Genomic DNA, 127,019 nt, shown 5'->3' with positions numbered 1-127,019 from the left:
GCACACAAAGTTCACAAACTTCAACAAGCACACAAAGTTTTCATAGTAGTTCTCACGGGTGAAGGGAGTTGGACCAAACAACAAACTTCAACAACTTCATTCACATCCTGGAAATAATATCAAACAGTCCACAAGGTAATTTATAGAATTGATAATAGGGATAATGAAAAATAGATAGAATTATGTTAACTTTTATAGAATGATGGTGAAAAAAATAAGAATAATGAAAAAAATAATCGAATTATGGAAAAAAATTAGGATTATGAAAACTTTTATAGAATGATGGTGAAAAAAATAAGGATAATGAAAAAAATAATAAAATTATGTTAAAAAAAATTAGGATTATGAAAACTTTTATAGAATGATGGTGAAAAAAATAAGGATAATGAAAAAAATAATAGAATTATGTTAAAAAAACATAATGGTGACAAAAAAATTAGGATTATGAAAGGATTAAATTTGTTTCATAGAATAATGGAAATTTTTTTTTTTAAAGGATTATATATGAGTTACAAACCCCCTTTTGTCATTTATAGGAACGAAAAGATAAAAAAATTGTCTGTCCGTTGCTTCTACAATGTCTTCCTCATCAAGTGATGAAGTAGATGAAGCTTTAGAAGAAATGGTCGACCAAGTCGTAGATAATTTCATCGACTCAATGGTTAATGCTCACCCCAACAAGCCGACGAGATGAGCTTATATCGAAAGAGATCGGGAAGTAGGACACAATCAACTATGGAATGATTATTTCAAGGAAAATCCTACATACCCACCAGAAATATTTAGGCGGCATTTTCGAATGAACAAGCCATTGTTCCTTCGCATTGTCGAACGCCTAAGTACTGAAGTTCCATACTTTCAGCAAAGAAAAAATGCTCACGGAAGGTACGGGCTATCTGCACTTCAAAAGTGTACGGCAGCTATACGTATGCTGGCATATGGTCAATCGGGAGATACATATGACGAATATCTCCGACTTGGTGAAAATACATCACGTTTATGTTTGGAAAATTTCACTAATGGGATAATACAATTGTTTGGAGATGAGTATCTAAGAAGACCTACACCAGATGATCTTCAACGATTACTCGATGTTGGAGAGGTACGCGGGTTTCCAGGGATGATAGGCAGCATCGATTGTATGCATTGGCAGTGGAAAAACTGCCCAACGGCTTAGAAAGGCCAGTACACACGTGGTTCAGGAAAGCCAACAATTGTCTTGGAAGCTGTGGCATCACAGGATCTTTGGATATGACATGCATTTTTCGGATTACCAGGTACCCTCAACGATATCAATGTTCTTGATCGGTCACCAGTTTTTGATGACATTTTACAAGGTCGAGCACCTAAAGTTAAGTTCAAGGTCAACAACCACACTTATCGTATGGCCTACTACCTTATTGATGGAATTTATCCAAATTGGTCAACATTTATCCAATCCATCCCACTTCCTCAAGGTCCTAAAGCAGAGCTATTTGCTGAACGTCAAGAATCCACCAGAAAAGATGTCGAACGGGCTTTTGGAGTATTGCAATCGAGGTTTGCAATAGTTAAAAACTCTGCTCTACTATGGGACAAGGAAAAGATTGGCAGGATTATGAAAACTTGTGTCATATTTCACAATATGATAGTAGAGAACGAACGAGGCGGATACACTCTAACTGATACATCTGAGTTCGAGTCAGGAGAGTCAAGCAGAAGTTCCAAGGTGAAAAGGAGAACAAGTTTTAATATCGGTAATATGCTAGGCATTCGCAATGAAGTTCAGGATTCAGAGAAACATGATTGTTTGAAAGCTGATTTAGTTGAAAATGTTTGGCGAAAATTTGGTAACGCAGATGAATAATCTTTGTATGTTCATGAATTCTCAATGTATTGAATAAAATCTTTTTTAAAAAAATTTGTTTATGTAATCTATTCTTTTTTTTTAATATTTTAAAAATTGTTATATTTTATTCATGTATTGTCAATATTTTGAAAACTTAAAAAAAATAAAATAAATATTATTTTATTCATATGAACCCCTTCTTCAGATTCACCAATGCAGGAGCACAATAGATAGATGTTCATCACTATTCATGGTCCCATCAAAAAAATAATAAAAAATTCTTATGAACCCCAAGAGGGGGTTCACTAATGCGGATGCTCTAAGAAGTGATAATGCGGATGCTCTAAGAAGTGATAACAAAGTCAAAAATATTAAAAGCCATCAAATAACGGTCAGAAAACCAATACATGAGTGAGTAACCATGACATGAGACCGGCAGACATTTTTAACAAAGTAGGTATTTCAAGCTCTGCACAGAAGTGCACACGAAAAGACAATATGTAAGAAGCAGAGAGAGCTACAACAATGAAGACACACACATACCTGCAAGTTTGTCCAATGTTATAATAAACTCCTTAGGATCTTTGTTGGTTTCTTCCCCGGAGGAAGACCCGTGATAACCCATCCTGATAAGAGTGCTCTGCTTTACCTTCTCTATCTCATCTGCCTAATTGTTCTGTCACGTTTTCAACTGCAGCCACTGGTAAAGTCGAATGGTCTTTATTTGCACCATCTTTCCGGATTCGATCAGCGTATAATAACATTTTCTTTTGGTATTCATATACTAATTGTAGAACAGAGAGAAGTAAATGAATAATAAACTCCTGAGAATCTTTGTTGGTTTCTTCCCCATTCTGATAAGAGTGCTCTGCTTTACCTTCTCTATCTCATCTGCCTAATTGTTCTGTCACGTTTTCAACTGCAGCCACATGTAAAGTCGAATGGTCTTTATTTGCACCATCTTTCCGGATTCTATCAGCTTATAATAATATTTTCTTTTGGTATTCATATACTAATTGTAGAACAGAGAGAAGTAAATGAATAATAAACTCCCGAGAATCTTTGTTGGTTTCTTCCCCATTCTGATAAGAGTGCTCTGCTTTACCTTCTCTATCTCATCTGCCTAATTGTTATGTCACGTTTTCAACTGCAGCCACTGGTAAAGTCGAATGGTCTTTATTTGCACCATCTTTCCGGATTCGATCAGCGTATAATAACATTTTCTTTTGGTATTCATATACTAATTGTAGAACAGAGAGAAGTAAATGAATAATAAACTCCCGAGAATCTTTGTTGGTTTCTTCCCCATTCTGATAAGAGTGCTATGCTTTACCTTCTCTATCTCATCTGCCTAATTGTTCTGTCACGTTTTCAACTGCAGCCACTGGTAAAGTCGAATGGTCTTTATTTGCACCATCTTTCCGGATTCGATCAGCGTATAATAACATTTTCTTTTGGTATTCATATACTAATTGTAGAACAGATAGAGAAGTAAATGAATAATAAACTCCTGAGAATCTTTGTTGGTTTCTTCCCCATTCTGATAAGAGTGCTCTGCTTTACCTTCTCTATCTCATCTGCCTAATTGTTCTGTCACGTTTTCAACTGCAGCCACAGGTAAAGTCGAATGGTCTTTATTTGCACCATCTTTCCGGATTCTATCAGCTTATAATAATATTTTCTTTTGGTATTCATATACTAATTGTAGAAGAGAGAGAAGTAAATGAATAATAAACTCCCGAGAATCTTTGTTGGTTTCTTCCCCATTCTGATAAGAGTGCTCTGCTTTACCTTCTCTATCTCATCTGCCTAATTGTTATGTCACGTTTTCAACTGCAGCCACAGGTAAAGTCGAATGGTCTTTATTTGCACCATCTTTCCGGATTCGATCAGCGTATAATAACATTTTCTTTTGGTATTCATATACTAATCGTAGAACAGAGAGAAGTAAATGAATAATAAACTCCTGAGAATCTTTGTTGGTTTCTTCCCCATTCTGATAAGAGTGCTCTGCTTTACCTTCTCTATCTCATCTGCCTAATTGTTCTGCCACGTTTTCAACTGCAGCCACAGGTAAAGTCGAATGGTCTTTATTTGCACCATCTTTCCGGATTCGATCAGCGTATAATAACATTTTCTTTTGGTATTCATATACTAATTGTAGAACAGAGAGAAGTAAATGAATAATAAACTCCCGAGAATCTTTGTTGGTTTCTTCCCCATTCTAATAAGAGTGCTCTGCTTTACCTTCTCTATCTCATCTGCCTAATTGTTCTGTCACGTTTTCAACTGCAGCCACAGGTAAAGTCGAATGGTCTTTAGAACAGAGAGAAGTAAATGAATAATAAACTCCTGAGAATCTTTGTTGGTTTCTTCCCCATTCTGATAAGAGTGCTCTGCTTTACCTTCTCTATCTCATCTGCCTAATTGTTCTGTCACGTTTTCAACTGCAGCCACTGGTAAAGTCGAATGGTCTTTATTTGCACCATCTTTCCGGATTCGATCAGCGTATAATAACATTTTCTTTTGGTATTCATATACTAATTGTAGAACAGATAGAGAAGTAAATGAATAATAAACTCCTGAGAATCTTTGTTGGTTTCTTCCCCATTCTGATAAGAGTGCTCTGCTTTACCTTCTCTATCTCATCTGCCTAATTGTTCTGTCACGTTTTCAACTGCAGCCACAGGTAAAGTCGAATGGTCTTTATTTGCACCATCTTTCCGGATTCTATCAGCTTATAATAATATTTTCTTTTGGTATTCATATACTAATTGTAGAACAGAGAGAAGTAAATGAATAATAAACTCTCGAGAATCTTTGTTGGTTTCTTCCCCATTCTGATAAGAGTGCTCTGCTTTACCTTCTCTATCTCATCTGCCTAATTGTTATGTCACGTTTTCAACTGCAGCCACAGGTAAAGTCGAATGGTCTTTATTTGCACCATCTTTCCGGATTCGATCAGCGTATAATAACATTTTCTTTTGGTATTCATATACTAATCGTAGAACAGAGAGAAGTAAATGAATAATAAACTCCTGAGAATCTTTGTTGGTTTCTTCCCCATTCTGATAAGAGTGCTCTGCTTTACCTTCTCTATCTCATCTGCCTAATTGTTCTGCCACGTTTTCAACTGCAGCCACAGGTAAAGTCGAATGGTCTTTATTTGCACCATCTTTCCGGATTCGATCAGCGTATAATAACATTTTCTTTTGGTATTCATATACTAATTGTAGAACAGAGAGAAGTAAATGAATAATAAACTCCCGAGAATCTTTGTTGGTTTCTTCCCCATTCTAATAAGAGTGCTCTGCTTTACCTTCTCTATCTCATCTGCCTAATTGTTCTGTCACGTTTTCAACTGCAGCCACAGGTAAAGTCGAATGGTCTTTAGAACAGAGAGAAGTAAATGAATAATAAACTCCCGAGAATCTTTGTTGGTTTCTTCCCCATTCTGATAAGAGTGCTCTGCTTTACCTTCTCTATCTCATCTGCCTAATTGTTCTGCCACGTTTTCAACTGCAGCCACACGTAAAGTCGAATGGTCTTTATTTGCACCATCTTTCCGGATTCTATCAGCTTATAATAACATTTTCTTTTTGTATTCATATACTAATTGTAGAACAGAGAGAAGTAAATGAATAATAAACTCCTGAGAATCTTTGTTGGTTTCTTCCCCATTCTGATAAGAGTGCTCTACTTTACTTTCTCTATCTCATCTCCCTAATTGTTCTGTCACGTTTTCAACTGCAGCCACAGGTAAAGTCGAATGGTCTTTATTTGCACCATCTTTCCGGATTCGATCAGCGTATAATAACATTTTTTTTTGGTTTTCATATACTAATTGTAGAACAGAGAGAAGTAAATGAATAATAAACTCCCGAGAATCTTTGTTGGTTTCTTCCCCATTCTGATAAGAGTGCTATGCTTTTCCTTCTCTATCTCATCTGCCTAATTGTTCTGGCACGTTTTCAACTGCAGCCACACGTAAAGTCGAATGGTCTTTATTTGCACCATCTTTCCGGATTCTATCAGCTTATAATAACATTTTCTTTTTGTATTCATATACTAATTGTAGAACAGAGAGAAGTAAATGAATAATGCACTCCTGAGAATATTTGTTGGTTTCTTCCCCATTATGATATGAGTGCTCTGCTTTACCTTTTCTATCTCATCTGCCTAATTGTTTTGTCACGTTTTCAACTGCAGCCACATGTACAGTCGAATGAGTCTTGATTTGCACCATCTTTCCGGATTCGATCAAGAAAATGTAAATGAATAATAAACCTCCACATTAACGTAACTGTTACAAAATGAAACCTCCCTTGAATAAAAACCGTGCATGATAAGCACTGTGGTTTCTGTTCTAAGATAAAAAGGAGAAAATGGCTTCCCTAAACCATACAATACAGATCCTACAAGTCACTCACTAATTCATCTTCTGCTGCTAAAATCTATAACGATCAATCAGCCTCCTCTCTCTCTCTCTCTCTACCTCAAATTTTGATCATACGGAGAGTAGTAATACCTTCTTTCTGATTCCGAGCCAGGGCTTCTTGCTATTGAACCAAACCCGTGATCATATCTAATGCCACCATACCTTGGAGGATAACTAGAAGAAAGTTCAACACCCGGAGGTCCCATTACGCCTCTGTATTGGTGATCATGATTGTAACCATGCCCTGTGTTCTTCCTCTGTTGCCATAACCACACATCTGCGTTCTCCGGGATAGGCGCGTTAATACCAGGAAACTCAACTGTCATTTTCATTTGCGGCGGCTCTGAAGAGCTTGCTGCTACTTCCAATATCTCACCGTCCTCAGCCTTTACCTCTCCTTCTTCTTTTTCTTCTTCTTCTGGCTCAGTCTCTTCCTCATCAAATATAGTGATTCCAGAGAGATGATCCTCTTCCACAGCTACAGATAGAGAGAGAAGAGACGACTAACACGTGAACAAAGATGTTATCATGGTGAATGTGCTGATGGCTCAGAAGCTTACCTAGATATCCTGGTGGATATCCAATCTCTCGCATCCTGTGAAGCCAAGGAGGAGGGTCCAGTTCCTGAACAAAAACAAGTATGTTTGCTTAATCAGAAAGCTCAGTTTTCCTTGGTGTAGTGAAAGGTTTGAAGATTTACCCCAAGACCAAGAACCTGACGAGTCTCAGGATCAAGTGAGCCAGGCTTCAAGCCATCATATTTTCCACCTTGAGCGCTCTTATAATACCGAGACGGTATTAGACGAGAACTTTGATTTCTTTTGCTTTTATGCTGTCTCCGTGCAATGTTAACCGCTGATCGATCAAAAGGCTTTGGACATTCTCTCATTGAATGACTGTATGCGCCGCAGTTGAAGCAACGTGGAGGATCATCATCAATAATCTCCAAACCTCTGGAAGAATAAAAGGACAAGTAGTTTCAAAAGAATGCACAAAGATAGATAGATACTTAAGTATGTCATAGATTAGTGTACCCTTCCAAGTTACTTGAGCCAACGGTTGAATCTAAACCAATTGCGAATTGACGGTTATAGAGAGGAGTAGTGCTGCTTTCCACTGGAACAAACTCCTTTAAAGAATCCTGACCAGTTTTGCAGTCGAACCAAAATGACTGCAAATGCAAGAAGAATGTATCTATCAGTAAGGATTATTGGGGAAAAAAGTTCAAAGCTTCTATATTCTTATGGTGACATTTTCACTCACCACAGATGATGTCTTCTGCAATCCCACACGCAAAGCAGGAAAATATGTGTCCTCACCAGATTCCAGTGCTGGTTCTTGATCCTGATCAGACTGGCAAGGCAGATAACTTTGTTCTGCTTCCCATTCTGACCATTGCTGTAATAAACTTTCCAGCTTCTGCTTGCTAGCTCTGGAAAGTGAAGGACAGCAAGAAAAAGTTACAAAAACACCAATAACTGTCTCAAGTCAGTCATGTTGTTAAGAGTTACTAGCGGTCAGGTTAAGAGTCTTCGTTTCAGCTAACCTTGTTAAGTGTTTATATGTAACATGTACTGAAGATTGATTTTCTTCAGAGATTGTTCTGGCTCTTTTAACACCAGTTTTAGCTGATACATGGAATTAGGGAAAAGAAAAGAAAAGAAAAGAAAAGAAAACGTAACCACATCCATTAAAGTCTCAGAGCAAAATCGACAATATGATGAATATAATCAAAATTCCATGTCAATCCTAAAGTGTTACTGAACCAAAAAAAGAGAGGATACAACTAACATCCACTTTCACGGTTTCAAGACTGACACTGACAGCATCTCTAACCGTCGTGGCTGTGGATGTTGTTTCCCTTGAAAACTGGCCAGAAACATTTCTGAAATCATCTTCTGTTAGATCCATGTCTTCCTCCATGTCTGACAGATTTAAGAATCACAAACATAAACATAAACAAAACCCAAAAGCTCTTCGTTCGTTATTTGAAACTAAGACAATCAAATAATACAAAAAGCTAAACAAAGGTCAAAGCTTTTCCCTTGGTTGAAAACAACAGATAAACCCTTCAAAAACATATACTAAAACGAGACCTCATCCTAGCTTAATACTATAACATAAATAATTTCCTGAATGAGTAAAACAGAAAGAATGTGCCTTTTATATAAAAAGAATGGACCTTTACCAGAATTGTGTTCATCTTTCTGTCCTTCTAAACCAGAGAAGCTTGAATCTGCTGCCATCTTTTTTAATATTAAATCCTGAAGAGTTTCAAAAAAGAAACACAAACAGCAATGAGCAAAGAAAATACAAAATAACATGTAATAATTTCAATTCTAAAGACTCAAAACAACATTTAGCTAAGGTAAACAGAAAGAATTATCAAGAAACCACTTCTCAGTCTACACAAGATCCAGCTTCTTCTTAAGCGAACAAGTCAATTCAATAGCAGCTCATACTATTTCCCCAAAACCCAGTGAGAAAAAGAGTAAAAATTCAAGCAGCAAGACTCAAAATTGGTTCACTGAAAACACTTCAGGGTTGAAGAACTGGCAAGAAACACAGCCCAAGAATCTCCACAAAACTAGTAAAACCCAACTCGAATCTGAACGGGAAATATGAAACGACACGAAGCTCACAACTTTTTTTCTTTACAATAAAAAAATTCAGAGGTAAGGTTAGAGGAAGAAAGGCTTCACCTTTGTCAACGGGAAACGAAAGTGTGGCAGTGAAGAAGAAGAAGGAGGAGGAGAATGGCGATGAATGATAGATCTATGGGGGAGGAGGATTCAAAAGAGAGCCTTTTATTTTTCCGCCCAAGAAAATCATCTGATACGACCAAGTTCACTAAAAGCCCATCTGGCCCAGACGGGCCCCTCTATATTGAAAGTTCGTTTCTATAGCATCATTACAATTTTTACGAAAGATCATCTGGATATCCGGAGGGACCAAATCCGGATAGTAAAATGTTGGATCCGTCAAAACTGAATCCGGATTCGAATATTTTAGTTTTTTAGTCTGAATATCCGGATCCGTAAGTTTTATTAATAACTATTTCAAAAATAGTAATATCTATATATAAAATTAAGTTTATTTAATATATTTTTATTTTTATAATAGTATATATAAATTTTATGTGAATTTTGTAATATTATATATACATAGATATAATTAAAAATATTATATATTTTTTATTTTTAAATTATTATTAATATTTTATATATATTAATATTATTTTTTATTTATTTTAAAGATCCAAATCCGGATCCGGATATCCGCCGGATATTACAATTTCTAGAAGGATATCCGACATCCGGATATCCGAGAACCCCGGATCCGGATAAAGATAGTAAAATTATGGATCCGCCGGATAAGGATTTTGATCCAGATACCTTAAAATTGCTCAGATGCTCGATCCGTCTTAGGGCTAGTTGCAAGTCATTTCATTATGTTTTTCCATCATCTTTGTGAAATTATTACGTAATTTTGATGTTTAACAACTCGGATAGATTTTTGATCAAAAAAAAAAAAAAACAACAACTCTGATAGATTATCAAAATAACCCTTCGGCCTTATTGTAGTTGTGTCAATGTGGTCTTTAACGAAATGACATAGAACGCATGAAACACCTCTTGGTGGTCTAGTGGTAGGCGGACACCAGTGGCCTAGTGGTAGGCGGACACCAGTGAGCTAAGCGACCTGGGTTTGAAGGCACCCCGCTACGGCTAAATCACTAGGACGTGGCTGCTGCGGGCCTCGAGGGATGTCTGGGCTCCGGCCTGGGACACTCGGTTAACAACAAAAAAAAAAAAAAAAAAAAAGACATAGAACGCATGAACGCAACTCACAAAGTGGCTCACTAATGATACACTGTCGGCCTGATCCGTAACCTTGTGGAATGGTGGAATAGTGAAGTGATTTCGTAGGTATTTTACCGATCAACAAAAATTACGGAACTGGAAAAAACGAAATACTGACAAAAAATACAAAAAGATACAAAAAGAATTTTCAGTAAATGGAAAGTAAGTTCTAGTTGATTATTTACAAAATCAACATTATCATATTATTAAATTATATGATAACACCATTTTAAAATTTTAAATTAATAGCAATAAATATTTCAATGATTAATAGTTATGTTGTAAATAAAGTTATACTATAATTTCTTTTATAATATTATAAGACGTCAATCTATTATTAAAACGTACTGAAAAATAAGTTAAATATTTATAATAAGAACTAAAGTATTTTTAATAAATTTTAGTTTCTTTCAAAATTTTAATAATTAGTTTAATTATTGATATTTATCTTTTCTTATAACAAAATGAATATCATATAAAATATTTTACTCAATTTAATATGTATTCCATTATTCCACAAATTTTAAATTTTTTTACGGCTTAATTAATTTTTCGCAGCTTAACTACTTTTTTTTCGATTTCGCGAATAAGCGATGGTTACCATCGCACCAGATTAAATTCATTGAAAATCATTGGTAACCGTGAAATCGTAGATAGGTGAGTATGTAAAAAATTCTTGGAAACCCAACCAGTAATATCTCAAATGACATATTATTGATTGAATTTCCAAAATTTTTACATAGTTTTAATTAAATAATATTTGTTATATATACATACATCAATATGTAAATTTAGAACCTGGTAAAAAATTCCCATTGAAGTTGATCTGAGTTCGCCGTTTTGTTCCACATAGAAAGGAATAGAATAGTATATTTATCCCACTCTGTTTTTCAAATATTGAATTTGCAAACTTATATGTATATACCTAATTAACTTATCTTCTATGTATATTGAAGCAATTCATCATTTGTATTTTATTAATTATATTTTATTTAATTAAATAATTTACATTAAATTAATTAATTAAAATAATTCAAATTAGATTACTATCCCATCATATTTTTTACCTATACATAACAATACAAATCATTTTTGATGTATCAAACAAATAAATTAGTTTCAGGGGTTATTGCGTTACTAGAATTTGTTTTGCAGTCTGAAGTATTAATTTTTTAAACATTTAGATTGAAAGTAGTAATTTTGCCAATCCAATACTATTGAAACAGAAACATAACTTTGGATTTAACATTTAGCCACATGTGATACCTTAAAAATTAGATCTTTATATTAATTATGCACTCCATTATTTTCACTAACAAATAAATTATTATTAAATATACAACTTATCATCTAACCTAACCACTTATTTAGTCAACTAGGTGTTTTGTCCGCACTTGCGGATTTAATAATTTTACTAAAATTTGTAAATAGATATATTATCAATTTAAAAACCATTGACTAAGTTATTTTCATGATTTTGAAATATTTTAATAATTAATTTAATATTAAATTTTTATATACGATTAAGTTTTTTATTTTAATAAAATATCTTTTGTTACGTAAAATAAACTAAAATATTCATATATACATGGATTTATATTTATTTATAAAATATTATGATATAAAATATTTTTGGAGAACATAATATATAATTTTTTAAATAATGATGATTATCAAATTAATGAAATTATTTTTTAATTTATGGATAATTATATATTAACTAATCTAAACTTAGGGTTTAGAGTTGAGGGGTGAGATATGGTTTTTGGAATGTGAAATTTATGATTCTAATAAATATATAAATAAATACTTAAAATATATATATAAAAAATTAAAAAAAAAATTTCAAGCATCGATTTTGAAAAACAAATTTTGAAAAACAAATTTTGAAAAACAAAATTGAAAACAAAATTGAAAAAAAAATTGAAAAAAAAATTGAAAAAAAATTGAAAAAAATCATAAAAAGAATTATAAAAATGTTTGAATTTGAAAAAGTTTAATTCGAAAACATAAAAAAACTATTTTTTATTTAAATAATTATTTATTATATATATAGAAAACAAAGGTATAATAGTTTTTTACCACTTAATGAAGAATGTATTTTTGAATAATTGTACCATGAAAGTAATAAACATGAAATTCTCCCTTGTTTTTATAATCGTTGAAGTTTGAATTAAAGAAAATGAAATTGTTTTATTTTATGTTATACATTGTATACCATTATTCTTCATCCAAAGCCCATTAATATTTGAAACATGTTTTCGCTGACTAAAGAATCGAAATAGTGGTAAAATCAACCAAAGTAACTGAAAATAGAACAGAGTCTCATCAGCTATCCTGTCATTAAACGAGCAACGGAAAAAATGACAACAAACAATCTCCGGCAACAAAACAATGTCAGCAGTTGTGGCAGCAGCGACAACAACAACATAAGCGCTGGTCGCATGAATTGAAGAGACGCTTCTTGAACCGTCTTAAAGAGCTTCGTGGTCCTCATGGTGCGTTACTTGATTTCGCTTAGCATTTTTAGTAAGGAAAATCTTCTAAAAACCCCAAAAATGTTTTTACAATAAAAAATAGCCAAAAAAGAAATAAGCAAAATATGTTTCACTAAAGAAATATATGATAATTATGCTTATACTCTATAAATATATAAAATAAATAAATAATATGCATTTGATTTTTCTTATTTTTTTTTTATTTTTTTTTAAAAATATTATTTTGAATTCTATATCCTAAATCTTAAGTTTAAAACGAGTATGAGTCGGTTGGGATGTATATAATTGTAAAAAGACTCGGAGTAGCCAAACTCCATCAAATTTAGTTAAAGTCTATCATAAACATTTTTAAAATTTTATAAAAAAAAACAAAAATAAACTATTAATAGTTAAAACTAAATATTTTTAAATTCTAAATTTGACATATACAGTTTCATGCTGACAAAAAAAAAGAAAAAAAGACATATACAGTTTCATAGAACTTGAAAATATTACAAAAATAATAACGAAGATTACAAATAAAAAAAATTTTAAACCAAATCATAATTTAAAATATAAAAAATAGAACATATGGAGTCGTAGTTTTGGATCTTCATGTTTTTAAGTCGAATCATATCAGTTTATATCCGGTTGGATCTATTTGGGTCAGATTTTTTGAGTTTGGATCTTTTCGGTCGGTTATGTTCGATTCCGGTTCTTTTAGATAGAAAAAAATTGGATCAATTACATATTTGTAAATTTTCAGATCGATTCCGGGTCAGGTATTTTCGAGTCTGGTTCCAATTCAGATTCTGGATCCATGTAAAATGCCTACTAGGCTACTACACACTGCCTACCCATCCGTCTGGTTTCTTTTTCCAAGCAACGAGCTAACATTTTAGCTCCAACACCATTTTCAATCTGTTTTCTTCTTGATAATTAAACGTTATAACTTTCTCTTGGATCTACGACTCTCCTCTCTGATTTAGCGTTGAAATACCTCATGTTACATCTCTAGTTCGGATTAGTACTTAACGGGTTGGCAGTAACAAGTGTTTCTATCACCCCTCGAAGAATATACCACAACGAGTTCCTTCTTATAACTCATAAGATGTTAGAAAAAGAAGCATAAACGAGCGTAAGTTCACTTATATTACAAGTTTCATGGAACAAATGTAACTTCATTTCTCTTATTTAATGTAGCAGAGAAACAAACACAAGACATACTTGGGACAAAAAGATTAACAGGGCTGCCAAAGATAAAAGAGGCACAATTCATTTATCTGAGGTGAAACAGATTGGTGTGAACACTTAACTTATCTAGTTTAGCCCAAATGTAGTGTCAATGTGGTCTTTTACCAGTGAATGATTAAATATAGAACTCATAAACACAGCTTACTCCTGAAGAAAAGATTTCAAAAGGCTAAACTGTAAACACAGAGATTGATACAGTCTCCACCATCACACAAACAAAAAAAGAGAGAATAGTCATTAATAGCATAAGGAGAAGTAAAGTCCTATGACCCTGTATAAAGTCTTAGAGTTATAAAGTCCTAAATATATTGCAAAAGTTTCACGTCCTCTACATGGTTTAGAGAGAGGCGAATTTTACAATGCCTAAACGCATCCATTCCTTGGATTTCAATTCTTCTGATTGTATTGCTCTCATTGTTGTAGTAGTAAACATAGAAACTGTAAGGCTCAGATAGATAGCGCGGCGACAACACGATTTCATCTGTACCAGTCACTCCAACAAAGTATAACCTGTCCTCAGTAACTATATTCTTCCACAGCGGGGGCAGCGAAATGGATATATGCTTCGACCATTCATGTTTATCAGCATCTACTAAAACCCACAACTCAAAACATTTTGTTTCTCCGGTAACTTCGGCATACCCATCAGACAAAAGGGCACCTAATGTACCCTTGTAGTTAACAAGAGTTGATAGACTCCATAGTAACATCTCCTTAGCTTTATTAATAACTTTGAACTTCTCAGACCTAACATCAAAGCAAATTATGCTAACAGCCCTTGGAGGTCCACTGACACCAGCTACGTAATATATAACACCATTGACGCATATCCCATCATTTTGAACATTAGAATGGGATATGCAACATTCAATAATTCTCCAAGACATCTTTTTCTTAGTCCCTAAAGTCATAACTTGATACTCTTCACAATTTCTATGAGTCCTCGAGGTCATGGACAATATCTTGAATTGTTTATCAATTGGATCAAACCCAAGAAAGCTGTCAACGATAACACTCTTGGTCTTCACGTGGGGTAAAGTTAAGAATTGTCCGGTGCTAGGGTTACATATCACCGGCTCTGTTTTACACTACAAGAAAAAAGCAAGGATACTGAGGGAAAAAATCGTCGGAATTTCGTCGGAATATCGATATTCCGACGACATACCGACGAAACAAGTCCTCGGAAATAATTCCTCAGAATTTCTTCTTTCCTCGGAAATCCCTCGGAATTTTCCGACGGAATTCCGAGGAAACAAATTTCCGAGGAAATTCCGACGATCACTAGTTTGTCGGAAATCTCCTCGGAATATACCGAGGGAGAACTTCGTCGGGATATTTCCTCGGAAGTTCATCGATCGATGCGTTTTTGGACATATATCCATCGATCGATCGGAATATACCGAGGGACATGTTCCTCGGAATATACTGAGGGACCGGTTCCTCGGAATATTCCGAGGAAGATGTCCCTCGGTATATTCCGAACGTTTTTTATAAACAGATCGATCGATGGATTTATGTCCAAAAACTCATCGATCGATCGAGTAAAAAATATAATTAATTTCCTCGGAATGAAAAAATATTAATTTTTTTAAAAAAATAAAATTTTTGAAATTTAAATTCGAAAATATAAAATTAAAATTAAAATTAAAATTGAAATCATATTAATTAATATTCAAAGTTTCACAAATAAAAATAAAACATTCCGAGTTTTTGGAAAAAAAAAACTACGGGTCTGGCACGTCCGGGAACACCTCATTCGGGTACATCCTCTGCATCATCTCCATCATTTGCTGGTTCAGCCTCCTCTGTGCCTCATAGCCCGCCTGTTGAGCCGCCATCTGGGTCTCCAACAAAGATATGCGATCATCCTTGTCCTTCAACTGAGCCGTAAGTACTTCTGGATCAACAAAGGGTGGTGGTGCAGAAGAAGGAGGAACCGACCGAGTGCGACGACCCAAACCGACCAAAAGTCCCTTCTTCTTTGGAACCGACTAAATAGAAAATAGCCAAATTTACAAATTTAAACGAAGAAATAAATGAATTGAACTTAAAAAAAAAGAACTTACTGATTCAACGATTTCGTTGATTCGAAACCGGGACAAGTTGGTCGAAGCCGTCGAAGCGTCATCCTCGGTTTGAAGCTGAGACACTTCGTCTACCACCTGAGTTTGGACCAGGTCGACCACGTCCCTCACAAGACCGTCATCAATCTGGCCGGTCTTCTTGTTGGTATACACCCTCCTCATTAGGGCGAGATCATCAACCGGCTCGCCATCATTTTCTTCCGCCTTGAAAAAAAACATAAATTAAAGAAACATTAGAAATTAGAAGAAATGCACAATAAATTAAAATTCTGAAACTCAAATAATTGAAGAAAAAGCGGTTGAACTTACCATGCGATCTCCCAGAGTGGCAATAGATTGAGCACCCAAGTTATGCTTGTAGATGCCCTTCCCTTTACGGTCGCTCCTGCGGTTGGTGGAGTTGGTGGAAGAAGTTTCTTTCGTCTCTTCCTTATCCCAATGCGCACACAACTCCTTCCAGACCGTGTCGTTCATCGACTTTGGGACCTTTTAATAAAAAAAAAAGAAAATAGTTTAATAAATTAAAAAATAGTTTAATAAATTAAAAAATTGTTTAATAAATTAAATCGAACCTTATTGATTTCCCACTTCTTCTTCCACTCGTGGATCTGCTTCCCATAGTTGTCCATAACTTTATGGACGAAGTGGTGATAGATAAAGAGCGTCTCATCGGAATTCCAGTTGAACTCTTGCTGAAAAAAAAACACAATTAGTAGAAAATTTATATTAAAGATTAAAAATATAAGTAAAAAATTAGAATACTTACCGCAAACTGACGAAACCACAGAACCTGCTTGTCGGTAGGGAAGTGAGTGAAAGTCGGATGTCCCCTGTCGAGGGCCGAGTACATCATACGGTTGATCCATGCGCTGATCCCGTTCCCGGATCGGTTGAACCTAATAAAAAGAACAAACGGTTAATAATGAATCCAAATTTAAAGAAAAAAAAATGTTTAATTACCATGTTTGACCCCGTCCATGTGGATACGGAGTGAGATACGGAAGATGGTCACGACCGGGCTGTTGAACCAACTCCGCAACACTCATCACTCCCGGAGGACCCGGAGGAACAGGAGCGGATGCAGCAGCGGGAGCGAGAGGAGCAGGAGCGGGTGCAGCAGAGAGAGATGTATGGTTGGAGCTGTGGGGCGAAGGGGAATCCTGAAAATGGCTGGAATCCCGAGACTGGCTCCCCGTACCACCACGACCACGACGCTGTCGAGGCCGGGTCTGATCATCATGAGACCTGTAAATCTAAAAAAATATATTTAATAAATTCAGAAATATATAAATTAATTTTTTTTTTAAAATCCCAAATAATTTAATCACAAAAAATATTTATATATATTAAAAATATTTAATAAATATATAAAAATAGTTCTAATAAACAAAAAATAGTTTTAATAAATAAAAAATAGTTTAATAATTACAAAAAATAGTTTTAATAATATATATATATATATATTAAAAATATTTTTAAATCCCAAATAATAGTTTTTAATCACAAAAAAAGTTTTATAGATATTAAAAATATTTTGTAAAATCCAAAAAATCGAATTTATATACAAAAAAGATTTTTTAAAATCCAAAAAATCGAATTTATATAGAAAAATCATTTTGTAAAATATAAAAATCGATTTTATATACAAAAATCAATTTTATTAATACAAAAAAAATAAAAAAATTATAAAAAAATTCTAAATCAATTCAACAAAACAAATTATTCAACCAAATCACAATTCTAAACCTATTATACAATCAAATCACAATCCTAACCAATCACCCTAACAAAAATCTATCAAAACTACACAAAAACCTAACAAATAGAACCTAAGAGAGTGGGAAATCGCCGGAGAGAAGAGAGGAGTCGCGCAGAGGAAGAAGAAAGAAGTGGGGAAGAAGAAGGGGCTCGTGGTTATAAAACATAGGGTCCGACGAACATTATCCGTCGGAATTCTAATTTCAATTTTCGCGAAATATTTTCCTGGTAAAATGAAAATATTCCGAGGAAATACTGAGGAAATACCGAGGAACTAGTGTTTGGGGTTTCAAAACATCAATTTTTTTTGCCGTATTTTATTTCTTATACAATTGTAATGCATACCATTGATGATTCTTTGTATAGATGAGCATAAACCATGAAATAACAAATTTCAAAACTAATAGAAAGTATTTCCTTTACCGTTTATTAAAAGGTATAAGTGTTTCTCTTATGTTGTGGGACTTCGTTCATACAATCGGAAAAATGTTAATTATACGGTAAGGAACAAATTTTTGACTTCATAATGAACGTAAGACACTTAATAAGGGTTATATAGGTGTTATTCAAACCGCAAAACGTTGTTTTCGGTTTAAAAACCCTATTTCCTCGGAATTTCCTCGGATTATTCCAAGGGAATTCCGAGGAAACCCTCTTCTTCCTCGGAATTCCGTCGCAATATTCCGAGGAAATTCCGAAGAACTAGTGTTTAGGGTTTCAATACGTCAATTTTTTTTATACACGGATCGATCAATGTATATATATCCAAAAACGCATCGATCGATCACTAAGATGAACCAAAGCGTAACAATGTGATCGATCGATTAGACTATCCCATCGATCGATCGAGAATCTCAAGCGTTCCTCGGAATGTCGTCGGAAAATCGTGTAAGTTTTTTTATAAACGGATCGATCAATGTATATATATCCAAAAACGCATCGATCGATCACTAAGATGAACCAAAGCGTAACAATGTGATCGATCGATTAGACTATCCCATCGATCGATCGAGAATCTCAAGCGTTCCTCGGAATGTCCTCGGAAAATCTCGTTCATTTTTTATAAACGGATCGATCGATGTATATATATCCAAAAACGCATCGATCGATCACTAAGATGGACCAAAGCGTAACAATGTGATCGATCGATTGGATTATCCCATCGGTCGATCGAAAATCTCAAACGTTCCTCGGAATGTCCTCGGAAAATCATGTAAGTTTTTTTATAAACGGATCGATTGATGTATATATATCCGAAAATGCATCGATCGATCACTAAGATGGACCAAAGCGTAACAATGTGATCGATCGATTAGATTATCCCATCGATGGATCGAACAAAATCTCGGGAGCCTTTTTTTAAACGCATCGAGCGATCCGTTTTTGTACAAAAATGCATCGATCGATGCGTGTGCGGGAAACAGAATTATAAGGCAAAACCCGAACTTTTTGGATCTAAACCTCAGAACTCTCATCCCCTCCGATTTCCCCTATAATTCGCCCCCCCCCCCTTTTCTCTCTCTATAATCATCCGATTTGAACAATTTTGGGCTCTATTCCCCTTGATTTTTTGAGCTCTACCTGATTCCTACACTCGTTTTCACCCTAAGACAGGTATACTCCGCGAATCTCCACATTCTGAAATCGTGTTCTTGAGCAATTTTTTGGGTTTTGTGAATTTCTTATTTCCGTGTTGATTCTTTGATCAAATATGCATGAAACAGATGTTTAAACATGGAATAGAACACAATTGTCTGTGATCAACGAGTTTGGAACATGATTTGAGATGATTTAGGGATTGAGAATTTTTTTCAATTTGTTTTTTTTTTATCACAACTCGATTTCGCCTTTCATTTTCATGTTGCTTTGAGTTCTTAATTGATTATAACCATGTTGAGAGCAATGATTCTATTTTGTAGAGAATGAAGCGCACGAAAACATCAGCAAAGAAGAACACACAAGAAGAGGGTTCGTCTCAGCGAGAGAAGCAAAGGCCAAAGAAGTGGGATAAGTCTGATACCACCCACTACAACAACATGAAGAAGGTAGCCGTTCCGGCTACACAACTAGCATGTCCTGAGACGATGACAATATTGGGAATCAAATCAGACATTGAAGGGCTGTTCCAGAACATGGGTCTAGGCCAACTATGCAACCTCAACGAACCCACTTATCCGGAGTTGGTACGCCAGTTCATAGCATCCGCATACGTCAGCCATCCCGATGATAGCCATCAGGAAGGTTTTCTGGCATTCGTAGTGCAGAAAGTATACTTTGAGGTATCTTTCACAGACCTCTGCGGACTATTTGGATTGAGTGCAGGGGAGAGGACATCTGGTCTTTATTGGACTTCAGAGCTGTTGAACTTCTGGGAAACGATTGGCACAGGGGTTTATAGATCTTCTCAGGCAAAGGAGTCACTTATCCGGAGCCCAGTACTGAGATATGCCACACGCCTCATTGGCTCATTGCTATACGGGACAACCACAGCCGCATCAGTCACGCAATGGGAGTTGTGCCTCCTGTACCAAGGTGTGAGGCATTTGCTACCGGCATTTGGAAACTCTACATTCCCACCTGCTACTGCCTTCAACATGGGAGCGGTGCTGGCCGCAAACTTAGCAGGATACAAGGGGAAAGTAACCAAATCCAAGAGCAATGCATGTGGATTTGGTGCAGTGATTACTCGGATCCTTACACATGTGGGTGTAGACTGCGAGAACCATCAGGTAGCACTGGACAGATCGAACAACATTGCTTGGAACTACCTGGATGTCATTTCTCTAGTAAGTAAGGAGTTCATAGCTGGTCCCCACTCGAGGATCGATCGGGATGGTCCTTACGTCTACGTATTCCAGGACCGAGCGAAGAAAACACTCTACTGCCACCTGCCTCAGATCGGCCTGACTGCTCTACTTTCAGAGGCTGCAGTTGAGTTCCTACCCCCTGCTACCGCACTAGTAGACAAGCCATCCTTCTTCACGCCAAAATATCAGACCAAAGGCAAGGCCGTGGTTGATGAAGAAGGAGAAGATGAGGCTGCACAAGCCATTCCAGATGATTCACAACCCCATCAGCTACTCCCATCAGACTCCAGCCAGTACAAGCTGCAAGAGCTTCCACCGAACGCCACTTCGCGCCAGCAACAACATTGGAGAGATCAGAGCATAAAGACAAACAACGACATGCTACACAAGATCTGGGCTGCCATTTCACGTATCAGGCCGTGTCGTTGCCAAAAGGATGATGTAGTTCATCGGGACAACTCTCCATCCAGCTCTGGTTCGGGTTCGAGTGGTACACACAGGGTAAGAAAGAGGTCCAAGAGACCCAACGATGCAGGAACATCTGGAGCAGGAGACGAGGAGTAGGAGCTATCACCGGCCAGTATTGCCATTTGATTTCCGACCGCGCTATTTTATTTTCTTTTCTATTCTAACGTTTTATGGTCTTATTTTCTGTTAATTTTGAACTTAGTTTTTTTTTTCTTAATTATGAGTTCGTATTTCTTTTACATGGTTTCTTCGTTTTATTTGGTTGTGTTTTGAGTAGTTTTTAATTCGTATTCAGCTTTGCCTTGCTAGATAAACCAAATAACTAATATCCGAGGAAAGAGGTTATATCAAGTGTTCCTCGGAATTTCCTCGGTATTTCTTAAAAAAAAAAAAAAATCAATGGTAGTCTGTTTCCGAGTCATCATCACCAGATGAATCTGAATCTGGATCTTGGTGAAACTCTCCAATCACTGGTTCATCCTCTACGTGAACGACGGCTTCCTCTCCAAAGTCGGTTAAATCGACTACAAGGCCAACTCCAGCTAAATCTTCTGCTGCACTTAAGTTGCCGGATGTGCTTGGTTGTAGTGGGTCTTCCAGCTCAGAACTTCCCTGAACTCGGCCTCTCGGGTTGAGTCTTGTAACAGTAACCCATGGATCATCTCTGTTCCTTACCCGGGGGTACTTGATATAACAAACCTGTAACATTTAGAAAAATTATAAATTAATACACATGATGATGAATCATTCTGAATAATTAACATTTAATTACCTGATCGGCCTGAGAAGCAAGAATGAAAGGATCATAATATTGCAGCTTTCGCCTCGAATTTACTGATGTAACACCAAATGCATCTGTTCTCACACCTCGATCTGGAGTGTTGTCGTGCCAATCACAATAGAAAACAGTACAGCGCAATCCAACCATGCCCAAATACTTGATTTCCAAAATCTCATGTATGTGTCCGTAGTATACATCATCTCCTGATGCAGAACAAACGCCAGCATCATAAGTCGTACTCGAACGTCTCCTCTTCTGAGTTGTGAATGCATATCCTCGAGTACAAAATCTCGGATATGACTTCACAACAAAGTTTGGTCCAACGACCATCTCACGTATCCAATCGTCAAATGTTTCACCTCTGGCCAAACCAGCAGACACCTATTAATAGCACATATATATATGTTATATCAATAAATGTGAATTAGTATAAATATGTGATAAAATATATTTTAATTTGTTTAAAGCACTCACATAAGTAAACATCCATCCAGTAAATTCTCTCTGCTTCATTTCTTCTAGTTCGTCCTCTGTGGCGTATCTATACTCGAACCGCTTTTCTGCCATGAAAATCCTGTATATGATGACAATAATGTAATTAATTAAGATTTAAATTTCAACTTGTTAAAATAAAAATTTGTAAGCTCATTTATTTACCTCTCATATTGAAGAACGTCTTCGCAGTTGGTGAGCAAATATGTTTGCAAATGACTGCGCTCCTGCTCAGTAAGTCGACGGTCCTTTGGTTTTCCGCTAAGTCGTCCAACGTCTGTGAAAATGTCTGGAACCGTAACATGATATGTTGCCCGTTCGCCTCTATCATCATGCCGAGCAGGTCTTCTGTTTTTGGTCTGAACTTCTGCTGGAAAGTAGTACTCGGCAAAGTTTGAAGTTTCTTCATTGATCATCTGTGCGACTATAGAACCTTCCACCCTACTTAAATTTTTCACCATCTTCTTCAAATGGAACATATACCGCTCATACAGATACATCCATCTATACTGCACAGGACCACCAAGTTCCAATTCTCTTGCCAGGTGAATAACAAGATGCTCCATAACATCAAAAAATGAGGGAGGAAATATCTTCTCAAGGTTGCACTGAATCACGGCTATGTTAGTCTTCAAATTTTCAATACCTTCAAGAGTCACTGATCTCGTGCATAAATCGCGGAAGAAACCACTTATCCCTGCAATTGCTTCATGAACATTTCGTGGTAATAGTTCCTTGAAGGCGAACGGAAGGAGGCGCTGCATCATTACATGGCAATCGTGGCTTTTCAAGCCAGTAAACTTTCCTTCCTTTCTGTCGATACAGTTACGCAAATTTGATGCGTAACCGTCTGGAAATTCCACATCGTTTGAAATCCAATCAAAGAACGCATCTTTTCCCGCTGCATCAAGTCGGTATATGGGAAAAGGAGCCCTACCATTCTCATCAACATGAAGTTCTGAACGAGCACATATATCGACTAAATCCAGTCTTGACTTCAAATTATCCTTTGTTTTACCTTGAACATTAAGGATCGTGTTCATGAGATTGTCAAAAAAGTTCTTCTCAATATGCATGACATCTAAATTATGCCTTAGCAGATGATCCTCCCAGTATGGCAGATCCCAGAAAATACTTTTTTTGTGCCAGTTATGTAGTTCTCCAACAGCATCTACCGGAAAACGCTCATGTCCACCGACGTCTGGCGTCCTTTCTGCACCAAAATCTCTTAGTTGTATCTTCAAATCTTTCCCACAAATTTCCGGAGGTGGACTGTCAAACACCCTCTTGTTCTTCGTAAACAAATTCCTACTCCTACGATATGGATGATCAGGTGGTAGGAATCTCCTGTGACAGTCAAACCAACACGTTTTCCTTCCGTGTTTTAGTTGGAAAGCATCAGTGTTATCTTGACAATATGGACATGATAGCCTTCCATGCGTTGTCCATCCAGACAACATACCATATGCTGGAAAATCACTTATTGTCCACATTAGTACTGCCCGCATTTGAAAGTTTTCTTTACACGAAACATCGTATGTTTCAGCACCTTGAGCCCATAGTTGTTGCAACTCATATATTAGTGGCTGAAGAAACACATCAAGTGATCTCTTAGGATGCTCTGGTCCGGGAACGAGAATCGAGAGAAACAAAAACTCTCGTCGCAAGCACAAGTTTGGGGGTAGGTTGTATGGTGTAAGAATGACGGGCCATAGAGAATACTGTCTTCCACTCTTGCCAAACGGACTGAAACCATCAGTACATAATCCAAGGTAGACATTTCTTCTCTCATACGCAAAGTCGGGATACTTTGATTGGAAATGCTTCCACGCTTTTGCATCTGAAGGATGTCTGATCTCACCATCTGTTGAGTGCTCCGCATGCCATCTCATTGGTTGCGCTGTGCGTTCAGACAGATACAACCTCTGCAACCTTTCCGTCAAAGGTAAATACCACATCCTTTTATATGGCACTGGAACTCTTCCACTCGTATCTTTATAACGAGGCTTTCCACAAAATTTGCATGTAACCCGCTGTTCATCCGCCCTCCAATAAATCATGCAGTTGTCGCTGCATACATCTATTACCTGATACGATAAACCAAGACCAGCTACGAGTTTCTGAACCTCGTAGTATGAACCAGGAGCTACATTATCCTCGGGTAGAATACCTTTTACAAAATCAGCAATCGCATCCACACAGTCTTCAGCCAAATTATAATCTGTTTTAATGCCCATCAATCTTGTAGCAGATGATAAAGCTGAATGACCATCTCTGCAACCTTCGTACAATGGTTGCTTTCCAGCATCCAACATATCATAAAATCTCCTAGCTTCTGCATTGGGTAAATCTTCCCCTCTAAAATGATCATTTACCATCTGCTCAGTACCTACACCATAATCTACATCCGTTCTAATTGGTTCTTCTAATCTAACCGCTGGCTGAGGTTCGCTAGTACTACCATGTTCATAATCAGTTTCCCCATGATGATACCAAATTTTGTAACTTCGTGTAAACCCACTCAAATATAGATGAGTCCAAACATCCCACTCTTTAATAACCTTTCTATTTTTACAATTAGAGCAAGGACATCTTAACATACCTGTTTTTGCTTCCGGTTGTCGGTGAACTAACCCCATGAATTCGGTTATACCTCGTTGGTATTCTTCCGTAAGCAATCTCGTGTTCGAATCCAAATGAGGTCGATCGATCCAAGAACGAAAATAATTTGAAGAAGACATATTTTTTATGAATCAAATTCGTGTGTAAATAGAGTAAGAGGGAGGATGAAGATATGGAGTGAATGAAGAGGAAGAGGAGTGCTTGTATTTATAGTTTAAATCCTGCCGACAGACCGAGGAAATTCCGACGGAAAAGGCTAGTTCGTCGGAATTTCCTTGGAATTTTGTAAAATCCCCCAACGGCTCTCCAACGGCTATAATATTTCCTCGGAATTCATCGTTTTTTTTCGAAGAACCCATTTTTCCTCGGTATTTCCTCGGAATATTCCGACGGATTGATATTTCCTCGGAATTCCGTCGGTATATTCCGAGGAAATTCCGAGGAAACCCAATTTTGTGTTTCCTCGGAATTTCCTCGGAAATTCCTCGGGATATTCCGAGGATTTTATTTTCCGTCGGAATGTCCGTCAGAATACCGCTGTTTTCTTGTAGCGACAAAAAAAAATTATATAAATCAAAATAAAAATTTTAATTCTAAAAATTCAAAATCGAAATGGATTTAAATCAAATCCTAATCGAATCCAAACGGAAACTCAAATCCCCATCCTAGTAACTACATTTTCGTCTGTTATGTCTTTATGTATGCGATTTTTACTTGGGTTTATATACTTTGGTGGTTTGAGCGGTAGATTTAAAGCATCACAAATACCGACGAGGTACATGGTTTCAAATCTGACTGTCTCCTTCTCTCTGTTGAAGCCAGAGATCCGGATCTACTTGATTGACGGTGTGATTTGTTCCCTTCCCTTGGTGTCGTTAAGCGTGGGTGAAGCTATATTGTGCCGAGTTGGTATTAGCCTAAAGTCGTGGGACTGCTGTTTATGTTTGGTTCTTGCTGTCATAGTCTCTTCGTTTCAACCTAAGCTCGTTATTTGGGTTCGTCTTTGTGATATTTTTTTGCTGTGGAGGTATCTACTAGATCTTTCCTTGGTCCTCTATGGATATGGGTAAGGTTTCTAAACGAAGCAGTTAACTTGTTCTTCAGTTCTTCTCTTGCGAGGAGGTGGGCAGTCTTTATTCTATAGGTCACTTGGTTCTCTTGCGAGTGTCAGTGTGTAAGAGCTAGTGGTCTTCTTTGACGTTTTCTCAAGTGGCGTTTCAAGTTCTTTGGTTCTTGTACCTTGGCTTTGGTGAAGGATTTTGGTCATGCAAATTTCGGATGGATAGTAGCAGCTGGAGTTGATGTAGATTTGAAGTTGCGATTGTTTCTGTTGTTAATGTTCTAATTTGGCTTGGTGATGTTCCCTTCAGGGTTAGGATCGCTCAAGACATTTGCTCCTTAGTTCAACTTTAGTGTTACCATTTCTATGGAAAGGTAGCGAGTAATTATTGGATCATCACTCCCAACTCTAGTTACTTGCCTATTGTTTTAAAATATATCGTTTGTTTTTGTTAGTATCACACTACAAGAAAGCAGCAAGGATTCTGAGGGAAAAAATCGTCGGAATTTCGTCGGAATATCGTTATTCCGACGACATATCGACGAAACAAGTCGTCGGAAATAATTCCTCGGAATTTCTTCTTTCCTCGGAAATCCCTCGGAATTTTCCGACGGAATTCCAAGGAAAACAAACTTCCGAGGAAATTCCGAGGATCACTAGTTTGTCGGAAATATCCTCAGAATATACCGAGGGAGAACTTCATCGGGATATTTTCTCGGACGTTCATCGATCGATGCGTTTTTGGACATATATACATCGATCGATAGGAATATACCGACGGACATATTCCTCGGAATATTCCGAGGGAAATGTCCCTCGGTATATACCGAGGGAACAGTTCCTCGGTATATTCCGAGGAACCGGTCCCTCGGTATATTCCGAACGTTTTTTTGTAAACAGATCGATCGATGCGTTTTTGGATTCGATGGATTTATGTCCAAAAACGCATCGATCGATCGAGTAAAAAATATAATTAATTTCCTCCGAATGTAAAAAATATTAATTTTTTTAAAAAATAAAATTTCTGAAATTTAACTTCGAAAATATGAAATTAAAATTAAAATTGAAATCATATTAATTAATATTCAAAGTTTCACAAATAAAAATAAAACATTCCGAGTTTTTGGAAAAAAAAAACTACGGGTCTGGCACGTCCGGGAACACCTCGTTCGGGTACATCCTCTGCATCATCTCCATCATTTGCTGGTTCAGCCTCCTCTGTGCCTCATAGCCCGCCTGCTGAGCCGCCACCTGGGTCTCCAACAAAGATATACGATCATCTTTGTCCTTCAACTGAGCCGTAAGTACTTCTGGATCAACAAAGGGCGGTGGTGCAGAAGAAGGAGGAACCGACCGGGTGCGACGATCCAAACCGACGAAACGTCCCTTCTTCTTTGGAACCGACTGAATAGAAAATAGCCAAATTTACAAATTTAAACCAAGAAATAAATGAATTGAACTTTAAAAAAAAAAGAACTTACGGATTCAACGATTTCGTTGATTCGAAACCGGGACAAGTTGGTCGAAGCCGTCGAAGCGTCATCCTCGGTTTGAAGATGAGACACTTCGTCTACCACCTGAGTTTGGACCAAGTCGACCACGTCCCTCACAAGACAGTCATCAATCTGGCCGGTCTTCTTGTTGGTATACGCCCTCCTCATTAGGGCGAGATCATCAACCGGCTCGCCATCATTTTCTTCCGCCTTGAAAAAAACATAAATTAAAGAAACATTAGAAATTAGAAGAAATGAACAATAAATTAAAATTCTGAAACTCAAATAATTGAAGAAAAAGCGGTTGAACTTACCATGCGATCTCCCAGAGTGGCAATAGATTGAGCACCCAAGTTATGCTTGTAGATGCCCTTCCCTTTACGGTCGCTCCTGCGGTTGGTGGAGTTGGTGGAAAAAGTTTCTTTCGTCTCTTCCTTGTCCCAATGCGCACACAACTCCTTCCAGACCGTGTCGTTCATCGACTTTAGGACCTTTTAATAATAATAAAAAAAATAGTTTAATAAATTAAAAATAGTTTAATAAATTAAAAAATTGTTTAATAAATTAAATCGAACCTTATTGATTTCCCACTTCTTCTTCCACTCGTGGATCTGCTTCCCATAGTTGTCCATCACTTTATGGACGAAGTGGTGATAGATAAAGAGCGTCTCATCGGAATTCCAGTTGAACTCTTGCTGAAAAAAAAAACACAATTAGTAGAAAATTTATATTAAAGATTAAAAATATAAGTAAAAAATTAGAATACTTACCGCAAACTGACGAAACCACAGAACCTGCTTGTCGGTAGGGAAGTGAGTGAAAGTCGGATGTCCACTGTCGAGGGCCGAGTACATCATACGGTTGATTCATGCGCTGATCCCGTTCCCGGATCGGTTGAACCTAATAAAAAGAATAAACGGTTAATAATGAATCCAAATTTAAAGAAAAAAAAATGTTTAATTACCATGTTTGACCCCGTCCATGTGGATACGGAGTGAGATACGGAAGATGGTCACGACCGGGCTGTTGAACCAACTCCGCAACACGCATCACTCCCGGAGGACCCGGAAGAACAGGAGCGGATGCAGCAGCGGGAGCGAGAGGAGCAGGAGCGGGTGCAGCAGAGGGAGATCTATGGTTGGAGCTGTGGGGCGAAGGAGAATCCTGAAAATGGCTGGAATCCCAAGACTGGCTCCCCGTACCACCACGACCACGACGTTGTCGAGGCCGGGTCTGATCATCATGAGACCTGTAAATTAAAAAAATATATTTAATAAATAGAGAAATATATAAATTAATTTTTTTTATAAAAAAATCCCAAATAATTTAATCACAAAATTGTTTTTATATATATTAAAAATATTTAATAAATATATAAAATAGTTCTAATAAACAAAAAATAGTTTTAATAAATAAAAATAGTTTAATAATTACAAAAAAATAGTTTTAATAATATTTATATATTAAAAATATTTTTAAATCCCAAATAATAGTTTTTAATCACAAAAAAAAGTTTTATAGATATTTAAAATGTTTTGTAAAATCCAAAAAATCGAATTTTATGTACAAAACCTTTTTTGTAAAATCCAAAAAATTGAATTTATATAGAAAAATCGATTTGTAAAATACAAAAATCGATTTTATATACAAAAATCGATTTTATAAATACAAAAAAAATAAAAAAATAATAAAAAAGTTCTAAATCAATTCAACAAAACAAATTATTCAACCAAATCATAATTCTAAACATATTATACAACCAAATCACAATCCTAACCAATCACCCTAACAAAAATCTATCAAAACTACACAAAAACCTAACAAATAGAACATAAGAGAGTGGGATAGGGTCCTTACATGATTTGTGTAAGAGAAGGGGGAGATCGCCGGAGATATCATCGAATTTCAGGGGGAAATCGCCGGAGAGAAGAGAGGAGTCGCGCAGAGGAAGAATAGAGAAATGGGGAAGAAGAAGGGGCTCGTGGTTATAAAACCTAGGGTCCGACGGACATTATCCGTCGGAATTCCGTCGGAATTCTAATTTCAATTTTCGCGAAATATTTGCCCGGTAAAATGAAAATATTCCGAGGAAATTCCGACGGATAGTAAAATATCCGTCGGAATTTCCTCGGAATATTCCGAGGAAATACCGAGGAACTAGTGTTTGGGGTTTCAAAACATCAATTTTTTTGTCGTATTTCATTTCTTATACAATTGTAATGCATACCATTAAGGATTCTTTGTATAGATGAGCATAAACCATGAAATAACAAATTTCAAAACTAATTGAAAGTATTCCCTTTACCGTTCATTAAAAGGTATAAGTGTTTCTCTTATGTTGTGGGATTTCGTTCATACAATCGGAAAAATGTTAATTATACGGTAAGGAACAAATATTTGACTTCATAATGAACATAAGACACTTAATAAGGGTTATATAGGTGTTATTCAAACCGCAAAACGTTGTTTTCGGTTTAAAAACCCTATTTCCTCGGAATTTCCTCGGATTATTCCGAGGGAACTCCGAGGAAACCCTCTTCTTCCTCGGAAGTGCCTCGGAATATTCTGAGGAAATTCCGAGGAACTAGTGTTTGGGGATTCAATACGTCATTTTTTTTATAAACGGATCGATCGATGTATATATATCCAAAAACGCATCGATCGATCTCTAAGATGGACCGGACCGTAAGAATGTGATCGATCGATGAGATTAACCCATCGATCGATCGAGAATCTCAAGTGCTCCTCGGAATGCCCTCGGAAAATCGTGTAAGTTTTTTTATAAACGGATCGATCGATGGATATATGTCCAAAAACGCATCGATCGATCACTAAGATGCACCGGACCGTAAGAATGTGATCGATCGACGAGATTATCCCATCGATCGATCGAGAATCTCAAATGTTCCTCGGAATGTCCTCGGAAAATCTTGTAAGTTTTTTTATAAACGGATCGATCGATGGATATATGTCCAAAAACGCATCGATCGATCACTAAGATGCACCGGACCGTAAGAATGTGATCGATCGATGAGATTATCCCATCGATCGATCGAGAATCTCAAATGTTCCTCGGAATGTCCTCGGAAAATCTTGTAAGTTTTTTTATAAACGGATCGATCGATGGATATATGTCCAAAAACGGATCGATCGATCACTAAGATGGACCAAAGCGTAAGAATGTGATCGATCGATCCGTGTTTGTTCAAAAACGCATCGATCGATGCGTGTGCGGGAAACAGAATTATAATGCAAAACCCGAACTTTTTTGGATCTAAACCTCAGAACTCTCATCCCCTCCGATTTCCCCTAAAATTCGCCCCCCCTTTCTCTCTCTATAATCATCCGATTTGAACAATTTTGGGCTCTATTCCCCTTGATTTTTTGAGCTCTACCTGATTCCTACACTCGTTTTCACCCTAAGACAGGTATACTCCGCGAATCTCCACATTCTGAAATCGTGTTCTTGAGCAATTTTTTGGGTTTTGTGAATTTCTTATTTCCGTGTTGATTCCATGATCAAATATGCATGAAACAGATGTTTAAACATGGAATAGAACACAATTGTCTGTGATCAACGAGTTTGGAACAGGATTTGAGATGATTTAGGGATTGAGAATTTTTTTCAATTTGTTTTTTTTTTATCACAACTCGATTTCACTTTTCATTTTCATGTTGCTTTGAGTTCTTAATTGATTATAACCATGTTGAGAGCAATGATTCTATTTTGTAGAGAATGAAACACACGAAAAAATCAGCAAAGAAGAACACACAAGAAGAGGGTTCGTCTCAGCGAGAGAAGCAAATGCCAAAGAAGTGGGATAAGTCTGATACCACCCACTACAACAACATGAAGAAGGTAGACGTTCCGGCTACACAACTAGCATGTCCTGAGACGATGACAATATTGGTAATCAAAGCAGACATTGAAGGGCTGTTCCAGAACATGGGTCTAGGCCAACTATGCAACCTCAACGAACCCACTTATCCGGAGTTGGTACGCCAGTTCATAGCATCCGCATACGTCAGCCATCCCGATGATAGCCATCAGGAAGGTTTTCTGGCATTCGTAGTGCAGAAAGTATACTATGAGGTATCTTTCACAAACCTCTGCGGACTATTTGGATTGAGTGCAGGGGAGAGGACATCTGGTCTTTATTGGACTTCAGAGCTGTTGAACTTCTGGGAAACGATTGGCACAGGGGTTTATAGATCTTCTCAGGCAAAAGAGTCACTTATCCGGAGCCCAGTACTGAGATATGCCACACGCCTCATTGGCTCATTGCTATACGGGACAACCACAGCCGCATCAGTCACGCAATGGGAGTTGTGCCTCCTGTACCAAGGTGTGAGGCATTTGCTACCGGCATTTGGAAACTCTACATTCCCACCTGCTACTGCCTTCAACATGGGAGCGGTGCTGGCCGCAAACTTAGCAGGATATAAGGGGAAAGTAAAAAATCCAAGAGCAATGCATGTGGATTTGGTGCAGTGATTACTCGGATCCTTAGACATGTGGGTGTAGACTGCGAGAACCAGCAGGTAGCACTGGACAGATCGAACAACATTGCTTGGAACTACCTGGATGTCAAAAATCTTGTAAGTAAGGAGTTCATAGCTGGTCCCTACTCGAGGATCGATCGGGATGGTCCTTACGTCTACGTATTCCAGGACCGAGCGAAGAAAACACTCTACTGCCACCTGAGGTCGATCGATCCAAGAACGAAAATAATTTGAAGAAGACATATTTTTTATGAATCAAATTCGTGTGTAAATAGAGTAAGAGGGAGGATGAAGATATGGAGTGAATGAAGAGGAAGAGGAGTGCTTGTATTTATAGTTTAAATCCTGCCGACAGACCGAGGAAATTCCGACGGAATTCCGACGGAAAAGGCTAGTTCGTCGGAATTTCCTCGGAATTTTGTAAAATCCCCCAACGGCTATAATATTTCCTCGGAATTCATCGGTTTTTTCCGAGGAACCCATTTTTCCTCGGAATATTCCGACGGATTGATATTTCCTCGGAATTCCGTCGGTATATTCCAAGGAAATTCCAAGGAAACCCAATTTTGTGTTTCCTCGGAAATTCCTCGGGATATTCCGAGGATTTCATTTTCCGTCGGAATGTCCGTCAGAATACCGCTGTTTTCTTGTAGTGTCATGTCTCTCTCTTTTAGGCTATTGTCTCCGGGAATTTATTCATGTTCCGCTGGCTTATGCACTAGAGCTGTAAAATGGGTGGGCTGTCCAATGGGCGTCCATGTCCAAATATATTTGGGCTTCCATTAGTTATACCCATATTTCCAGATGGACTTTAAATGGTCAAAATTGGGAAACCAATTAATCTATGGGTGTTTGTGGATTTGGTTAATATGGACATGGACGGCCCAATTAAAAAAATTTCCTAAGGCTTCCAAAATTTGGGGGAAAATTGGAAAATTTCATTTCATTGTGAAAGAGAATTTATGCGACTCATTTGACAATTTTGGTGATTGAAACTGAGTTCCATCGGAGAAATTGAGTTTTCCCGCAAAAACCGGAAAATCAAGTTTTTCCACCAAAACCGGAAAATCAAGTTTTCTCGCCAAAACAGCAAAATCGAGTTTTTCCGACAAAACGCAAAATCGAGTTTTCCCGCCAAAACGGCAAAATCGAGTTTTCCCGCTAAAACGGCAAAATCGAGTTTTCCCGCCAAAACCTCAAAATCGAGTTTTCCCGCCAAAACCGCAAAATCGAGTTTTCCCGACAAAACTGTAAAATCAAGTTTTCCCGCCAAAACCGAAAAATCGAGTTTTCCCGACAAAACTGTAAAAGCGAGTTTTCCCGCCAAAACCGCAAAATCGAGTTTTCCCGCCAAAACCACAAAATAAACTGTAAAATCGAGTTTTCCTGCCAAAACCGGAAAATTGTGTTTTACCAAAATCGAAAAATCGAGTTTTTCTGCTAAAACCGTAAAAAATCAAATTTTCCCACCAAAACCGTAAAATCGAGTTTTCCCGTCAAAATCGCAAAATCGGTTTTCCCGCAAAAACCGGAAAATCGAGTTTTCCTTGCAAGATTGGAAAATCGAGTTTGTCCGTTAAAACCGAAAAATTGAGTATTCTGCCAAAACTGTAAAATTTGTAGGCTTATAGATTAAAAATTAAAATTTTTCTTATATGGTCCATTATGGATTCCATGGCAGTCCATGTAAACATGGGTGTTAGTGGGTCTGGTTTTTAATGGACATGGTTCCTAATGGACATGGTTCCTAATGGACATGGTCATGGGTTAATTGACGTGGATTAACCTAGTTTACAGCTCTATTATGTACTTCACCTTGTATCATATGAATTTTCGAGTTAAAAAATTTTCGTCTTTAGCAATTAATTAAAGAAATTTCTCAATTTGTGTTAAAAAGTAAAAAAGAAGTTTCTCAACCTCTACCCCCACACACTGCCTACCCTTCCGTCTGGTTATTTTTCCAAGCACTGAGCCACCATTTTAGCATAGCTCCAATAAACTCAATGAGCTCAACACCATTTTCAATCTGCTTTCTTCTTGATAATTAAAGATTATGCTATCTCTTGGATCTACGACTCTCCTCTCTCTGATTTAGCGTTGGAATATCTCATGTTAGACATCTCTGTTCTGGATTAGTGTAACAAGTGTTTCTATCACCCCTCGAAGAATATACCACAACGAGTTGCTTCTTAATTCTTATAACTCATAAGATGTTAGAAAAAGAAGCATAAACGAACGTAACTTCACTTATATTACTTGACAAATTTTCATGGAACACACTAAACAAATGTAACTTCATTTCTCTTATTTAATGTAGCAGAGAAACAAAAACAACAAATACTTGGGACAAAAAGACTAACAGGGATGGCAAAGATAAAAGAGGCAGGCACAATTCATTTATCTGAGGTCAAACAGATTGGTGTAAACACTTATCTAGATTAGCCCAAATGTAGTGTCAGTGTGGTCTTTTACCAGTGGATGATTAAATATAGAACTCATAAAACATAACCCACAAAGTGGCTTAATCATGAAGAGAAGATTTCAAAAGGCTAAATTGTAAACACAGAGATTGATACAGTCTCGACCATCCATCACAACAAAAAAAACAAAAAACAGAGAAAATACATCAAATAGCATAAGGAGAAGCAAGGCCCCATGACCTGTTATAAAGTCCTAAATATATTGCAAAAGCTTCACGTCCTCTACATGGTTTAGAGAGAGGCGAATTTCACAATGCCTAAAGGCATCCATTCCTTGGATTTCAACTCTTCGGATTGCATTGCTCTCGATGTTGTAGTAGTAAACATGGAAACAATAAGGCTCTTCTGATAAATAGGATACATAGTGCGGTGACAACACGATTTCATCTGTGCCAGTGACTCCAACAAAGAATAAAGTGGCATTTGCAACTATGTTCTTCCACAGCAGGGGCAGACATATGGATATATGCTTCGACCATTCATGTTTCTCAGCATCTACTAAAACCCACAACTGAAAACATTTAGTATCTCCGGTAACTTGGGTAAACCCTTCTGTCAAAAGAGCACCTAATGTACCCTTATAGTTTACAAGAGTTGATTGACTCCATAATGCCATCTCCTCACCTCTATTAATAACTTTGAACTTCTCAGACCTAACATCAAAGAAAACTATACCATTAGCCATTGGAGGTCCATTGAGACCAGCTACATAATATACAACACCATTGATGCATATCCCATGATTAATATGCCTAAAATAATGGGATATAGAACATTGGATCTTTCTCCAAGACATCTTTTTCTCAGTCCCTAAAGTCAGAACTTGATGCTCTTCACAATTGAGATAATCCCTTGTGGTCATGGACAATATCTTGAACTGTTTACCAACTGGATCAAACCCAAGAAAACTGTTCACGAGAATACTCCTGGTCTTCACGTTGGGTAGAGGTAAAGATTGACCTGTGCTAGGGTTACATATAACCGGCGCCGTTTTCTTATACTTCCGAAGATGTGTAAGACAGACTAAACCGCGAACCGGACCGATGATTTTAGAGGAACGTCCACAAGGGAACCTCGTATGATAATTGGCGGTTACAACATCTTGATTTTGGACCTCTTGAGGTATCGAGGATAAGAACAAGTCCTCGTTTTCTACGCAAGAGAGTAAGAGTTGCGGACGAGCACGAGACCTGGTGATGAAAAGCTCCGTGAAATCTGCGCGGCGGAGTATGGAGTCCCAGAGCTTGGATGCGCAGCGACATTTCGCTATAGACTTAGGCGGCAATCTCAAGAGGATTTCGATGATGAGATCAGTTGGGATCGTCTCTGAGTTTCCATTTGAGAGCGGAGATCGTGTACTGCGTCGAGATATTGTTAGAGCGTTCTCAGCGGCGTGCTGCCGCCGTGTTTTCATGGCGGATACGATGATTTAAAACCCTAGCCTCCCGCGATTTTTGCTAGACTGAAAAATGTTACTATTTGGCATCTGTAGTCTGTACATTTCGATATTTTATTCCATTTAAAATAAATAAATTCTGACATATTACAAAGCATCCCTCAGGATTAATGCGCATCAATCATCATATCAACATGATCTGTCACTTCCAAGAAGAATAATAAAAAAAGAAGACTTATACAGGAACAAAGTAATCCACGATGAGAGAGGGTAGGTTTAGGTAGGTGGTGATGGTTGATGGTAGGTTTCTTTAAGCTCAAGATAAGGTGTCAAGTTTGGCTCTTAAGTTGATTTTGATGTCTGAGATCAGAGCAGAAGAGGGTCTACTAGTGGCATTGTGAACACGAGTTGCGCTCTTTCCATATGACATAGATTGAGACTTGAAGGATGAGACTGAAGAGGAGTTTGATGGGGTCTGAAGTCTGGTCTTTAGTCTATCTGACGCATTACATACACTGGTGTGGAGGCAAAAAATGAGCATGATCTGTAAATAAAGACCATACCTTTGCTAAATAAGAACAGTCGAACAACAGGTGATCACAAGTTTCAGAGGCATCACTACACGTCTACACAAAAAGAAATTTGTTGGAACCGTTAAACCCCAAGATACCATTCCAAAAGATAGTTGTGTAAATATCCCCAAATTTCCTAAATATAGAAGGTATCTGACGATGGTTCTATGTCTCCTATTTTCCAGAAGCAGTAATCCTCAGCCTCGTAGGATTATATGTGTGTGGCTGAAGGCAGACACTAATGTATGAGAGTGATAATGGGATGTCGACTTCGGCTATTGTCTAACCACCAACTATTGTTTGAGATAGCTTCTGATACCGTGGATTTTAGTGGCATACTTGTAACGGGTGGACCTCTATCTCCGGTGATTTCAATAAAAGGTCCCAACAAAGTCCAATTATCATGCCAAAAGCTGGCAGTTCTGACATATTCAACTTAACCGATCTAACTTCACAAATTAAAAATTGCCTAGTCACTGATCTAAACTTGAGTAGTTCTGACATATTCAACTCCCATCCCTATTAACCAGCACTTCCCATTTCCCAAAAATTATCGGTTCTAATGAGATTTCAACGCATCCAGGAGACCCATAAAGAGCTTGTTGATGTAAAGATAAGTTTGAGAGATAAGACCTTATTCCAATCGTGCAATCGTTTCAGTCCTTCATCTATAGTTTTTTCTTATTGTTTGAACTTGATTAACTACCTAATACATGAGCTTAGTTTTTTTTTTCGCACCCAAATGGTGTTCGATGAAATATCCGAAAATAACTTAACCGACCAGAGTTAATGTTATGGAGCTTTGTAAACTTATCAAAAATTGTTCTTTAATCCATGTTTAACCTCATGAGTTCAACGAGAGCTAGTTCATTGGATTGTTAGACATAGTGATCGGGGCCGAGAGTGTAAAGATTATTAAACTGTGTTTTGAGTTCTAGAATGGTGTTTAATTGATTCTTTGATGAGTTGTTTGCATTCATATTCTAATTTCCTCCGTCTCCCCTACTTCCCAATGCTTTTTATTCATAGATTTACTTCGTTGATTTACTTTCTTGCCTTTATTTCAATTGCATTCAAAACCAAGATACTTTTAGTGTCTTCTAGCTTCATTCGAACTTGAGAATTGAAATGTGTATATCTTGTTTATGTGGATTCTTTCCCGATCTTAGCTATTGTGGATTGTTGTGTGTTGGCAGAATCTATACTGTTAAAATAGAAGTCATGACTTTTTTCATGTGTGATATTTAAAAATGGATCATCCTCTGTAATGTTTATCAAATTTTACATAATTTAATCATCATATCTTTTAATATCTTTTGTTTAAAATACAAATAAATATTGTTTAAAAAAAATCAAAGAAAATCTTTTCAGAATCATTTTAAATTTTATTTTCGAAAATAAATTAATTTAAATTTTAACTATCAAAAAATATAACTAGAATTTCAAATTAAATTTATATTTGTTTAATGAACGAAAATTAAAATCATATAAAATATTTTTAACTATATTTTAATGATAATAAAAAATTAAATTAATTTTTGGAAATACATTTTATAAAGATCTTAAAAAAAAATTGTTAGAAAGAAATATCCATTTCTATTTTAAATAAAATAAAATAACAAAAAACTTATTCAACTTTGTGTATTTCAAGCAATTTTTAAATAATATTTTTACTACAAAATATTTTTGCATGTACAATATATTATAGTTTCTTTTTCGAAAAAGTATTTTTTGTTGTTTTTAACAATATCTCACAATATTTCTTCTCTATTATGTAGGTCCAATTTAATTTTACTTCCATACACATTTCAAACATAGAAAAAAATTAAAAATTATGTAAAATAGTATTGTTATATAATAATGTTCTCAAAATAATTTTTTTACAAAATTTTATAGTAACAACAAGCCACTTAAATATAGGCATTATAGAGTTATATAATACATATAAATCACATTAAATTAGTGATAAATTTTGTTATATAAACTAAAATGTTTAGTATAAGAATAATAAATCCCCACAGATGTGCGAGTCAAGATCTAGTTTAAGGTTGAAACTCTGAGCTATCAAGGAAGAAAAAAAAAATACTAAAATCATCTTGGTGACAAAAAATCTTTACAAAAAAAACGTATTCTATTTTTTAAATTATACATGGGTATTCTGTGTTATTACGTGTTGGTCTCAAGTCTCTCACGATGCCAAAATACTAATTCTCCATTGGCCGGGATTCGACCTCTGATAGTTTCACCGTATTGGGCTTTTACCCTCAAGTTAATCACCACCAGAATACAGGTACTGGTTTATTTTATTTCATATTTCTCTCATTCGCATTCACCTCTAGTATTCAGGATAACAAAATACATAATGTGATGAAAAAATAAAAGAAGATAGATAATGTACAAAATAAATTAAAATAAAACATAATTCCCAAAGAACTATGATTTGGTGATGCCTCAAAATCTGAATCTTGGACAAATCAAACCATCGTACCCAAATACTAACCATACATATTTTCCTATTTATCAAAAAAGAGTATTAGTTAAAGATTGAAAAATAGGGTCACGAGACTCACATATTCACAAGCTTTGACATCAGCCTCCCACCACATATATATATGTATGTCTGCTCCCCTGTATTCTCCATTTCAATCTTCTCTAATATCTCCAAGTCACACTTCACCAAGGTTCGATATTTCTCTACTATATTTTCTCTCTTGCCACTTTTTCCATTAAATCATTGCATGTATGTAAATCTGTACAAAGATACGTATATCATATACTTGTAGAAGTACATATATAGTCTCTTGCCTCTTTTCCCTTAAATCTTGTATTAAGTTACTGAATCACAACCAAGCACATAAATCTATGATTAATTTCTATAATTTAAATTTTTTTAACTTGTTCCAAATAAATCAGATGGTGGTAAGGATGAGACTGGGTAAAATTGTGGGAGACTTGAAGGTGAAGATAAAGACAAGTCTAAGGATGAGGAAGAGATCATCATTATCATCATCATCTTCCTCTTCCTCAACTTCATCATCATCATCCTATGAGAAGATAGAGAAGAGTGACAGTATGAGATTCGAGTTACGAAGCAGAAAGGCACACAAAATTATCCAACAAACTCTTCAAATTGCCGACTCTCCCACCTCAAGAACTTATGCTTTATGATTTCATCTTCTTACCATCCGAAACATATTCATACATACATACGAATTTGCATATGTATCTGTTTATACATATCTAAAATACTGTACGTGTATGTATGGGTGAAAGGTTATATATGGATGATGTAATGTGATGGATCTCATCTTGGCTAATGGATGATTATTAGGTGAGTTCAACATTAATGATCATTAATAAGTGTCCTCACTAATCATTAATAATTGTCCTCACTAATCTTTTCCTTAAGAAAAAAAAATATTTTTTTTTTTGTTTCTATTCTTCTTAAGAGTATGAAATTCCATTTTGGAATATAACGTTACCATGGTATTTGAATACCTTTATATTCTTAACCTTATAGAAAATACTAAAATAAAGAATAACAATTTTTTTTATCAGCCAAGTTGACTTTCTCAGTTTTATGTGTAAATGAAATTTCGAACCAGATTTTGTGGAGAAATCATTGACCTTATGAAAATGTAATATTCAAAATTTCAAACAAAAAAATACTGTATTGTCGTCCATTATGACATTTATGATCCTACTCATCTGTCACAATTTTTCATTTTGTGAAAATTGTATGATATGGTTTTGAATTTTCTACTCCAAAGCTCCTACACGGAACATAACCAGCCAAGACATGCGAGGTTATGTTTTGTCCATGTGAGATAGGGACTGTTAAACGGTAGATTATTTAGAACCTGATTATCTATATCCTTCTCTAAACCATCAAAGTCCCTTTTGAAAATATTGGGAATTGCCTTAAAAAAATTAGATATATTTCATTCTTAAACCCCCCCCCCCACCCCCTCCATCAGCTTCATAATATTTTAACAATTAGTCACTCTAGCAATGATTAAAAATATATATAATATAAATAAATTTTTTAATAACCGATTAGAAGCCATCACAAAGATGTTTTGGAACCACTTCAGAAAAAAGCCTTTACCAATGGGAAAAGACATTTAAATTTTAAACAGGAAAAAAGTTTCATAACGTTAACATCAATTCACATTATGTCTTTTTATTATTTGATTAATTTTTCTTTTTTGAATACCAAAAAGTTCAGAGTCAAAACATGCTCAATCTGATCCATAACTGATGTTGCTTGTCCAGAAGGTAACTGGAGAACTTTTAATAATCTCTAAACCCAAAACTATAACATGTAATATTAGTTTCTTTTCAGCAGGACTATCATCGACTAAAGAATCATTGGTAAGTAAGTTCTCAAGGCTTTGAAACAGACGTATTTTGATTTGTTGTTCAACCAACAGTTTTACAATTCCACCCAGTATTTTATACGGCAAAATATCGCAGTCTAAGAAATCCGGATTTCTATGATCTTCTTGATGATTAGTCTTTGGACCTATAAAGCATTTGGAATCACACCACATATATAAAAAAACGTTTATCGAGACTTTTGTTTTATATTGTCAGTACATATGGTGTTTTCCAATCTAACAAACTTAATTCCAAAATGAATATTCAAAATCAATTAATTAGTTGATATACAAAATGCAACTGTTCATAAAGTATACATTATAAATTAATGCATGTGATAGTAACACCAACAAATAGAAGAATTAAGTTCATAGAAATCCATGTTGGTCCTAAGTTTGATTCTTGGTTGGAACTAAATTATCGCTGCTGCTTGTCCAATTTGGGTTTCGAGTTAGTTAGAAGGTATTCAAGCTCGAGTCACAGAGCATAGTGCCCTTTCGGCTAATCCATTCTTTACCACTAAATGCGTTTCTATAGGAATCTACCGGATAACCGATAGGATTTAAAAAAAAGTTCATAGATATCCATAATAGTATTATATGATTTTACGTATGGTTTGTGCCTTTGTGTTTTAGATTGAAGAGAAGTGAAGCTCACAATTAAAAAGTTTGTTTAATTTCATTTGTAAAGATGTTGATGTATTCTTAAACACTTTGACATAAGTGGTGTCGCTGTTTAATCGACTCTTCATAACCTAAAAAGATGTTGAGACATTATAGATGTTTCTTGAGTTAGGTGAAGAAACATGCATGCTAATGCCCATGCCTCTACATTCACTACAAGAAAACATCGGTATTCTGACGGACATTCCGACGGAAAATGAAATCCTCGGAATTTTCCGAGGAATTTCCGAGGAAATTCCGAGAATTTCCTCGGAATATACCGACGGAATTCCGAGGAAACATCAATCCGTCGGAATATTCCGAGGAAATTCCGACGAACTAGTGATCGATCGATGCGTTTTTGGACATATACCCATCGATCGATCACATTGTTACGCTTTGGTCCATCATAGTGATCGATCGATGCGTTTTTGGACATAAATACATCGATCGATCCAATTATAAAAAAACATTAGAGATTTTGAAACCCCAAACACTAGTTCCTCAGAATTTCCTCGGAATATTCCGAGGAAATTCCGAGGAACACTTGATATCCTTGATCGATCGATGGGATAATCTCATCGATCGATCACATTGTTACGCTTTGGTCCATCTTAGTGATCGATCGATGCGCTTTTGGACATAAATACATCGATCGATCCGTTTATAAAAAAACATTCGAGATTTTGAAACCCCAAACACTAGTTCCTCAGAATTTCCTCGGAATATTCCGAGGAAATTCTGAGGAAGAAAAGGGTTTCCTCGGAATTCCCTCGGAATATTCCGAGGAAATTCCGAGGAAATAGGGTTTTTAAACCGAAAACAACGTTTTGCGGTTTGAATAACACCTATATAACCCTTATTAAGTGTCTTACGTTCATTATGAAGTCAAAAATTTGTTCATTACCCTATAATAAACACTTTTCCGATTGTATGAACGAAATCCCCACAACATAAGAGAAACACTTATACACTTTAATGAACGGTAAAGGGAATACTTACAATTCGTTTTGAAATTTGTTATTTCATGGTTTATGCTCATCTATACAAAGAATCTTCAATGGTATGCATTACAATTGTATAAGAAATGAAATACAGCAAAAAAAAATTGATGTTTTGAAACCCCAAACACTAGTTCCTCGGTATTTCCTCGGAATATTCCGAGGAAATTCCGAGGAACAATATAAATTAATAGAAATAAATGCACAGGATATTCTTTTTCCTCGAATTAATGAAAATATTCCGAGGAAATTCCGACGGATATTTAAGTGGCCGTCGGAATTTCCTCGGAATATTTTCATTTAACCGGGCAAACAAGCCGCCAAATATTTCGCGAAAATTGAAATTGAAAATACTGAGGGAATTCCGACGGAAAATATCCGTCAGACCCAAGGTTTTATAAACTCGAACCGCATCTTCTTCCCCATTTCTCTCTTCTTCCCCATTTCTCTCTTCTTCCTCTCCGGCGATCTCTCTCTCCTTCCGGTGTTCTCCACCTTCTCTCGCGACGATCTCTCCGGCGAATCCTTTCCATTCCTTTACAAATCATGTAAGGACCTTATCCCACTCTCTTAGGTCCTATTTGTTAGGTTTTTAAGTAGATTTGATGATTTTAGAAGTTTTTTGATAGATTTATGTTAGGGTGATTGGGTAGGATTGTGATTCGTTGTGTAATAGGTTTAGAATTGTGATTTGGTTGTGTTGAATTGATTTAGAATTTTTTTTATAAATTGTTTATTATTTTTGTATTTACAAAACGTTTATATAAATTTGATTTTACAAAACGTTTTTGTATATAAATTCGATTTTTGGATTTATAAAAGATGATTTCATATTTATAAAAATATTTATATTTATTAAAACTAATTTTGTATTTATAAAACATTTTTTTGATTTATAAACACTATTTTTTTATTTTTTTATTTATAAAAACTATTTTTAAATATACAAAACGTTCTTTGTATATAAATTCGTTTTTTGGATTTATAAAAGATGATTTCATATTTTAAAATTAATTTTGTATTTATAAAACATTTTTTTGATTTATAAACACTATTTTATTATTTTTTGTATTTATAAATACTATTTTGTATTTATAAAAAGATGATTTCATATCTATAAAAATATTTATATTTATTAAAACTAATTTTGTATTTATAAAACATTTTTTTTATTTATAAACACTATTTTATTATTTTTTGTATTTATAAGAACTATTTTGTATTTATAAAAATATGATTTCATATTTATAAAAATATTTCTATTTATTAAAACTAATTTTGTATTTATAAAACATTTTTTTATTTATAAAAACTATTTTATTATTTTTTGTATTTTAAGTATGTTTTCTATTTCAATTTTAATTATATATTTTTGAATTTCAATTTAAAAAAATAAATTTATAATTTTTTTTTGAATTTTGGAAATATTCCGAGGAAGTGTATCCCTCGGAATATTCCGACGACATATTCCTCGGAATATTCCGAGGAATTTCCGACGAAAAAAGTCCTCGGAATATTCCGAGGAAATGAATTTCCTTGGAATTCCGTCGGAAATTTCCGAGGGATTTCCGAGGAAAGATGAATTTCCGAGGAGTTATTTCTGAGGACTTTTTTCGTCGGTATCTCGTCGGAATAGCGTTATTCCGACGACATACCGACGATTTTTTCCCTCAGTATGCCGCTGCTTTCTTGTAGTGATTGCTATAAACCAAAAATTTAAATACCAAATCTTCTTCTCCTTAGTTTATTTTTTCAGTTGTAAAGTACGAGATATGAATAGAGTTGAACATCGATACAATTACAATATTATAGTTCAATTTTACATATATGCCCGTGAGTGGGATTTCATTAAGAATGTACCAAAATATTCGGTATATAAGCCATTCCAATCGGTCAAAAATAGGATTTATTAGAAATTTATATTTGGACCATTTTTTTTGTAAACTAATTTATATTTGGAGTTACAAAATATATATTAATCAATACAACCTGACTCTGAATATTTTGAATGTATTGATATTTTTAGTTGCGTATGTGTTTGAACAGGATTCAGTCGACTAGAGTGAAAGAAGTCAGAAATGGGATGACTAAAAATGTTTTATTAGATTCGAACTGAAGGGTTACAAGAGTGACAAGAAAGTGAGAGAGCAACAAAATCAAAGAGATCGCCTAAAACCCTAGATCTAGCCGTTTAGTATGTAAAATCACCAAAAGTCCTCTTTCTTGTTGCTTCCTCTCCCCCTTTTATAGGTCTTCTGTCCTTGATGCCCTAATTTCGTACCTCTTTGGGCTTTGATGCGAGAGGCCGAGTATGCGGGCCTGGACAAAGTTCCCTCCAAGCCGGGTACTTTCGGCCGGCTTACTCGACCGGCTAAAAGTACTCTAAAGTCGAGCTGACTTGTTTAGCCGCCGAGCCGACCAAACTAATCCAACTTGCTGGATTAGGACCTGTTATTCGATGGGTCTTGTGCAGGGATGTAATCCATCTCCTACAGTATGGATTATAACAAACTGATTCTTATTTTTCTTATAAAATATTTAGAGTTATGTTTTTACGAGAAAAAAATTAGTATGTAGTTTCATTTCTGTTTATTTTGTATTTTAACCTAGTATTTTAACCTTTTGTATTTACTTTAGGTAGACCTCATAATCTAGATAACCAAAAATAACAGTATGGTTTTTGTATATGTATTTTATCTGAGATTCACGAATTAGTCCGAATAGTTGTTATTCAATTATGACTTAAGCGATTCAAATCTATATTTTTTAAACGGTTTATCTCTAATTTCAACAGTAGTTAATTACGATCTCTTTATATTTTGAAAGAAACGTATTAAATAGTATTGTATGAAGATGCAGAGTATCCATATATAGAAGTTCTTGGAGTTGAAGAAGGTAGGAGATTGAGGCCAGACAGTATACGAGGACAAGAAATAGAGAATAAAATTACAGTGCACTATCATCCAATAGTATGAGGACAACAAGCATTTCTCATCGACAAAAACAGACACAGTGTGATGACAAAATTGAGAAAGAAGACAACACATATATATATATATATATATATATATATATATATATATATTCATATATATATGAATTAAGAAGAAATAGGAAACTGCTAGGCAGATATGTAAATGAACCTTCAATGATATCATCCAGCTAAAGTTTGGCCACATGATATGTTTTTCATACAATTCACAAGTTGTGTGGGAGAAGAGAGGTAGTTATCTCAATTCTCGACTGAATCAATCCTCCCCACTCTAAGCTTATTCGTGTCATAATTTATTTTGTTTTTCCCAACCTTTTTAAACTAAAGGTTAATGTATGTGGATTTAGTCTGCAAAAATTGACTTATGGAGATTTATTTTTTTGTTTTTTCTGACAGAAATCCGTGTTAGTTTTGATTTAAACTCTTCAAACTCGACGTAGATATTAACTCTTGGTCGAGAAAAATAATCAAGTATGACTTCAACGTTGTGTTTACTTGAAATCAAAATATATCAAATTGTCTGGTTAGACTGTTCTCAGTGTTGTTTCCTTTTTAGACATGATTCACATGTGATCTTTACTTGCCCAATTTCAGGTAAGCCAACAACCATTTCTTTGTAGTGTAAGGTAAAGAAACCATTGTAGCTGAGAGATGATGCCACAACTAAAATATGAATGTAACGTGTAGTTTATTCATCATCCTCTCAAGGGTATATATACAACAAGAAAGTCATATGCTAGCTAGGAGGATTAACATAAAACCCCTAAGATATAGGAATATACAATGTTATCATTACCCCTCCCCCCCCAAGTTGGTAATGACATATCACGAATTCCCAACTTGGACAATAAAAACTGAAATGCAGGTGCTGGCAACGCCTTAGTAAGCAAGTCTGCAGGCTGATTCTTTGTAGTAATATGTTATGTTGTAAGAAGCTTAGCTTGAACTGCATCTCGGACCGTATGACAATCATTCTCAACATGCTTCGTACGTTCATGAAACACCGGATTCTTTGCTATATGTATCGCAGCTTGACTATCACAAAACATGCGCATCGGTTGAGGATGAGTGAAACCAAGCTGAAGGAGAAGCCGCTTGAGCCATTTTAACTCACAGGTTGTGTCTGCCATAGATCTGTATTCGGCCTCAGCTGAGGACCTGGAGACCGTTCGTTGTTTCTTTCACTACAAAAAAACACATGCTTTATGAAGAAATTTAACGAGGAAAAACAATCCTCGTAAATTTACGTCGATTTTACGAGAAACTTACGTGGAAAACTAAAGTCATCGTTATTTCCTCGTAACGTAACGACAAAAGCGTTTCGTCATAAAGTGGATGTAATTTGACGAGTATTTTACGAAGAAAAACTATTTCCTCGTAAATACGACGTAAACTTCGCGTGTTATTTACGAGGAAATATTTTACGTGTATTTAGCGAGGAAATTTTGAATCCACCAACTTTGTAGGTGTTACACGTTTTTTTTTGCCACCTAATTAATTTTCGTCGTAAATTCATAGGAAAATTACAACTACCAGATTCGATATTTCCTATAAATATGGATGTTTGAACATCATTTTAAACACACCAACAACAAAAAACGTGAAAGAAAAAAAAATGGCTGGCTCCGGGACTATTTACGAGTTGCGGAAGTGGAAGTATATGCATAGAGATGCTAACGGGAGAGTGACGAAAGAATACCTTGCGGGCCTGGAGACATTTATGCATCAAGCAGATTCAACACCGCTTGCCCAAGAAAGTGGTAAGATGTTCTGTCCTTGTCGGAAATGCAACAATTCGAAACTGGCAAACCGTGAAAATGTTTGGAAGCATTTAATAAATAGAGGTTTCATGCCAAATTACTATATCTGGTTTCAACATGGAGAAGGTTTTAATTATGATCAGAATGAACATAGTTACCATCAGGAGGAGATGGTAGATTATGATAGGGTTCATGATATGGTAGCTGATGCATTCGTAGCTCATGATGAAGATGAAGAACCTAATATAGATGCAAAAAAGTTTTACGAAATGTTAAACGCGGCAAATCAACCACTTTACAGTGGTTGTAGAGAAAGTCTCTCTAAATTGTCGTTAGCTGCTAGAATGATGAATATTAAAACTGATCACAATCTACCTGAAAGTTGCATGAACGAATGGGCGGACTTGTTTAAAGAGTATTTGCTGGAAGACAATGTGTCTGCTGATTTTTATTATGAGATTCAGAAACTGGTTTATAGTCTTGGGTTGCCTTCGGAGATGATAGATGTTTGCATCGACAACTGCATGATCTATTGGGGAGATGATGAGAAGCTAGAAGAATGTCGATTCTGCAAGAAGCCACGATTCCAGCCGCAAGGACGGGACGTAATAGGGTACCGTACCAAAGGATGTGGTACCTACCAATTACAGACAGATTGAAAAGATTGTATCAATCAGAGCAGACTGCTGGAAAGATGAGATGGCATGCCGAGCATACTCAGACGGATGGTGAGATGACTCATCCATCAGATGCAAGAGCCTGGAAACATTTCAACAAAGTACATCCGGATTTCGCTAGCAATAGCCGGAATGTGTATCTCGGACTATGCACATATGAATTTAGTCCGTTCGGAATGTCAGGGAGACAATATTCATTGTGGCCAGTCTTTCTTACACCATACAACCTGCCACCGGAGATGTGCATGCAACGGGAGTTGCTATTCTTGACCATATTAATACCTGGTCCGAACCATCCAAAAAGGTCCCTGGAAGTTTGACGGAAGAAGTTTCTCACTTCACATCGTACTACTTTGCGTCAAAAGTACGTACCCGGAGAAGAGCTCCAAGAAGATATGATGATGGTGGTGTTGCGCCAACATATGCAGTTGCTGGTGTTCCAGACATCTTTAGCTAGATTGGGCGACTCGGTGGGAAGTCTAAAGAGGTTTGGTGGTCGAGTGAACAAGACGCTCATAGTGCACACACCTATATTCTACTCAATTGCGGAGATCCATTGATGCGTTATTTTGGAAGGTAACATATATTGACACTTCGAAACACATATAAGTATAATTAATTATATAATTGCGAGAGATTCATTCCTATAAAATGTGATTTTACAGCCTATTTGTTTCTCAAGTTGAAGAAACATTTCCTGGTATATCCACAAGTGACGTAGACAAAAAGAAAGATCAACACTTCATTAAGTGGTTGCGGAATCAGGTATTAACTCAAACTCTTTTTTCATACATGATCTGTATTTCATTAACATTCTCTTTATTTTTGCAGGTTGATTATGACGACGACGATGCAGATTATCCTAAGTGGTTACACGAAGTAATTCAATCTCCACTTGTAAAGGTCACCACATCACAGATTTATTTCACATGAGGCTATACTTTTTATACATATGAGTATGGTAGACAGCGGGCGACCAGTAACTATGGAATATGTGTGAAAGGGGAAACAAATTTCTACGGGATCTTGACGGAGATTATTGAAGTCGAATTTCCAGGGATACTGAAGCTGAAATGCGTCCTCTTCAAATGTGAATTGTTCGACCCTGTCGTCAACAGAGGTGTTCGGTCTAACAAATTCGGTGTAGTTGATGTCAACGGTGGACGAAGGTACAAAAAATTCGAGCATTTCATCTTAGCTTCACAAGCAGACCAAGTTAGCTTCCTTCCATACCCTCGGATGAGAGATTCAAGTATAAATTGGTTAGTAGTGATCAAAGTTACACCTCGAGGACGAATCATCAGTGGAGAAGAACCACCATTGCAAGAAGAACAGAAAAATAAAGTCGAGGAACCTGAACAAGAAATTGATGACATCCTTCTCATTGATCCGCATAATCACGAGTACGAAGATCTTACCGATGATGCCACAGACGAAGATGTTGAAGACGAGTTTAATGAAAATGATGATGTTTCTAGTGATGACGAGAATGTCGATGTATCCGATTGATGTATTTGTTTTATGAATAAGATGTGGGAGTTTGTTTTATGAATAAGATAATGTGGGGTTTGTTATATGAATAAGGTAATGTGAGAGTTTGTTTTATGAATAAGCAAATGTGGGAATTGTGGTTTGGAATGGAAATAAAGATGGGGTTTGGAATATAGGAAGTAGAAAATAAAGAATATGGGGTTTGGGGTTTCGGATTCTAGGGATTTAAACATAACACTCATTAATTCCACGTAAGTAAAAATCGTCGTAAAGGACTCGTAAGCCAACGAGGAAATAACGACGAAATATAAAAATAAAGAACGCGGGACTCGTTAATTCCACGTAAGCACAAATCGTCGTAAAGATCACGTATGAGAAATCGTCGTAAATACCACGTATGAGCAATCGTCGTAAAGGACTCGTAAGCCAACGAGGAAATAACGACGAAATTTAAAAATAAAGATGGGGTTTGGAATATATGAAGTAGAGAATAAGGAATACGGGGTTTGGGGTTTGGGGTTTCGGATTTGGGGTTTGGGGTTTGGGGTTTGGGGTTTGGGGTTTCGGATTTTAGGGATTTAAACATAACACTCGTTAATTCCACGTAAGCAGAAATCATCGTAAACACCACGTAAAAGGATTTAAACAAAACACTCGTTAATTCCACGTAAGCAGAAATCGTCGTAAAGACCACGTAGGATGAAATCGTCGTAAATACCACGTAAGCAGAAATCGTCTTAAATACCTCGTAGTGTAAAAACTAGAAAAAAATGAAAAGGAGAAAAATACCAGATTAACATGTGGCAAGACTTCCAAGAATTATAATACGTAAGTCTCGCCCACATGAATTCTAATATCTTCTCCTTTTTCTATTTTTTTCAAATATTTATAATTTGAATAGGATTTTGCTGAGGAATGTGATTTGAGATAGGGTGTGATTTGGGAGTTTGTGTGTGGTTTGAGAATGAGAGTTGTGGGTATATTTATAGGAAAGCAAAGCTCGTTAATTCCACGTAAGCAAAATCGTCGTTAATACCTCGTATATAAGAACACGGGCCTTTGTGATTCCTCGCAATTTCCTCGTACTGAAAAACACGGGCCTTTGTAACTGCTCGCTATTTCATCGTAAAATTACAAGGAATTTGCGACGATATGTAATCGTAGCAATGGTAAGCCTCTCTAATTCCTCTCTAATTTGGTTAGTTTAGGATATATTAGGTGGTTAGTATACGGAATTTAGATAGGTTTACGGATTTTATGTTATTTAGTGTTGATTAGGTGGATAATGTTGGGAAATATACTGTTGATGTTAATTTTAAAATTTTAATTTTTTTTCCCAGGTTCGAAAAGGAAGACTTACTGCCCATTACAGAGAGATCTTCAGTGAGCCGGGTAGTCGTTTAGACCCGGCCTCTTCTTCAGTTCCCGGTTCTTTGGGTCAGGAGACTGTCCCCGAGACTCAGTACACTCAGAGAGTCTCTGGGTCTACTTCTTCTAGTGCACCATCGGCTCCTCATGTGCCTTCCCCGATGGCTCATCCGACGATGCCTCCTCCTGTGCCTCCTCCGATGGCACCTCCGATGGTCGCCGATATTCATCCCGATTTGATGGTGCCTCCGAGTGCTCCTTACTCGCAGTACACTGTAGAGGACATTCTTCGTCTGCCAGACAGAGAAGGTTTACCAGTCATCGACCCCGACCGACCGGACGGAACTTTGTGGAATGTTGCATTAATTTTTTTTTAATTCGTTTAAAATTCTTTTATAACATTAAAAAATAATTTATATTTTAAATTTGTATTTTCCAGGTGGGGGGTTGACGGATGTCTTGCATCGGACGTAACCGACACGATCAAAGGTTACTTCTCCATGGCACATCCGAACTGGAGTAAGACGCCTCACTACGTCAGAAAGACGTGGTTCAAAATTTACGCTGTAAGTTTCTATTAATTAATTATATATACTTTAATTTTTTCATAATTTATATATATACTTTCTAAAAAACTAATTGTTAATTTATTTTTTCCAACAGCAAAAATATAATTGGGCCTTTGGGATCACTGAGAGGGTGAGGAAGAAGTTTAACGCGAAGGCAAAAGTTCGCTTGTTGGACACAGTCTCTAACTGGAAGGGTGACTGGATCGTGAAGGGGTATGAGCGTGGCAAACCCGCTGAGCTCACCACTGATGTGTGGGATGGCCTCATCCGTTATTGGCGCCTTCCTGATTCCATTAGAATCGCCCAGGCTTGCTCTAACTCCCGTAACACGGTCGATGAGCACGGAAACGGGCCGATGCTTCACACTACGGGCCAAAAACTCCACGCCGGTGTCCGTTTGGAAATGGTAATTAAATATTTTATTAAATAATTTTTTTAATATATATATTTTTATTCTAACTTTCTTAAATATTTGTTAGGCCAAAGAGACGAAACATCTCTCGTCTCTTATGGAACTTTACGAGATGACCCACAAGAACAAGGCGGGCGTATTTGTAGATGGCAAGTCCGAGCAAATCTACAACGACGTGGTTGCTCGGGTTGAAGACCGCCAGACCCAGCTGACATAGCAGTCTACCGATGGATTACCCGTCACCTTATCCACACTTGAAGTGGATAAGATTTACGAGGAGGTAAATTTTCAAAAATTTTAATTTTTTATTATTCATTTAATATAACTTTAAATTTTTACTAACAATATTTATTTTTTGTTTTTAAGGTTGTCCCTAAAAAAAAGGGACGGACGTTGGGGATTGGTTCTGTCAACGATGTTCCGAGAGCGACATCGTCTTATGGTCAGCGACGGGATGATGAAGTCAATGAGCTGCGTAACGAGTTGGCCGCGACAAAATCTCGTATGGGTGGAGTCGAGGGCTTCTTGGACGTTATAGCGGCCACAAATCCGGAATTGGAGTCCATGTTGAGGAACATGCGACAACAACATCCCATTCGAGGCGAGTCATCCGATGTACATAACGAGGCGGATGTTACGAGGAGGAGTGATGAATTCTACCAGGCGATGAACGACCCTTAGTTTTTTTTTCCGGTTGTTGTATTATAAATTCTAAACTTATTTATATATAAAATATTTTCGTATTGATTTATTTTTATTTTAAATTATAATTTTATTAATAAATTAAATAATTTTAATTATATTTTTAAATTCTGGAAAATAATAAAAACGAAGTAAATTCGTAGCTAATGTACGACCTATTTACGTGGAAACCTTACGAGGAAATGACGAGAAATAATAAACGAGTAACTTACGAGAAAACATTTACGAGGAAATAACGAGGAAAGATAAACGAGTATTTTACGAGGAAATACTTTCGTGGTAGTTACGTGTATTTTGCGAGGAAACACTTTCAAGGTATTTACCTGTAGTTTACGAGGAACTCGTTTCGAGGTATTTATGAGGAAATATAGCGACCTCCTTACGTGGAATATTTACGTGGTCTTTACGACGAAATGATCTACTTCGTCTTTACAACGAAATATTTTTCTCGCTAAGTTACGACGAATTAGCGAGGAAATATGTGTTACGACGGATGAGTAACGAGCTAACGTGGTTCCTCGCTAATTCGTCGTAAAGCCTCTTTTACGACGAACTCACGAGGAAAACCGTCCTCGTTAAGATTATGTTTTCTTGTAGTGTTTGTCTTCCATGAGACAATAGAGTCACCAAGTAGGACAACATAGGCACTCAAAGAACGTCTGGTAAGTGGGCAGGCAGACCAATCCGAATCAGAGTACGCCGTCAAGCTTAAATCGCTATTAGATGTGAGCATAATGCCCTGATCCGGGCAACCTTTCAGGTAGCGGACCACACGCAAAACAGCTATCCAGTGGTCCTCTTTTGGTTTCTGCATGAATTGGGAAAGGATGTGGACAATATAGCTGAGCACAGGGCGAGTAAAGGTAAGGTAGATGAGACGACCGATGAGCCGTCGATATTTGCCTGGGTCGGAAAGCAAATAGCTCTTGATGAGAGCAAGCTTATGATGTAGTTCAGTAGGCACTGGAGAGGGTTTAGCGCCCAACAAACCACACTCCGCAATGATATCTAGCGCATATTTCCTCTGAGATAGAAAGATAGCTTCAGGTCCTCTTGCAATCTCCAAACCAAGGAAGTATTTGAGTTTACCCAAGTCTTTCATCTTAAAACAAGTGTGTAGATAGTTTTTAAAACGTTGAATTGTAGAGACATCATTCCCAGCGATGATGAAGTCATCGACATACACCAATATGTGAAGACATATATCGTCTCTCACAAACGAGAATAAAGAGTAGTCTTCATAACTTTGCTTAAAACCAAACGAGAGGAGTGCCTTACTGAGCTTTGCAAACCAGCAGCGAGGAGATTGTTTAAGGCTATATAGTGATTTTCGTAGTCTCCACACTTTGGTCACGTCATCTGTTTTGAAACCAGGGGGGAGTTGCATACATATTTCTTCTTCAAGGTCCCCATGAAGGAACACGTTATGGACGTCCATTTGATGGACTTCCCATCTCTTAGCTGCCGCAACCTTGAGAAGAAAGCGGACAGTATTCATCTTAGATATCGGTGCAAAGGTGTCTTTATAATCAAGACCTTCTTTCTGACGATTCCCAGAGGCAACAAGGCGAGCTTTCGGTCTCTCCAGCGTACCATCGACTCTGTATTTGTTAGAGACGATCCATTGACAACTGATCGTTCGTTTCCCTGGTGGTAGATGGGTTACGTCCCAAGTATGATTGTCCTCCAATGCCGTGATCTCAGATTTCATTGCCCCATTAAACCGTGGATCTTTGACTGCTTCTTTGTAATTCTTGCGAACATAGTCCGTTGTTATTGTTTCCAAGAAGGCCTGATGTTTTGCACTGAAAGCAGTAGTAGAAGAATAATCAGAGATAGGGTACAGGGTCGTACCTACGACCGTAGTCGGAGAACTCTAATGCTGAGCTGTTGCAGTGTGAGAAGCGTGAGGGGGGGTGTTTAGTAGTCGCAGAGTTAGTCAGATAATTCTTCAGAAGAATAGAAGGTTTCTTTACTCGTTGGCCGCGGCCCAGAACTTCAAGAAGTCCTGGCGATGGCACTGTCTCAGTTTGAGCCGGCGACGTAGGTGGTGATAGAGGAGGAGATTCTGATCGCGCAGGTAATGAAAGAGGTGTAGATGTAGGAGCAGCTTGGTCTGTACCGGCAGAAGTCCCAGAGGGAGAAGACACTACAAGAAAACAAAGAGGTTCCCGACAGAATTCCCCACGGAAAAAAATCGGTCGGTATTTACTGAGAGAAAACCGACAGATATTGGTCGGAATACATTTCCCGAGAACTCGTCGGGATGTCGTTGATATTTCCAGACCAAAACTCGACGACCCAAAATTCGTCAGAAAATATCGAGGGATTTCTGACAATAATAAGCTCGTCGGTAACTTACCGACATATTCCCGAGGAATAAATCTATCTGTTAAGTGACCGTTGAGATCTCCGACCGTTTACCTACGCACTCCGTAGGAATATCAAGTTTGTTAGTAATCCGTCGGTAAATACCGACAGATTCTCGACGGATAATTTAGCCGTTTTATGACCGTTTGATAATTAAAAATTCCCTACGGATTCTCGACCCAAATATCCGTCGGTAATCTCTCAACTTTTTTCTATAAATAACGTCTTTCCCTCATTCATTCATTCACAACTTAAATCACAGCAAAAAAAATCATGGATTCTTACAATTATTTTCGTTCTTGGATGGATCAACCTCATATGGATCCAAATACAAATTTACTTACGGAAGAATATTCACGTGGTGTTCAAGAATTCATGGCGTTACTGGAACGACTACCGGAAGCACCAAACGGTAAGTTGATATGTCCATGTTCTATTTGTAAAAATAATAAAAAAATTAAGAAGATGGATATCTGGAGGCATCTATATTTAAAAGGGTTTATGTCGGGTTACAAGAGATGGTATCTTCATGGTGAACAAATATTAGATTATGCTAGTACTAGCGAACCTCAGACTGTGGATAGGGTAGATGAACCTAGCACGGATGTAGATTTTGGTGTAGGTACTATGCAGATGGTAAATGATGCATATAGAGAAAATTTTCCTTCTCAAGAAGAGGATGAAGATAGACGAGAAGTACCCAATTTAGAAGATATGAGATTTTTTGAAATGCTAGATGCAGCGAAACAGCCATTATACAAAGGGTGTAGAGATGGTCGTTCACCTTTATCATCTGCAAGTAGATTGATGACGCTAAAAACAGACTATAATTTGGCTGAAGAATGTGTGGATGCGATTGCTGATTTTGTGCGCGATGTTCTACATGAAGATAATCTTGCATCCGGTTCATACTATGAGGTTCAGAAATTGGTTGCTGGGCTTGGTTTACCGTATCAGGTGATAGATGTGTGCATCGATAACTGCATGATTTACTGGAGAGAGGATGAGAACCGGAAAAAGTGTAAATTTTGTCAAAAACCTCGGTTCCAGGAGACAAGCGGAAGAGTTACGGTTCCATATAAACGAATGTGGTATTTTCCGCTGACAGAAAGATTGAAGAGGCTATACCAGTCTGAACGCACAGAAGGAGCAATGAGATGGCATGCAGAGCATTCTACAGATGGTCAGATTACACACCCTCCAGATGCAAAAGCTTGGAAGCATTTCCAATCAACATATCCTGAATTTGCGTATGAGAGAAGAAATGTCTACATTGGATTATCTACAGATGGTTTCAGCCCTTTCGGAAAGCATGGAAGACAATATTCTATATGACCAGTCATTCTGACACCTTACAACTTACCGCCAAATTTGTGCATGCGGCGAGAGTTTTTGTTCCTCTCCATTCTTGTCCCCGGTCCAGAGCATCCTAAGAGATCACTTGATGTGTTTCTTCAACCATTGATATATGAGCTGAAATTACTATGGGAGCATGGTGCTCGTACATACGATGTTTCGTGCAAAGAAAACTTTCAGATGCGAGCAGTCCTTATGTGGACAATAAGTGATTTTTCAGCATATGGTATGTTATCTGGATGGACGACTCATGGGAGGCTCTCTTGTCCATACTGCCAAGACAACACAGATACTTTCCAACTAAAACACGGACGAAAGACGTGCTGGTTTGACTGTCACAGGCGATTTCTACCACATGATCATCCATATCGTAAGAGTACGACATTATTTACGAAGAATAAGAAGGTATTTGACTGTCCACCTCCTGAAGTTAGTGGGACTTATATAGTAGAACAGTTAAGAGATTTCGGTGTTGAGAGCACGCCAGAGTTAGGTGGAAACGGACATTACCCAGTCGGCGGTGTTGGAGAATATCACAACTGGCATAAGAAGAGTATTTTTTGGGATTTGCCGTATTGGGAAAATCATTTGGTGTTAGATCAGTACATTTGCAACGGAAATTACAGTATTACGATCCATTCATTCTTGCTTCACAAGCTGATCAGGTTTGTCGTCTTTGAATTCAATTTGGTTTCATGAGTAATAATATTAAAATATAAATCTATATATATACTGAGTTATTATGCTTCGTTTTTTCAGGTTTGCTATATCCGTTATCCACGGGTTAGGCAGAGAGATGATCCTTGGATCACTGTAACGTCAATCAATCCAAGAGGGCGAGTAGAAGGAGTTTCTGAGCCATTGCAACCAAACTCTAGCAGCCATCTATATCCTACTGAGGATTTAGCAGCTGTTGAACTTGTTGTTGATTTAACCCGTTTTGGAGAAGATGATGTTGTGCACTCGGAATCAGAGGCCGAGATTGGAGAGTATGGCAACGATTCAGATTCATGTTCTTCTGATCCTTCTTCAGATTCAGAGTAGATCAAAATACTTGTATTGTATTAATTTTTTCTTCAGATTCAGAGTAGATGAAATAAACTTGAACTACTTTCTATATTTTTATGCAATCTCATTTTATAATCACTTATTTAAAAAATAGTTATTTTAAAATCAATTTTATGAAATCCCATTTATAATCACTAATTTAATATGGTCGTCTTTAAAAACCATTTTTATGATATCCCCTTTTATAATCACTTATTTAATTTGTATGTCTTTTAAAATCAATAAAACATAATCCGTCGGCGATTCGTAGGGGATACGTGGATATTTTTAAACTGTAGGTAATCGGTCGGTAATTCCCGACGGATTCCCCACAGTTTGCGGTTTCAATTATTTTAACATCAATTTTACACAAACCGAATGATTGATTACCCACTTACAAGTAGATAAGATCATATAAATAGTTAAAAAATTATGATGAAAGTGTTAAACGCTCAATACGTAAAAATGTTAATAACACAAAATCTTATGATATATGGCATTTAATGTAATGTATTCTTACGGATTCGGTTGACGGTGGATTATTGACAGATTGGTTTACAATGTTTAGATCATGTCTGGTGTCATACAACCTTATATATGGTTTGTATAACCCACAAACAATATTGAGAACCAAATTATAACGGTTACAAGACACCGAAACCCCAATCTGTAGGAACTCCGAAGGTACGCAGAAGGTAGTCCGTAGGTAATTTGTGAGGAATTGACGTACAAGTACCCACGGATACCCGACGACATGGGGTTTTGTAGACCAATCAATTTACATGCAAAAAGATGGGTATACCCTACCGATTCCCGACGGATAAACATCTTTTGCAAGTTTTCGGAGACCAATGAAGATCAATAACCAACAGTTTACCAACTGATTACGGTTCGGCCTATATTATGTTGGTAAGCGGTCGGTAATTTGCCGGTTATCGAAATAAACCCGGGAACCAGTACCGCCAATTTTTTCGGTGAAATTTACCTACGGATTCCCGAGAGAAAAAAGCCGTCCGGAATGGTTTTATATATAAATGGGAATTTATTTTCCTTCCCCATTATTCTTTCTCTCTAAAACCATATGTCGCGTCTCTCTCTCCGACGGAAAGCAAAGGGTTTTCTTCGCCCTTTTCACTCATCTCATCCCAAATCTCCACTAAAATCATGTAAGATTTGATTCCTTATTTATATATTATGTTAGATTGTTGTTAGGATGTTGGATTGGATGATTTTGGAATTTTTATTTTACGGACTGTGTTGTTATTGTTTTGTTTGTTAAGGTTTTCCTTGTTTTCGTTAGTTTAGAATTGACTCGGAGCTTTGATTTTAGGAATTGTGTTGTTATTGTTTGTTTTGATTGATGGTAACCAATTTTTTTCTCTAAAGGTCTGGAACACCTACACAGTCTCGACGTCCTTTATCTCGAGGTACTAGTAGTTCTTCAGCGCCTTTTGTATCTCGGGAATCACCATCCGCACCTTCTCAGGATGGACAGCCATTGCCGACTAACATGGACATTGACGAGTTGATCCGGCAACCTGGCCGAGAAACTCTTCCACGTCTTAATCCTAATTATAAAACCATTCCAAACACCACCGTGTAATTTTTCAGTTCTAAAAGTACTTAATTGTTTTATATCAAATAAGTTTACAACTAATTATGTTTTTTTTTCGTTTTCCAGGTTTGGATTATCAGAGAGTGGTGTCAGCAAAAGTCTTCTGAGAATTGTTTACTCTGGTTTGCTACCGAAAGGTTGGCCGACATATGCAGAGATTCCTCCACGCTACCGCAACCTCTGGTTTCGGCAATTTGCGGTAGAGTTTTTATATTTGTAAATACTTCATTTTTTATCTTTATATTTCTAACATTAAATTTCTTCTTTTTAATTGCATTTGTAGCAAGAGTACAATTGGGATTCAGGATTGACTGGGAGAGTGAAGATCTCATTTGATCAATACGCCACTAGATACTACAGCGGTCGAATCAGTGAGTGGAAAAAAGTGTGGGAGGCTGGGAAAACCCCTAAGAACGTCAGCCTGACTGTTTTGGAGGAGTTGATAGTTCATTGGGGGAAACCAGAAACAAAGGCCCAGTCAGAAACCAACTCGAAGAACAAGCGTAGTGACCGTGGCGGGAAAGGAGCTTATGTCCACAACCTTGGCTCAACTAGTTTACTTTCTCGAGAACGTCAACTAGTAAGTTTTAAAAGTTTTATTTAAATTAGTTTAACCAATTGTATTAATTTTATACATTGGGGGAAACCAGAAACAAAGGCCCAGTCAGAAACCAACTCGAAGAACAAGCGTAGTGACCGTGGCGGGAAAGGAGCTTATGTCCACAACCTTGGCTCAACTAGTTTACTTTCTCGAGAACGTCAACTAGTAAGTTTTAAAAGTTTTATTTAAATTAGTTTAACCAATTGTATTAATTTTATATGTTTTGGTTAGATTGTAGCGAACGGGGGTAACCCTGTCGATGCTTTCGCTCTATTGAAGTCTGCTCACACACTACAAGAAAACAGCAAGGATACTGAGGGAAAAAATCGTCGGAATTTCGTCGGAATATCGATATTCCGACGACATACCGACGAAACAAGTCCTCGGAAATAATTCCTCGGAATTTCTTCTTTCCTCGGAAATCCCTCGGAATTTTCCGACGGAATTCCGAGGAAACAAATTTCCGAGGAAATTCCGAGGATCACTAGTTTGTCGGAAATCTCCTCGGAATATACCGAGGGAGAACTTCGTCGGGATATTTCCTCGGAAGTTCATCGATCGATGCGTTTTTGGACATATATCCATCGATCGATCGGAATATACCGAGGGACATGTTCCTCGGAAAATTCCGAGGAACATGTCCCTCGGTATATTCCGAGGAACCGGTCACTCGGTATATTCCGAGGAAAGGTGTCCCTCGGTATATTCCGAGGAAGATGTCCCTCGGTATATTCCGAACGTTTTTTATAAACAGATCGATCGATGGATTTATGTCCAAAAACGCATCGATCGATCGAGTAAAAAATATAATTAATTTCCTCTGAATTAAAAAAATATTAATTTTTTTTTAAAAATAAAATTTTTGAAATTTAAATTCGAAAATATAAAATTAAAATTAAAATTGAAATCATATTAATTAATATTCAAAGTTTCACAAATAAAAATAAAACATTCCGAGTTTTTGGGAAAAAAAAAAACTACGGGTCTGGCACGTCCGGGAACACCTCGTTCGGGTACATCCTCTGCATCATCTCCATCATTTGCTGGTTCAGCCTCCTCTGTGCCTCATAGCCCGCCTGTTGAGCCGCCATCTGGGTCTACAACAAAGATATGCGATCATCCTTGTCCTTCAACTGAGCCGTAAGTACTTCTGGATCAACAAAGGGCGGTGGTGCAGAAGAAGGAGGAACCGACCGAGTGCGACGACCCGAACCGACCGAGTGCGACGACCCAAACCGACCAGACGTCCCTTCTTCTTTGGAACCGACTGAATAGAAAATAGCCAAATTTACAAATTTAAACCAAGAAATAAATGACTTGAACTTTAAAAAAAAAGAATTTACGGATTCAACGATTTCGTTGATTCGAAACCGGGACAAGTTGGTCGAAGCCGTCGAAGCGTCATCCTCGGTTTGAAGCTGAGACACTTCGTCTACCACCTGAGTTTGGACCAGGTCGACCACGTCCCTCACAAGACCGTCATCAATCTGGCCGGTCTTCTTGTTGGTATACGCCCTCCTCATTAGGGCGAGATCATCAACCGGCTCGCCATCATTTTCTTCCGCCTTGAAAAAAACATAAATTAAAGAAACATTAGAAATTAGAAGAAATGCACAATAAATTAAAATTCTGAAACTCAAATAATTGAAGAAAAAGCGGTTGAACTTACCATGCGATCTCCCAGAGTGGCAATAGATTGAGCACCCAAGTTATGCTTGTAGATGCCCTTCCCTTTACGGTCGCTCCTGCGGTTGGTGGATCTGCTTCCCATAGTTGTCCATAACTTTATGGACGAAGTGGTGATAGATAAAGAGCGTCTCATCGGAATTCCAGTTGAACTATTGCTGAAAAAAAAACACAATTAGTAGAAAATTTATATTAAAGATTAAAAATATAAGTAAAAAATTAGAATACTTACCGCAAACTGACGAAACCACAGAACCTGCTTGTCGGTAGGGAAGTGAGTGAAAGTCGGATGTCCCCTGTCGAGGGCCGAGTACATCATACGGTTGATCCATGCGCTGATCCTGTTCCCGGATCGGTTGAACCTAATAAAAAGAACAAACGGTTAATAATGAATCCAAATTTAAAGAAAAAAATGTTTAATTACCATGTTTGACCCCGTCCATGTGGATACGTAGTGAGATACGGAAGATGATCACGACCGGGCTGTTGAACCAACTCCGCAACACTCATCACTCCCGCAGGACCCAGAGGAACAGGAGCGGATGCAGCAGCGGGAGTGAGAGGAGCAGGAGCGGGTGCAGCAGAGGGAGATGTATGGTTGGAGCTATGGGGCGAAGGGGAATCCTGAAAAAGGCTGGAATCCCGAGACTGGCTACCCGTACCACCACGACCACGACGCTGTCGAGGCCGAGTCTGATCGTCATGAGACTTGTAAATTAAAAAAATATATTTAATAAATACAGAAATATATAAATTAATTTTTTTTTTCAAAAATCCCAAATAATTTAATCACAAAAAAGATTTATATATATTAAAAATATTTAATAAATATATAAAAATAGTTCTAATAAACAAAAAATAGTTTTAATAAATAAAAAATAGTTTAATAATTACAAAAAATAGTTTTAATAATATATATAAATATTAAAAATATTTTAAAAACCCAAATAATAGTTTTTAATCACAAAAAAAGTTTTATAGATATTAAAAATGTTTTGTAAAATCCAAAAAATCGAATTTATATATAAAAAAGATTTTGTAAAATCCAAAAAATCGAATTTATATAGAAAAATCGTTTTGTAAAATACAAAAATCGATTTTATATACAAAAATCGATTTTATAAATACAAAAAAAATAAAAAAATTATAAAAAAATTCTAAATCAGTTCAACAAAACAAATTATTCAACCAAATCACAATTCTAAACCTATTATACAACCAAATCACAATCCTAACCGGCCATGATTGCCATTTGATTTCCGACCGCGCTATTTTATTTTCTTTTCTATTCTAACGTTTTATGGTCTTATTTTCTGTTAATTTTGAACTTAGTGTTTTTTTTTTATTTTTTTTTCTTAATTATGAGTTCGTATTTCTTTTACATGGTTTCTTCGTTTTATTTGGTTGTGTTTTGAGTAGTTTTTAATTCGTATTCAGCTTTGCCTTGCTAGATAAACCAAATAACTAATATCCGAGGAAAGAGGTTATATCAAGTGTTCCTCGGAATTTCCTCTGTATTTCTTAAAAAAAAAAAAAAATCAATGGTAGTCTGTTTCCGAGTCATCATCACCAGATGAATCTGAATCTGGATCTTGGTGAAACTCTCCAATCACTGGTTCATCCTCTACGTGAACGACGGCTTCCTCTCCAAAGTCGGTTAAATCGACTACTAGGCCAACTCCAGCTAAATCTTCTGCTGCACTTAAGTTGCCGGATGTGCTTGGTTGTAGTGGGTCTTCCAGCTCAGAACTTCCCTGAACTCGGCCTCTCGGGTTGAGTCTTGTAACAGTAACCTATGGATCATCTCTGTTCCTTACCCGGGGGTACTTGATATAACAAACCTGTAGCATTTAGAAAAATTATAAATTAATACACATGATGATGAATCATTCTGAATAATTAACATTTAATTACCTGATCGGCCTGAGAAGCAAGAATGAAAGGATCATAATATTGCAGCTTTCGCCTCGAATTTACTGATGTAACACCAAATGCATCTGTTCTCACACCTCGATCTGGAGTGTTGTCGTGCCAATCACAATAGAAAACAGTACAGAGCAATCCAACCATGCCCAAATACTTGATTTCCAAAATCTCATGTATGTGTCCGTAGTATACATCATCTCCTGATGCAGAACAAACGCCAGCATCATAAGTCGTACTCGAACGTCTCCTCTTCTGAGTTGTGAATGCATATCCTCGAGTACAAAATCTCGGATATGACTTCACAACAAAGTTTGGTCCAACGACCATCTCACGTATCCAATCGTCAAATGTTTCACCTCTGGCCAAACCAGCAGACACCTATTAATAGCACATATATATATGTTATATCAATAAATGTGAATTAGTATAAATATGTGATAAAATATATTTTAATTTGTTTAAAGCACTCACATAAGTAAACATCCATCCAGTAAATTCTCTCTGCTTCATTTCTTCTAGTTCGTCCTCCGTGGCGTATCTATACTCGAACCGCTTTTCTGCCATGAAAATCCTGTATATGATGACAATAATGTAATTAATTAAGATTTTAATTTCAACTTGTTAAAATAAAAATTTGTAAGCTCATTTATTTACCTCTCATATTAAAGAACGTCTTCGCAGTTGGTGAGCAAATATGTTTGCAAATGACTGCGCTCCTGCTCAGTAAGTCGACGGTCCTTTGGTTTTCCGCTAAGTCGTCCAACGTCTGTGAAAATGTCTGGAACCGTAACATGATATGTTGCCCGTTCGCCTCTATCATCATGCCGAGCAGGTCTTCTGTTTTTGGTCTGAACTTCTGCTGGAAAGTAGTACTCGGCAAAGTTTGAAGTTTCTTCATTGATCATCTGTGCGACTATAGAACCTTCCACCCTACTTAAATTTTTCACCATCTTCTTCAAATGGAACATATACCGCTCATACAGATACATCCATCTATAATGCACAGGACCACCAAGTTCCAATTCTCTTGCCAGGTGAATAACAAGATGCTCCATAACATCAAAAAATGAGGGAGGAAATATCTTCTCAAGGTTGCACTGAATCACGGCTATGTTAGTCTTCAAATTTTCAATACCTTCAAGAGTCACTGATCTCGTGCATAAATCGCGGAAGAAACCACTTATCCCTGCAATTGCTTCATGAACATTTCGTGCTAATAGTTCATTGAAGGCGAACGGAAGGAGGCGCTGCATCATTACATGGCAATCATGGCTTTTCAAGCCAGTAAACTTTCCTTCCTTTCTGTCGATACAGTTACGCAAATTTGATGCGTAACCGTCTGGAAATTCCACATCGTTTGAAATCCAATCAAAGAACGCATCTTTTCCCTCTGCATCAAGTCGGTATATGGGAAAAGGAGCCCTACCATTCTCATCAACATGAAGTTCTGAACGAGCACATATATCGACTAAATCCAGTCTTGAGTTCAAATTATCCTTTGTTTTACCTTGAACATTAAGGATCGTGTTCATGAGATTGTCAAAAAAGTTCTTCTCAATATGCATGACATCTAAATTATGCCTTAGCAGATGATCCTTCCAGTATGGCAGATCCCAGAAAATACTTTTTTGTGCCAGTTATGTAGTTCTCCAACAACATCTACCGGAAAACGCTCATGTCCACCGACGTCTGGCGTCCTTTCTGCACCAAAATCTCTTAGTTGTATCTTCAAATCTTTCCCACAAATTTCCGGAGGTGGACTGTCAAACACCCTCTTGTTCTTCGTAAACAAATTCCTACTCCTACGATATGGATGATCAGGTGGTAGGAATCTCCTGTGACAGTCAAACCAACACGTTTTCCTTCCGTGTTTTAGTTGGAAAGCATCAGTGTTATCTTGACAATATGGACATGATAGCCTTCCATGCGTTGTCCATCCAGACAACATACCATATACTGGAAAATCACTTATTGTCCACATTAGTACTGCCCGCATTTGAAAGTTTTCTTTACACGAAACATCGTATGTTTCAGCACCTTGAGCCCATAGTTGTTGCAACTCATATATTAGTGGCTGAAGAAACACATCAAGTGATCTCTTAGGATGCTCTGGTCCGGGAACGAGAATCGAGAGAAACAAAAAATCTCGTCGCAAGCACAAGTTTGGGGGTAGGTTGTATGGTGTAAGAATGACGGGCCATAGAGAATACTGTCTTCCACTCTTGCCAAACGGACTGAAACCATCAGTACATAATCCAAGGTAGACATTTCTTCTCTCATACGAAAAGTCGGGATACTTTGATTGGAAATGCTTCCAAGCTTTTGCATCTGAAGGATGTCTGATCTCACCATCTGTTGAGTGCTCCGCATGCCATCTCATTGGTTGCGCTGTGCGTTCAGACAGATACAACCTCTGCAACCTTTCCGTCAAAGGTAAATACCACATCCTTTTATATGGCACTGGAACTCTTCCACTCGTATCTTTATAACGAGGCTTTCCACAAAATTTGCATGTAACCTGCTGTTCATCCGCCCTCCAATAAATCATGTAGTTGTCGCTGCATACATCTATTACCTGATACGATAAACCAAGACCAGCTACGAGTTTCTGAACCTCGTAGTATGAACCAGGAGCTACATTATCCTCGGGTAGAATACCTTTTACAAAATCAGCAATCGCATCCACACAGTCTTCAGCCAAATTATAATCTGTTTTAATGCCCATCAATCTTGTAGCAGATGATAAAGCTGAATGACCATCTCTGCAACCTTCGTACAATGGTTGCTTTCCAGCATCCAACATATCATAAAATCTCCTAGCTTCTGCATTGGGTAAATCTTCCCCTCTAAAATGATCATTTACCATCTGCTCAGTACCTACACCATAATCTACATCCGTTCTAATTGGTTCTTCTAATCTAACCGCTGGCTGAGGTTCGCTAGTACTACCATGTTCATAATCAGTTTCCCCATGATGATACCAAATTTTGTAACTTCGTGTAAACCCACTCAAATATAGATGAGTCCAAACATCCCATTCTTTAATAACCTTTCTATTTTTACAATTAGAGCAAGGACATCTTAACATACCTGTTTTTGCTTCCGGTTGTCGGTGAACTAACCCCATGAATTCGGTTATACCTCGTTGGTATTCTTCCGTAAGCAATCTCGTGTTCGGATCCAAATGAGGTCGATCGATCCAAGAACGAAAATAATTTGAAGAAGACATATTTTTTATGAATCAAATCCGTGTGTAAATAGAGTAAGAGGGAGGATGAAGATATGGAGTGAATGAAGAGGAAGAGGAGTGCTTGTATTTATAGTTTAAATCCTGTCGACAGACCGAGGAAATTCCGACGAAATTCCGACGGAAAAGGCTAGTTCGTCGGAATTTCCTCGGAATTTTGTAAAATCCCCCAACGGCTCTCCAACGGCTATAATATTTCCTCGGAATTCATCGGTTTTTTTCCGAGGAACACATTTTTCCTCGGAATATTCCGACGGATTGATATTCCCTCGGAATTCCGTCGGTATATTCCGAGGATTTCATTTTCCGTCGGAATGTCCGTCAGAATACCGCTGTTTTCTTGTAGTGACACCAACAAACAGACTGGGGAAATTCAGGATTTGCTTATAAAGGATGTATGCGATCTTGTCCAGACCAGAGCAGATGACATCATCTCAACCCAAGTTTCTCAATCTGAAGATGGATCTTTTGCTTTCTCCAACACCTGAACTTTGGAGCAAATAAACAACCTTGTTCTTGAGGTATGTTTTCTAAGTATTTTCTCATGTTACACATAATATCTAAGTTATTATAACTTATTTAGTTTTCATGCAGGCTGTTCCAAAGAAGAAAGGTCGATACGTTGGGATAGGTCGTTCAATCAATGATGGATTATCTTCTTCGGTTCATTCTCTTTATCCCGTTGACGACCTCATGGAACAGATCAAGAACAAAGACGAGGAGATTGCGTTCTTGAAGACCGACAATGCTGAGATCCGGGTTGAGCTGCAAGTAACCAAGAGTCTCACCGAAACAATTATGGATAAACAAAGAATCGTTTTGGAGAAGATTTTTAGTTTTTATTTTATTTTCAAACTTGTAATGTAAATATTAACTACTTTTAAAATTATGTTTAATATTATTAGTTTTAAAAATAATAATTTGAATACTAATTGTTTTAAATAATTAGAAAAAATTGCAAAATTTATCAAAATAAAATTTTTCGGATAATCCCGACGGAAACAAGCGGTCGGGTAATTTCGCTAATTCCCGACGGGAATGTGAAATAGTTACCGACCGACAAATTCCGTCGGGAAATCTCGATCTTCACGACAGGTTCAAGTTCATTGGTCCCGACGGATTTCTTCGGTCGGGAAATTATTCCTGATTACCGACGAGCTTTTACCTACAGAATTATACGTTGATAATCCGTCGGGAAAGGTTCTGTAGGTAACCCGTCGGGATTAGTCGGCCTTACTCTACGGATTCCCGACCGAGTTTCAATTCCCGACGAGATAGGGCCGACGATACTCTTCGTCAGGAATCTGTAGGGAATGTCGATTCCCTACAGATTCCCGACGATATTTTCCCTCGGGATCCGCCTGTTTTCTTGTAGTGAGAGTCTGTCACTGTTACCGGCGGGGACGTAGAAGTTATTGTCTCACTCGAGTCACGCAGTGGAGCAGGGTGACTTGTTAGGTGTTCCGGTGAAACAAGCAAGTCATCGACTGGGATATCAGTTTGTAGAGTTGGTGGCGTGACATAAACAGATTTCTCAATCCCCGGAAACTTATCCTCAAAGAAGACCACATCACGGCTCGTAAAGAATTCATTGGACTCAAGATCGTATACACGCCAAGCGTTCTTACCGAAGGGGTATCCCATAAAGAGGCATTTGCGACTTCGAGAACCGAACTTGTCTCTGTCTCTCGGTCGCGTGTGCGCATAGCACAGACAGCCAAACACCCGTAACTGATCGTAGATAGGAGGAGTTCCATGCAGAACTTCGTACGGTGTTTTACCATCAAGTACTTGCGTAGGAGTGCAGTTAATCCTGTGGGCTGCAGCTAATATACTCTTCCCCCAGAATTCGACAGGTAACCGAGACTGGAATAAGCAGGCACGAGCCACATTGAGGATATGGCGATGTTTTCGTTCAACTTTGCTGTTTTGCTGAGGTGTATAAGTGCATGATGTCTGGTGGATGATACTGTGTTCACGAAAGTAGGGTGCCAAGATCATGAACTCAGTCCCATTATCTGTCCGAATTGTTTTCACTTGCTTCCCAAACTGCCTATCAGCCATTGCACAAAAATTGCGTAAGAGGGAAGACACTTCAGACTTTTCAGCATAAGGTATGCCCTAACTGCTCGCGAGTGATCATCAACAATTGTTAAAAAATACACTGCCCCACACGAGGCTGGTGTGCGATAAGGTCCCCATACGTCACAATGAATCAAAGCAAAAGGTATAATGGCTTTATTAAGACTGTCTGGAAACACCTTGTGAGTCTGTTTCGCTTTAAAACAAATATCGCATTGACTAGAATCAGAAAAATCTATCTTAAAATCCTTAAACGCTGGTAAAGTAGATAAAGCCTTGTAGGATGGATGTCCAAGTCTTCGATGCCATAGAGTAGAAGTAGAATTCTGCGACTGTGAAACCCCATGAACTCTCGCGACTTTGACACCCGTAAAGTAGTAAACCCCCTCACGTTCTTCACCTGCTCCAATGAGAGTCCTCGAAAAACGGTCCTGTAGCACACACAGAGTATCAGTAAAGATTGCAATGCATCCAGTTTGTCTGAACAATTTTGAAACGGAGATAAGTGTGAAATTGAAATCTGGAACAAAAAGAACTTCATGTAGAACATAGTCCTTGCTGATACGTAACGATCCTCGTTTGGTGGCATGAGAATCACGTCCATTAGGAAACGTTACGGAAGATGCTGGGATGTCATATACGTCATGAAGTAACGTAAGGTCTCATGTCATATGATGTGATGCTCCTGTGTCAATAATAACATCAGTAAGTGTAGTTTTACCCGACAAACGTTCCGATGAGAGATTGCTTTGTTGGTTTTGGATAGTGAGATCAGCGAAGCTATCTGGTCGGAGTTGATTGTTTGTGAGTTCTGAATGGCATTAGCATGACCTCGTCCATGGCAACGATTGTTGCTGGAGCGACCACCCCGACCTACTCGTTGTCCCGGAGAGGAGTTACTTTGCCGTTGTTGCTCAAGGAACCACTCTGGATATCCATGGACAAGGAAACATTCTGTGATATCATGTCCCGTCCTTCAACAATGAGTGCATGTGCGTGCTGGATCTCGAGAGCATGGAGGCATAACTTCGACTTTGGTAGTTTCTTGAGCAGGTGCTGTTTTGACGGAGAACCCTAATGCCTCTGATCGTTGTTCCTTGGATCGAGTGGATGTCATGTTTTGTTCTTCACGAACCACTCGAGAGTAAACGATGTTGAGATCAGGTAGTGGTTCCTCATCTGTGATACGAGATCGGATCGAAGCAAACCGCGAGTCATCGAGCCCAAAGAGAAATTTATGAACTTTAGCATCTTCTCTTTCTTTTTCTATGTCTGCAGCAGCATCACAAGTGCAGGGACGAGCTGTTTTCATGTTTTGCAGTTCTTCCCACAGCTTCCTGAGCTGCCCATAATAATCAAGGACTGATTTACCATCTTGCTTACAGTTTGTAATCTCATCCTGTAGTTGATGCAAGCGTGTACCATTCCTAACAGAGAAGCGGAAGCGTAATGTCTCCCAAAGCTTATGCGCGTCGAGACATGAGTAACAGTTGATCGTACTTTCGAGTCAATCGAAGTTCGAATCCAGCCAACAATCATGGAGTTTGTTGCAAGCCATCGAGAAAGGTCAGGTTCTGTTTCAGGTTTCACAATCGTACCGTCTATGAATCCCGTTTTCCTCTTTGCTTGTAGTGAGTTCCTAAGCTCCGTAGACCATTCTGAATAGTTTTCATGAGTGAGCAGAACCGACGTGATCAAAGCTCCAAGATTATCGGATGGGGCTAGGTAGTATGGTGATGCGTCAATGACATTAGGTGGAGTAGGATTAGTAGAGGATGAGGTAGCTGTAGAGAGATCAGCCATCGTTTATGATGATGGCGATAGTAGGATTAGGAGTAGGGTAGTTTGTAGAAGATGATCAATAGAAAAAAATAGGTCAAAGAGATCTAGGCTCTGATACCAGAAAATATGAATGTAACTGTTTATTCATCATCCCCTCAAGGGTATATATACAACAAGAGAATCATATGCTAGCTAGGAGGATTAACATAAAACCCCTAAGATATAGGAATATACAATGTTATCATTATCCCTTTAAAAACTTTGCTTTGTGTTAGATGTCAACCTTTATATTACCACACGTTTGTATTACCATAATGTTGATGCCACAACTATGCTCTGTCTTACCACATGATATTACGTGTATACGCACACCAATTAACCTAATGTGCACACTACCACAATCGAATGGTATGTCGATGTAGCACTTTAGGATCGAATCCACAGAGACCAATGATTACACTTTATTTCTATAGGATCAATATCAAGCTAAAACAATATGGGGGTTTTAAAGTTGATTTCGTAACAAGCAAGTAAGAGATTGATTTAATGTTTTTCAGATGATTAAGAATGCTAGCCAAGGGTGGTTTGATCGGGTGTTAAACAAGTATGAGCCAAACAATTATTCAAGTACAATTAAGAGTAAGTCCAGAACTCGGATCACTCAGATTGAATCAACCCACTCTCGTGGTATTGATTCCTTTGCAAGTCGGTCTTGATGCCAAAACTCTCGTTTGGATCAAGACAAGCTAGCAAGCTTTAGAGATCAAGTCCGATATGTTCACAATACACCCTAATATCTACTCTCGCTGACTAGGGATGCAATGCTTATTAATAACAGACCTAGTAACCTATTACACGGTTAATGAACATGTCAAACATAGGATATAACATTAAGCGGCCAGTTTAATGCAAGCATTAAGAATAGTTATGAATGAAGACAATCAAGGGATTCACTTATCTATGTTTAACTCACGGATCTAACACCCTAACACCCTAGACTAAGCAAGTGGATTACTCAGCCATGGACAGAGAAATCACAGAGATAACAGATGAAGCAAGCATGTCTGAATTAATAATAAAAAAGCAAAGAGGGTTTAGAAATCTTCTCCAAATGATGTAGAGATTCTTCTCTCTTAACAAGAGTACAAGTTTTCTCTCTCCAAAATCTCACTAAAAGTCACGTAGAATGTCTAGAATAATAAGAAAATATATATTGCAGGTCTCTGGCGGCTGCAGGAGAAAAAGGGGGAAGCCCTAGGTAAAATCCCAAAATATTTGGAAACTTCCTTAAAAATCTCTGTCGCTAGAACATGCACGCCAGACTGCTCCGCACGACTGCTCTGCGTGAAAAACTCCAAATTGCACTATTTTTCTCTTCTTTTCCTCCAACTGGTTTATCTCCCATCCAATGCAACTCCAGACATGCAATGACTCAAAAAAAAAGATAGATCCATCCATCTATCCTATCCGATTTCCATTTTGAAGGACTAAGAAGACTCGATAAAGACATGAAAACCAATTAGAAAACATAAATACAAGATGCCAAAAACACCATATATCAATTCCCCCAGACTTAGATCCTTGTTTGTCCTCAAACAATGTCAAGTATCAAGAACAGGGAGAAAGGTTTGAAAGTGTGGGAACTCTCCTATTCTCAGCAACCATACTTTAACCAAGAATCTCTGAACCATATAAGCAGTAAAACTAGGACAACACACCCTTACCGAAACCCCACTGACTGTTGTTCAAGATCGGTTCCATACTCTACATCTCAAACCTGAAAAAGCAACACTATCGAGACAAAACTCTCTACATTCATTTAAGAGTAGCGTGAGCTTCTCATCATAGGCACTATTCAGGGTAGACGGGCTAGGTGTTAAACATGCTATTTAATGGTCGAGTCAAAAGTGTTTAGGGGCTACCATTTCATTGTAGAGGATGCAGGATATCACACAAAATGGCAAGAGAGGATAGATCCATTGATGTCCACAGCCTCTACTTGTTTTTGCTCTATCTGGAACGACTGCTCCGTTTTTGATCAGCCATCTGGATGATCAGATTATCTGCCTGCTCTCCAATCTTTCAACTTGGTACCCACTCTTTTGCTTGACCTTCCCAGTGGCTCATGTTTCTTTGATTTCTTCCCCTTCTCCATCACCTCATTTTCGTTTTTTTTTTTTTTCTAAGACTGATATGGTGATGTGACGAAGGAGGTAATACATGATGTTTGTGAGTGCCACTGGTGGTTCTGATTCTCCACCCCTGCTCTTGCGCAATTCAATTGTTATGGAGCGGTTGCTCCCTTAATCTGCTTGTTCTCCTTTCTAACTGAATTTCTGCAGCAGTAACGAGTAAGAGACTGCGTCGATCCTTTCCTCAACGACCTTTTTGCACATATCTGCACATATGACACTGAAAAACAAATGCATGAAGGTGGAATAAAGGCTATGGTGCAGGGTGGGAACTAGCTAAAGATAAGCTAGCCACTCAGGATCAGCAAGATGGATAAAAAGGATAAGAAGTCCTGAGTGTGTTCTCGTTTCTCTGATCTAATGCCCACACCAAGAAGAATTTCAGTCAGGATTAGGTTCAAGTTAAATGAAGCTACGTCTTTCTGGTGTAACCTCGACAAGTCGAAATCTTCTAGAGAACCAAATGAGATAATGTCAGGGTGTTCCAGGTCCACATGTGTGTCTTTCGCCACTGCTAAGGTCACTGAATAAGATAACTAAAGCATGAGGTGGTCAGTGATCGACACAAAATAAGGTCCTAATTTCCACAAAATTTTGACTGACTCGATCAAAAAAACTGACTCAAAAGAAAAACAAAAGAAAGAAACAAGTTAGTAAACGACGAAAACCCTCCCCCAGACTTACTTCACACCGTCTCTGGTTTGAAAATAAATCAGAAAGAAGGTGAAAACAAGAATAAACATTTTTTTTGTGAGATACTTACCTGAGTGGAGCGGGCGCTCCACGAAAATTCTGGGTGTTCTATCGCAAGATCTCCGTCTGGAGCAGTCTCTCCTTCAGCAACCCAGAATTTTTAAGTATCTCGGATTTTTCTGCTTTTTGACCTGAGACTCAATAAACTAAAACGAAAAATAAGCAAACAAAAACAAAACCAACTTATATTTACACTTACCAGTGGGTTGCCTCTCACCAAGCGCTTGGTTTAAGTCACTAGCTTGACTTGGTGACAGGGATCAGTCGGGTTGAGCATGACGGCTTGTTCCAAAACAAGCTCCACAATCAGACTTGTTCAGCTTCAAAACTCTGCTCAAAAACCCTTTCACAGCAGCTTCTCCTTTCTCTTTCAGTTCATGTGTGAGAATTACCCTGACCTTAGAGAAAGGTTTAGAGGTACCCTTGCATTTTACCTCATACTCAATGGATTTTTCATCACACAACCGAGGTATCAAAGTCATCATAGGGTCACCCTTGACCCATTTCTTCTGGACTTTTTCATTCACCCTTGCATTCCCAATGAGTTTCTTCGTATCAGTGTGAGGATCTCCATCCAGGACTTCTTTGATCTCACCCTTTTTACCAAGCTCCTTCTTAGGAACAATGTCCAGCTGTTCTCCACTAACCACTGAGATGCAAGAGGCGTAGCGGATTTGTGATCTGGTTGGGACAGCCTTGTATAAAACCTTCTTGTTGATGTTGGAGAAGTAGACTCTCTTATTAGGCATGTCGACGACTGCTCCAACTGTATCCATAAATGACCTTCCAAAGATCAAAGGCATCTCATGATCCTTGCTCATCTCAACAACCTGAAATTCGGTATGGAGAATACAGTTCCCAACTTGGACATGAAGGTTGCGAATTGTGCCATAAGGGACTGTCCTGAAAGAGTTTGCAAAAACCAGTTTCACCTAAGAAGTCTCAATATCCACAATGTTCAGCTCGTCTACAATCGCCCTTGAGAAAAGGTTCACACTAGACCCAGAATCACAAAGAGCTTCCTTGAATTCCACTCCAGCAATGAAACAAGGAAAAACAAACTTTCCAGGGTCATCAACCTTAGGAAGTACCTTCAGCGATGGTGTAAGTGTTTCAGTAAAGAGTGCCTTGATATCCTCCTGAGACCAATGATTACACTTTATTTCTATAGGAACAATATCAAGCTAAAACAATATGGGGGTTTTAAAGTTGATTTCGTAACAAGCAAGTAAGAGATTGATTTAAGGATTTTCAGATGATTAAGAATGCTAGCCTAGAGTGGTTTGATCGGGTGTTAAACAAGTGTGAGCCAATCAATTATTCAAGTTCAATTAAGAGTAAGTCCAGAACTCGGATCACTCAGGTTGAATCAATCCACTCTCGTGGTATTGATTCCTTTGCAAGTCGGTCTTGATGCCTAAACTCTCGTTTGGATCAAGACGCGCTAGCAAGCTTTTGAGATCAAGTCTGATATGTTCACAATACACCCTAATATCTACTCTCACTGACTAGGGATGCAATGCTCATTCATAACAGATATAGCAACCTATTACACGGTTAATGAACATGTTAAACATAGGATCTAACATTAAGCGGCCAGTTTAATGCAAGCATTAAGAATAGTTATGAATGAAGACAATCAAGGGATTCACTTATCTATGTTTAACTCACGGATCTAACACCCTAACACCCTAGACTAAGCAAGTGGATTACTCAGCCATGGACAGAGAAATCACAGAGATAACAGATGAAGAAAACATGTCTGAATTAATAATAAAAAGCAAAGAGGGTTTAGAAATCTTCTCCAAATGATGAACAGATTCTTCTCCCTTAACAAGAGTACAAGTTTTCTCTCTCCAAAATCTCTCTAAAAAGTCACGTAGAATGACTAGAATAATAAGAAAATATATATTGCAGGTCTCTGGCGGCTGCAAGAGAAAAATGGGGAAGCCCTAGGTAAAATCCCAAAATATTTGTAAACTTCCATAAAAGTCTCTGGTGGCTGCAAGAGAAAAATGGGGAAGCCCTAGGTAAAATCCCAAAATATTTGTAAACTTCCATAAAAATCTATGTCGCTAGAACATGCACGCCAGACGGCTCCGCACGACTGCTCTGCGTGAAAAACTCCAAATTGCACTATTTTTCTCTTTTTTTCCTCCAACTGGTTTATCTCTCATCCAATGCAACTTCAGACATGTAATGACTCGAAAAGGACTAGGAAGACTCGATAAAGACTAGAAAACCAATTAGAAAACATATATACAAGATGCCAAAAACACCATATATCAATTCCCCCAGACTTAGATCCTTGTTTGTCCTCAAACAATGTCAAGTATCAAGAATAGGGAGAAAGGTTTGAAAGTGTGGGAACTCTCCTATTCTCAACAACCATACTTTAACCACGAATCTCTGAACCATATAAGCAGTAAAACTAGGACAACACACCCTTACTGAAACCCCACTGACTGTTGTTCAAGATCGGCTCCATACTCTACATCTCAAACCTGAAAAAGCAACACTATCGAGACAAAACTCCCTACACTCATTTAAGAGTAGCGTGAGCTTCTCATCACAGGCACTATTCAGGGTAGGCGGGCTAGGTGTTAAACATGCTATTTAATGGTGGAGTTAAAAGTGTTTAGGGGCTACCATTTCATTGTAGAGGATGCAGGATATCACACAAAATGGCAAGAGAGGATAGATCCATTGATGTCCACAGCGTCTACTTGTTTTTGCTCTATCTGGAACGACTGCTCCATTTTGGATCAGCCATCTGGATGATCAGATCATCTGCCTGCTCTCCAATCTTTCAACTTGGTACCCACTCTTTTGCTTGACCTTCCCAGTTGCTCATGTTTCTTTGTTTTCTTCCCCTTCTCCATCACCTCATTTTTTTTTTTTTTAAGACTGATATGGTGATGTGACGAAGAAGGAGGTAATACATGATGTTTCTGAGTGCCACTGGTGGTTCTGATTCTCCACCCCTGCTCTTGCGCAGTTCATTGGTTATGAGCGGTTGCTCCCTTAATCTGCTTGTTCTCCTTTCTAACTGAATTTCTGCAGCAGTAACAAGTAAAAGACTGTGTCGATCCTTTCCTCTCCGACTTTTTTGCACATATCTGCACATATGACACTGAAAAACAAATGCATGAAGGTGGAATAAAGGCTAAGGTGCAGGGTGGGAACTAGCTAAAGATGAGCTAGCCACTCAGGATCAGCAAGATGGATAAAAAGGATAAGAAGTCCTGAGTGTGTTCTCGTTTCTCTGATCTAATTCCCATAACAACAAAAAATTCAGTCAAGATTAGGTTCAAGTTAAATGAAGCTACGTCTTTCTAGTGTAACCTCGACAAGTCGAAATCTTCTGGAGAACCAAATGAGATAATGTCAGGGTGTTCCAGGTCCACATGTGTGTCTTTCGCCACTGCTAAGGTCACTGAATAAGATAACTAAAGCATGAGGTGGTCAGTGGTCGACACATAATAAGGTCCTAATTCCCACAAAATTTTGACTGACTCGATCATAAAAACTGACTCAAACTAACTCAAACTAACTCAAAAGAAAAACAAAAGAAAGAAACAAGTTAGTAAACGACGAAAACCCTCCCCCAGACTTACTTCACACCGTCTCTGGTGTGAAAATAAATCAGAAAGAAGGTGAAAACAAGAATAAACATTTTTTTGGTGAGATACTTACCTGAGTGGAGCGGGTGCTCCACGAAAATTTTGGGTGTTCTATCGCAAGATCTCCGCCTGGAGCAGTCTCTCCTTCAGCAACCCAGAATTTTTAAGTATCTCGGATTTTTCTGCTTTTTGACCTGAGACTCAATAAACTAAAACGAAAAATAAGCAAACAAAAACAAAACCAACTTATATTTACACTTACCAGTGGGTTGCCTCTCACCAAACGCTTGGTTTAAGTCACTAGCTTGACTTGGTGACAGGGATCAGTCAGGTTGAGCATGAGGGCTTGTTCCAAAACAAGCTCCACAATCAGACATGTTCAGCTTCAAAACTCTTCTCAATAACCCTTTCACAACAGCTTCTCCTTTCTCTTTCAGCTCATGTGTGAGAATTACTCTGACCTTAGAGAAAGGTTTAGAGGTACCCTTGCATTTTACCTCATACTCAATGGATTTCTCATCACACAACCGAGGTATCAAAGTCATCATAGGGTCACCCTTGACCCTTTTCTTCTGGACTTTTTCATTCAACCTTGCATTCCCACTGAGTTTCTTGGTATCAGTGTGAGGATCTCCATCTATGACTTCTCTGATCTCACCCTTTTTACCAAGCTCCTTCTTAGGAACAATTTCCAGCTGTTCTCCACTAACCACTGAGATGCAAGAGGCGTAACGGATTTGTGATCTGGTTCGGACAGCCTTGTAGAAAACCTTCTTGTTGATGTTGGAGAAGTAGACTCTCTTATTAGGCATGTCGACGACTGCTCCAACTGTAGCCATAAATGACCTTCCAAAGTTCAAAGGCATCTCATGATCCTTGCTCATCTTAACAACCTGAAATTCGGTATGGAGAATACAGTTCCCAACTTGGACAGGATGGTTGCGAATTGTGCCATAAGGGACTGTCCTGGAAGAGTTTGAAAAAACCAGTTTCACCTAAGAAGGCTCAATGTCCACAATGTTCAGCTCGTCTACAATCGCCCTTGAGACAAGGTTCACACTAGACCCAAAATCACAAAGAGCTTCCTTGAATTCCACTCCAGCAATGAAACAAGGAAAAACAAACTTTCCAGGGTCATCAACCTTAGGAAGTACCTTCAGCGATGGTGTCAGTGTTTCAGTAAAGAGTGCCTTGATATCCTCCTGAGACCAATGATTACACTTTATTTCTAAAGGATCAATATCAAGATAAAACAATATGGGGGTTTTAAAGTTGATTTCGTAACAAGCAAGTAAGAGATTGATTTAAGGTTTTTCAGATGATTAAGAATGCTAGCCTAGGGTGGTTTGATCGGGTGTTAAACAAGTGTGAGCCAATCAATTATTAAAGTTCAATTAAGAGTAAGTCCAGAACTCGGATCACTTAGGTTGAATCAACCCACTCTCGTGGTATTGATTCCTTTGCAAGTCGGTCTTGATGCCTAAACTCTCGTTTGGATCAAGACGCGCTAGCAATCTTTAGAGATCAAGTCTGATATGTTCAGAAAATACCCTAATATCTACTCTCGCTGACTAGGGATGCAATGCTCATTCATAACAGATATAGCAACCTATTACACGGTTAATGAACATGTTAAACATAGGATTTAACATTAAGCGGCCAGTTTAATGCAAGCATTAAGAATAGTTATGAATGAAGACAATCAAGGGATTCACTTATCTATGTTTAACTCACGGATCTAACACCCTAACACCCTAGACTAAGCAAGTGGATTACTCAGCCATGGACAGAGAAATCACAGAGATAACAGATGAAGAAAACATGTCTGAATTAATAATAAAAAGCAAAGAGGGTTTAGAAATCTTCTCCAAATGATGTAGAGATTCTTCTCCCTTAACAAGACTACAAGTTTTTTCTCTCCAAAATCTCTCTAAAAAATCACGTAGAATGTCTACAATAATAAGAAAATATATATTGGAGGTCTTTGGCGGCTGCAGGAGGAAAAGGGGGAAGCCCTAGGTAAAATCCCGAAATATTTGGAAACTTTTTTAAAAATCTTTGTCGCTAGAACAGGCACGCCAGACTGCTCCGCACGACTGTTATGCGTGAAAAACTCCAAATTGCGCTATTTTTCCCTTCTTTTCCTCCAACTGGTTTATCTCTCGTCCAATGAAACTCCAGACCTGTAATGATTCGAAAAAGACTAGGAAAACTCGATAAAGACTTGAAAACCAATTAGAAAACATATATACAAGATACCAAAAACACCATATATTACCACACGCTTGTCAAGCATGATAAAACATTCAATTTGCACTCACAGCATACTGTTATTTTCTTCTCTGTAGGATGAATTATGCTACATGTCTTTCGTTCTCCTCCGGTGAATAGCACATCTAATCTTTTTTAAGTTGCTTGACACTCAACATGTTGTTTATAAATATACACATCGTTCACAACATAGCTTTTTCCCTTCAACATAATTTAACACACCTTTCCCATTAACCATCAGTTTGCGATTATTCTCAAGCTTGACATTAAGTGAAAGTAGTTTCCAAACTTGAAAACATACCTTGATTTCCACACATCATGCAGAGTCTACAAACCATGCATCACCTCTCTTTGTTATTTGAAGTTCTACTTGTGGTATCAGCATAACTTCATCTTTCTCTTCTACCTCTGCAAAGTGTGCTTGGTTGTTTGCATTTGGGCATTCATACTGAAAATGCCACAAATTGTGAAATTTATAACACTCAGTCACCGCCTTTTTTAAAGAGCGTCCTCTATTCATAACTCGTCGTCAGAAAGATCATCTATCCCTGCCTTTGACATTGGGAGCTTGATCATCTTCTTTACAACTGGATTTTTTTTTTCTCATGGACAGACAAAGAACTTTGAAACTCATTGATAGTCATGCATCTTGTATTTTTCGTTTCTTCAATGGACAGCATTACATATGTGAATTTTTAGTTAGTGTTCAAAGGATCTTCTCAACAATCTTTAAGTCTGCCATGTCTTCCCCCGCTGCTCCTCGTTTTGTTGGAGTTGTCATTAGTCTTCCAAAATAATCGTCAATGTTCTCACCCACCCTCATTGGGAGAAGTCTCTTTTTAGAGTTTGAAGAAGAGATTGATTCACCCTCTCATGTCTTGATTCACCCTCTCATGTCCTCTCCAAACTTTCTCTTCATTGCATTGCAAATGATTTTGGATAGTGTACGATCCGAAATTTGCTCAAGCCCAACCCTATCAATTGTTTGGAACATATAGTGTTTCATATGCTGATCATTTATCTTGATATCCTCCAAATATTTCAGCAGCGTAGCAGCCACTTTGACTCCCTCATTGTGTCAGTGTAACCAGACTCCATAATCCGTTAGCTGAGAAATGATTTTCCATCAGTTCAATCCAGTGACCGTAGTGTGGTCATCAAAATGATATATTTTTGCTTTGCTTTTAGGTTGATATCAAATGTACATGTTAGCTCATAGATACAAAAAATTGCATAGGAATGATCAACTTTATTTAATGTTTTCATAATGCTTACAACGAATGAACTTAACGAAAATAAAAACACCACTAACTCAACTAGTAAATATATAACATAAATTGTCTTATTCTAAATCCATGCGACTGTCTCTTATTACTAAAATGATTAAAAATTCTTGATAAAAATTGATTTGGTTTGGTTAAAAATTTAGATTCAGTTTGGTATTTGATCAGTTTACACACAAATTCCATTTGGTTCCAATCATAGAATTTGGCTCAGATTCGGTTCTATCTGCGACTTCGATTCTGTAAATTGATGCAGAAATGCTTTTGAAAGGTAAAAACTGTAAACAGCTTCTGAAAATCCTTTTTGTTTGTGAAGAACATTTTTCTAGCGGAGTTCATTTCCTATATTCATATGACAACCATAAATAAATGGGATAATCTTTTAATAATGTCACTTTTTTAGTAGCCACGACGATGGTAAAGCATCTGAAGATCATTGCAATGGTTGCAGGTCCAAGGAACCAGATAAGGGTCTAAACAATAAGTATGGATCCGCCGGAAGTTGCAGATGTGACATCTTATGAGAAGATCAACTGGTTCACTGAGGGAGCATCTACCACACGCTGAAGCTCGAGTCTGCATCCACACCAAAAAAAAAGAACAATGTTGCAATCAAGAAGAGCGCAGAAACTAAAGACTCGGTTTCTTTCTTGAGAGAGAGAGAGAGAGAGATAGACGGCATTACCAGTGGATTGAAACCTTGTCTTTCTTCTCCTTCTTCAGGGAGTACTACAAGAGAGTTGTTTGTTGAAGATGGGTCAGGGACTGTTTGTGAATATATCTTTTGATCAGAAGATCCTGCGTCTTCTATCTTTGTGATAGTTACGAAACTGAACTTGCACAATGGACATGTTGTCTTCTTTCTTTCAGAAACCTGCAGATATACATCATAGTTGTATCATGGCAATATCTGTATTGATTTAGGAGTTAATTTTAGTCTGAAGAAGATAACTCACCAAACGGTCTACCCATTGCTGGATGCAGGAATAACAAAACCTGTGGCCGCAAGGGAGAATACCTCTAGTGGAACTGAACCCCGTCCAGCATATGACACAAGAAACCTGCGCAGAGACCATCTTAGTTGCTTCCGTCTCTTCTTCTCTTGAATCGGGCTTGTTGAAGTTTGATTTCTCTGCATTGATTGATCTCGGGCGTTTAAATACAGCTGAATGATTCCAATTCTCAGACTCCTCTATTTCATCCGCAGCCCAGTCTTGTGTTGTAGAGTCTCGGGGATGTTCACGAGCTGATGTTTCTCCTTGTTCTAAAACACAGTCCTCCACATTTTCATCATTAAGCTCCCTAGGATCCTGAGACTTTCTTTGTTGCCTGTCAGGAATGTCATGAAAGTTACTATCAGATTCCCCATCAGAATCAAGGTCGATAAGGTTTCTGGAAGAGCGTGGCTTTACTAACCGCCTCTTTCCTTTCCGTGAAGATTCCGCCACGCAAGTGTATTCCTTGTCTTCAAAAATATTACTTGGCCTCTTTGTTCTCAGTCTCACTGAGTGTCTGGTTGATTCTGTATTTTTCTGAAGACCAACGAAAGGAGCTTAGAGACAGAAAAAAAAACTTATTCTAGCAAACACATAACATTGATGCAAGTAAGCATGTTTTGCTAATTCTAAAGCTTCCTTCCACAGTGTTGCGGATACGCTATTATAACACCAGTCGTCCGAATCACATAGAAACTATGCAAATTGATAAAGCTATTCTGATCTTTTGGATAGTAGAACAGCACAAAACGTTGGTACTATTACTTAAAACATTAAAAAAAACTATACCTATAGGTGGGAAGATAAAGAATTCAGAGCTCTAAGGTTCCAGATTCAGCTTGCATCTAAGCAAAGAAAAAAAAAATGAGATTAGAAGGCTTACCTCTTTCAACAAGACAGAGTCCATCCAAGTGGAAAGCTCAGAAGTGCGGCGGCTCCTCCTGCTTTCTTCACCGTTAGAAAAGTATTTATCAAAAGTATCAGCAGGATTATTGGCCTTCTTAGTGACTTTAGCTTCTCCAGAATCCGCAGGAAGTTCAACCATCAAAGGACCAACCTCTTCCCCACTAGAATAAAATAAAATAAAAAAGCATAAGGCTTTTTATCAATCAACATTTCAAACAAGAAGAAGAAAAAAAAGAAAACCTTTCAAAGGTATAAGGAGCCTCGGAAACTCGTCTGCCTTCCCTTATGCAAGCTTCCACCCATTGATGATTGACTACAATTGTATTGAACTTGTTAGCAAGATGGTACTTTTTGCCTTCGAATTTCCAGCAAACCTATCACATAATAAAGCAAAAAGGGTATGTGTGAATTTGTTTTCTTTACATAAATTAAAAACAGAAGAGGAATTGAGACAGACCAAATGGGTAATGGATCTTGACATAGCGCCGACATAACTAGCACCAGAAAGGGAGATAAGCTTGATGAGCTTGAACCTCTCCGAGCCGTGATAGCCACTCACAGTTGCAACCACGTTTTCCATACCTACTACAAATAACAGCAGCAGAAGATAGATCCACTGAGAAAATGGGGACTGCTTCGATAAACCCTAGATTGTGAAATCGAGCTAAATCAGAGCAGATTACTGAAACCCATGAAGCGATGGAAACCCTAGAAACTGCGGCGAATATCTCTTTCTTCTGTGGCAGATGTCTCTCAGTTTCCCTCTTCTTCTACTCAGGTCTGTAAAGGCGGGAATTTCAATTAATTTGGGATCGACAAATGATCTGCGAACCCATTCATTGTCCATTTCAACCCGTTTTAACAAAACAAAAAAATCGTATTTGGTCAAAAGAATGTCCTTATTAAAAAAATATATATTTATCTCATACAATTTATTTACAATTACTTACATTCTTTTTGCAAAATAATAATATAGTCATGTAGCAAACTACAAAATTTCTATTCATGTTCAACTTAGTTAAAAAAAATAAAATAATTATCTTCTCTTTTTGTTTCTTCCCCCATTTTGCATCTCTGAGTATCACAGCTACAAGTGGCAACACTTGTCCAAAACAGTACTCTCTCTAGTTGATCCAAGGAAAAAAACAGTACGCTCTCCTTAGAAACTCAAGTTAAGATGCGCTCGCAAAATCAGATAAACAATAGCACTCAAAGGCAACCACTGTCTCTTGACCATACACAGAGATAATCCAAACCCACAGTTGAACATCCGATGAGTTATTAACTATATGTACTCAGAGTTGGTGGTGACTAGGATTTCAGCATGGAGCATTTGTTGCAGCAGAGCCGTAAGGCGCATTGTTGGATGATCCAGGAGGAGGGCCTCTTGGGAAGTAGTAACCGGGTCCTGGAGGGAAGTATCCTCCTGGTTGAGTTACTCCTTGATAAGGATACTGAGCTGTGCCAACAATTGAATTTGGTGCAGTTGCAGTACCAGGAGCTGGTGGAGGGATGTATCCCTGCAAAAGTAACAAAACATATAAAGCTCATCGTATTCCAAGCAGAGAGCAAAGTTCTAACCAAATCTACATCTCATCCTTCTACATATAATGTGTCTCTTTACCTTTCATTAGATGGTCAATAAAATGTGGAAAACTATAGTAACTAGGCTAGTACAAGAATGACGAGTTAGCAAAAAGCTTGCAAAGCGAGAAACTAGCGAACCTGGTAAGCATCACCATAGTAACCAACTCCATTCTGAGAAGCGTCATTTTCAGCAGTGTTATAATGGCCACCTTCATTTGATCGTCAGATACAAACTCTTAAATTACTAAACAAAATTTGTAGAGGAATGGAGCTAAACAGAACAATTTAGTACCAGCTCCTCTGTCCGCATTTGCACTGTTCATTAACCGTGCTTGAAGTTTTTGTACTTCCATAGCCATGGTCATGTAGTTCTTCTCCATTGCCTGAAGTGACTCTATATGGTCGTTGTAAAACTTCTTCTCATAGTCATACGTTGCCCTGCAGAATCAGATACCAAACATGATGGGGACCTTCATAAGAGAAAGATACAAACATGGTAACTACAAAAGAAACAACTACCTGCACTGCTGGTATTCCTGTCTCAAACCATCAAGCTCGGACATGAGAGCAGGAACTTGCTGCACATCTGAGCGAGACTTCTGAGTTCTGAAGCTCCTGAGTCAAATGATGCACTTTAGACATAAGTTCCTCCCTGGCCACGACCAGGCTCCGTGCCTCTGCATGAGCCTCTTGCATCTCCAGCTTCAAAGCGTCAGACTTTCGAAGCTCAGACTCTATCTTCGCAACTTTGTCAGCAAGACCGCTCATCCGCTGCTCACCCTCGGACTTCATGGACCCTATCTGAGAATGCAGCATCTGCAACTCGTGCTGCGCTGCTGCTAGCTCTTGTCTCAGGTTACCATGAGTAGCAGCAAGCCTCTGATTCTCTATGGCTAGTCTCTGCATTTCCCCGTGTTGGGCCGCGAGTTTTTGCTCCATGAGTTGAGGTGGAAAGGAAGGAACGGAGCCAAAAGCCTCCGGGTGAGGGAGGCCAGGACGATGCATATGATGCGGTGGAGGAACTATTCCGTTGCTTCCCATCAAACTGAGAGAACATAAGAGAAAGGAAGAATGATTAACACAGATACACACAAGCTGCTATGAATCAATGTAAGCACGAAGAAACATTCATCAGGTCAATGGATTTACAAGTTTAGGGCCGAAATTAGGGTTCTACACTCTAGATTGGATCAAAAGGAGATCGACGGGTCCCTTTGAAGCAGTATTGGTAAAAGAGGATAGTCGAAGAAGCTTACTGGTTGATTTGATCGACAGTATGACCGAGTTTAAGAAAGAGATAATGCGGCGGGGGAGAGAGTAAGATTAGCAATCGGCGGCGGAGGGTTTCTAAACCGACGTGCAGCTTTCCAGTGGTGAACCGGAAACAATGGTGTCCCTCGTGGAAGGAAAATCTAAACGGTTAGGGTACGGTTTTGAAATATCAAAGCGGGTCAAATATGCTAGTGTTCGCCCGTCTAATATCGGGTGGGACTTACCCGACCCGGAAACAAGTCTAAACGATTTTGATTAATTAACGTTTTACCCGACCCGGAAACAAACGACGGTTTTTTTTTCTACTCCGACCTCGACAGATATGTAACAAATACATTCAGACTCTTTTTCATTCTATCACCACTCTTTCTTCTTCCTCTTCCACTGGGCATTGCTTGGTTCGTTCTATCTTTCTCCTGTCGTGATGGCGAAGACTAATGTGAGCGACAACTTCCCGGCATCTGTGTGGTTGTCCGAGAAAATGGTTGAGTTTATTGATCTCATGTACAAGTGTGTATTTAACATCGAGTTTGTTACAGTATTAGCGTAATCTGTTTCCTATATTACAGGGATTACAAAACTGATGAGAATATACATTAGATATGTTATTGTAAAGGAGACACCGCAATAGTACTGCAAAAAGTAAACCGAGAGACAAAACAACTATTGTTTATTAGAATCTCTTTTAAACAATATATTACAAGATCTGTTTAATTCAGCTTTTACACGTCTAGTGTTAACATCCTAACACACGCTACTGAAAAATTTCTAAGCTACAATGCTTATGTCTCTCTTTCGTCAGTACTTCAGCAATTGCTTCAGCATGACCAAGACCACACTCAAGAGCTTTTCTCTCTCTATAAAATCAGCTTCTGTGTCTGTATCTGTCCCGACGACCCTCAGAGTTATTTTATCATTAACTCCACGTTCTACAATGCCTTCTCTCCAAGGCATCAAGAATATGAACATCTTCCAAAACAATAAGTGCAACTTTCATTTTCTTAGAATTGTATTTATTCCACTTTCTTTAAGTCATAAACTTGATACTCAAGTTTATTCCTCTTGTCTTTTCTCCAAGATACTCTCTTGCTCTCTAAGTCAACACGACTCCTGCTCAGCACCTTGAATCCACATGGTCTTCACCACTCAACATGACGTCTGCTTCATCAACTACGTCAGCGACTACTTCAGGGCAGACATCTTACATCTTCAATCTCCCCCTTTTAGCTTTGTGTGCCGATGAATCACAACAATCTTCTGGTTCAGCAACCACGTTCCTCACCTGGAAACTTCCACACCAAATGTGATTTTTCCCCCACGAGATGTGCACCACACCATGCTTTTCTCCCCCATGAGATATGCATTCTCTGTACCAGAACATCACCATTCTCCCCCTGCTTGATTGCATATTAAGCTAAAACATATGATGTCAAGATTTACAGACCCAACAGTTTGCTTCTTCATGTATAATCATGACACAGCTCCTGCTGCAGCGGAAAACAAGTACTGCATCACGACCTGATGCACCTGTCGAACTACCCTTCGACCAGCTTCTGTTGAGGACCTGGCTTCCGCCGTGTGTCGTCTTCTTGACCATGAGCCCTTCCCCATCCACGCCGAGTGCCCTCTGCACTCGTTGTTATTGTCTCGGAGTGATTTCACTATCACCCTCCTGAAGATCATCTCACATCACTTCCTGACGCACTTCGATCTCCTTCCCCTTTGTGCCACAAACAACTTCGTGTCCTGGCTCCAGACTTAATGCTCCTTGATCAACCTCAAGATCACTCCTACCAGAGTTGCATCCTTCTTCTGATGTCTCTTTCTTGATCTCATCAAGTAAACCACTCTTGGCTATGGACACCTCTTCAGCCCTCTTGGGTTTAGTTAAAGTCTTGTTCACCTTTTTGGCCATGTTTCTGCTCTTCTCACGAGCAAAACATTCCACCTTCTTATGTCCAACCTTTCCACAAAACCAACAACACATTCGATGTTGGTTCTTGCTTGGTCTGACACAGTTGCTGATGCACCGATCAGTCTCCTTCCTTGTACCAGCTGCACAACCATGCTTCAGAACCTCCTGTTTGACCTTCATGTTGGTGCACTGATGTACGACATTTGGCTTGTTACTCACAGCTACGTGCTGTAGAACTTCATGACGTACTCCTTGTCCCACGTCCCGACGTACTTCCTTACAAGCTTCTTTGGCTCCACTTTTTGATGTGCCTCTTTGATCAACCAACTTGAAACAATCACGTCGAATATGTCCTTGAACTCCACAAGAATAACATGTTGGACCATAAATCTTCATATCATATACTCTCTCAATATGATGCTTCTCCCTCAATAGCCTGAAACACTTTGGCCTAATATGCCCAACAACTCCACAATGATGACATACAGGTATGAAGGGTCGCTGAGATACACTCTTTACCTCTGGAATTTTCCTTGTAGGAGACGATGAAGCAGTTCTCGTTGCAGTTGCAGTCTTTACTGCAGTCTTTCCATATGAAGTAGTCCTTGCATACATCTTAACTACTGGCTTCATTGCAGACATGGATACACTATCTGTTTTTCCTTTCTGAGTTTCACCAGGTTTAACACGAGCTTGTCTTGTTTCTTCTTTCTCTACTTGCAAGTCCTTCTGTAGAACTTCAATAGGTGCTTCAAGACGTCTCTGCTCTTTTACTAGCACCATTTTCTCTTTTCCAAGCTTTACTAACGTTCCACACACTTGTTTGTAGCACTCTTTGAGATCATCATCTTGTCCTTCATCATATTTTCCCTCCTCAGATTCAGAATCTGATTCAGATGATGTACTTGCTTCATCTTTGTGTGCACCAAAAGCAACTAGGTTGAGCACTTCGTCTTTTTCTGATTCATTATCATCTTCCCTTATGAAGGATCTCTCTTTCTTCTGCACCTCACTGTGTCCAATTTTTCTCCACCTAAAGCCTTTGAATCTTCTTCTCTTGGCCATTGGACATTCCCTTTTAAAATGTCCATATCCTCTGCATTTATAACATTGCAACTCTTTATTACTGCATGGCACGCCATCTTCTTGCCTTTGTTTGCTCACACCAACTTTCTCATGTCCTTGCCACTGTATCACTTCCCGTAGTACTTGGTGAAGTCCGCGAATCATCTTAACCATCTCATCTTCATTCTCTGATTTTTTACTTGTCGTTTCAGCAACTTCCAGGTTAACTTCAGTATGATTGCCCACACCATCAAGCTCCATCTCATGAGCTTTTAACATACCCACAACTTCGTGAAAGCTGAATTTATCTATGTCAAGAGACACAAACATTGCTGCCTTATAACCTGTAAATCTTTCTGGCAGACACCTTAAAAACTTCTTCACCAGTTTCTTGTCCTTGTATTCCATGTCCAGAACACGAGCCTCTTGTGCTAACGCACTGAGTTGAGAACTAAAATCTGATACAGATTCATGTTCTTCCATCTTCAAGTTCTCAAATTTTGATTTTAAAAAATCCATCCTTGAGCTCTTAACCTTCTCAATTCCTTCAAAGTGTAATTGCAGAATATCCCACGCCTCTTTTGCATTCTTGCAGCCTTGAATCAGATCAAATTGCTTCTTTTTGATTGATGTAAAAATACCACATAAAGCTTTTGCATTATACTTTGACATCTCCTTCTCACGCTTTGTCCATTTAGCCAATGGTTTGTTGACCACAACACCATCTTTATCTACTGTTTTGGGAACTTCATAGCCATCTTCCACTGATGCCCAAACATCCAGATCAATACTTTGTAAGCTTGCTTTCATCTTCACTTTCCAATGCCCATATTGTTCAGGATCAAGCATAAGCTCAGCCACCATGCTTCCTGCTGTACTCTGTCTTTCCTTCTTTTCTCTTGTCTTCGGGATCTTCACCAGTAACTTAAGTGACCCGCTTTGATACCAACTGTTAATGTAAAAGAGACACCAAAATAGTACTGCAGAAAGTAAACCGAGAGACAAAACACTACAAGCAAACAACTATTGTTTATTAGAATCTCTTTTAAAGAATCTATTACAAGATCTGCTTAATTCAGCTTTTACACGTCTAGTGTTAACACCCTAACACACGCTACTGAAAGATTCCTAAGCTACAATGCTTATGTCTCTCTTCCGTCAATACTTCAGCAACTGCTTCAGCACGACCAAGACCACACTCAAGAGCTTTTTTCTCTCTATAAAATCAGCCTCTGTGTTTGTATCTGTCCCGACGACCCTCAAAACTATTTTATCATTAACTCCACGTTCTACAATGCCTTCTCTCCAAGGCATCAAGAATATGGACATCTTCCAAAACAATAAGTGCAACTTTTCTTTTCTTGGAATTGCACTTATTCCACTTTCTTTAAGTCATAAACTTGATACCCAAGTTTATTCCCCTTGCCTTTTCTCTAAGGTAATCTCTTGCTCTCCAAGTCTACACGACTCCACCTCAACATCTTGACTCCACATGGTCTTCACCACTCAACATGACGTCTGCTTCAGCAAGTACGCCAGCGACTATTTCAGGGCAGACATTTTATATCTTCAAGATATTCTTTCAGTCACAACAAAGAAAGTTTCCTATTACTTTTACTGATATGGTTAAAGAAAATGATGAGAACGAAGATGATGATTGGGACACTTTCCAGTCTTTTCCTGCTTCCACAAAATTTGAAGAAGAAGCTGATGATTAACATCTTGCAACAAGAGAAGATTCTGTTGACAAACGCAAAGGGGTCGAAGAAGCTCCTACAAGCGAGAATGACAAAACCTCATCCGATGAACGAAGAATCAGTTGAGAATCTGAAAATATTACTGTCAAGATCAATCTTCCTTCAGCTGAAGTAGATTCGCCAGCTATAAATGATACATCAGATGATCTCCAACCGCAACAGTTTCAAAAGCCACTTGATGTTGGCCGTGTAGCTCATGTGGTTGTTTCGAAAGAGACAATGGCTGGAAATAAGAGTGAGGATAATTGAACATTAGACGATTAATATTCTTACGGTGAACAATTATGATTCAGTTGTGTTTTCTTATGTAAGTTGTAGTTTTGTTACAATTGATGTATCTTAGCAGGAGAAGTCGTTGGCAAGTACTGATAGATTTTAAAAGCTATCTTTGATGTTGATCCAAGATTCCATCGCTGATCTTATACATAAACTCACTAATTCAGTTACTGGAGATGGTGACGGAGAACATAAGCTGACCAAATTTGTTTAGTTCTTACGTTTAATCAGTGTTTTGAAACCCGACCCGGACCCGCGGTTGAACCGGTAAACCCGGTGACCCAGAAAAAATCCGGTTTGGGTTTTGTGAAAAACCCAATATTTAGAAACCCGCAAAAACCCGTAAAAACCCAGTAAAACCCGGAACCCGATACCGGTTGAACCACCGGTTGAACCAATAAATAACTTTAACTTCTTTGTTTTAGTTTTTAATTATGTTTTTAGATTATGTTTTATATTATAATTTTCCAATTAAGAAATTAGGTGATGATTAAAAAAAAGTTAGGTTTTTCCTTTTCAATTTTATATTTGTAATTTTTAGATTTTGATGAAGATTTCACTATGCCACCTGAAGAAAATGAAATGAACGATGGTAGAGAGAACTAAAATTAGTTGATGTGATTTGGTGTTAGTGTATTTTCGTTATTGATAATTTATTACAATGATCTTTTACTTTTGGTTTATTTTGTATTTGAAGTTTAATTTATTATTCACATTACATATTTAAATATTTATAAATTTTATGTCTTGATTTTTTTAGATGTCATACATCTTACCTTGTTAGAGAAAATTTTAAATAGTTTAAACTATTTTTTGATATTTTGTATGTCAAATGAAAATAAAAATATAAAAACTAAAGTTAAGTATTTTCTAAATGTTTTTAAACATAAAATATATACATATCCAAACTATTATTTTACTTTCTTAAAATATATTTACTAAATATTAAACTTTAGTTTCTATATTTTTATTTACATAGCTGATATATTGAGTTATTCTTGGGTTCACCGGCCAATGGGATTTCATTATTTCAAATTCGATATCTTTTAAAAAAAGAAACAAAATATTGTCAAGTTATATTATGTTTAAAAAAAAATATATAGTAGTTACAGAAAAAAGAATTTAAAAAAACATTTTTAACGTCTCCAACAAAACACTAAACCCTAAATCCTAATCCCTAAACCCTTGGGTAAACCTTAAACCCTTGGGTAAACCCTAAACCCTTGGATAAATTCTAAACTCTAAATAAAAAACACTAAACACTAAACCCTAAACACTAAACACTAAACCCTAAATCCTAAACCCTAAACCCTAAACCCTTGAGTGTTTTAGTGTTTAGTGATTTTGATTTAGAGTTTAGAATTTATCCAAAGGTTTAGGGTTTATCCAAAGATTTCGGGTTTAGGGATTAGGTTTTAGGGTTTAGTGTTTTGCTGACGACGTTAAAAATATATATATTTTTTAATTACTACTATTTTTTTATTTAATTCTTTTTAAATTTTAATTTTAAAAATATAATATAATTTGATAATATTTTGTTTCCTTTTTTAAAAGATATCGAATTTGAAATAATGAAATCATATTGGTTGGTGAATCTATAGGTTCACCCTAGGGGGTGAACCCAAGAATAAGTCATTATATAATAAAATTAATTAATTTATTAATCCGCAGTTCATCCGCGGTCGATCCAGTGACCCAGTAACCCAGTAAATCATCTGGTTCAGTGTCCGGGTCGGGTTTAAAAACATTGCCTTCAATTGAGTAAACGCAATTGCTAAATAACAGCGGGGTATAATGACGAGCCTATAACTTTAGAGGGAATTACATGAAACATGCGGTCAATGTAAATATATATACATAGTCCACTGTCCACGTAATCAAGACTAAACGCAATATCTCTTACAATTTATATCTGAAATAACCTTATTCTACTAGATGATAATCCGCGCAGGGCGCAGAGTGATTTTAAAAAAAATATAATATAGAAAAAATGACCAAAATGACACCAATCTATGTTTCTGTCTCAAAAATAGCATTTAAGACCCAAAATCACAAAACTAGGTTTCATTAAAAGGTCTATTTATCATAGTACCCCTTTTTTATTTTCTATTTACATTTTTTTTGCTGAAAACTGGAGATCTTCATCTCTCTCAAGCGGCGACGGCTTCTCGGATCGGAACCGATCATCTCTTCCGTCATCATCTCCACTTCTCCAGCGTCATTCATCCTCGGCGAGTCGGCGTCATCATCTCCGCCGTCACTCATTTCCGTTGCTGCGGCTTCTCGGATCGGAGTCGATCATTTCTTCCGTCATCATCTCCACTTCTCCAGCGTCGGCGTCGTTCATCCTCGGCGAGTCGGTGTCATCATCTCCGCCGTCAAAGGAATCCGCCGCCATCCGCCGTAAAGGTATTAAAGGAAATGCTGATAAGATTCACTTTGGCTGCAAAGGAATCAGATTATTTCGTTGTATCAAAACAACTAGAATTGGAGATTTCGCTTAGTTTGGTTGCAAAGGAATCGTTTCAGTCTTTGGTACTTCATTGACAATGTGAGAATTTTTTTATTTATTTTGTTTTGTAGAACTATGGAAGTTCTTTGCGTCTGTGGACAATGGAGGTCAAAAGATGCATTCCAGTGGGAGTTTCATGTCGATTTGAACAGGAATGCATCTTTCATTTCCATAGAAGAAGATCTTCAATTTGAAGATTTGATGAAGATTGTCTCTGAAGATTTTAAAGAGGAAGTGATTGGTTTGAGTTATGGGATGTCTAATCAAGTACTAAGCATTCCAAAACAACTTGACCTTTGCAGGTTCATACTGATCCAGCAAGCTGTAACAGGCAAACTAGTGATACATTTGCTTCTCCTGTTCCATTAAATGCCATTCCAGTGTTTTGTTCTACTGTGCGGAGAGAAAAACAGGTACATCGTCTCTAATTTCCTTTTTTTTTTTTTTTTTTTTTTCTGTTTGTGTTTGTATGATTTTCTTCTTTCTTAGACTGTTCAGGATAGGCTTCCTAACCAAGTACTAATCCTTCCATAACATCTTGATTTTGCAGTGTCTTCTTTATGAAGGTTTTTCTACAGTTCCTCTGAATTCTCTTCCGGATTTTAGTCCTGTCCATATTGGACTTTCACCAACAACGAGAGGAGCTAGTGATATTAAGGTGAATATATATTTTAAGACCAAGGGAGAGTTGATGTTGAGGATGAAGAAATGGCTTTAGAGTGGAAGTTTGAGTACAAGACTGTCTCTTCTAACAAGTCAAGAGTGTTATTGAGTTGTGTTGATGACAATTGCACGTGGAGGATGCGTGCTACTAAGCTACCTCTTTCAGACTTTTTCGTTGTTAAAAAGTATGTTCATGAGCATACATGCGATACAACACACAAGAATGCCAACCACAGACAAGCATCTGCAAAGTTGTTGGGTTCTTTGATTTGCAGCAATTATGGAGAAAAGAAGGAAGGTCTCAAACCGAAACAGATCATTGAACAGGTCAGGATCCTGCATGGCGTTCACATCAATTATAAACAAGCTTGGAGAGTGAAAGAAGAAGCTCAGTTCTTGGTTAGAGGGACTCCTGAAGACAGCTATTACAATTTGTCTAGGTGGTTATACAAAGTCACAGAGACAAACCCTGGTTCGTTAACTTATCAACAAGTAGATGCTGCTGGAAAGTTCAAGTATGCATTTGTGGCTTTTGGTCCATCGATAAGGGGATTCTCATTGATGAGGAAAGTTATTGCAGTAGATGGTACATTTCTGAAGGGAAAATTCAATGGGACTTTATTGGCAGCTTGTGCTCAAGATGGGGATTATCATCTATATCCTCTGTCCTTTGCAGTGGTCGACGCAGAAAATGGCGCCTCTTGGAAATGGTTCTTTAGAGGTTTGAGCCAGATGATCCCGGACGCTTCGGATCTTGTTTTTGTATCAGACAGGGCTAACTCCATTGCTTCAGCGCTGGAGGATGTTTATCCCTTATCTCACCATGGAATCTGCAGGATCCATCTGCTCCGCAACATCACTCCTACATATTCGAAGACTGGTCTGCTACCTCTGGTGGAAAGCGCTGCTGATACTTACACGTGTCACGAGTTTTGGTTAATCTTCAAGGACATAAAGGATAAATGTCCTGAATTGGCCAAGTATCTGGAAGATTCGGATTTTAGGAAGTGGGCACGATGCTTTGCGCCTGCGAACATGTACAATATCATGACTACCAACATTGCAGAGTCTCTCAATTCTATGTTGAAGCTGCCTCGTGAGTTGCCACTGATCTCTCTCCTTGAGACGATCAGATTGACACTCACCACTTGGTTTTTTGAGCGACGCGAAGCGGCTGTGAAACATAAGCACCTGGTTACTCCAAAAGTTGTGCAGAAGTTGGTGTCCAGGTTTTGGGGCTGCAATGGTGCTGAATGTGTATCAAGTTGATCAAAACGAGTTTGAGGTGAAGGATGAAACGATGAAGTATGTTGTTGATTTGGAGAAACGGCATTGCACTTGTAATGTTTTCGACATTGACAAGATTCCCTGCATTCATGCAATTGCTGCTGCTAAGTATATTAAGAGAGATGAAAACCGTTACGTCGATACTTCTCACTTGACAGAAACGTGGGCTAAAGCCTATGCCGAAAGCATACACCCTGGTGGAGAGTTGTCAACGTCCACCTATCCAGTGAATATTGACGAACTGTCTTGCCCACCTCCAGCTACCAAAAATAGAAGTGGACGTCCTCCTACAAAGAGAAAGAGATCCGTTGGCGAGTTTGGTGTTCCTGGATCTAAATCTCAGTCCCACAAGTGCAGCAGATGTGGCATAGGAGGACACAACAAGATCACATGCAAGAGGCCTATAGGATGGAGATCTTTATTCATCGTTGCTATATTCTTTTTCATTTCCATGTTTTTTACATTTTTATTGATCATTCATGGATGTTGGTTATTTGATGGTTACATGATATGGACCATACCATATATACATTTGCCTTTTGGAACCCTATTCTGAATAAGTATGATGGTTTGAATGCATTACTCTCCAAAACTCCAAATCACAATTTGAAATTTCCTTATTTTTTGTACTATACAATCTTATCTTTTGATCTCATTTCAATTTTAGTTCAAACTTCTTTGCTAGAAAGAAACACAGTAATATTCAACTATTCTGGAATCTCATCCTGAAACTCAGAGTTTCTTTCCAAAGTTTATAATATAACGTTTGCGGTTAAATTCATTTATGTGGACACATATATCAGATGATTCACCTCAGCCTAGCGGCTACACCACCTATCTTTCCAAATCTGAAACACTTGTCCCGACCTGGGTTCGATACCCCTTGGAATCAGATTTTTTTAAAAAATTATAGTTGAATACAGATAAAAGAAATATATTCTGTTACTTACTTCCCCTAACGATTGAAACACACTTGGTCTAGTGGTAGACCTTATTCCACCTTTCCTCCCAAACATTTCAGGTTCGAATCCTGGGAGATGTGTATATTTTTTTTTTCTCCAAATTTTGCTAATCACAATTTGTACGGTTAAATATGTTTATGTGGAAAAATCTACCAGATGATTCTCCTCGGCCTAGCGGCTAAACCACCTATCTTTCGAAACTAATACACTTGTCTCGACCTGGGTTCGATTCCCCTTGGAATCAGATTTTTTTTTTAACGGTTCCTTTCTAAAAGAGACATCATTTATCTCAGTAACCGTTCAATAATCGAAAGGTTGCTTTCAAAACCATTTTATAGTAATCGAAGGGTTACTTTTCGTTCTATATATACAAGGGTCGATATAAGATCTCTTTTTTACTGACTTCATTTCTTCTGTGTTTATTCTTTTCGATCTGAGTTAGTTTTCGGTTTTTCTCAATCATTCAATTTACAAACTTTTCTCATTCATCAAGTTTCAATGGAAGGTTCAAAGAAGATGATGAAGCGTCCCATAAAGGAGGTTTACGGATCTGATGCTACCGAAGGTTTCAACAAAGGAAAGGCGGAAACTGTGGAACGTTACAGGGCTCTTCTTCGTTTGTCCAACGAACACAGGCTATCTGAAATTGAATGGCATCAGGCAGCCAGCAAACCAAATTCCATTGCTTCCCAAATCGAGTTGCTTGAAGAGATTATCAAGGCTAAAGGAAAACTTGACTTCACTGCTGAGTTGGAAAAACTCAAAGAAGAACTCATGGAAGCGGATGGAATGCTTGTTGATGTGAAGGTCAAAGTTCCTGATTGGTGTAAGCTTGAGGAAAAGTGGCTGTTGGATGAGTAATCTCATGTTATGATCTTCTCTTTTTTTATGTTTTAAGAAACCACATTATGATTTGTTTTAAGAAACCACATTATGATTTATTTTAAGAAACCACATTATGAGTAATCTCATGTTATCATCTTCTTTTGTGTTGTGTTTCAGTCAAAACAAAACAAAAACACTGATTAGAATGTAGAGGATTAGTGGTCTTATATCTTGCTAATCTCGGTTTCATATTCGTTTCTGGAAAGCCATCATGAATTTGACAAATGCGGTTAAATTCATTTATGTGGACACATATATCAGACGATTCACCTAAGCCTAGCGGCTAAACCACCTATTTTTCCAAATTTGAAACACTTGTCTCGACCTGGGGTCGACTCCCCTTGGAATCAGATAATTTTTTTAAATTATAGTTGAATACAGATAAAAGAAATATATTTCATTACTTACATCACCTAACGATTGAAACACACTTGGTCTAGTGGTAGACCTTATTCCGCCTTTCCTCCCAAACATTTCAGGTTCGAATCCTGGGAGATGTGTATATTTTTATTTTTTTTTTCTCCAAATTTTGTTAATCACAGTTTGTACGGTTAAATATGTTTATGTGGAAAAATCTACCAGATGATTCTCCTCGGCCTAGCGGCTAAACCACCTATCTTTCAAAACTGATACACTTGTCATGGGTTCGATTCCCCTTGGAATCAGTTTTTTTTAACGGTTCTAGAAAGCCATCCTGAATTTGACAAATGATATCCTATGCTTACTCATTTCAATGATAACTCTATTTTCAATTCATTCACACTCATATTCAGCTTAATCTCTCGTAAAGCCATCAACATATTCGTTTCTGGAAAGCCATCAACAATTTAAACTTTTAACCGTAGATTCACATAGAGAAACAAGAACAGACTGCTTAAACAACAGAGCAACCATCCTAACACATCAGAACAGAGCACAATCCTATGAAAGAAGACATTAAACAGACACAAACATCTAACAGAAACTGAATGATCACCTACTGCAACCTTCCTGGAAATCTTTATCCATAAACTGATCGAACATCTCACAACATAGCTTGCTTCGTAAATCCATCGCAGTATCATCATTTATACTGGACATTTTCTTCAATCCTAATGACCTGCATTCTAGCATCTTGACAACAAAGAGACCACAATTGAAAGGAAGTTTTGTCTTCAGGAGTCCTTCTGCCTTCTTAACTTGAAACGGGACGATATCGTTGAAGTTTATCTCGTCATTCATCATTTCGTTTCTGGAAAGCCATCCTGAATTTGACAAATGATATCCTATGCTTACTCATTTCAATGATAACTCTATTTTCACATAGAGAAACAAGAACAGAGCGCTTAAACAACAGAGAAACAATCCTAACACATCAGAACATAGGAAAATCCTAAGAAAGAAGGCATTAAACAGACACAAACATTTACCTGCCAGTTTTTGGATTAGAGGGTTTTCTTTAACCTTGTGAACGCCACAATGAAAGATTGTGATTGTGTTCTCCATCAGATGTATCTCCACCCCAATGAAGTGATCCACAAGTCTTTCATGAACGACACCATAGACAATGTCAACATCTTGCATCCACATCTTATTTGGACATATTAAACCTCTCACAACTTCGCCTACCCAACCCTTTAAGATGTTTATTCCTTTTTTATCTGGCTTCTGGAGATTTTCATAACAGTATCCAACTGTTTCTAAGAACTGGACTGGTACAAAGCAAGCTTTTGGGATACCTTGCTCGCTGAACCAAGAAGATTACTCAATTCTCTTTTGATTTAGCATTGCAAATGCAGCATCTACGTGCAGCCAAAGTAATAATATAGTTAGAAGATTTCATAGACACAGTGGAATTTTGACAAATCGAATAAACAAGAATAACATCACGCTATGTAACCACCGAAACCAACTTTCTTTTTTGACAAAATCCACAATTGCAATAACAAGAACATCTAGTATAGCTCAACCTAATCTCTTCATATTCATATGCACAAAGAATAGTTGTAGGATATGAAACATATTTTAAATTAATTACATTTTCTTTGAGATTGTTTTCTGCATAGTCAAGGTATTCAAAGAAATCTTTCTCTATTTTGTTTTCATTGATATAGAGAGGCCTGTACTTGACAAAAGTTAAAAGTATCAATCAAATCTCTATCAAAATAAATTACGAATATTTAATACAAGGACAGAATTTGCTTACACATAATGTATGCCACATAGCTGCATCCAATATCCAAGCCTTGAAAACAGAGAAAATTCAGGTGTCACAAATGGATCAATAGGAAGGATAACCTCAGGTGTTATATGCATAGGAGGGTTTCTAGGTACTATTGACCTCTTCTCTTCTCGTTGAAGAAAAGCAAGACGATCTACTGGCTGAGCAGTTGCTTTCCTCTTCATACCAACAACAGGCTTCCCCTTTAATTAAAAACAAATACAAAGTACCTTAGAAAGACAAAAATTTAGTATCATTTTATCTTTTATTTATGAAAGCCTTCCTAATATGATGTATAAATATTTCATACCTTTTTTGCATGATCTACTGGATGAGCAGTTGCTTTCCTCTTCATACCAACAACATGCTTCCCCTTTAATTAAAAACAAATACAAAGTACCTTAGAAAGACAAAAATTCAGTATCATTTTATCTTTTATTTATGAAAGCCTTCCTAATATGATGTATAAATATTTCATACCTTTTTTGCATGATCTACTGGATGAGCAGTTGCTTTCCTCTTCATACCAACAACAGGCTTCCCCTTTAATTAAAAACAAATACAAAGTATCTTAGAAAGACCAAAATTCAGGATCAATTTATCTTTTATTCAGGAAAGCCTTCCTAATATGATGTATAAATATTTCATACCTTTTTTGCATGATCGTCTTGTCTTGGCTTCACACTCTGAGTCTGCTGTACTTCTATCTGAGAAACAAAACCGATATATCAGAATATTGAAGTGAACTTCAATCTAAGTGGATCTTAGGCATTTGGTTTACCTCTTTTTCCATCTTCCAAACACCATCTACCCATTCTTTAGGTATGCGCAGATCAGAAAGGTTGAACTTAATGAATTCAGTAGAACTGTTGAAACGGACAGAATATATGTCATTACTTAAAATTATATGAACTTCTCCACTGCACCAGCTGTCATTGTGGTACGCCTCCACCTTATCCATTAGTTCAAAACCATTTGTATCTCCAGGTGGTGGTTGAGGACGGATACTGTGAATGGACACACTTTCCTGAAGTTTCTTTGTCCTTTTCTCTTTGTCCCGAAACCGTGTTGAGTACTCAACCTTCAACATCTCAACCCCATTTCGAATATCTGTCTTCAACACAATTCCTGGATACCATTTCACATATCTGTCTTCATCTTTTGTTGCAATCTCCACATTAGCACCAACATCAAAGTGAGTTTGAACTCTGGGTTCTTCGTTCTGTGATGATTTTTATTCAAGGATATAAGTCATTTTTGATAGTAAAACAAGAAAAATTAGGAAGGCAATCCTAAAAATGTATAACATCAATGAGTAATACCTTATTTTGCTCTCTTAAAATTTTTGCGCGAGCTCGAGTAAGGCGCTCTGTGTCCGAAATATTTTGTGAAATGGTCTCATTCATAGGCTCCTTAGTATCCTGAAGTCAGGAATGAGAACATGAACACGTACAAGGGTTTCTAAAAATTAATTGAAAAGTCCAAGATGTTTTTGAGCATGTACCTGCTGCGTCTGATCTGGATTGGCTTCATCTTGTCTGGAAGCCGTCTGATCTGGATTGGCTTCATGCAATGGAGTCTGTGCAAGTACAAGAAAAATCAGTATGGCAATCCTAAATACGCATAGAGAATTGTAGTTCAACTTATCTAAGATATATAAATTACCTCATCTGCCATCTTCCACACTCCATCTAGCCATTCTCTATGAATTCTCAAATCTGAAGCTTTGAATTCAAGTGTTTCCATCGAGCTATTCAGATAAACAGAAAATGTGTTCTCACCCAGAATCATTCTGACTTGTCCACTGCTCCAGCCTTTACTGTAAAATGCCTCAACATTATCCATCATCTCAAACTTCTTTTCTCTATCATCAGCGGGTGGCTTAGGGCGGATTTTGTCTGCTGTTACAGTAACTCTCTTTTGGTCCGCAAACAGTGTTACTGCCACCTTCTCTACCCCATCACACCGATTTGTAGCAAATACATTTCCAGGATACCAGATTCGACAAGTAGCGTCATCGCTAGTTGCAATCTCAATATCTGCCCCGTTTTCAAAGAGAGTAGAAAGTGGTGAAGATGCACTTGTCTGGAGATGCTGTGTTTCTTCAATAACTCGTGAAATTAGTGAAGAGACTGGAGAGGAAGGTGTGTTATGCACAGCATGTGTATCCTCCTGTAATAAAATACAAGAGGTAGTTATGAATGAGTTTCTACGATTTAAAGTTTAAGTTGAAGCTATGAAAGAGTTTTTATGCTTACATGTTTATTGATTGCTGAAATTATTTCAGTCAAAGGCTCTGTAGATTCATATGTTCCCTCTGTTACCATCTGCAAAACAAAAAAAAAAGTCAGGAATGGGATCATGAACAACTACAAAAGCTTCCAAAAATTAATGTAAAAGTCCAAGATTTTTTTTGAGCATGTACCTGCTGCGTCTGAATTGGAGTAAAAAATGGAGTCTCAATACTCTGTGGAGCTATTGGAGAGACAGGTGTCTCATTCGTTGCCTCTGTTCCCACCTGCAAAGCAGAGAAAAATAGGATTTGGATCATGAACAAACACAGATATCAACTTAAACAAAGTTTAAGTTGAATCTATGAAAAAGTTTTTATGCTTACCTGTTTATTGGTTACTGAAATTATTTCAGTCAAAGGCTCTGTAGAGTCATACGTTCCCTCTGTTACCATCTGCAAAACAAAAAAAATCAGGAATGGGATAATGAACAAGTACAAAAGCTTCCCAAAATTAATGTAAAAGTCCAAGATTTTTTTGAGCATGTACCTGCTGCGTCTGAATTGGAGTAAAAACTGGAATCTCAATACTATGTGGAGCTATTGGAGAGACAGGTGTCTCATTTGTTGCCTCTGTTCCCACCTGCAAAGCATAGAAAAACAGGATTTGGATCATGAACAAGTACAAAAGCTTCAAAAAATTAATTGAAAAGTCCAAGATTTTTTTGAGCATGTACCTGTTGCGTCAGAACTGGAGTAAAAACTGGAGTCTCAATGATCACAGTCGCAGGCTCTGTAGCATCCTGGGAAAAACATTTTCTCATTAGTTTCTGTACCAAAAAACCATCAACTATAATTTTAGAAAAAATCTTACTTCATCGCTAAGATTATCTTTTTCATTAGCATTGGATGGCGTCTCATATGATCGCTCTGGGTCATTCTGCAAGAAAATCAGTAATGCCTTTATATGTACAAAACCTTACAAAGCTACTTGTATACTCCAAGTGTAAATCAATATTTTTGAGCATATACCTCTAGTGTAAAATTAGGAGAGAATTCTTGAGTCTGAAGGGAAGGTGTTTCATTCAATCGCTCTCTCCCACTCTGCAAAATTCAGGAAAAGTCATCCCAAATGTGCACAAAAGCTTCCAAACATTACTTCAAAACTCAAAATGTAAAACAATATCTTGAGCATATACCTCTCGTGGCAAATTAGGAGAAAATTCTTGAGTCTGAAGGGAAGGGGTCTCATTAAATGGCTCTCTCCCAGTCTTCAAAAAATCAGGAAAAGTCATCCCAAGGGTGTTTAAAAGCTTCCAAACATTACTTCAAAACTCAAAATGCAAAACAATATCTTGAGCATATACCTCTCGTGACAAATTAGGAGAGAATTCTTAAGTCTGAAGGGAAGGTGTTTCATTCAATGGCTCTCTCCCACTCTGCAAAATTCAGGAAATGTCATCCCAAATGTGCACAAAAGCTTCCAAACATTACTTCAAAACTCAAAATGCAAAACAATATCTTGAGCATATACCTCTCGTGGCAAATTAGGAGAGAATTCTTGAGTCTGAAGGGAAGGGGTCTCATTAAATGGCTCTCTCCCAGTCTTCAAAAAATCAGGAAAAGTCATCCCAAGGGTGTTCAAAAGCTTCCAACATTACTTCAAAACTCAAAATGCAAAACAATATCTTGAGCATATACCTCTCGTGGCAAATTAGGAGAAAATTCTTGAGTCTGAAGGGAAGGGGTCTCAGGCTGTTGAGACATTGGAGACAAAGGTGTCCCACTGGATCGCTGTGTGTCAAAAATTAGGAGGGCATTCAAGAACAGTACAAGATTTTCCAAAAATTACTTGAAAAGTCCAAATGTAAAACAAGATTTTTTGAGAATTTACCTGTTGTGTCACATTAGTGGGAAAAACTGGAGTCTGAGTGTGTGGAGCAACATTCTGGTTTCCTTCCAACTCTGACACACGGGCTCTAAGCTCCATGTTCTCTGCTTCCAGTAAGGACATTCGATCCTTCATTCTCTCGGCATTCTCCATCATTAACTCGATGATCTTGTTCAATTTAGTATTTTCTGTGTCCTCCTCAATCGAAGCAGAAGCTTGGCTAGTCTCCACATGTTCTGTCATATGAATCGTCATATGAATAAGAGCATCCAATGTGTCCAATGTGTCTACAGACCTATTTTTCCAATCATCGGCTTTAAACTTGTACCATTTCTTGGATATATCTTTCACGGATTCCAACTCGTCACTATGTTCGTCTTCCATTGAGACATCATCTTCTGGATCATGAGGAATAGGAGGTAGGATGCATGTGACCTTCAGCTGAAAGCATAAAAAAAGAGAAACCAATGAGAATAAGTTTTTAAAAAGAAGAAGCGAAATAAACAGAGAAAGATATCAAAACAAGGTCACTATAAAAGCTTACCTTTTTATGAGCTTCAATCTGTAAAACCCGTTCAAGTGATGGATTTTCTAGCTCAGTGTATTTCTCACACAAGTAAATCGGTCCAGGAACATCAACAGTCGGTGCCCAATTACTAGAGGATAACCTTGCAACTCGAATTTTGAAGTATCCTCCAGTTGGTTTGCGACAGCTTTTTGAATTGACCTCAGGAGCACCAGGTAAGCGTCTCTTCCCCATGGATACATCATATCCTTTGCTTTGTTGACATACTCCAAAGGGAAAGTCCCTTTGTTGTTCTTCGGCAGCAATATGCTCTCTACCAGGAGGAGCATTGCGAGGCAAACTCTCTCATCAGAAGCATCTACTCTTGTCTTTTTGAGCTGATTCAACACGTCGCTTAACTTATGAGTACGCCCCTTTAGCAATTCCCACTCATATTCCCCTCGTGGTCCTTCTACTTCCCCATTACCTTTCAAACCGGTCACCATATGAAATTCTCTTATAGAGAACTTCATTGGCTAACCAGCGAAATGGAACCAGGCTTCATTCTTTTTGACAGTAACGATGCTTCTTGTGAGAATACCGTAGACAGTCTTTCCTGATAATTTCATTTCACTCCTCCCACTGAGCCTCATTACAGGTCCCAAAAACCCTCGTACTCTCTCAATCTCATCCGCTGTTAGAATACTCTCAACAATGGAGATATACATCGAGGTTGAATGTTGGTTTATTGACACATTTTTTTCCCTTGGCTCTGAACCAATAGGGTACTTGAGCTCAGGCAGAGTTAGTGTGAGAGGTAATGAATCTCCCATGTGTTTCTATCCTGCGTAAACAAGGGGAAACAAAATTTCAAACTTTTCTGGAAGGCTTTCCTGAAACAATACAAACCCTTCCTGAATGGAGAAAAAGAAACACACACATACTTTCACAATCCTATCCATTATCAATGCAACTCTATCAATACCTCAGACCCAAATTCAAAAGCAACACGAACTAAAAACACACACTCGGGAACTCTCGGATTTCACCAAGCCTATACACAAGCAAGAAGCAGTAGACAACGAGATAACTCACAAAGAAGCTTGAATCTGCAACATACCTCAAAGAGATGGTTTATGTCAGAGAATATTTGAGCTCCAACAACTTTGTTTTCCCACAATTCAAAAGCCTTTGCTTTGAGCTACAGCAACTTAAGGATATTTGCTTCGCTGGAAAACAAACGCAAGCTTCTCGGGTTAATAGGAAAGAGTACCAAACAAATCAAATTCAACTTTTCGATTAGGAAAGCTAAGCTAAACAAATCAAATTCAACATTCAATAGATTTGAACAAACAACATAAATGAATATGCAAAGTAGAAATCAAAATCAAAAACCCTAATTTCAAAATCCCCAAATTTTAAAGAGAAAACTCTAATTTCAAAACTTACATCTTGATTTGTTTCCAACGGGATTTGTGTCCGAATTTGAGAGTAAATAGTGTGACGATGGTGGTTCTGTGCGATTTTTCTCCGGCGGCGTCTCAATGGAGGCCTCGGTGTCGAGAGAGGAGGAACACGATTCCTATTCGCCGGATCTTCGTCTGCGTCGTCGCAGATGAAGAGAGTCCTATTCGCCGGAGACTATGGAGGCGCGGTGAGTGTTTGAAGAGGATCGCTGGAGACGATGGAGACGCGGTGAGGGTTTGAAGAGGATGCCGGAGACGATGGAGGTGAAATGAAAGAGAGAAATCGATTTCCTTTTTTTACTTTTTTTTATTATACATTATAACACAAGGTTAGGAGTGACATTATACCATTTAATGAATGTCATATATGTGATTTTCTTCTTCTAAGGCTATTTTTGAGAGAGAAACTTCAGAAGTGCTATTTTGGACAATTGCCCTATAATATACTTAAATACTATAAACAATATACATTTTGTTATCAATAACATTTTTTACATTTGATTAAAGGTGGACATTCGAATACCATTTGGTTCAATTCAGATCCTTGAGGGTTTGGTTCGGTTTGGATCTTTGCGGGTTTGGTTCGGATAACCTATTTAATTTTTTTTTCAAAAATTAAAGTTCATAACTTTAAATTTTTCAAAATCTAAAAATAATAATAATATATATAATATAAATTTGAATAATCTATGCCAAAATACTTAAACTTAACATAAAAATTGGTTTAGCTTAAATATTTGGATAGGAAATCAATAGATATTTTAAGTATTTTTTAGCTATTTTAAACATGTACTTATAACTATTTTTATATATTTCCAAGTATTTTGGACAACTTAGAAACATCTTATATATTTTGTATATTCTTTTAGATATTAAATTTAAAAATAATTAATATATTTAAGTATATAAATCTTGTTCGGATATATTCGGATACCTAAAATATTACGGTTTGGAAGGTTCGTATCAATAGCATAACAACGAACATTATATATATTTATTTGTTGTATACTTACATTTGTATTCTATGATTTTGTTTTCAAAAACTGGAATATACTAAAATAATACATACTAATGTGAACTATTTCTATGTTTAGAAATGGTTTCGGAGCGCACATAGTTAAAACTAGGGGTGGGCAAAAAAACTGAACCGAACCGAGTCAAACAGAACCAACCGAACCGAAACCGATTCAAACCGAACCAAAGTATATTTTAAACTGTTCGATTGAAGATTTTCCCAAACCGAATGGTTCGGCTCACCGAACCGAAAAACCGATGTGTTTTTGTAATTATTTAAATTAAAAATACTAGTAATACCAATACTAAAATTCTAATACCAAATTACGTATTTTCCATTTTTTATTTATTAACATATATTCTTGTGACCTAATATGTAATCATCAAAATGTTTGATTTAAAAAAATAGAAAAAATTGTATTTTTATATTCTTATATATGTAAACGTGGAAACCTAAAACCTAAAACCTAAAACCTAAAGCAAATTTTAGTGTCACATGGAAGATGATTCAGTGAAGGCTTTTTAGTAATGATATAAGAGACATTACTATTGATGTTGATTTTTTTTTTAATTTTAGTTAACTTTCATTCATTTTAATTCTTATATACTTTTTGTCACTCTTTTAAAGGTTTTTGTTTCAGTTTTATATGGAATTTAGTTCACATAGTTTATGTTTACATAATTTATATTTTAAAACATAATTCTCTAAAAAATTAAGCTAAGAAGAACCTAATTAAACTGATCCAAAAAACAAACCAAAACGAAGACAAACCGAACCGAAGACAAACCGAACCGAATATAAACCGAACCAAACACAAACCGAACCGAACCAACTAACTATGGTTTATTTTGATTGAAAAAATACTAGAACCAAACTACGCAAATCGAACCGAACCTGAACCGAACCGAGAAAATAACCGAAGTGCCCACCCCTAGTTAAAACTCTCGATGATGATGATCTTCGTTACACTGGAAGTCCGCATGAGAAAAAAAATGAAAAAAAAAAGAGGAGAATGAGGGAGGGAGGGAGATTCAGATGGAGATAGAAAGGAGAGAAGACTATTTAATATATTATTCTATATTTATTGAGCATATAGTATAAAATATAATAAAATTTCATTTTAAACATATTATATCTAGTGTTAAAAAACATATTATATATTTTTGAAAATATATATCTTTTCGGAAAAAAATTTATATTGTGTATGACGTTGATACACCATAGTTTCACTTTAAAATACATAATTTAATAATTTATCATCATTTTATAAAAAAAAATATAAATATGTGTTATTCTATAAGGTTGATATAGTATAGTACTTAGCTTTGGTCTTAAAGTTTTTTAACTGATTTTATGAAAAATATATGTCAGTTTGAAATTTTTTAAACTATGGTATATGCAGAAAAAAATCTATGTTATAATTTCTTGATTTGATTATCTTAATACAACAACTATAGATCAAATGAAATTAGAGGGGGAAAGGAAAAAAAAAAGAAAACAAAAAGGAAAAAGATGAAAACCAGTGGTTAAGATTGATTAGGGGTAGCAATTGTAATATTACATAATATATACACAATACTTTAGCCATGAGTTTCATATGGTCATTTGTCAAATTATAATTTTTTTTTATAGTTATACAATGCAAATTCCCTAAAAGTTTTTCTTTCATATATTTTGTCAAACACATGAAATGCATGTAATGTGTTTCCATTTGCAAATACTTTTCATTCTCCATAACCATCTTCACGTGCATGCATTAGAACATAAACTGAAATCAAATCTTGATTGGCAAATCAAATGATTAGTTTGAGTTGAACTAAATTTTGACATTTGTACTTTTTGTTACAAAAGCTGTAAAAAAATTATTAATTGATAATTTGGGTATCTAAAAGGATGTAAACTTTTTTTTTTTTGAAACACTATTAACTTTTAGTTATTTATAATCGATTTTTTCGTATTTAATATTTTAATTGGTAAACTTTTATCACAGATCTTTGCAGACTCATTGTCTCCCTCTCTTCTCCTCCTCCGCAGATCATTGGATTAAGAGGTACAATGTCTCTCTAATTTCTAATTTCTGTACATTACCACTATTCCAGTTTGGTTTGGGACTCAAATCATTTGAAATAACTAGGATGAAAATATTGGTTAATTCAGGGTTCTGATATAAAATATCAAGTAATTTGAATTGTTCATATTAAATTATCGGATGATTTGCATAATTTAATATTATTTGGATAAAGTTATTCATGCGATTTTGTATTTTTGGGTAGTTCATTTTTATATAATATTATATTTTAACAAATATAATTTTTCTTAGATATACAGTTATTGTAAACTAAATATAGCTACTATTTCCAAGAATGTAAATTATATCAAGGATATTCTGTGTATCCATTAGGTTTTGGATTTTTTGGTATATAAAATGCTAGGCCTGGTATATATAGAGATATGGGTTGTTTGAAATTTTTTCTTCTTGATATTTCCCATTCTCATGAATCTCATGATGCGACTGCTTTAGAGACCTCCATACCAAGATATTGTCAATATTGGTCCTGGGGTGAAACTACACGTCGTGGTCAAGTTCTCGAAGCTGATGGGGAGAAAGCTATTGTTTAGGTTTGCCAAATTTTTGCTCTGTTCATTCATTAGCTTTTTTTTTTTGAACATCATTCATTAGCTTATTGTTGCTCTTTAGTTCACATCTGATGTTGTGCGTTAAAAGTTCTAGGTTGGTGGCCACTTGTGTCTTTTTGGGATGTTGCTTTTTGGTTACGCCCATGCTTTCTGTAGGAGTAGCTTCTGAATTGAGTTACTCTAATGGGCATAAGAATCCAAAAGAGGTTAGTGAGGCAGTTCAATTCACGTTGAACAGAAAACCTAAGATTTTACTCCAGTGGACCCCTCATGCTTCTCACAAGATTAAGCTAGCTGTGAGGGGAGGTATATCATCTTTTGATTCCTTGTTTGATTGAAGACTATGATGATCATATCTTACTTAATTGATGTTCTGTTCAATGTATATATATATATATAGATTTTCCAAAAGCATCTGGTGACTACAAGTGGCTTAGCTCAGATATGAGGATTGTGTATGTGTCATCCTATGGAAAGAGGCCTGGAATAGCCATTGTGAAGACTGTATCGAATCGTGATCCTCAGAATTTTGATGAGGTGAGGAAACCAATTAATCATCACTTTTCATAGTATTTAATTTGAGTCAATTATATTACAATTCTCATCATATTATATGTAGATTCTTGTCAGAGTTTTCGCAAGCCACGATAATGTAAGCTGTGATATGATCCTAGAGCCCATACTGAACAATGACCAGCTCGAGCCAAACTGTATCTTGAAACCAAACCTTATATCCATGGATTGCATTGACATGACCCTCCTAGTATACTCTCCCGTTGGTGGTATCATTGCTATACTATTACATTATTTTTGTGTTTTTCGACACAGTTGCTATGTTATGCATGATAAGTGCCATCGTTCTAGAAGACGGTCCAGACGGATGTCTATACGGCACATGTATAGGCGCTAAGCAGCTACAGTTATGTTATTCCTCCTCCATTTTATTTAAATAACGTTATTAGATTTGCTAAGTTGTTATACACTACATTTTAATTTGTCAAGGTGTTATTCACTAATACGCTACATCATCTCTTCTATCTATTGCTATCAAAATGTTTTGTAGCCTGGTGGTAGTATAAGAGGATTTTTTTTTTTTGATGAAATATCAAACTGATTGAGAAATTAAGATGGCAATTTACATGTGGTTGGCAGAATATAAAGAATTTTTAAGAAAATAATAACTAGAGCTGGCTAAATAAAACATATCTAGAGCTGTCTAAACATCTGTCTTAAAATGTGTTTCCATTTTCAAATACTTTTCATTCTCCATAACCATCTTCACGTGCATGCATAAGAACATAAACTGAAATCAAATCTTGATTGGCAAATCAAATGGTCAGATTAAGTTAAACTAAATTTTGACATTTATACTTTTGTTACAAAACCTGTTAAAAATTTATTAATTGATAATTTGGGTATCTAAAAGGATGTAAAAATAATTAACTTTTAGTTTTTTTTGAAACAGTATTAACTTTTAGTGATTTTTTCGTATTTAATATTTTAATTGGTAAACTTTTATCACAGATCTTTGCAGACTCATTGTCTCCCTCTCTTCTCCTCCTCCGCAGATCATTGGATTAAGAGGTACAATGTCTCTCTCATTTCTAATTTCTGTACATTACCACTCATTTAAAATAGACACCATCGTTCTGGGTAGAGAATTGTTCGGTGTGTTATGGCGAATAGGGATCTATACGTTTTATCCGATTCACAGATTCATCGTCGCAAATTGATAACTTAGATTCACGTCGGCAGATATCTGCTGAGATTTTCAGATATATCTTGTCATGTTCTATTGCCCACTACATTCCCTCATTTGAATGTATGGGTAAAATATAAGTGACATTTGTAGTTTTTAAAATCTTTTCTAAAACAGAATTCGAAGAGATTTATTCTTTAGAAAGAATATGGGATGTGGAAAGACACAACAACACTTTTAAAGCACCTACCAATCAAGTCCATATAAATCGTTCTGGTTTATATGAAATTTGGTTCGATTCTGGTAAACATATTGGGATTCTGGCAAACATATTGGGAATCTGCTAACACCTGAATTTTTTTGGATCCGACTGATTCCAGTTCGGTCCTTTAGATAGCTTCAACAAACTCGGATACAAACATCCTTTAATTTGAGGTTTTCAGATAAAATATCAAGAAATTTTCTTTGTTCATATTAAAATATGGGATGATTTGCATAATTAATACTACAGTGAAAACTCTATAAATTAATAACGTTAGTACTATGACATTTTATTAATTTTTAGATTTATTAATTTACCAAAGTTTCATTTTTAGATTTTTCTATTTCAAGATATATTTTTTCCTTAAATAAGAAAAATATTTTATTTTAGTGTATATGCATTAATGTATTTTGAAATTCGACATTTATATTGGTTCTATTATATAATTTGGTGTATATAAAATATATATATCCTAGAATTTAAATGTAGTTTAGATATAATTTTACTAAATATCATCAAACTATATTAAATGTTAACAAACTATATTAAGCGTTAAGAATATATAAAGATAAATTCATTCTAAATATACGACAAACAATATAATGATTGGTTTGTACATATATAAAATGTGTATACATATAAATTATTAATTTATACTTTTAATGAGATCATTTATTTACATAAGATTTTCTAAAACGTTATTACCTTATTATCTTATTATCTTATCGATTTGTATTATATTTTGAACCGGCCCAACTTGGGACCGGAGAAATTTATTAATTTATAGTATTTCTTAATTAATTTGCCGAGTATTAATTTATAGAGTTTCTACTGTATCCGGAAAAAATATTCAGACAATATATTCTGTCTTTTTGGGTCCTTCATTTTGAAGAGTATTATATGTCGCAAAAATAATTTGTCGATTTTTTTAGATATATAGTTATTTAAAAATAAATGTAGCTACCATTTTTAAGAGTGTATGTGTCTCGGATATTCGGTTCTCGATTAGGTTCTGGTTCGGTTTTGGATTTTTGGTATTTAGAAATAGAACCGCTAGGGTTTTACCAGTCCAATTTTGGTATAGTTCGACTGTTTCAGATAAAATGTCTAGTCCTAGAATATATAGAGAGATGGGTTGTTTGAGAATTTTTCGTCTTTGTATTTCCCATTCTCATGAATCTCATGATGCTACTGATTTAGGCTTTAGAGACGTCGATACCAAGATCGATTTTGGGGTGGAACTACAGGACGTGGTTAAGTTCTTGAAGCTGATGGGGAGAAATCTATTGTTCAGGTTTGTCAAATTTTTGCTCTGTTCATTCATTAGCTCTCTAATGCTCTTTAGTCTCTCACATATGATGTTGTGCGTTAAAAGTTCTAGGTTGGTGGCCACTTGTGTCCATTTGGGATTTTGCTTTTTGGTTACGGTCATGCTTTCTGTAGGAGTGGCTTCTGTATTGGGTTACACCAATCGGCATAAGAATCCGGAGGAGATTAGTGAGACGGTCCAATTCACACTGAACATAAAACCTAAGATTTTACTCCAGTGGGCCCCTCATGCTTCTCACAAGATTAAGCTAGCTGTGAGAGGAGGTATATACATCATCTTTTTTTTTTGTTCAAAAGGAGGTATATATATCATCTTTTGATTCCTTGTTTAGTTGAATACTATGATGATCATATCTTACTTAATTGATGTTCTATTCAATATATATATAGGTTGTTCAAAAGCATCTGGTGACTACAAGTGGCTTAGCCCAGATATGGGGATTGTGGCTGTGTCATCCTATGCAGTTATCCAGGTAAAGAGGCCTGGAATAGCCATTGTGAAGACGGCCGGTATCGAATCGTGATCCTCAGAATTCTGATGAGGTGATGAAACCAATTAATCATTATTTTTCATAACATTTAATTTGTGTCACTTTATCATTTACAATTCTCATCATATTATATGTAGATTCTTGTCAGAGTTTTCGCAAGCCACGATAATGTAAGCGATGATATGATCATAGAGCCCATACTGAACAATGATCAGCTCGAGCCAAACTGTATCTTGAAACCAAAGCGTAAGGCTTGCTTGCTCATGATGTTGCTAATACACTGTCTCGTTGGTTGGACACTTGTTATTTTAAGTCACTATTGTTGTTTTGGAGGACGTACTGGCTATGCAAAGCATCTTAAGTCTCAGTGTTTTGAAAAACGGTTCAGACGTTTGCCTATTCCGCGCATAGAAGCTAAGCGGCTGTAGATCATCAAACGATTTATGTCTAGAAGTTGAAATAAGGTTTGTTTGCTATCGAGTAGAATTATACTAAACAAGATATAAGCCCGTTGCGTTGCAACGGGTTTTGTTTAATGTTTTAATTTAATAATAATTATAAAATAATAAATCATTTTATTATATTTATGATTGTTTTTTGATATGTTGTTTGAAATTATTTTATAACTAAAACTCGTTTTCACATATAAGTTCAAGTTAATATTTGTATCTTATAATCATGGTGCATAAAATTATTATAAACTTTGTATATAGAATTAGAGAAAATACTATACCTAAAAATTTAAACTGAACACAACCTGAAATAAGAAATTGAATGAAAAGTAAAAAGAAATGAAAGTCAAATACATCAATCTAGTCAATGACAGCATTATACATATTTTATGTACTAATTTAATGTTTTATTAAATAAATCTTTAAAGTTTTATTTTGCTAGGATTTTTTTTCAAAAAAAGAAAACATTCTAATTTATAAATCTATTTTTTATTTACAGTAAAAATAATATTAAACACACCTTTACAATTTTGTTTAAGATTTTAGAAAGGAAAAATTACTGTCATATAACCAATTACGATTATCTTCTCTTTAGAATTTCAGAAAAAAAAATTGCTATCAAATAATTATTCTTAGTTATTAATATATAATTTTAAAAATTACTGTCTTTACAATTCGTACTAATACCAATTTTACATTTTTTTTCTTAATTAAATAATTTTTAGTATCATGTTCGTCATCAAATACTCTCTTAAATATATTATCAAATAAAATTTTACAATTCTCTTTTGGTTAGGACTTAAAAATATGATACAAATTTATTTTGTTTAGGATTTTTTTATAAAAAAACAAAAAAACTATCAAATATTCTTTTACAGTTTTTTAGGATATTAGAAAAGAAAATTAATATTATTTAATCTTTTACAATTATATTTTGTCTACGATTTAGAAAAATAAAATTTCTATCACATATTTATTTCCATTTAATATTAGTTTTTTTTTAAGTTTCCATTTTCGAAATTCATTTTTTCAATATCATTAATATTTTTACTATTTTTCTTGTTAATTAAATAATTGTTACTATCATGTTTATCATTAATTTTTTGAACAAAAATTACTATTAAATAAAATTTAACAATTCTCTCTGGGCAGGATGTAAAAAAAAAAATTTTAAAAAATTTATTTTTTAGAAATCTCTTTTATTTAGGATTTTAGAAAAAAATAAAGTTATTTCACATAATGACAGTTTTTATTGACACATTCACAATCTAATTTTTTTTGTTGACACATGTCACAATCATATCATATGAAATATTTGAAGTTAATTTTGTTTTATATTTTTTTAACACAAAATTATTAAAAAGTAAAGTTAATTAATTATAAGATAAATAAGCTTACTTTTACATTTTTGTTTTATTTAGACTTTTGAAAGGAAAACTAATTATTTGATAATTTTTTTCTTTTATATTTTTATACAGCTATTTTATTTTTAATAGAAAAAATTCTGTTAAATTATTTATATATTTTTGTCTTATACATACAAACACATGTCACAATAATATCAAATAATTTTTTTGTAATTATATTTTGATTAGGATTTCAAAAAAAAAGAAAATTACTATTAAATAATATTTATAATTACTTTTTAATAAAATTCATTTTTTTAATATCTTAGTATATATATTTTTAATTATGAGATAGATTAACACATGTCACAATCTTAAATATATAATTGCCATGTGTCGCGATAATGTTAATTAGCAACTTTGAAGAACCAAACTTTATATAATAAGATTTATTTTTAATAGAAAAAAATCTGTTAAATTATTTATATATTTTTGTCTTATACATACAAACACATGTCACAATATTATCAAATATTTTCTTGCAATTATATTTTGATTAAGATTTTTAAAAAAGTAAAATTACTATTAAATAATATTTATAATTACTTTTTAATAAAATTCATTTTTTAATATCATAGTATATATATTTTTAATTATGAGATAGATTAACACATGTCACAATCTTAAATATATAATTGTCATGTGTCGCGATAATGTTAATTAGCAACTTTGAAAACCAAACTTTATATAATGAGATTCATATTTGTCAAAAATTGTGCATTTGAAATCCATGACTACATTTAGTGTGAAATAAGAAAAACCTTTAAAATAACTAATATAAAACTAGAGAGTATTATTTTACGGCCTTTGGTTTTTAGATATTTTAGGTTCTTACGGGCATATTCAAACCTGGAAAGATCCAACTCGAACCCCGTCCATAAATTTATAGTACCCGAACATAATTTAGTTTTAAAACCCAAAAAACTCAATAACTAAAAAAATCGATCCGTACTTAAAAGGGTACCTGAATGCCCACATCTATCTGATTCTATAAAGAAATAAAAAAAATTATTTGTTATCCGGTTTGAATTCTTATCATGAATAGAGCAATTTCATTCAAACTTATGAAATTATTATTGTTAACACGTAAAATAAATAATGTCAGATTATTTGGAAAAATAGGTAAGTTCTGTTTTCTTATTCTGTAATAAATTATGTCCAATTATTTGGAAAAAAAATAAATGAATTAGTTAAAGTTAGTTAAAAAGAAATGAAGAATATGTAAGAAATTACTTAAAAATAGGTAAGTAATGTTTTGTATTTCAGTTTTAATAGAATATATGTTATAATTCATTAATTAGGATAAGATCTGCGCTTTACGCATGGTGAGTGTATGTAATTAAAATATAAAACATTAGTATTGAAAATTTTAGATTTACATATGATTGTTTTTATGTGTATTTGTAATTTTGGATTGTTTGTATTATCTATACGTATAGGATCGGAAACAATTGTCATTAGAACTGTTGATCAAACCTTAGAATTTGATGGACCCGGTTCATATCCCTTTTCACCTTTTAAATGTTTGAGTGATGGAAAATAAACGAAGTGTCGTAGGTTTTGATTGGCATAGCATTAGCAAGTTCTCCGATGCTTTCATATGAAGTTGTTGGTAGAATAGTTGCATTTTGAATATATAAAAATTTTAAACTAATTTAATATAATTTATTTATTTGTCTAATAATATCATAAAATTATATTTAAATAAAAAATAAACTTTTAAGAAAGCAATAGTTTTTAAAAGAAATTAAGTTAATTTTTAAATTATAATTATGTTTAAAATCTAATTTAAAATTATTTTTAAAAATAAAATTATTTTTTAAAAAATAACCTAATAGCGTCTTGCGCATGGTGAATATATAAAATTGAATTTAAAATTGTATAGATGTCAACTTTTATGTTTTTTTTCCACAATTGCAAATATTAGTATGGTTTTTTTTTGTTAGCCATATTTACCAAGTTTAACCACGTTTATATGTGATATTTAATTTATTATTAGTTCAATTATTATGTAGTTGATTATATTATTTGGGCCATGATTATGTATATCTCGATTTATCCATATTGAAAGTATTCAGATTCATTATTGGGCTGATCGAAGGGACATACTAGTTTTAGACGAATGTCCATAATTTTAAAGGAAATACATGAGACGATAAGACCTGCGCAAGCGCATAGTGAGTTTATTTGTATATATTATCGATAATGTTTTTTATATATTTGATCATTTTATTTATATATATAAAATATTTTTTGTTGTTATTATATAATTTCTTTCTGATGGATCGGATCAATTTTTATTAAAAATAATGGAACAAAACTATAGTTAATACATCATGGGTTGATCGGATTGGACATTAAACAAATTATGACATAAAAACTTTATTTTTTCCATCGAACACATTCTTGAAAAAAGTGAACAGTATTATTTTCACAGTTAAATTATTTTGACTTTTATCTTTCATATGGTTTTGAAAGCTTTCAAATCATCCATCGAATTGTTACATGTCATTTTAATGTTTTTAATCGTATACTTAAGGAAAATTTACATTTTTGTAATTTAAAATCGTTTTAAAAAATTCAAAATATAACATATAAGAAAATATCTAACATATAAGAAAAATATAACATACAAGGTGTCCTTATTTTTTGTATTTTAAAGTCGTTTTAAAAAAATATATAACATATAAGGTTTCCTCATTTTTGTAATTTAAAATCGTTTTAAAAAATTCAAAATATAATATATAAGAAAAAAATCTAATTTTTTATTATATGGTTAATGTGATTGTTTATTTTTTTTAATAATATAAAATTAACCAAAATGAAGAAGGATGCAAAAATTGTTATCAAATCTTTATTATTCATAATCATTAGTTGTCATATATATGTAAATCATATTAGGTAATTTCATAGCTTTTATTTAGGGAAAGAATACACACTTCTTATATTCTAGGTTAATATAATGTTCTCTAGTAGACTTTAAACAAATGATGACATAAAAACCTTATTTTTTCCCTCGAACACATTCTTGAAAAAGTGAACAGTATTGTTTTCACAGTTGAATTATTTTGACTTTTATCTTACATAAGGTTTTGAAAGCTTTCAAATCAACCATCGAACTGATACATATCATTTTAATGTTTTTAGTCGTATACTTAAGGAAAGCTTACATTTTTGTAATTTAAAGTCGTTTTAAAAAATTCAAAATATAACATATAAAAAAAATTTAACATATAAGAAAAATATAACATATAAGGTGTCCCCCTTTTTGTATTTTAAAGTCGTTTTAAAAAAATATATAACATATAAGGTTTCCTCATTTTTGTAATTTAAAGTCATTTTAAAAAATTCAAAATATAACATATAAGAAAAAATCTAATTTTTTTATTATATGGTTAATGTGATTGTTTATTTTTTTAATAATATAAAATTAAACAAAAATGAAGAAGGATGCAAAAATTGTTATCAAATCTTTATTATTCATAATCATTAATTGTCATATATATGTAAATCATATTAGGTAATTCTGTAGCTTTTATTTAAGGAAAAAATACACACTTCTTATATTTTAGGTTAATATAATGTTCTCTAGTGGACATTAAACAAATTATGACATAAAAACTTTATTTTTTCCATCGAACACATTCTTGAAAAAAGTGAACAGTGTTGTTTCCACAGTTAAATTATTTTGACTTTTATCTTCCATATGGTTTTGAAAGCTTTCAAATCAACCATCGAATTGATACATATCATTTTAATGTTTTTAGTCGTATATTTAAGGAAAACTTACATTTTTGTAATTTAAAGTCGTTTTAAAAAAATTCAAAATATAACATATAAGAAAAAATCTAACATATAAGAAAAATTTAACATATAAGGTGTCCTCATTTTTGTATTTTAAAGTCGTTTTAAAAAAAAATATATATATAACATATAGGTTTCCTCATTTTTGTAATTTAAAGTCATTTTAAAAAATTCAAAATATAACATATAAGAAAAAAATCTATTTTTTTTATTATATGGTTAATGTGATTGTTTAATTTTTTTAATAATATAAATTTAAACAAAAATGAAGAAGGATGCAAATATTGTTATCATATCTTTATTATTCATAATCATTAATTGTCATATATATGTAAATCATATTAGATAATTCCATAGCTTTTATTTAAGGAAAGAATACAGACTTCCTATATTTTTAGGTTAATATAATGTTCTCTAGTGTTATATAATTATGGAATAATGTAACACCATTAGATTAAACTATACTTTATATTAGATGCTCTAGAATTCTTTGAAATGAAATTTAGAAGGCATTTAGGAGGTGTTATTGGTTTATATATTTTGATTGATTTAGAAATCCATATAGTATTTATAAATCCAAGTAAAATATGCAAATCCGGAGGTTTTCCCTCGGATTTGAGTCTTTGTATTTTTAACTAAAAAATCCAAACAAATCCATTCAAATCCATTATTAAATCAAATATATTAGTAAATCCGTACGATTGAATAACACTTGATTTGATATAGAATTTATGAATCATTAAACCAATAACACATGATTTTAATACAGATTTGAAAATCATAGAACCAATAGCACTAGATTTAGTTCGGATTTTCAAATCCATTAAAATACAACAACCAATAACCCCTACTTAGAGTGCCACCTAGGATTTGAGGTTTTTTTAATTAATACAAAATTAATGTTCTAATTTTTCAAATGCTTCTCAATTAATATATGGGGATATGCATTTTTTCTGTCAAATTCGGTTCAGATATATCATCTCTCTCATTCCGTCGGACTTTATTCTTCACCGATTATCAAAATCGCTGATAGATAGGAACCCTCAATTGTAAGAGTCGTACTTAATATATACCGCAAGGAAATTCGCTTGTATATCAACAATCACACAGTACTATCTTTAAAAAATAATAGTTGCATGTTAAGGTTGCTACCATCTTCTTTATAACTTGTTGACTTTGGTGACGACATGGTAACGATTGTTTGTAGTCTTGATCTTACGGAAATTGTGAATCAGTTTGAAATTATATATTTCATACCATTCACCTTCCTTGACAATGGTGCGGTTTGATTCCATGCATTCATCATGAAATGTTCCTTGAATTGTGCAGCCCTAAATAAAAGCATACATATCTCTGTTATTTAAGGCCAAAATGCAAACACAGATTACTTATCACGAAACAAAACTTACCCTCTCGTCCCCAATTAAGAGCTCTGTCTCTCGACTTGTGATTAAAGTGTTTGTCCTCCATTTGCTAATAACTTGCACACAAACTGCAGGTTTCTTGAGCTCAAACAGCAAGTCAGAGAATAAGGTGAAGGACTACATCCCTAAAAGAGGTAGAAACAAAGTATTTTATGTGTGTTATGGTGCAATGTGCTTGCACGTCTATATATAGGTGTTATAGAATGATGAAAAAAATTTCAAAACGGAACAAAAAAACAACATAGTTGTCCCTATGGTATAAAACCATATTTGTCTATTTATTCTCTTTTTTACCCTTTTCATTTCTGAAATTTAATGAAATAAATAGTTTTATGAATCCAAAAAATATTAAAAATATAAACAATTAATAAAGCACCTATCACAAACACATATTTTTTTTGGTTAAAAAACTTGATAAATAAAATTTTAAAATTATGTTCCACTAAAAGTAGAATTCGTCTTCTACGGAAAATGGGTTAGTAGAAAACGAATTCCAGAATAAACAAATCCATCTACTTTTTTTAGAAGAAACAATCCAAAAATAATTAAAATTCTAAATATGGAGAATGCAAATTTTACTAATTGTAAAGGTCGTTACTTTTCTTTTGAATGCAGTTTCTACTTTTATGAAGTATTCTAAAATTCCGGGTATGCGAAATCTAAACTTAACACGAACGTCTACAAAAAGTAGAAATTGTATTCAAATTTTTTGTCATGGTTCTACACAGTGTAGAAGGTGCCTTCTACGGATAAAAAAATCAGTCTTTCCAAAAATTAAGGAAGTTTCAGTTAAGAAAATATTCTAAAAATATTCTAATTTCCTAAAACGTGTTCTGGTCGATTTTCTTTGTAAAAATATCAAAAAAAACATGATTTTGGCTTTTCTTCTTCATCAATCTATGATATCTCCATAGTTTGTCTTGTGATTTTCAAAAACTCTTGTTCTATGATGCATATTTATACAATATATGGTGTTTGAGAATTTAGTGTAAGCACATGATGGGTTTTTTTGGCTGATGATAATGGGGGTAGGCTACTGTTATTGGAATCAAGTTCTATTAAAAGATTTTAAAAGAATAGTTTTGAAGGATTTTAGAAACCAAATGCAATTAGGTTACAGGATATTTTTGATCCGTGTCGTGTGTTCTTTTTTTTTAAAATTGTTTTCACATTTTTTTCCTTTCTAAAACATTATGAGATTACTTTTTTTTTTCTTTTTCCATTAAACTTTTTAAAAATAATTTTTATTTATGTTTAATTTGATTAAGAAAAAGTTAGTTTTGGGATTATGAAAAATATTATACTACATGGACAACTTAGTGATGAATTTATACCATAGGGACAACTATGTTGTTTTTTTGTTCAGTTTTGGCAATTTTCTCAATGATGATTAGGGTTATCAGAGAATTAATAACGTGCATGGCAAAGAAACTAAAGATATAAACTTAGATTGCGAATGGTAATAAGATATTTGTGTACTTGATAACGAAGTACATATATATATTTTTACCATTGCGAGTCAAATGGGGTTTGCTTATAGATGGGGTTTTTTAAAAAAAATATTGCAATTACTATTGTATTTTAATGCAAGGACGGAAATAAGACCATTAGATATACGAAAAAATAATTTTTACTTGCAAGGAGAACCGGCATTTATGATACTAAGATAAGGGATCATAACTTATTTCTGTTATTTATTTAGTCATTATTTTGGTTCTTCTATAAATAGTCGAACACAATATAGTATCCGAATTTAGCTTTCTTCTAAATATAAAATTCCATATTTTCATCATTCCAACATGTGTATCAAGCCTATTTTATTCGATTTTATCTATACTATTATAAAGTGAGTATTATTTAATTTTGATCTAGAAAGGAAAACGTCATCTATACCTAACTAAAAGTAAATCTCTTCGATGTCTTTTTTACTGGTTTACGTCTTGGTTAAATTCTATACGAACCAATTTTTCTTTCAATTTTGTTCGGTTCAATTATATATACTAAACCGGACAGCTCCTTCTGTTTTTCAATTCTCGGTTATACAGAACTGTAATGCCATAACTACAATGGCTACTAAGGTTTTATGTTGAAATTTTTCAAGAGAATTTGAGTATTATAACTGTTATTGTAGACTAATGGAAGAGGGTGTCTGGTTTTGTTTGTCTATCAACCTTTTCGGATGTATAAACTATCATCATATAATGGCGATTTCCAGATCCAACGTCTCTTGATCGCGATCTTCTCTTGCACCACCATCCTTGGCTCCTCCATTATCACAGAAGGCTCTTTGGCACCCTGTGTGATCTATGCGATCGTTCTGAGGTATCATTCAAGGCTAGAGTACTCTACACGCAACGGAACATCGAGGGCTTTTTGGATTGAGTATTTCCTTTGAAATAGTGATCTCACGAAATAGTGATCTCACTGCTCGGTACATCTACTATCGCGATCTTTCCATTACAAGCTAAACTACGACAACAGATCATCCTTCAGTACAAGCCATCCTCTGGAGTCTCTCCCACACAACGGATCATCAATGGCTTTTACGTCGTGAGGTAGGGGCTATAGTCTGAAGATTCACGGGTCCTTACGATCCGGTTTCGTTCTGACGTTTCACCGGCGCGGCTCTGCTTTCGTTACGGCTTAAGACCTTCTTATGGGGTCTAAATATCCCATCAGGTCTGCTCATATGGCAGATCTAAAAGGCAAAGGGATTCTCTACGAGGACGATGACGAACCCATAAAATTAACGGAACAAGATGATGTACAAGTCCTTAAGGAGTTCCAGATGTCTTTGATATGCAAGATACTAAATCCAAAGAAGCAGAATGTAGAAAAACTACTTTAAACAATGCCAACGCAATGGGGGTTACAATATCGAATTACTGCGAATGATCTAGGCAAAGGGAAGTTCTTATTTAACTTCACCAGTGAAGAAGACCTTATGTATGTACTTCAAAAGGGTCCATTCCACTACAACTACTGCATGTTTGTACTGGTAACATGGGAACCTGTTGTGGGAACCGAAATTCGCACTGTCGATTTCCGTTTAAATTAGGAAAGTTAGGAAAACCCTAATTTCCCAGAGGTCCCGGATATCTATTAAACCACACGCCAAGCAATCAGAACACGCGATTAAAGACCAAAAGAAATAAGAAATCGTAAAAGAGAGCAAAAGGAGTTTTATTCTGAATCCGCGTATGAGCGTTACAACAAGGTAGAAGCCTTGGCTACGAGAGCTGTCGGCGAGATTCCTAGTTCTAACAACCTAAGACTGCAAAACCTAGGTGAGTTGCAGCTCGAAATAACAAAAACGGAAAGTTGCCTAATTGCTCTAAGTGCTAAGTTTGCTCTGGAAAAGTCCCTCTCGCCTATAGGACCCCTTATATACTGGCTCCAAGGTCGGTTTTACGCTTTTCCTCTTCTGCCCTTAAGCCGCCATAGCATAAAAATGGAGATATTCCATTTTGTCCGATCTCCGTAATTATCTTCAAAAATTCGTATTTATCCGCGGAAACTTGACATTTATCTTCCCTTGCGAACCAAGCGTACAGGCTGTTGGTTAAGAAATCGTAAGTTGGGCCTCGAGTCATGTCTTAGGTCCCTTTGGGCCGTCTTTCGACTCGAAGCGTTTATTACGGCTTCTTTCGATAAAAAATGAACTTTCCGCGGTTTTTACGGTAAAGTTTGATTGATAACTTAGAAATGGCGGGGAACGTGAGATGCGTTCGCTACGGTATTCGGGAGGTAGCATCGAAGGGTAGATGAGAATGCATTGACTGATGTCGTATCGACGTTTCGGAAGAGCTCGGTCGCTACGTAGCGACCGAGCGATTGCTCGAGCTCGGTCGCTTGCTCGAGCTTGGTCGCTACGTAGCGACCGAGCTTTGGCTCGAGCATGGTCGCTACGTAGCGACCGAGCAAAAACGCTCGGTCGCTACATAGCGACCGAGCTTCGGCTCGAGCTCGGTCGCTACGTAGCGACCGAGCTCCTGCTCGAGCTCGGTCACTACGTAGTGACCGAGCTTTGGCTCGAACCCGGTCGCTACGTAGCGACGGAGCTTCGGCTCGAGCTCGATCGCTACGTAGCGACCGAGCTCCTGCTCGAGCTCGGTTGCTGCGTACCGACCGAGCAGAACATGTGTTTGGTTGCTGCGTAGCGGCCCTCTTCGAGCTCTTGTCCGATGACTCGTGTTTCTTCCGCAAAGCTTTTCGTAAAGAAGAATATATTTCGAAGAAGTATTTGTCAAAGAAGGTTTCTACGTTTTCTTCTTCGGAGATTTTGACGTTAACTTTGTTGCAACCGTTTTCGACCCCAAGATTTGTAAAAACGTTCATGCCGATTTTTACGGACTTTCAGACATTGATTCCGTCGTGACCGATTTTGACCCCAACAGTTAGCCCCCCCAGCTCGTTAGAACCATGAGCTTCTAGCGTCAGGTTTTAGCGAGTGGCTTGGCAAGTTAGGTGAGTTAGGCGGAATTAATGGTCGAAAAGGTTCGTGGTAAGTGGTCTTCTCGCTCTTCTAATAGTAGAACGCGATAAGATTGGGGCTGCGCCTTATGACGGCTGCCTACGTACCCTTGTTGAAGGGATCAAGCCTTTCGTAGTTCGTCTTGGAGTTAAGGTTCTTATGACTTGTTTTCCAGCGAGACCTTTACGGTCTTGTTTTTATGTAGTGGTTATCAGGCGTGTTGCTGCCGATGGCATTTTATACGGGTGTAGAAGGAAGACTACAAGTTGTCATCTCGTAATCTAACTCTGTGTGAACTGCTATATCTGTGATCTGTTTCGAGAGTTTTCCGCAATGTGTAAATCTTGCGGGATTTCTGAAGACGCTCGAATATTGGCAAAGAGACAAATTTTGGGATCTCGTATCAAGGTTTTTGATACTATGCCTAGAGATGTTAGAGACCAATGCGCTGGGTTTAGGGCAAGACCTAGGTTTACTCCTGGTTTTAGAGGGTGCGATGACTAATTCGACTTTCGTATCCCGTTTCAGTTTCATCCTGATTCCATACTGATTTAAAGTCTGCGATAGGTTCTCGGCTTATACGACTTGTATGGTTGGAACCGAGCATCTCTCCAAGGACAATTTTTAAGCCTCCTGGAAGTGCTGACCAAAAATTTTGGGTTTCTTTTATAGCGCTATTATCCTTGTGTCGGATGTACGAGAGTCTTCTCCACGAGATGGCTAAGTCTGTTTAGGACGTTAAGAGTTAGTTGTGATCAGCAACAAAATTAATGGTAAAAAATACCGTTTCGAGTCTTCGCGAAGGATATGTTTTGAGAAGATGTTAGTGCGTATGACTGTCTGGTCTTCCAAGAAAGTGTTTTTATCGAGGAAGGAAATTTCGTCAAAGAACAAACCTTTAGGCGTCTGCGACGTCTCGCGAGGCTGAAGATTTGTTATTCTTTCGTATGCCGCATTTCGTGCTTGAAATGTTCGCGGGCTTGAAGATGTTTTGCGATGTTGCAAGGGTTTAGTCTTAGCCCTGCGTTTGAGAAACGTTCTTGTTTGACTACGGATGTTCGCAGCCAAAATTGTTGTTCCTGTTTGGATGCTAATAATTTGATTTGCGATCGAGGAATTAGGACCGAGGTGTCGCGTAAATTTTTCCATGGGAAGAAGCGTTTTCCTTCATAGTGCTTTGTGAAGTGTTGGCTTTCCGAGATCTATTTCGTGCATTTTTTAGGATGTTTCGTATAACTCTAGAAGCTTTGTTACAAAATTTTCCTTACATGCCGCGTATTATGGGTAAAACGTTGCAGGCTTAAAGTGAATTGTGGAGCGTATTGAACTCGGTCAATTTTCGAAAAGTTTAGATCTTCCTTTAACCATTTGGTTGTTAGGACTGAGTTTCGTTACAAAGAATTTATCATATGACTTCCGACTGTAGGCTATACGATAATTATTCTCTTAATAGTCACACGACGTTTTTAGACAAATCGTATATTTTCGTTTAGCCGTTAAGTGATGGAGCTATGGTTTCTCAAATAGTTTGGCTTGGCGTGAGGGATGTGTTCACTCAGATAGCCAAGGATGTTGTAGGTCAAAGATTAGACCATGGTACTTTAACATTTAAGGTCATGTTAGTTTACGATCGTCCTAAAAGGGGATGGCAAATATTGGTTTGGACCTTTAGTGGAAGGCGTAATTGACCGAGGGCCAAAGAGCGCTTGTTGAGATTGATAGGCCAAGTTTGTCGGGGTTATCCATGCTAATATGGCTGATAGTCGTAGAAAGTGATTCTCCGCTCTAGGTTTCAGTTATACAATGAATATTTCGTATAATGTGATCTAGAGTCTTATGAAAATCGAATTTTTTTTGCCTGAGGAAGACGAAGTCCAAGAGGTTTGCTACATAACCAGTGTGGAGTCAGTGGCGGGACGACTGCCTTCTCGGATGTGACCGAGGGAAAAGAAAATTATAAGCCAACGAGCCGCATGGTTCTTCATAAAGCCCGTTATGTTAACTTTAGAAAGTTTCTTCGTAAAACTTGGTCTGATTGTACGAAGAATTTTTGTAAACTCTTCAAACTAATTTTTGATGATTAGAAATATCTTGTGTTTCCAAATCTCTTCTCGAAATATATGACTATATTGCAAAGATACACAATTATAAATGTATTAGGTTGCAATTTTCTTAGAAACCATAATTTTATAATTACCAAATCTTTGTTTTTTTTAAAGTAAAATTTCATAAGGAAATAAATCTCATGAAGCGTGAATCAAAATCAAACATTTATATTAAAGTTTGAAAATGAACCTCTTTATATATAAGTTACCTAATTATCATGAATAAATAAATAAAAAAACTTAACACACATTTTTTAATAATAATACTGTATACATTGCCGTTCAAAAAAAAATACTGTATAAATCAACACAATATATATATATATATGTGGATGCTTACATAATTATCTTTACAAAGATGGAGTAACCAACACATTCCAAAATGGAGAGAAAAAAACTATGCTGAAGTTTGATTTGTACAACGATTTACCCCATAGATTTATGAACTGATGGCCCCTTAATTACGATTGATGATGATGTGATTATAACACTTTTTAACACAATATTTTTGCTATGTGAGTTTGGAGATGACCACCATATGAATCAAAGTAGTAAAAAGCATTTGGATATCGAAAATACGTTATCATCATGGAATGTGTCAATCTTTGATAATACTAATTCAAATATTTGATCTGTTTCGTTCTCCATTTTCCTTATCGTCTTCTTTTCACATTGTTTCCTCTTACTTTCACTATGATAATTAATCATTTAGTTATATATATATATATATATATATATATATATATATATATATATATATACTAGATTTTTCACCCGCACGGATGTGCGGATAAATTTTCATTTTATAAATATATAACGGATACCATCACGAAACTTTAAAAGATATTTACATTTTAGTGTTATATATTGTGTAAATCTATAATGTTATTGGTTATGTTTCTTATTCGATATTATTAATGTATAATGATTTGTTTTATATATTTTAGTTTATTATTAATTGTTATTATATATTAATATATTTTTGAGTTTGGTAAAATAAATTCTTAGTATGAAATAAAAAAATTGAGAATCTCCTTCATTTTTTTTTCTAATTTTTACAGATTTTATACAATATATTTTAAAATTTTATTTAGTTATACTATAAAACTGATATTTTCTTAGCATAATTTATATTTCTATGTTATTTATTTTAGTATATTTTGGGATTTTATAAGTGAATACATTATTATATAATTATGAAATCAATCGCTGCATTAATTTAAAAATATTTTAAAATTTTATTAAGATTTTGTTAAGTTTTTTTAACATATTTTGTTATAAGTAAAAATAAAATTTAAATTTACAATTAAAATTTATTTATTA

At 36.3% G+C, this 127,019-nt stretch overlaps 7 protein-coding genes and 1 pseudogene across 20 annotated transcripts; 3 read left to right on the top strand and 5 right to left on the bottom strand.

Annotated features, from left to right (window-relative positions):
- Positions 1-6,083: 6,083 nt before the first annotated feature.
- Positions 6,084-9,143, bottom strand: BNAC02G17280D. The gene is made up of 9 exons (XM_013820912.3): positions 8,969-9,143; positions 8,455-8,530; positions 8,051-8,191; positions 7,813-7,894; positions 7,530-7,698; positions 7,301-7,437; positions 6,967-7,219; positions 6,827-6,890; positions 6,084-6,744 (listed from the first exon to the last, which is right to left on the bottom strand). Exons 2-9 carry the CDS (start codon positions 8,510-8,512, stop codon positions 6,320-6,322), a joined length of 1,329 nt encoding a protein of 442 aa, XP_013676366.1. The 5' UTR covers positions 8,513-8,530; positions 8,969-9,143; the 3' UTR covers positions 6,084-6,319.
- Positions 9,144-14,001: 4,858 nt separating this feature from the next.
- On the bottom strand, positions 14,002-34,516 carry LOC106377946 (F-box protein DOR-like). Its single transcript, XM_022695402.2, has 2 exons — positions 34,505-34,516; positions 14,002-14,948 (listed from the first exon to the last, which is right to left on the bottom strand). Exons 1-2 carry the CDS (start codon positions 34,514-34,516, stop codon positions 14,160-14,162), a joined length of 801 nt encoding a protein of 266 aa, XP_022551123.2. The 3' UTR covers positions 14,002-14,159.
- Positions 34,384-39,051, bottom strand: LOC106379459 (F-box protein DOR-like). Its single transcript, XM_048747794.1, has one exon. It carries the CDS (start codon positions 35,820-35,822, stop codon positions 34,602-34,604), a length of 1,221 nt encoding a protein of 406 aa, XP_048603751.1. The 5' UTR covers positions 35,823-39,051; the 3' UTR covers positions 34,384-34,601.
- An 18,917-nt stretch (positions 39,052-57,968) lies between these two features.
- On the top strand, positions 57,969-81,125 carry LOC106377948. 10 transcript variants are annotated; one of them, XM_048747792.1, is made up of 7 exons: positions 57,995-58,329; positions 58,550-58,762; positions 58,845-58,977; positions 59,062-59,227; positions 59,414-59,544; positions 66,652-66,759; positions 66,833-67,166. In XM_048747792.1, coding segments are annotated over exons 1-6 (720 nt in total). In that variant the 5' UTR covers positions 57,995-58,327; the 3' UTR covers positions 66,727-66,759; positions 66,833-67,166. The 10 variants fall into 10 exon arrangements, 9 of the variants coding, with proteins under 9 accessions (XP_048603742.1, XP_048603744.1, XP_048603749.1 ...); XM_048747786.1 differs by having other exon boundaries at positions 58,027-58,329; positions 59,062-59,358; positions 59,429-59,544; positions 66,585-66,759; XR_007319497.1 differs by having other exon boundaries at positions 58,037-58,329; positions 59,062-59,358; positions 59,429-59,544.
- LOC106381052 (E3 ubiquitin-protein ligase rnf8-B) lies at positions 80,487-82,949 on the bottom strand. Of its 4 annotated transcripts, none has more exons than XM_013820915.3 (8): positions 82,809-82,949; positions 82,583-82,710; positions 82,366-82,499; positions 82,103-82,286; positions 81,641-81,756; positions 81,181-81,553; positions 80,910-81,098; positions 80,487-80,800 (listed from the first exon to the last, which is right to left on the bottom strand). In XM_013820915.3, the coding sequence occupies exons 1-8, from the start codon at positions 82,816-82,818 to the stop codon at positions 80,624-80,626; spliced, it is 1,311 nt and encodes a 436-aa protein (XP_013676369.1). In that variant the 5' UTR covers positions 82,819-82,949; the 3' UTR covers positions 80,487-80,623. The 4 variants fall into 4 exon arrangements, with proteins under 4 accessions (XP_013676369.1, XP_048603741.1, XP_013676367.1 ...); XM_048747784.1 differs by having other exon boundaries at positions 82,583-82,707; XM_013820913.3 differs by having other exon boundaries at positions 81,181-81,756.
- A 70-nt stretch (positions 82,950-83,019) lies between these two features.
- LOC106381054 lies at positions 83,020-85,498 on the bottom strand (annotated as a pseudogene).
- Positions 85,499-93,217: 7,719 nt separating this feature from the next.
- LOC125582212 lies at positions 93,218-96,282 on the top strand. The gene is made up of 3 exons (XM_048748788.1): positions 93,218-94,268; positions 94,402-94,851; positions 95,915-96,282. The coding sequence occupies exons 1-3, from the start codon at positions 93,218-93,220 to the stop codon at positions 96,280-96,282; spliced, it is 1,869 nt and encodes a 622-aa protein (XP_048604745.1).
- A 9,339-nt stretch (positions 96,283-105,621) lies between these two features.
- LOC111202565 lies at positions 105,622-112,533 on the top strand. Of its 2 annotated transcripts, XR_007319496.1 has the most exons (7): positions 105,622-108,232; positions 108,339-108,556; positions 108,651-108,787; positions 108,870-111,505; positions 111,587-111,804; positions 111,931-112,083; positions 112,169-112,533. XR_007319496.1 is itself a non-coding variant. In XM_022695404.2 (4 exons), exons 1-4 carry the CDS (start codon positions 108,210-108,212, stop codon positions 109,158-109,160), a joined length of 669 nt encoding a protein of 222 aa, XP_022551125.1. In that variant the 5' UTR covers positions 105,627-108,209; the 3' UTR covers positions 109,161-111,580. The 2 variants fall into 2 exon arrangements, 1 of the variants encoding a protein (XP_022551125.1); XM_022695404.2 differs by lacking the exons at positions 111,587-111,804; positions 111,931-112,083; positions 112,169-112,533 and having other exon boundaries at positions 105,627-108,232; positions 108,870-111,580.
- Positions 112,534-127,019: the final 14,486 nt, after the last annotated feature.

The sequence above is a fragment of the Brassica napus genome, chromosome C2, assembly GCF_020379485.1.
Source record: "Brassica napus cultivar Da-Ae chromosome C2, Da-Ae, whole genome shotgun sequence".
Taxonomy (NCBI): Eukaryota; Viridiplantae; Streptophyta; class Magnoliopsida; order Brassicales; family Brassicaceae; genus Brassica; species Brassica napus.
Note: the sequence above shows the minus strand (reverse complement) of the source record. Positions and strands in the feature narration are given on the sequence as shown.

Bases quoted from the DNA above. Each gene is read 5' to 3' on its own strand.
- BNAC02G17280D (XM_013820912.3), bottom strand. From the start codon at position 8,512: ATGGCAGCAGATTCAAGCTTCTCTGGTTTAGAAGGACAGAAAGATGAA. The intron at 7,438-7,529 runs GTGAGTGAAAAT...TTGCATTTGCAG, and splicing joins TGCAGAAGACATCATCTGTG to TCATTTTGGTTCGACTGCAA. The intron at 6,891-6,966 runs GTAAATCTTCAA...GTTTTTGTTCAG, and splicing joins GTCAGGTTCTTGGTCTTGGG to GAACTGGACCCTCCTCCTTG.
- LOC106379459 (XM_048747794.1), bottom strand. From the start codon at position 35,822: ATGAAAACACGGCGGCAGCACGCCGCTGAGAACGCTCTAACAATATCT.
- LOC106377948 (XM_048747785.1), top strand. The intron at 58,763-58,844 runs GTAATTTTTCAG...TTCGTTTTCCAG, and splicing joins ACCATTCCAAACACCACCGT to GTTTGGATTATCAGAGAGTG. The intron at 59,545-66,832 runs GTAAGTTTTAAA...GTTTTCATGCAG, and splicing joins TTTCTCGAGAACGTCAACTA to GCTGTTCCAAAGAAGAAAGG.
- LOC106381052 (XM_013820913.3), bottom strand. The intron at 82,500-82,582 runs GTCTGTCTCAAT...ATTATGTGATAG, and splicing joins CAAGATCCATTACCCATTTG to GTTTGCTGGAAATTCGAAGG. The intron at 81,099-81,180 runs GTGAGTTATCTT...GTATATCTGCAG, and splicing joins AGCAATGGGTAGACCGTTTG to GTTTCTGAAAGAAAGAAGAC.
- LOC125582212 (XM_048748788.1), top strand. From the start codon at position 93,218: ATGGCTTTAGAGTGGAAGTTTGAGTACAAGACTGTCTCTTCTAACAAG. The intron at 94,269-94,401 runs GTGAGTTGCCAC...GTTGGTGTCCAG, and splicing joins TTCTATGTTGAAGCTGCCTC to GTTTTGGGGCTGCAATGGTG. The intron at 94,852-95,914 runs GCAAGAGGCCTA...TCATTCATCAAG, and splicing joins AGGACACAACAAGATCACAT to TTTCAATGGAAGGTTCAAAG.
- LOC111202565 (XM_022695404.2), top strand. From the start codon at position 108,210: ATGGGGAGAAAGCTATTGTTTAG. The intron at 108,557-108,650 runs GTATATCATCTT...ATATATATATAG, and splicing joins TAAGCTAGCTGTGAGGGGAG to ATTTTCCAAAAGCATCTGGT. The intron at 108,788-108,869 runs GTGAGGAAACCA...TATTATATGTAG, and splicing joins ATCCTCAGAATTTTGATGAG to ATTCTTGTCAGAGTTTTCGC.